Genomic DNA, 141,289 nt, shown 5'->3' on the forward strand with positions numbered 1-141,289 from the left:
TGTGTGGATTAAAATATGTGAAGAGTGGTAACAGTACACAGTCTTTTTTTTTTTTTTTTTTTTTAACACTGAGAGAGAACTGTGGGCTATTTGCCAAGAAGGCTTACTGAGGTGAAGCTGGTCGACACAATAGCAAACAGCCATTCTTGAAATCAAACATTTTAAAATAAAGGGATTATTTTCGGGATGTCAATTATGCTTGTACCTGACTATTTGAGATTAAGTCATCAGTGATGATTGAATTGCATTCAAAAAAGAAACACAGTTACCAAAAGGGCTTATGTCGGACTTATAACAGAAACACTACTTTGTTTTTGGCCTAATTCTATGTGCAACAGTGAGTGTTGCTGGACGACAGATCATGTCTCTAAAATAGGGCCAAATTTGGGGCTAGATATAGTCGGACTCACTTCGACGCACAGCAAGGGCTCTGGAACCACTTGTCTTGAGAGGGGCTGGACTCTCTTCCACTCTGGCGTTGCCGGCAGTGAGAGGCGACGGGCTGGGGTGGCAATTCTTGTTGCCCCTCGGCTCAAAGCCTGTACGTTGGAGTTCAACCCGGTGGACGAGAGGGTAGCTTCCCTCCGCCTTCGGGTGGGGGGACAGGTCCTGACTGTTGTTTGCGTTTACGCGCCAAACGGCAGCTCAGAGTACCCACCCTTTTTGGATTCACTCGAGGGAGTACTGGAGAGTGCTCCTCCGGGTGATTCCCTCGTTCTACTGGGGGACTTCAACGCTCATGTTGGCAGCGACAGTGAAACCTGGAGAGGTGTGATTGGGAAGAATGGCCGCCCGGATCTGAACCCGAGTGGTGTTCTGTTATTGGACTTTTGTGCTCGTCACAGATTGTCAATAACAAACACCATGTTCAAACATAAGGGTGTCCATATGTGCACTTGGCACCAGGACACCCTAGGCCGCAGTTCCATGATCGACTTTGTAGTTGTGTCATCGGATTTGCGGTCTCATGTTTTGGACACTCGGGTGAAGAGAGGGGCGGAGCTTTCTACCGATCACCACCTGGTGGTGAGTTGGCTGCGATGGTGGGGGAGGATGCCGGACAGACCTGGCAGGCCCAAACGCATTGTGAGGGTTTGCTGGGAACGCCTGGCAGAGTCTCCTGTCAGAGAGAGTTTCAATTCCCACCTCCGGAAGAACTTTGAACATGTCACGAGGGAGGTGCTGGACATTGAGTCCGAGTGGACGATGTTCCGTACCTCTGTTGTCGAGGCGGCCGATTGGAGCTGTGGCCGCAAGGTAGTTGGTGCCTGTCGTGGCGGTAATCCTAGAACCCGTTGGTGGACGCCGGCGGTGAGGGATGCCGTCAGGCTGAAGAAGGAGTCCTATCGGGTTCTTTTGGCTCATGGGACTCCTGAGGCAGCAGACAGGTACCGACAGGCCAAGCGGTGTGCGGCTTCAGCGGTCGCGGAGGCAAAAACTCGGACATGGGAGGAGTTCGGGGAGGCCATGGAAAAAGACTTCCGGACGGCTTCGAAGCAATTCTGGACCACCATCCGCCGCCTCAGGAAGGGGAAGCAGTGCAGTGTCAACACCGTGTATGGTGGGGATGGTGCTCTGCTGACCTCGACTGCGGATGTTGTGGATCGGTGGAGGGAATACTTCGAAGACCTCCTCAATCCTACCAGCACGTCTTCCTATGAGGAAGCAGGGCCTGGGGCATCTGTGGTGGGCTCTCCTATTTCTGGGGCTGAGGTTGCCGAGGTTGTTAAAAAGCTCCTCGGTGGCAAGGCCCCGGGGGTGGATGAGTTCCGCCCGGAGTTCCTTAAGGCTCTGGATGTTGTGGGGCTGTCTTGGTTGACAAGACTCTGCAACATCGCGTGGACATCGGCGGCGGTACCTCTGGATTGGCAGACCGGGGTGGTGGTTCCTCTCTTTAAGAAGGGGAACCGGAGGGTGTGTTCCAACTATCATGGGATCACACTCCTCAGCCTTCCCGGTAAGGTCTATTCGGGTGTACTGGAGAGGAGGCTACGCCGGATAGTCGAACCTCGGATTCAGGAGGAACAGTGTGGTTTTCGTCCTGGTCGTGGAACTGTGGACCAGCTCTATACTCTCGGCAGGGTCCTTGAGGGTGCATGGGAGTTTGCCCAACCAGTCTACATGGAGAAGGCATTCGACCGTGTACCCCGGGAAGTCCTGTGGGGAGTGCTCAGAGAGTATGGGGTAACGGACCGTCTTATTGTGGCAGTTCGCTCCCTGTATAATCAGTGCCAGAGCTTGGTCCGCATTGCCGGCAGTAAGTCGGACACGTTTCCAGTGAGGGTTGGACTCCGCCAAGGCTGCCCTTTGTCACCGATTCTGTTCATAACATTTATGGACAGAATTTCTAGACGCAGTCAGGGCGTTGAGGGGATCTGGTTTGGTGGCTGCAGGATTAGGTCTCTGCTATTTGCAGATGATGTGGTCCTGATGGCTTCCTCTGGCCAAGATCTTCAGCTCTCGCTGGATCGGTTCGCAGCCGAGTGTGAAGCGACTGGGATGGGAATCAGCACCTCCAAGTCCGAGTCCATGGTTCTCTCCCGGAAAAGGGTGGAGTGCCATCTCCGGGTTGGGGAGGAGATCTTGCCCCAAGTGGAGGAGTTCAAGTACCTCGGAGTCTTGTTCACGAGTGAGGGAAGAGTGGATCGTGAGATCGACAGGCGGATCGGTGCGGCATCTTCAGTAATGCGGACGCTGTATCGATCCGTTGTGGTGAAGAAGGAGCTGAGCCGGAAGGCAAAGCTCTCGATTTACCGGTCGATCTACGTTCCCATCCTCACCTATGGTCATGAGCTTTGGGTCATGACCGAAAGGACAAGATCACGGGTACAAGCGGCCAAAATGAGTTTCCTCCGCCGAGTGGCGGGGCTCTCCCTTAGAGATAGGGTGAGAAGCTCTGTCATTCGGGGGGAGCTCAAAGTAAAGCCGCTGCTCCTCCACATCGAGAGGAGCCAGATGAGGTGGTTCGGGCATCTGGTCAGGATGCTACCCGAACGCCTCCCTAGGAAGGTGTTTCGGGCACGTCCGACCGGTAGGAGGCCACGGGGAAGACCCAGGACACGCTGGGAAGACTATCTCTCCCGGCTGGCCTGGGAACGCCTCGGGATCCCCCGGGAGGAGCTGGACGAAGTGGCTGGGGAGAGGGAAGTCTGGGCTTCCCTGTTTAAGCTGCTGCCCCCGCGACCCGACCTCGGATAAGCGGAAGAAGATGGATGGATGGATGGATACACGATGTAAATGTGTATGCAATGTAGTAACAGGTACATTTATATTGACAAATTCATATTTATATATTTTGCTCATTTTAAGCATACGCAGCGCATTCATTTCAGAAACGCATTACGACGTTCACTTTTTTTTTCACAACATCACTGATTACTACTCACTGCAGATTTCATGAGAGCCAACAAACATAATAAAATATCACTTACTGTACAATGTCTGCTGTCATTAGGATGCCGACTCCTAGGATGTTCATATATTCCCATTTAGCTGAAGAATGTTTCATAATCCTCGCGGACAAAAGGGGGTGGAACCAAGCGTGTCGTTGTCGCCATTTCCAGGTCAAAGTTGGCTGTTAAATTGTACCAACTTGCAACTTGTCGGATTACATCTTTGTTCTTCTACTATCCAGGTTGATCTAAAGTCTCTAGACTTTAGACGTTATCCTTTATATTTCGATCACAACAACCAACAATATTTTTACAATTTTAACAAGGTAAATACAAAATAATAACATCATGGTGAGTGTATGAAAATAAGCTTGTAATGTCCTGCCCCATCACTCAGCTATAATCATTTAATTATATTTTTTCAGCAACAGAACACATAATGACCTCATTTAACAAAATTAATTTAATACACATTACAGTAAATTTAGTACATAAAACAACTATGAATACTCAAAATAAAATGAAATAAAAATAATAAATAAAATAAACACCAATTTCATTAAATGTAAATTATATGAATAGATTATATCTTTAAGTCACTTTATGTTACCTCCTAAAGTAAATCCAGGAGGTTTCTTCTATTTCCAATTTTGGGCTTTTGGAGTTTTTCCCTGCCTGGATGTGGATTTCAGATCAGAGGATGTCATTGTGGTTTTTCCCAGCCTTACAGGGCATTTATGGTTAATGGCTACATAAATAAACATTAATTCATCGTTGATTGATTAAATTGCTATGTGAATATTTGTGTTACATGCATTCCCGCAATTAGTTGATGTACCAAATGACACAGTAAACAACGTAAGATCCGCACAAAACATATGATCTTACTCACAATCATGAGCTTATAGTTAGAGATGGACATACGTTTGTTTTTCCAAACATAGGGAGGAAAAAAGTGAGTGTGAAGGAGAGTTATGAGAAGAAAAAGTGAATGATATTCATTGAATTAAATAAATAAATAATCAAAAACATAACTCAGCGTGTCGTGCTGGCGAAGCAATTCGAGCGTAGCACTGCTTGTCTGTACCAAATAACAGCCAAGAATGTTCAAATAATTAATGTGTATTTTTTTTTACGGCAGAAAATATGGAAAAGCTGCTGATGGTGTGTTTGACGGAGAAGCAGCTGTAAGGAGATACGCTCTCCAAGGTAAATACTGTGCTTTATTATTACATGACTTCATAAAACTATTCGGTAGTTGTTAGTAGTATGCTCTATTATATTGTTTTTATACAATATATTTTAATCTAAATGTTACATGTTAAAATTGTGATGTTTAGGGGAAGTGTGTGGGGTGTGGGGGGGCGGGGGGGGTTTGTTACGCACTAAATAAATTGATTTCTCATTGGGTTGAGTTTTTCCTTGCCCTGATGTGGGATCTGAGCCGAGGATGTCGTTGTGGCTTGTGCAGCCCTTTGAGACACTTATGATTTCGGGCTATATGAGTCAACATTGATTGATTGATTGATTTCAATTAATTTAATTGGGAATAGTTGATTTGAGATACAAATGTTTTTGCGTTAAGAGCTCCGTCACAGAACAATTTATGGGTGGGACAGAGCAACTTATGGGTGCTCGTAAGTTTAGGTATTACTTTATTTGGAAGGTAATCAGAGTCTTCTCTTGGCTCTTTATCAAAAAAGCAACCAGCCACAAAATTAGTGGATCCTCTTTTGGAGACCCTAACATAAAACAATTTAACAGCGGTTGGCCCATTCCCCCCATCAAAAAACACTCACAGGCGACACTTTCTTGTGACATAAAAAAAAGAGAACAACAAAAAGAAATAACAGAAGATGGCTGTTTGTGGTTCCAAACATATTTGTTTTGCTTTTCATGTTATTTTACTCATGGCCAATTATGCAAATTAGATGATTATGTCATTCTGCAATCCTGTGGAACACTGAAATCCAATCACTACAGTAGAGTTTTCCTTCACATGCAGATACGGAGTTATGGGAGTGATTAGTGATATATAAACCTCATAGTAAAACACAATGTTAATTTCAACAAGTGTCAAACTCAAGGCCCGGTGGCCAGATCTGGCCCACTCCATCATTTTAGACTTAGACTTAGAGACTTAGACTTCCTTTTATTGTCATTCAAATTTGAACTTTACAGTACAGATGAGAACGAAATTGTGTTGCATTAGCTCGTTGTAGTGCAGGATAAAAGAGCAATAAGGTGCAGATATAAATAAATAGATTACTGTATAGATAAATATATTGCACTTTTGCATATGCATTCACGTTTATGGATGTAAGAGGATATGGACATATATAGGGATGTCCGATAATGTCGTACTGCCGATATTATCGGCCGATAAATGCTTTAAAATGTCATATCGGAAATTATCGGTTTCAAAAAGTATAATTTATGACTTTTTAAAACACCGCTGTACGGAGTGGTACACGGACGTAGGGAGAAGTATAGAGCGCCGATAAACCTTGAAGGGACTGCCTTTGCGGGCCGGCCCAATCACATGATAACTATGGCTTTTCACGCACACAAGTGAATGCAAAGCATACTTGGTCAACAGCCATACAGGTCACATGAGAGTGGCCGTATAAACAACTTTAACACTGTTACAAATATGTGCCACACTGTGAACCCACACCAAACAAGAATGACAAACACATTTCGGGAGAACATCCGTTACCTTACACAACATAAACACAATAGAACAAATACCCAGAACCCCTTGCAGCACTAACTCTTCCGTGACGCTACAATATACACCCCCCGCTACTCCCTACCCCCACCCCAACACCGCCTCCCCCAACCCCGCTCACCTCAACCTCCTCATGCTCTCTCAGGGAGAGCATGTCCCAAATTTCAAGCTGCTGTTTTGAGGCATGTTAAAAAAAAATAATGCACTTTGTGACTTCAATAATAAATATGGCAGTGCCATGTTGGCATTTTTTTCCATAACTTGAGTTGATTTATTTTGGAAAACCTTGTTATATTGTTTAATGCATGCAGCGGGGCATCACAACAAAATGAGGCATAATAATGTGTTAATTCCACAATTATATATATCGGTATCGGTTGATATCGGAATCGGTAACTAAGAGTTTGACAATATCGGAATATCGGATATCGGCAAAAAAGCTATTATCGGATTATTTACCCACAGCCATAAGACTTTACAACGCACTTATGTGATTACGTGAATTGTTTTTCTTGGTGTGCAATAGGGATATTAGTGTTTTTTGTTTTATTCTATTTTTTATCTCTTCATATGCAGTAATTTTTATTTTTTTATTTTTTTCATTACGTCTTACTTCTGCTGCTGAATGCAAAAACTGCAACAACGTAATTTCCCCATTGTGGGATAAATGTGATGATCCGTAGCCCGGATCATGTTTTCTTTAAATTTAGGATTCCCTTGTTTCTGTTTCAGCACCCCTGTTTGTGTTCCTTGTTGCCATGGGTGCTGATTATGTTCACCTGCTCCCGGTCACTAATCAGAGAGCTATTTATTTCTGCCTCTCGCCACACTCTGTCTGGCTGTTTTGTTTACTTCATGCAACAAGGTACGTTTGGATATCTTTGCTTCTAGTTCCTATGCTAAGTTATCTTTTGCTAAGCTTCAGCGTTGCTTCTAGTGCAATCGGCACGCTTTTTCCTGTTTTGTATTCTTGCCTGATTTATTTATTAAAATAAATCATCTTTCTCACCTGCACGCTGCTTTCGGCGGTCCATCTGCATCTTGAGGAAACGCATTACCATGCAACCCAAGCGTAACAATAAATAAGTCTATCCTATCCTATCCTATCCTAAAGCTTGGAAATAACATACTAGTTAGATAGTACTTTATCTTTTCATACTAAATGTTTGTTCTTTCCAAATTAATGTACTCCATGCAATTGCATCTTTTAAACGTTTATATTATCTAATACCGCAATAAATACTATATTGTCATACATTCATAACATTTTTGGTTTAAAATTGAAATAAATACATACATATCTGCTTGTTGTATGGTTTGGATGCAAGTTGTACATCAAATTGTAAAAAGGATAATAGATTTTACTGTAAAATTCTGGCAACTGAACTGCCAGTGTTTTACTGTTAAAGAACTGTGGATTTTCCACTTACAGTAATTACTGTAAAAACAACAGCGATCTCATAGATTTTATAGTAAAAAAAAAAACTGGTAGCTCAGTTGCCAGAATTTTACTGTAAAAAAAAACAGCAACCAACATGTATTTATTTTACAGTAAAATTCTGGCTAGTGAGCTGCCCGTGTTTTTTAGCATACAACTTTAGATTGTTTTTACAGCATATCACTGTAAATATAAAAATGGAACCACTGTTTATATTAGTAAAATTCTCGCAACCGCACCGTAAAAAATGGTGGTACTGTTTTTCCATTTACAGTAATACACCGTAAAAACAACAAACCGTAGATTTTATAGTAAAAAGAAAATAGCAGCTCAGTTTCCAGGATTTTATTGTAAAAAAAACAACAGTGGTGCTTTTTTTATATTTACAGTAAAATGCTTAAAATGCTTTCAAAAATAACACACACCATATATTTTACAGTAAAATTCTGGCACCTGAACTGACAGGTCTGTAAATGTTATCTATTTTTAGAGTGTATGTAAAAATTACATAATAATCAAATGTATAAGCAATTGTGTAATTTAGGGGTGTAACGATTCGTTTTAACAACCAATACTTGTGGTTGCCGATACAATTTAGAGATGATCTCTTTTCTTTTTTTTAAATAATTCGGTCTGAAATGATTCAGTGAGTTGAAATCCATTCAATAACTTTTTAGCAAATAAATAAACCAGTCTTTCTTTCTTTCTTTCTTTAGTTTATTTCGAACATGAACACACTTACAGCATAATACATCACACAATTTCATATCATTTCATTTTACATCATGCCCGAAAAGGAGTAGGAAGAAGCAAAGCTTATTTAATCCTACCCCTTTCCCACTTCAGAGCGTTTACAAATATATAGAATCTTACTGTGAAATATTAAAATACTGGATAAAATAGTGAACACTGGACACTGCAGGTGAAGTTTCATATATTTCTTTTACTTCTTGTCAGGGAATGATGTATACAAGAATTACGGATTCCAACAAGCAAGTAAACAACAATTCATGTCCAAGACATTCACATCGTATTTGAATAAAGTGCAACCAACACTTTAGGTTGAATTAACAAGAAACCTTTTCTGCTCACATTTTAAACATTCAAGCAAATTTCAATAAAACTAGAGTAACCAATTTTTAAACAGTAGGATTACCTGCTAAATAAAGTTCCCAGTATCTGTTGGCTAAGGACAGCATCCCAGGTGTGCAAAAGCATGTTTGCTCTCATCCCTTTTGATGGTGTTGGCCCTCGTTTCCTAATTTCCATAGCCTCTTGAGACATTTTTTGTATTTCTTTCTTTCTGATGAAATTGACTTCTTCTTGTGTTCTGGGAGTTGTTGCACTGCGGTAACCTGCCCCGCTGTCACTTTCGTCATTTTGTGGTTCAAAGTTGTGTTGCGGCTTTGTTATTGTGTTGTGTCATTTGAATTTGTTGTGGCTTTTGCAATCGTGCTGTAGCTAAAAGTTATGATGTTGTAATGCCCCGCAGTGGAGAAGGAGAAACAAAGTCAAAGATACTGTTGAAGACTTGCTCTTCCGGGTTCTTCTGACCACCAATTATTGCCATGACCGCCTCGTTCATCTTTCTGAACAATGATTTATTTTGCAATAAATGTTGTATGTGTTCGTTTTCAGTCATATCCGTCTGTCTCCCCCTCACTCTCGTGCTCGGGTTTTCTCTCCACCATCAACAACCTTTCTCCTTCCCGACCGCTGCCTTTAACAGAGCGGCAGGTGATCAGACAAACACCCACAGCTGTGTCATCTACGCACCTGCCGCTAATCTCGAAGCCGGTCCTGACACGCCCCGCTTCTCCGCAGGCCCGCAGGCCACCCCCCCCCCCCCCCCCCCCACAGATACATTCTAAGACGGTTTCTTAACTAGCGGTAAAAAACTCAGGGAATCAAAACACACGCACACACAAAAGCTGCTGTTCGCCACAACTCACGTTTAGACACTTTGCACACAGACACACAAACTCTCACGGGACGTGTTCAGTAGACTGTCGCTCTTACACACGTCACACGCAACGTTAGCACCTCTTAAAGGCCTACTGAAATGCGATTTTCTTATTTAAACGGGGATATCAGGTCCATTCAATGTGTCATACTTGATCATTTTGCGATATTGCCATATTTTTGCTGAAAGGATTTAGTAGAGAACATCGACGATAAAGTTCGCAACTTTTGGTCGCTGATAAAAAAAGCCTTGCCTGTACCGGAAGTAGCAGACGAGTAGCGTGACGTCACAGGTTGTGGAGCTCCTCACATCCGTACATTGTTAACAACCATGGCCACCAGCAGCGAGAGCGATTCGGACCGAGAAAGCGACGATTTCCCCATTAATTTGAACGAGGATGAAAGATTTGTGGATGAGGAAAGTGAGAGTGAAGGACTAGAGGGCAGTGGGAGCGATTCAGATAGGGAAGATGCTGTGAGAGGCGGGTGGGACCTGATATTCAGCTGGGAATGACTAAAACAGGAAATAAACACAAGACATATATATACTCTATTAGCCACAACACAACCAGGCTTATATTTAATATGCCACAAATGAATCCTGCATAACAAACACCTCCCCCCTCCCGTCCATATAACCCGCCAATACAACTTAAACACCTGCACAACACACTCAATCCCACAGCCCAAAGTACCGTTCACCTCCCCAAAGTTCATACAGCACATATATTTCCCCAAAGTCCCCAACGTTACGTATGTGACATGCACATAGCGGCACGCACGTACGGGCAAGCGATCAAATGTTTGGAAGCCGCAGCTGCATGCGTACTCACGGCACCGCGTCTGCGCATCCAACTCAAAGTCCTCCTGGTAAGAGTCTCTGTTGTCCCAGTTCTCCACAGGCCAATGGTAAAGCTTGACTGTCATCTTTCGGGAATGTAAACAATGAAACACCGGCTGTGTTATCCGGCACAACAGTCAAGGGGTGCATTCTACGGCAGGGGTGCGTTATCCGGCACAACACCTGCCGCAATACACCGCTTCAAACCTACAGCTTTCTTCTTTGCTGTCTCCATTGTTCATTGAACAAATTGCAAAATATTCACCAACAGAGATGTCCAGAATACTGTGGAATTTTGTGATGAAAACAGACCACTTAATAGCTGGCCACCATGCTGTCCAAAAATGTCCTCTACAATCCGTGACGTCACGCGCAGGCGTCATCAAACCGAGACATTTTCAGCAGGATATTTCGCGCAAAATTTAAAATTGCACTTTAGTAAGCTAACCCGGCCGTATTGGCATGTGTTGCAATGTTAAGATTTCATCATTGATATATAAACTATCAGACTGCGTGGTCGGTAGTAGTGGGTTTCAGTAGGCCTTTAACAAGGCGGCAGGTGATCAGACAAACACCCACAGCTGTGTCATCTACGTACCTGCCGCTAATCTCGAAGCCGGTCATGACACGCCCCGCTTCTCCGCAGGCCCGCAGGCCATGCCCCCCCCCCACAGATACATTCTAAGACGGTTTCTTAACTAGCGGTAAAAAACTCAGGGAATCAAAACACACACACACACAAAAGCTGCTGTTCGCCACAACTCACGTTTAGACACTTAGCACACAGACACAAATTCTCGCGGGACGTGTTCAGTAGACTGTCGCTCTTCCACACGTCACACACAACGTTAGCACCTCTTAAAGGCACACATACACACATGTCACTAATATTACGCTATTGTTTGTGGCGTTTGTTATGACCTTTCTCGACCACCGTGGATATCCGGCATTTTTGTTTTGATGACGCCACAGACGGCAAAATAGACTTAACGTTTTAACCGTGATGATCCGTTGCCCGGATCATGGTTTATTTACGTTTTTGATTCACTTAAGTTAGGTTTCAGCACCCCTGTTTTGTATTTCTTGGTTGTCATGGGTGCTGATTATTTTCACCTGCCTCTGATTAGTGTCCGGCACGCTCACCTGTTCCCGGGCACTAATCAGAGAGCTATTTAGTCCTGCCTGTCGCCTCACTCAGTCTGGTGCTTTTGTTTGCTTCCATGCAACAAGTTACGACAAACTTTTCTATTTTCTATTCTTGAGCTAAGCTTCACCCGGTTCATGTGCTTCTTACCTGCAAGCATGCTTCCTTACGTTCCTCCGCATTTTGGAAAGACGTCATCAACATGCCACGGTACCGTAACATTAACGTCTTTATTATTAAAAGGATTAAACTCCATATTAAGTCTGTCTTTCTTAAATCTTATGTTTTATCTAGTATCGATAAAATCGATCGATCCACTTTTGAAACGATCTTGGATCTCTTGGAAGTAGAGTTGTCCGATAATGGCTTTTTTGCCGATATCCGATATTCCGATATTGTCCAACTCTTAATTACCGATACCGATATCAACCGATACCGATATATACAGTTGTGGAATTAACACATTATTATGCCTAATTTTGTTGTGATGCCCCGCTGGATGCATTAAACAATGTAACAAGGTTTTCCGAAATAAATTAACTCAAGTTATGGGAAAAAAAATGCCAACATGGCACTGCCATATTTTTTTTTTAAGTCACAAAGTGCATTATTTTTTTTAACATGCCTCAAAACAGCAGCTTGAAATTTGGGACATGCTCTCCCTGAGAGAGCATGAGGAGGTTGAGGTAGGCGGGGTTGAGGTGGGGGGAGGAGTAGGGGGTAGCGGTGGGTGTATATTGTAGCGTCCCGGAAGAGTTTGTGCCGCAAGGGGTTCTGGGTATTTGTTCTGTTGTGTTTATGTTGGGTTTACGGTGCGGATGTTCTCCCGAAATGTGTTTGTCATTCTTGTTTGGTGTGGGTTCACAGTGTGGTGCATATTTGTAACAGTGTTAAAGTTGTTTATACGGCCACCCTCAGTGTGACCTGTATGGCTGTTGATCAAGTATGCCTTGCATTAACTTGTGAGTGTGTCAAAAGCCGTAGATATTATGTGACTGGGCCGGCACACAAAGACAGTGCCTTCAAGGTTTATTGGCGCTCTGTACTTCTTCCTACGTACGTGTACACAGCGGCACTTTGAAAAGTCAATCAATCAATCAATCAATCAATGTTTATTTATACAGCCCTAAATCACAAGTGTCTCAAAGGGCTGCACAAGCCACAACGACATCCTCGGTACAGAGCCCACATAAGGGCAAGGAAAAACTCACCCCAGTGGGACGTCGATGTGAATGACTATGAGAAACCTTGGAGAGGACCGCATATGTGGGTAATCCCCCCAAGTAATACATTTTACTTTTTGAAACCGATACCGATAATTATGAAACCGATACCGATAATTTCGGATATTACATTTTAAAGCACTTTTCAGCCGATAATATCAGCAGTCCGATATTATCGGACAGCCCTACTTGGAAGCCAAATTTGCCGAGCACAGGTTGATATACTGTACTTGAAATTTAGGAATACAAATCGATCTATCGATTAATTATTACACCCCAAGTGTAACAATATCGCTACAATATAAACTAAAATGTACTCTACTGTAACTCAGCATTGCTAATTTGAATGTGACTTTTAGTGTGGTATTACATCACGATGTCCAATCAGGTTCTCACTTTATCCAAATAGTGACTAGTAATAGTACGTAATAGTGAACCAGAGCCAAATATAAAGTGTGCACATCATTGCGTGATTTAAGTGTGAACACAATTAGAAGGTTTCACCTTCCTCATGATGACATCATACATTTGACTCGGGGAAAAGAGGTGTGTTCTCATAATGCACTCAAATTGGAAATTGTTTGAGATGATTTTTGGTCTGTTATCGTTTTTAAAACGTTTTGCACTCCCCCAAAAAGAATGTAAGAGATGGGAATGGAGCCAAGACATAATAACATAATGCCGCTTCCTAATAAATGCACGGTCACGCCACATCCACTACTGCTACTCCACTACATCATTAGCTAAAATACCTTTCATGTTCAACACAAACTTTCACTGTACGGGAAAAAAAATATTTCTACCAAAACACCTCATGTAATGTTAGACCTTAAATGCTTTAGTAAAATGAATATATGCATAGTATGTTCAGTGTATATAGTACAGCAGTATTTTATTTTTTTAATCATTGTATATATCAGTTTCCGATCAGAACTTCAGAGCTGCAGAACAATGTTTATCTAATTATACACAATTATTCAGATTTTGCTTTAGCAGTTCAACAATGTTGCTGAAAGTCATGACAGAGTGATTGTCTGACAGAAAATAGCACATTTTAGTGCAGATTGGCTTTTTAAGACAATGGTCTTAAACCTTTCATCTGCCAATGAACAGCCTGTTTCAGTTAAAAAACTGTTTTTGATCATTATTCGACATTGTTTTCTTTTTGCTCTTATTTATTCTTTTTGTGTTTGATTGCTGTGCTTACAATCTTGTTAAAAACACTTGGAAACAAAATTCAAATTTACAAAAGTGTCAGGATTTTGTTCAGGAGCACAGTGCATCAGCAAACTATATGCAGCCAGGTGCATAATGTAAATAATACAATTAAATGCCTGCCCTTGGGCTGTAGCTATTGATTAATTTTGTAATCGAGTAATCTATTTTTTTTCCGATTAATAGAATAAACGGGTAAAACACACCTAATAGCCTCAATGCACATTTTAGGGAAAAAAGTGGAAATAACGATTTTTTTTCTTATAAATGCACATCATGAACAATGAAACTTACCATGTGCGCATTAATTAAAAAAATTTAAAAATTTAAAAACTCTGTTGTTAGCCGCCACACAGATCACAGCACACACACACACCTCATGCGCATACTTGCCAACCCTCCCGAATTTCAGTGCCTCTCCCGAAAATCTCCAGGGGCAACCATTCTCCCGAATTTCTCCCGATTTGCACCCGGACAACCATATTGGGGGCGTGCCTTAAAGGCACTGCCTTTAGAGTCCTCTCTCACCTGAAAAAGAGACTATTATATACTGTATGTGTCCGTTATCCATAGGTTTATCTATAACCCATAAAGTAGGCAGGCACGGAGCTATTTCTCAGCGTGTGTTTATTCCAGCCGGCACGTTAATACACTGACACACAACATCCGGATTCCCATCATGCGTTGCTTCAAAACTACGGCAAGTAGTAATGTCCAAAAACATAACAGAGACAAAGCAGAAGAACGAAGAAGAGAAATGGCGACGACGAGTAAGAAGAAGAAGTACGCTTGCAAGTTCCAAAATGATTGGAAAATATAATTTCAGTTCATCCAGGATAGCTCGAAGGGGAAGGGGTATGCTGCCTGCACATTTTGTAGATCAGACTTTTATGTGTGTATATGTGTAAATAAATGAACACTGAAATTAAAGTATTTATTTTATTTGTATATATATATATATATATATATATATATATATATATATATATATATATATATATATATATGTATATAAGAAATACTTGAATTTCAGTGAATTCTAGTTATAAATATACTCCTCCCCCCTTAACCCCGCCACCGGTCCCCATCTCCCGAATTCGGAGGTGTCAAGGTTGGCAAGTATGCTCATGTGCGCTCTATTGCAGCAACTGTGCAGAAACAACATTAGCATATTTAAAGTACCGGGCACTCCATGCAGTCCGGATTTTATAAATTTTTATTAGTTGCACTTGATAAACAATAATTTAAAGCTACAGAACATAAATCAAAGCTTTTTTCTAATCAAATTAATCGATTTAATTGATCAATTGTTGCAGTCCTAATCTGGCAACAAAAATTAACACACTAAAGGGGAAGTATACATTTGACTGTAAAAAAAAAAGCCTTATTACACATACTAACATGTAGTTTTATCTAAATTGTCTTATTATAGCCGATCCCACTCACAGTGTGTGAGTTATATTTATACAATTTCATTGAATTGGTCGGAAATTGACGATTACAAGCGACCACAAATAATGTATCTTTGTTCATCTGTCTGTTGTATGCCAGTTATATACAGTGAGCAGTGGTGGCTGCTGGTTTTTTAAGTCAGGAAGCTCATTTTCAGCTACTCTCTAAACATGAATCTAGTCTACAATAACAGATAGAGCAGTGTTTTTCAACCACTGTGCCGCGGCACAGTCTGGTGTGCCGTGGGAGATGATCGAATTTTACCTATTTGGGTTAAAAATATGTTTTGCAAACCAGTAATTATAGTCTGCAAATGATGTGTTGTTGTTGAGTGTCGGTGCTGTCTAGAGCTCGGGAGAGTGACCGTGTAATACTCTTCCATATCAGTAGGTGGCAGCCAGTAGCTAATTGCTTTGTAGACGTCGGAAACAGCGGGAGACAGTGTGCAGGTAAAAAGGTGTCTAATGTTTAAACCAAAAATACACAAAAGGTGAGTGCCCCTAAGAAAAGGCATTGAAGCTTAGGGAAGGCTATGCAGAACGAAACTAAAACTGAACTGGCTACAAAGTAAACAAAAACAGAATGCTGGACGACAGCAAAGACTTACTGTGGAGCAAAGACGGCGTCCACAATGTACATCCGAACATGACATGACAATCAACAATGTCTCCACAAAGAAGGATAAAAACAACTGAAATATTCTTGATTGCTAAAACAAAGTAGATGCGGGAAATATCGCTCAAAGGAAGACATGACTTATGTAACGAAATTTCGTTCTTATCTGTGCTGTAAAGTTCAAATTTGAATGACAATAAAAAGGAAGTCCAAGTCTAAGTCTAAGTCTAATGAAACTGCTACAGGAAAATACCGAAAAAAGAGAAAAAGCCACCAAAATAGGCGCTCAAGACAAGAACTAAAACACTACACACAGGAAAACAGCAAAAAAGTCCAAATAAGTCAGGGCGTGATGTGACAGGTGGTGACAGTACACCTACTTTGAGACAAGAGCTATAGTGATGCATGCTTGGTTATGGTTTAAAGTCATATCCAACAATTGTGACAACGACTTTTTACTGTCAACTGTGTTTGGTTTTTTAATGATTTCTGCTGGTGGTGTGCATCCAGATTTTTTCAACGCAGAAAATGTGCCTTGGCTCAAAAAAGGTTGAAAAACACTGAGATAGAGGATACAAAAATGTTAGATTTTACAATTTAAAATGTCACCTTAAAGACTGTAAAATTCTCCATATCAACTCTGACAGTGGTTCATATTTCAAGATCACTAATTCGCTCATTTTCTGTCATTCGAAAAAGTTAACTAGTCTTAGACAGATCATCCGACCATCATGCGAACACGCAGCATCCGAGCCAGCTGAGGCCTTGCCCACTTTCCATTCCCTTCCAGTGACGCTCAGCGGCTGATATGCGAGACAAAGCTAAGCCTTTATTCAACGACTGTCTAGTTTGGCTGCAGTGGAACGACCCACCCTATGGTCCTCCACTGAAGTCAATCGACGCTCGGCTTCAACACGGTTTAATGCACTGTGACGCTAACACAATGAATGAGAAGAAAGTTGAATCAGCGGTTTGACCGCATTCTAGTGCTTATTTAATCAATGAAATGTAAACACAAAAGTACATATTTGACCTCTTGTTTTTGACATATTAGAGGAAGTTGAAGTTCCCTTGTAGTATTAGCTCAATCACCACTGATAGTGACAGGTAGACTAATCAAATGTTACATATTTAGATAAATAATCATCAACTAATTTTGTTTGTTTGCTAATATACACTACATTGCCAAAAGTATTTGGCCACCTGCCTTGACTCACATATGAACTTGAAGTGCCATCCCATTCCCATTCTTGCTTGATGTACAGTTTAAGTTGTTCAACAGTCCGGTGTCTCCGTTGTGGTATTTTAGGCCTCATAATGCGCCACACATTTTCAATGGGAGACAGGTCTGGACGACAGGCAGGCCAGTCTAGTACCCGCACTTTTTTACTATGAAGCCACGCTGTTGTAACACGTGGCTTGGCATTGTCTTGCTGAAATAAGCAGGGGCGTCCATGATAACGTTGCTTGGATGGCAACATACACTATATTGCCAAAAGTATTTGGCCACTTGCTTTGACTCATACATAAACTTGAAGTGCCATCCCATTCCTAACCCATAGGGTTCAATATGATGTCGGTCCACCTTTTGCAGCTATTACAGCTTCAACTCTTCTGGGAAGGCTGTCCACAAGGTTGCGGAGTGGGTTTATCAAAATTTTCGACCATTCTTCCAAAAGCGCATTGGTGAGGTCACACACTGATGTGGGTCGAGAAGGCCTGGCTCTCAGTCCCCGTTCTAATTCATCCCAAAGGTGTTCTATCGGATTCAGGTCAGGACTCTGTGCTTTTACGACCAACCGGAAACATACAACCAGGCTAGCAACGCACCTCCTTTACGGCAGCTGTCGCAACGTTCTTAAAGCAACCGCAGCACATACATATATATACAACATATCTTTCATTTTTAACTTTTGTTTTTCTTTCCTTGTAAACAAAACAAAATCACACTGTATATGTGTTGTCTGTCTAATTATAAATAATGCAGACGGGGCGTGTTGGCTGAGTTCTTGACGTTTACTTTCACAGCGTGCTCATAACCTCATTCTTAGCTGCCGGGTAGCGACATGCAACAACACTTTTCGGGGCTACCGCAAGCTCGTCACTCCCATTGCATGCTGAGTAGTGTAGTTGTTATATTCCCTAGCTCATAACATCACATCTTTCCCCCTATAAAGAAATAATGTTAACTAAATAAAGTGTATTTCTTTTTTTTAGCTTTAACTTTTCATTTTTTAGCATTGTAACCACATTTGCAAACAACTTTTCTCTTCATGGAATTTTCTTTCAATAAAGAAATAAAGTGCAAAAATGTCCAAGCATCATAACAAACAGTTATGTCAAATAGCAGCAGAAGTGCACTTTTTGGAGAGCTGTATTATTTTCAGTTTTGTGCCTAAGGGACTGATTTTATTTAACACTATATTATTATTTATACACCTATAGTGATCACAGAGACAGGTTGTTTTTGTGTTACTGTATATATTTGTTTTTCTGAAAAATCCCACTTAATATACTTTGGGTAACAACAGTCAATATTTATTTTATTTTTTTAATTTTTTTAGGGGGGTAACAGTCAATATTTATTCATTTATTAGATTTTATTTTTTCTTATATAATAAAAGTGAGCTTTTGTTAAAGGGGAACATTATCACCAGACCTATGTAAGCGTCAATATATACCTTGATGTTGCAGAAAAAAGACCATATATTTTTTTAACCGAATTCCGAACTCTAAATGGGTGAATTTTGGCGAATTAAACGCCTTTCTATTATTCGCTCACCAGTGTTGGGACTAACGCGTTACAAAGTAACGCGTTACTGTAACGCCGTTAGTTTCGGCGGTAACTAGTAATCTAACGCGTTATTTTTTTATATTCAGTAACTCCGTTACCGTTACTACATGATGCGTTACTGCGTTATTTTACGTTACTTTTTATGTAGTATAAAGTGTGTTTTATCGGAGGGCTGCTGTGTCGTTCTGATTCTTCTTGTGTCACAAGCCGGAGAAGAGAGAGAGACATGCGCTCTGTGTGGGTGTGTCTGAGTGTGAGTGTGGGGAGCCAGAAGTCAAGTTTGCTAAAATGGAGATATTTTCACTACTTTTCTTTTGTCGAGCACAAAGAAAATAACATTTTAGTTAAATGTAAATTGTGCTTTGGATCAAAGATGCCATCTACTGCCCAAAACAGCAATTCAAATCTGCTGAAAAAAGCTACATAGCAACATGCTTCGACGAAGCTAGTAAAGAGAGACAGAGACACTGATGCCACTTCACCACCACCACCACCACCATTCACCGCTGAAGGTACACACTCTGTCAATCAATGTTCCCTCTAATTGTTCATGTGTGAGCAAATGCAAAAAGTCCCTGAGCATTGAGTGGAGTCCATGTGAGCAACTTTAGACGTGCACACTGTAGCTACACCAGCAGCACACCTGTCCCAAACCTCACTAAATAACAACTTACATCTCCATCCATCCATCCATTTTCTACCGCTTGTCCCTTTCGGGGTCGCTGGAGCCTATCTCAGCTGCATTCGGGCGGAAGGCAGGGTACACCCTGGACAAGTCCCCACCTCATCATAGGGCCAACACAGATAGACAGACAACATTCTCTTATTATTATAATCAAATGACAGCAGTCATTTCAATTTCTAATATATAAGTGTTTAGGCCCACTTATAATGACAATAACAAAAAATATTGTTTTTCATGAACTGTGTACTTGTATTGTTTGTCTGGGTGGAGGTCCTGCTTTGGAAATGATTTGTACCCCTTTCAGACATTGCATTTAGTTCCCATTAAAACATTCACATGTTGCACAATGAGATGTAAGCAGGGGATCATGTGTACATTCCTGCAACTTCCTGTTTGTAAAAAATATATTTTTATTAGTATTTATTTAATATACTAACAGCATTTAATGATTAATATTTATAAATTAAGATTCCTAATAAATGACACTAGAATAAGCACACATTTGATTGGTAAATCATAGTGTAACGACCTGGAATGACACTTTATGTGTGATGTTGGAGTTGTCCGACTTTTTGTGTGGCTGTAAACGCATCACTGGCTAAGTGCCATATGTACAAGTGTTGGCGCACGTGAGAGAGCGAGCGGCTGCTGTTGATATAACAAAGTTGCTTTTGGTCTGGTTTGTACTGCAGAAAATGACCAGTTTTGCTAGATATCATTTTTTTTACTAATGTTTTGGTGATGTGTTTATGGCCGACAGTAAAGAGTTTTGCTCAGTAAAGTGATGGATGGAATTCATGTCCTCAAAGCGTCTCGACAGACGTTACAATATTTGAACAATGATGACGAAAACGGTTTTCTCTGTCGTGTCCGTGTCGTGTCGAAAATTGTTATGCGCTTATTTTTTTATTTGATTTTGTGCATGGCATAGATTTGCCGTGCGCAGAGGACGCTTGAGCAGTGCGCAATTGCACATGCGCGCTCCTGAGAGGGAACGTTGCTGTCAATTCTCTTATATACTCTTTCATTCTAGACTTCTAGAGTGTTTGATTATCACATCACTCTAAATGTATAGACTATAAAGTTCACAAACATAAAGAGGGATCCTAGTGGGCCAGGCCAATCTTTCCTTATCTCTAAACTAAAACTGGGGAAATGTGTAGTGTTCTGGGTTTCAGACATGATTTTGTATAAGAATTACTTGAGGAAGAAAATGCCTGGTTAGACTTTGTGTATGTAGTGTGTGCCTTTCTTGGTTTACATCTATGCTGTTATTATGCTGTTTGTTACTTATATATGTTATGTTGCAGCTATTTAAAATAGTTTTGGCAATTTGTTCTGGCCAGAAACAAATTGGCCTTTGTAACATATCTTTGTCTTTGTGTGTTGTATGTAGACCACATGGCTTAGCAGAGTTGAGTGATGCAAATGTATGTCAAGTTGATCAACAGATTGTATTATTCTCCACTACAATAACAGTACTGAAATGAAGGCTAAAAGGGCATTAATTGGAGCTTTAAAAAAAAAAGAAAAAAGAAGTAACTAAATAGTTACTTTTCACAGTAACGCATTACTTTTTGGTGTAAGTAACTGAGTTAGTAACTGAGTTACTTTTGAAATGAAGTAACTAGTAACTGTAACTAGTTACTGCTTTTCAGTAACTAACCCAACACTGTCGCTCACATCGGGAAGCAATCCGCCATTTTCTCAAACACAGAGTCAAATCAGCTCTGTTATTTTCCGTTTTTTCGACTGTTTTCCGTACCTTGGAGACATCATGCCTCGTCGGTGTGTTGTCGGAGGGTGTAACAACACGAACAGGGACGGATTCAAGTTGCACCAGTGGCCCAAAGATGCGAAAGTGTCAAGAAATTGGACGTTTGTTCCGCACACTTTACCGACGAAAGCTATGCTACGACAGAGATGGCAAGAATGTGTGGATATCCTGTGACACTCAAAGCAGATGCATTTCCAACGATTAAGTCAAAGAAATCTGCCGCCAGACCCCCAGGAAAAGAGAGCGGATGAGGGTATGTCTACAGAATATATTAATTGATGAAAACTGGCTGTCTGCACTCTCAAAGTGCATATTGTTGCCAAATGTATTTCATATGCTGTAAACCTAGTTCATAGTTGTTAGTTTCCTTTAATGCCAAACAAACACATACCAATCGTTGGTTAGAAGGCGATCGCCGAATTCATCATCGCTTTCTCCCGTGTCGCTGGCTGTCGTGTCGTTTTCGTCGGTTTCGCTTGCATACGGTTCAAACCGATATGGCTCAATAGCTTCAGTTTCTTCTTCAATTTCATTTTCGCTACCTGCCTCCACACTACAATCATCCGTTTCAATACATGCGTAATCTGTTGAATCGCTTAAGCCGCTGAAATCCGAGTCTGAATCCGAGCTAATGTCGCTATACATTGCTGTTCTAGCCGCCATGTTTGTTTGTATCGGCATCACTATGTGACGTCACAGGAAAATGGACGGGTAAATATATAACGATGGTTAAAATCAGGCACTTTGAAGATTTTTTTAGGGATATTGCGTGATGGGTAAAATTTTGAAAAAAACTTTGAAAAATAAAATAAGCCACTGGGAACTGATTTTTAATGGTTTTAACCCTTCTGAAATTGTGATAATGTTCCCCTTTAAACCAAATATTGTGTTTTTTTTCCATATACAACAACCTATCTGGACTCGATAAGAGAATCGATAAGGAATCGGTTCGATAAGAGGATTCGATAATAGGCTCGAACTCGATAATTTCTTATCAAACATCATCCCTACATGTATGTACCTTTTGCCATTAAAAGCCAGAAATTTTCAGGAATTATATCCCCTTCTGAGTAGCCTCTGATTTACTAATGGTTTCTAATGTTGTAAAAATGTTTAGAATAAATATAACATTTCAACATTTCTGTCAACGAAGATTTGCTTCAGCCTGCTTTTAAGGACAGGGGGGCTTAGCCCCCAGGAAATGCACAGGATGCGAGCGAACGTAGCGCACAAGCACAAAACTTCACAAACGGCTAACAAAGACTTAGAAATTATTCATTGTTATTATCTTCTTTTTTTTTTTTAAATGCACGGGACAAAATGAAATGCTCCCCGGGACGATGGCTTGTAACCATTTTTTTTCTTTTTCTTTTCATGTATTTTATATTAAATGTATTGGTGTCTTGGTTTTTCCTCCCTCTGAAAATCCTATGAAATGTTTAACAAGCCATCCTATAATAATACAACAGCTATTAATGTAACAATACAATAAAACAAATATATTTGATCAGAATCAGAATCGTTTTATTGCCATTGTTTGAGAACGGGTTCACAAACTAGGAATTTTTCTTGGTGCAATCGAGCAACATAAAACACATATAACACAGATTTGGTAATAACAAGAGCTGTAACTGAGCTATCAGATCTTGTTATAGACTTAGAAGGAATCCTAGGGAGCTACTGTTAGGAGTTATTGTTCATGTGCCTGATGGCCGAGGGGAAAAAACTGTTCAGGTGGCGGGAGGTGTGGGTCTGGATGGACCGTAGTGATGATGTTTTTTTCATTACATTACTTTATATAGATTCTACAAGAAACACAAAACTTAAAAACTAAATTATTTACAATTGCAGACACGAGGTTTCGTGCAGCTTCACTCATTGTAAAGGAAGACGGAAGTCCACGCAGGAGAAAAATGACTACAAAGATGAGTTTTTCTTATATATATATATATATATATATATATATATATATATATTAAGAAAAAAATATATATAACACCAAATTATTTAGGGGGGCTTAAGAATGTTTTAGGGGGGCTAGAGCCCCCCTAAAATAGGCCTAACAACGCCAATGGCCTGCGACACACAGTCATTTTGATAATAGGCTAATATAGCTAATATAGACACTTACATCATGTCTTGTCTTCATTGTAAGACTTATATACAGCTTTTCATTTTTTGCGGCCCCAGATATATTTGTTTTTTGAATTTTTGGTCCAATATGGCTCTTTCAACATTTTTGGTTGCCGACCCCTGTCTTAGAGACACAAATAAAGAACTATTGTGGACCTCTGGTCATATAGTGGTGTACACACCCTTTGACTCTGGTACTCCTCTTGACTGCATGTCACTCTGTGTGTGTGTCTAGATGTAAGTGCTGGCTGCTCTCTTTAAATGCTCATTCCGTCACAGAGGTCTGGTGCATGATGTCAGGAACCTGTCCGTGCTACAAAGCTCTTCAGGCTCAATATAAAAGCCTGACCCCAGATGATATCCAGACATGATGAACCAAGAGCAGAACAGAACTGTACGTAAGAATTCAACAGCGGTAGGACAGAAAGAGACGGACGGGCGGGGATGACGAACACGCAGCTCCATGTTATTCCCGTCAGTTGAAATAGCAATCAAAGCTGATTTAATTAAGGGAGTCTGTATAATTGAGGTTTTTGGCAAAATGCTGACAGGGTCCAGGCACCCGCTGTTTTTGTGAAAACATCTCACCAGAAGTTGAGGGAATTCTGGGATAGAAGCTGGTCATGACAGAGACTTTCGCCAAGGATGTTAACCAGATGTCAACTTGCTTGTGTGTCCTGATTTGCCATGAAGGCTTATGGGAAACAATCATGCATGTATCAGTGTACGCTCGTTTTTAAAAAGGGTCTTGAGTTTGTCATTGTCCAGGTCTGCGCATGTTAATTTCAGCTCCGACCTGACATGTGGTGAATGTAAAAGTCACTGTAATGTTTTTAGCTGCTTGTCATATTGTATGTCATTTCCAAGGTGGGCCATGTTTGAGCGCTCTTTCCCTTCCAAAGGCAGGGCTCGATCTACTTCGGTCCAAATAGCACGTTAAACAGCATGTGCAAACTATACATTTGTGTGTACTCTTAGTAGGCGTTTTGCATGGGGTCTGCTAAGACTTGTGTAAATGAGGTTTTTGTGTATACTACTGTCATGATGTTTCCCTAGCCTTCACATTCATGTTATTATGCTCTCCAACCTGTGTGCTATGTTGTTTTAACAGCACACATCTATCACATCTGCGGAGTTCCTCAGGGTTCGGTTCTTGGCCTTGCACTCTTTAGTATTTACATGCTGCCGCTAGGTGACATCATATGCAAATACGGTGTTAGCTTTCATTGTTATGCTGATGACACCCAACTCTACATGCCCCTAAAGCTGACCAACACACCGGATTGTAGTCAACTGGAGGCGTGTCTTAATGAAATTAAACAATGGATGTCCGCTAACTTCTTGCAACTCAACCCCAAGAAAACGGAAATGCTGATTATCGGTCCTGCTAAACACCAACATTTATTTAATAATACCACCTTAACATTTGACAACCAAACAATTACACAAGGCGACTCGGTAAAGAATCTGGGTATTATCTTCGACCCAACTCTCTCGTTTGAGTCACAAATTAAGAGTGTTACTAAAACGGCCTTCTTTCATCTCCGTAATATCGCTAAAATTCATTCTATTTTATCCACTAGCGACGCTAAGATCATTATTCATGCCTTCGTTACGTCTCGTCTCGATTACTGTAACGTATTATTTTCGGGTCTCCCTATGTCTAGCATTAAAAGATTACAATTGGTACAAAATGCGGCTGCTAGACTTTTGACAAGAACAAGAAAGTTTGATAATATTACGCCTATACTGTATTTACCTTTATATACCTATATACACCTATATACATACCTATACTGGCTCACCTGCACTGGCTTCCTGTGCACTTAAGATGTGACTTTAAGGTTTTACTACTTACGTTTAAAATACTACACGGTCTAGCTCCATCCTATCTTGCCGATTGTATTAAATAATGATAAATGGGTTATACTTGTATAGCGCTTTTCTACCTTCAAGGTACTCAAAGCGCTTTGACAGTATTTCCACATTCACCCATTCACACACACATTCACACACTGATGGCGGGAGCTGCCATGCAAGGCGCTAACCAGCAGCCATCAGGAGCAAGGGTGAAGTGTCTTGCCCAAGGACACAACGGACATGACTAGGATGGTAGAAGGTGGGGATTGAACCCCAGTAACCAGCAACCCTCCCACTCTACCAACTTCTCCACGCCGTCCCCTATTGTACCATATGACCCGGCAAGAAATCTGCGTTCAAAGAACTCCGGCTTATTAGTGATTCCCAGAGCCCAAAAAAAGTCTGCGGGCTATAGAGCGTTTTCTATTCGGGCTCCAGCACTATGGAATGCCCTCCCGGTAACAACTAGAGATGCTACCTCAGTAGAAGCATTTAAGTCCCATCTTAAAACTCATTTGTATACTCTAGCCTTTAAATAGACCCCCCTTTTAGACCAGTTGATCTGCCGTTTCTTTTCTTTTCTCCTCTGCTCCCCTCTCTCTTGTGGAGGGGGGGGGGGACACAGGTCCGGTGGCCATGGATGAAGTGCTGGCTGTCCAGAGTCGGGACCCGGGGTGGACCGCTCGCCTGTGCATCAGTTGGGAACATCTCTGCGCTGCTGACTCGTCTCCGCTCGGGATGGTTTCCTGCTGGCCCCACTATGGACTGGACTCTTACTATTATGTTGGATCCACTATGGTCTGGACTCTCACAATATTATGTCAGACCCACTCGACATCCATTGCATTCGGTCTCCCCTCGAGGGGGGGGGGGGTTACCCACATATGCGGTCCTCTCCAAGGTTTCTCATAGTCATTCACATTGACGTCCCACTCGGGTGAGTTTTTCCTTGCCCTTATGTGGGCTCTCTACCGAGGATGTCGCTGTGGCTTGTGCAGCCCTTTGAGACACTTGTGATTTAGGGCTATATAAATAAACATTGATTGATTGATTGATTGATTGACATCTATAATGTGTAACACTTTTTCTGCTAAATGCATTACAGGGCGGCGTGGCTCGGTTGGTAGAGTGGCCGTGCCAGCAACTTGAGGGTTCCAGGTTCGATCCCCGCTTCCGCCGTCCTAGTCACTGCCGTTGTGACCTTGGGCAAGATACTTGACCCACCAGCTCCCAGTGCCACCCACACTGGTTTAAATGTAGCTTAGATCAGGGGTGCCCACACATTTTCAGCAGGAGAGCTACTTTTCAAATGACAAAATTGAGGTGATCTACCTCATCTTCATATATATATTTATATAATTTGTATATATTAGGATAGGATAGGATAGGATAGGACTTTATTGTCATTGCACAAGTACAACGAGACCATGTTTTCAGCACAAACAAGGTCAAGATTAGACAAACAAACAGTGTACAGGGTTACAGAACAGGAACGCTGATGGGTCGCCAAAGGCGCCTCGTAAAGGATAAGAAAAAGGTAAAACGCTGGGGAAGAAGATGAGTAAAAAAATACAATCTAGACTGGGCTCCTAAGGGGGCCTAGTCTGGAGTGGGAAAAATCCTCCATGCAATGCACACATAAACACGTTACATTTAATCACGACAACTCCTGCCCCACCAGCAACACGAGAGCAGGGCAGGGCCCGCCCCAGGCCACTCCACCCAAATCAGCCGCCGCAAGACCGCCTAGAATGGGGCAACGGGAACCACTCAACTCACCTGCAGGGACCCCAGCGATGGCGATGGAACATCCAGCATCTGCCCTGGCGGACGAGGAAAGAGGGGAAAAAAAGGTCACAAGGTCACGACCCCTGCGTGAGCTGAATTGTTGTATTGTATCTTCTCCTCCCAGTGTTGTGGGCATTCTGATACTAAGCATATATTTTGCACATTCATGAAGACCGACACGCTAAATGGATTGCGTTCCTCATTCTGCTTACATAAGAGACGCAATCCTCTGTGCACAAGTTGAGTAGATCAGCTTTGCGTTTGCTATAAAGTTTGCACATGTTTTGATACATGCAAACCTATAGTAGATCAGGCCCGCAATGTTGTAATCGCCTTTGGTATGGTTTATGGTATTGCATGGTCAGGGGTGGCATAAGGGGGGGACATTTAGGACCAATTCCAAGCCTAAAAATAGGGTTATGGATAGAGATGTCCGATGCCGATATTATCAGGCCGATAAATGCGTTAAAATGTAATATCGGAAATTATCGGTATCGTTTTTTTTATTATCGGTATCGTTTTTATTTTTATTTTTTTTGTTTTTTTATTATTAAATCAACATAAAAAACACAAGATACACTTACAATTAGTGCACCAATCCAAAAAACCTCCCTCCCCCATTTACACTCATTCACACAAAAGGGTTGTTTCTTTCTGTTATTAATATTCTGGTTCCTACATTATATATCAATATATATCAATACAGTCTGCAAGGGATACAGTCCGTAAGCACACATGATTGTGTGTGCTGCTGGTCCACTAATAGTACTAACCTTTAACAGTTAATTTTACTCATTTTCATTAATTACTAGTTTCTATGTAATTGTTTTTATATTGTTTTACTTTCTTTTTTATTCAAGAAAATGTTTTTAATTTATTTATCTTATTTTATTAATTTTTAAAAAAAAGTACCTTATCTTCACCATACCTGGTTGTCCAAATTAGGCATAATAATGTGTTAATTCCACGACTGAATATATCGGTTAATATCGGTATCGGTTGATATAGGTATCGGTAATTAAAGAGTTGGACAATATCGGAATATCGGATATCGGCAAAAAGCCATTATCGGACATCACTAGTTATGGAGATATCCACTGCCAAATGTAATTTTTTATGGGCCCCAGAACTACTGGCAATGCATATTTTAGTTTGCTTAGATTTTTCCATTTAAAGTTTATTCACTTGCTGTTTTTAAAGGACAACTGCACTTTTCCTGCCATTCATCGAGACAAGAACACGTCTTTCCCTTTTCTGTGTGCTCTAAATAGTAAAAAATATACATATATATATTCAATATTATACATTTTTAAGTCCTTTTAATAACATATTTATTTGTTTTTTTTCTTCAATATTGCTCAAGCTACACTATATAGTATATTGTTTGTCTTTTTAAACTCCTAATTTAATTGTACTTAATTTCTTTCCTTCATTAGTGCATACAACATCCATCCATTAGGGTTGCAGGTTCGATCCCCGCTTCTGCCATCCTAGTCACTGCCGTTGTGTCCTTGGGCAAGACACTTTACCCACCTGCTCCCAGTGTCACCCACACTGGTTTAAATGTAACTTAGATATTGGGTTTCACTATGTAAAGCGCTTTGAGTCACTAGAGAAAAAGCGCTATATAAATATAATTCACTTCACATTGTTTTCTCTTTAGTAGAAATTGGTGACACCTAAATAAAAATTGCACTTTTTTGGGGGGGGGGCGCAATTTTTCCCATCATCCACAATTCTTATGTGAGCCAAGAACACACATCTTTCTTTCCCTTTTATTTGCATTCTAAATAGTAAAAAAAACTGCTAGTACGAGGCATCTAACAATGCAGGTAATGGGCAATGCCAAAACCATACTGGTAATGCTCTATTTACATGTTGTGGCCTGCATATTAACTAAATTATGGCAACATTGCTATTGTACAATTAGAGCTAACACATAAGAACTACTTTTTTGGTGCCGTGTCACATTTGCCTTGCTGCTCGTCAGACCATTAGCGAGTAGCCAGCTACTGGCTACTACACTCCCTCATTGTTAAATATCAAATGAAGAAAATGTATTTTTATTACTAAACAAATTAACATTTATTACTGGTATCGATTCCCGGGTGCCCAGAATTGGTACCGTACTGGTTGGGTAAGTAAGCCATATCTAGACAATATATCGTATGGCATCCAAATAGACCAAAGACAATTGTCCACTGTAGAGGATGCTGATTCTCAGCAGAATACGTGCAGTGTAAAGGAAAAGGAAGAATGTACATGTTAAAAGTAAGAATATAAATACATTAACATTTACTGTAAAACAGGAATAATTTGTTAATTGTTAAACAAATACATTTGTATACGTGAAATCATTCAAATAAAGACAATTGAGTATAAATGCTGTACTGTATATCAATACTGGAGTTTTGAGTGATTCGGATGGTTTTTACACAATTCCATAGTAATTTCTGGATATAGAGTATGTATACCTAAAAGGGTAAAAAAAAAAGAGACCCAAATCTAATTAACATGCAAAGCTGTAGTTATTCTCTGATATGAGACGATATTTGAGAGGATGAGACATTTTTGTGGTAATACCGTCTTAATAGGACGGGTACATTTAAACATGTTTTCATCTCCATAACCCTTTTGATTTTGGGACAAGGAGGCTATTTGGCACCGGGGTTAAGTTTTCCCTTCAAAAATAATTTGGGTCAGAGCAAAGAGTAAATACGACTGAAACCACCGAATAGTGTTTCATTCTCAATCCCTTGTCATCAATCAGATAAAGGCATCATTTTGGATACTGCTCTTGTATCAGATATCATCAGGCTGTGGAGATATACCCAATGAAATGGCTAGTGAGGGTTGGGTTTTTTTAAACATAAACCACTATTTCCTTATTTTGAGATCAATGTATTTCATTCAACACATATCCAACAGAAAGAACAACATTACTTTTCTTTTGCTCAGCTCCCACAATCCATTGTATGAAATCCAAAATGAATGAAGATTCTTACAAAACAGGAATGAATAGCGTCTTTAGAGAGAAGCCATGTTGGTTAATTTTTGCACGTGTGCTGCGAATAATATTGTATTTGGAAAGGACAGTACATACTAATGGGTACACAATAAATTGTGGTAAATATGCCCAATTCAGTACAGTGTGAGTTTCCATCTTTGTTGAAGCATTTTCAGTTAAAGCAGGGGCTAAAAAAATGTTTGCATGTAAAGTAACAATATATATATATATATATATATATATATATATATATATATATATATATATATATATATATATATATATATATATAATTATATATATATATATATATATAATTATATATATATATATATATATATATATATATATATATATATATATATATATATATATATATATATATATATATATATATACAATATTTGTATATTACGAATATGTGACCCCCTTAAAGTTTTGTAAGCAATCACAAATATCAAACTGCTAAAATGTGCCAAACATGGATAAGTGTGGAAAAAGTGCCTAGCATTTTTCCCCACCATGCATTGTAATAGATTTAAATTGGAATTGTTTATAATTTTTTATGATATCCACAAAGTTGAGTGAGCAGGTTGTGTTATGTGTGACCATGGGTATTGACATTTTTAATGTTGGTTGCATTTTTATTTTTTTTTGCGCCTTGACTAGGGAAGGTTGCTTGGACTGGGTAATATAAGTAAATTCTATGCTACCATTACTTTTGTTGTCACTGACCTGAATTACTCAAGATGGCCACGAAATCTTGTCAAATTAGACTTTTTGGTGTTTTAAATTACTTAGAAAAAAAACCCTCAGGTAAGATACCTTATTAATAATTAATCAGGACTAGGGACGCCGGCAACCCACACTTTGCCCGCGGACCGTAGTTTCGACCACACAGGGTTAAAGCATCCATTCAGGTTGTCCTAAGTTTTTATATTTTTGTTTAAGTTCTTCTTGCTCTTATATCAAGTGATACAGTACATATCTATTTAAAAAATTAAATGTTTACAATAGTACGTAGTTGTTGTATTGTACATCCATTGTATGTTGTTCATATGATCATTGATGTCAGTTTTTAGGTTGTTTTCCTGTGTTTAGTGCTCTAACGCTCTTATTTTTGTTTAACTTCATATTTTGGTTTTGTCTATTGTGGCTTAGTGCTGTGTGTACGAGCTATCTGTTTGCTCCTTTCACTTTCATTCCTGCATTGTCCCTAATCAAAAGGACTTTTTACTTGCATGTCACCAGCTGTTTCTGCATCTTGCGGTCACACCGCCACCATCCATTCTCGCACGAGACAATTAATTAACATTAATTTGTAACCACAATGTAAAACGTTTTTGGAATCAGGACCTGTTCAAACTTCAGTTAGGAAGGTTTATAAATGTATATTTTGATCATGCAAATTTTTTTATTTTGCACCAAAAAGGTTATTATTGAACAATGTATTTCACATTAATTTGTTTTAGTACAAAAAATACATAAAATTAAATTCAAATTTGATTTTAAATGAGTATAAAATAGTTTTGGATAAATTGAAAAAAAGTGTGAAAAAATTATTTTGAGATGGGGTGTGAATATTGGGCTCCAAATAAAATCCTGTTTCGGGCCCCAAGTTAGCCTGGGGCAACCATGCTTTGACCTATCGGCCTCATTCAGGGACACTGCATGCACCACCTGGTGGTGATGTAACAAACTTACACCCATTTTCAGTGAAAACAAGATGTGAGCAAGGTCAACAAAAGACTCCTGCAGAAAGCTCCCGAAAAGAACAAGATTCAAGGTAAATGTTCTATGCAAGTTTTCAGAATGAAAGGTTTTGGGGGGTTTTATGTATATAGCGTTTCTAATTTAATGTTAGATTAAAATCTGACACATTTTCGTAATTGTAGCAAAGTAAAACATCAGTAACTATTATATACTTACAGTATATACTGGATGTTTGGATGATGTTACGTCATTGATTTTGCTAAACGTGGTGATTTTATGGTTGTAAAAAGTTATTTTAGGGAATACCTTTGCTTTTTCCCGTGGTTAAATTAATTTGTTGATACTTTAAAAACTTTACAAATGTAAATACTTTTTGCAAGTGGTACGGAGAATAACAGTCAGCCACAATATCCACAAGCGCGCAAACGTAGGCGAAAAACAACACGAGAACCTGGGTCTCGCTTTTTTACTGTGGAGCCTTTTAATTGCTTTCAAAGGCTGAATTCATTACAAATGATATGCATTACAGTCATCCCTTGCCACATTGTGCTTCAATGTCTGCGGCTTCATTCGTTCGCAGATTTTCTTGTGAGCATATTCAATATATTTTGGGCCTATATTAAGCATTTTCAAGCATGTATACAATACAGGCCAAAAGTTTGGACACACCTTATCATTAAATGTGTTTTCTTTATTTTCATGACTATTTACATTGTAGATTGTCACTGAAGGCATCAAAACTATGAATGAACACATGTGGAGTTATGTACTTAACAAAAAAAAAGGTGAAACAACTGAAAACATATTTTATATTCTAGTTTCTTCAAAATAGCCACCATTTGCTCTGATTACTTTTTTGCAAACTCTTGGCATTCTCTCAATGAGCTTCAAGAGGTAGTCACCTGAAATGGTTTTCACTTCACAAGTGTGCTTGAAACTCATCGAGAGAATGCCAAGAGTGTGCAAAGGGTAATCAGAGCAAAGGGTGCCTATTTTGAAGAAACTAGAATATAAAACATGTTTTCAGTTATTTCACCTTTTTTTGTTAAGTACATAACTTCACATTCATAGTTTTGATTCCTTCGGTGATAATAGTCATGCAATTAAAGAAAACGCATTAAATGAGGAGAAGGTGTGTCCAAACTTTTGGCCTGTACTCTACGTCTGAATGAATAAAAAATATCACAACTAAAGTACTATTGGACAATAACGGAGACCAAACCTCTGAGTGCTGTGTTTAGTATCGTGGCTACTGATTGGCTCAGCCTCAGGCAGCATCCAGTCCTGCAATTACGAGTGTAAAAGTGACGAGATAGGTGTTATTTTATATTTAGAGGGCTCTCATCCTGTTAAAAAAAAATGTATTTAGATGTTTTTATGCTATAGCTAAAAGAAAATATTTGATTTGTAATTAATAATTCCTACTTTGTGGGAATGTATTCATCATGACCAGGCCCGAAACCGTTTAACACCAATAAATACGATTTTATTTTATGTTTTATTAAGAGATGTCCGATAATATCGGCCTGCCGATATTATCGGCCGATAAATGCTTTAAAATGTAATATCGGAAATTATCGGTATCGGTTTCAACCTCCCGATTTTCCCGGGAGACTCACGAATTTCAGTGCCCCTCCCAAAAATCTCCCGGGGCAACCATTCTCCCGAATTTCTCCCGATTTCCACCCGGATAACATTAATGGGGGCGTGCCTTAAAGGCACTGCCTTTAGCGTCCTCTACAACCTGTCGTCACGTCCGCTTTTCCTCCATACAAACAGCGTGCCGGCCCAGTCACATAATATGTTTGTATATGCATCTTTTATAGACACTTGAGTGAATGCAAGCATACTTGATCAACAGCCATACAGGTCACACTGAGGGTGGCCGTATAAACAACTTTAACACTGTTACAAATATGCGCCACACTGTGACCCCACACCAAACAAGAATGACAAACACATTTCGGGAGAATATTTGCACCGTAACACAACATAAACACAACAGAACAAATACCCAGAACCCCTTGCAGCACTAACTCTTCCGGGACACTACAATATACACCCCCCCCGCTACCCCCCCCCCCCCCCACCCCCCCCCCCCCCCCCCCCACCCCCACCCCCCCCTATCGGACATTTCTGGTTTTATTATCTGGACGAAGATGAGCATTTAAGGACGTGAGGAGCACATGGATTGCACTCCAAGACATTTGACTTTGTAACCATCGTTTTTACTTCTAATTTTTGTTATCTTGCGGTGCTTCTCACTAGTGACTAGCAAGTCTCTAGCGGTCCCCACCTCCACCCACAGAGACAAAGAAAGTGGATTACTGACAAGAGGTTTGACTTTGTTCATTTAATACATTGACCAAACACGCTAATATGCTGAGAACGATGCATAAAGTAAACAGCCTGTTTGGAAGCGGGAAACGAAAAAAACAAACACACATATACGTGGCGACTAATCAACGCCGGGAAATTATTGAGTTCATGTTCATTAATCGTCTGAATATTTATTTATTGATTATCGACCAAGGCTTGATTGCGTTGATTCCATAGCGTCTCCTCCTGGAAGGCTCTCCAAAATATGTTAAACTACAGAGAATGATGGGCCAACTCATCTCCCATGCATCATATTTGTTTTTACAATAACTAAAAAACAGGGAAATATAGCTTAACAGGAGCAGACTCATTGTGTAGCGCTTGTACACTTCCTCATTACGTACTGATTACTTCTTCTGCAAGGACTTCAGCTACTGATGCGGGAACTACCGAGTGCTTTGTGCTGGCGAAAACCTCATTTAGTGCATTACATTACAGACAAATAGACATTAACTGTACTTCTACTGATGGAAGTGACCTAAAAATAAAATGAGTGTGCAACTATTTTCATGCATTAATCTAGATTATTGTGCCACGTCATAGTACAGTAGCGATCATATGGTTTGCAGCAGGAAAATATCCAATTTCACTTATATGGTCAAAAAACGTTTATACAACTAGGGATGATGTTCAAAACCGGGTCTCCCGGTTGTTCGATAAGAAAAGAATCGTTCGATAAGAAAAGAACCGATTCCATGGACTCGAATCCCTTTTTGAGAACTGGTTCCCGTTATCGAGGCCACTATAGTAAACAAAAATAGTTGGTTCTTTATTCGAATCCCTGGGAACGAATCCCGTCCCACAAGAAATGCCCTGTGGGACACGTCATTTCTTGTGATGTCACACAAGCAGCAAAAATAATGGACCGGAAAAAACGCCTCAAGGCATGGCTATTCACCTATAGTGATCACAGAGACAGGTTGTTTTTGTGTTACTGTATATATTTGTTTTTCTGAAAAATCCCACTTAATATACTTTGGGTAACAACAGTCAATATTTTTTTTTTTTTTTTTTTTTTAGGGGGATAACGTCAATATTTTTTTTTTTTTTTTTTTTTCTTATAAAATAAAAGGGAGCTTTTGTTAAACCAAATATTGTGTTTTTTTCCATATACAACAACCTATCTGGATTCGATAAGAGAATCGATAAGGAATCGGTTCGATAAGAGGATTCGATAATGGGCTCGAACTCGATAATTTCTTATCAAACATCATCCCTATATACAACTAATGTATCTTCACTCCTATATTAATGTGATAGACAGAACAATAACAAGTTCTTCCACCAGATAACAGAAGGTACATAAAAATAGTCCACAAGTAACGGTACTGAACAGGCGATCCTTGTGTTACAACATTTGGTGGTCATGTGGATGGTGGTTATTATATATGCATATTTTATTATTCCGGTACAAAAAGAAAAAGAGAACTAGTTATATGTGATAAATATGTAGGCCAGGGGTGTCAAACTTATTTTAGCTCAGGGGCCAAATGGAGGAAAACCTATTCCCACACGGGTCGGACAGGTAAAATCATGGCATTAAAACTTCAAAATAAAGACAACTCCAGATTATTTTCTTTGTCTTACTTTGGTCTAAAATAAAACAAGCACATTCTGAAAATGTAAATATTGCAAATGATCCTGATTTTTATAACTATGGTGTTGCTGTAGTTAAGGGGTGTCAAACTAATTTTAGCTCAGGGGCCGCATGGAGGAATTTGTTTTTTCACACGTGGGTCGGACGGGTAAAAACATGGCATAATAATTTAAAAATACAACTGCGACAACTTCAGATTGTTTTCTTTTGTTTTATTTCGGCCCCAAATAGTACAAGCACATTCTGAAAATGTATATATTACAAATAATCCTGTTGACAAAACACTTCAAGCTGGTTGAAAACGCTGAGGAGAAAATTGGTGCCGTTTCAAAAACACCATGAAGAACACAATGAGTTTAGACTTAATCTCAGTGTTTCTACAAAGCAATTAAACTTTAAGTCACAGCCCATCTTGGGTTGAACAAAAAACTAAATAAAGTATAAATGAAAACTCTTGTATGTATCAACTACCTCATTTGTCACTTCCACCGTTCACTTTCTTTAAATTTACACAGAAGACAATAATTTTCACAGAACTATATCAATGTGCAGTGCATCATGCAACATTTTTATTGGGGTGACCAATTGTTTATTTTACTCCTGTTTGTTTTACGTCGGGTTGAGGGGGAGGGGTCGCAGCCCCGCTTTACCGTTTACCTCTTGCTTAGTATACTTGCTCGCCCTGGTATGAACTATTAGCTTGCCTAGTAGAATTACTATTGCGACATCCACTGGACACATTTAGAACAGCAGTTTCTTTAATTTAAAAATTCAGCTCAATTTTACACTGAGCAAACTCATCTTACGGGCCGGATTGAACCTGTTCCCGGGCCTCATTCGGCCCGCAGGCCACATGTTTGACATCCCTGCTGTAGTTTATTTTCTTCAGATACAGGCAGTAGTGGGCTCCGGTACAATGGAATGCCCTCCCGGTAACAGTTAGAGATGCTACCTCAGTAGAAGCATTTAAGTCCCATCTTAAAACTCATTTGTATACTCTAGCCTTTAAATAGACCCCCCTTTTAGACCAGTTGATCTGCCGTTTCTTTTCTTTTCTGCTCTGCCCCCCTCTCCCTTGGGGGGGGCACAGGTCCGGTGGCCATGGATGAAGTGCTGGCTGTCCAGAGTCGGGACCCAGGGTGGACCGCTCGCCTGTGCATCGGTTGGGGACATCTCTGCGCTGCTGACCCGTCTCCGCTCGGGATGGTCTCCTGCTGGCCCCACTATGGACTGGACTCTCACTATTATGTTAGATCCACTATGGACTGGACTTTCACAATATTATACTTGATCCACTTGACGTCCATTGCATCCGGTCTCCCCTAGAGCGGGGGGGTCACCCACATCTGCGGTCCTCTCCAAGGTTTCTCATAGTCATTCACATTGACATCCCACTGGGTTGTGAGTTTTTCCTTGCCCTTGTGTGGGATCTGAACCGAGGATGTCGTTGTGGCTTGTGCAGCCCTTTGAGACACTTGTGATTTAGGGCTATATAAATAAACATTGATTGATTGATTGATAGTCCTTTGTTCAACTTCTTTAGTTATGCAAGTAGTGTTCCTCAAGGTTCCGTTTTAGGTCCTCTCCTTTTCATCCTTTGGGCTATTCAACTGATTCAAAAAACTTATAAGAGACATACATTTCTGCAGCCGATGGTCTTTGACTAGCTTTTTCGAAGGTCTGTAAAAACAACGGAGCGCAACCGTAACTCGCCGGAATATACAAAATAAGAATAATAGGGAAGGGAGAAATTTGCCCTCCCGATCCTTAGCTTTTTGGAAATGTGGCCCCCAAAACAATCTAGTTGAATATCCCCGGTATATGTCCCTCATGTGTTCTGTCTAGAGTGGTAGGGACTTAGGTGTCAGTTTAACGATAAATTCGGATTTACTGTATTTTCCGCACTATAAGGCGCACCTAAAAACCACAAATTTTCTCAAAAGCTGACAGTGCGCCTTATAATCCGGTGCGCCTTATATATGGGTTAATATTAATATTAATTTTCATAAAGTTTCGGTATCGCAACTACGGTAAACAGCCGCCATCTTTTTTCCCTGTAGAAGAAGCGCGCGGTGCATGCTGGGATATGTGACGTTTCATTTCCATTTGTGTGTTTATGTAAAGACCCCAAAATGGCTCCTATTAAGTGTGTTGTCTGTCTAATTATAAATAATGCAGACGAGGCGTGTTAACTGAGTTCTCAACGTTTACTCACAGCGTGCTCATAACCACATTCTAACTGCCAGCATACAACAACGCTTCTCAGGGCTACCGCGCATGCTCGTCACTATCGTTGCATGCTGGGTAGTGTAGTTGTTATATTTGCTAGCTCATAACATCACATTAAGAGACACGCTTACGCGCTTAATTCAATACTCGCCGTCATTCCGGGTGGATTGACAAAAGACCTCCAGCTGCTAGATATTGGTGTCAACAGGGCATTCGAAGCTAGACTGCTAACTGCGTGGGAACAGTGGATGACAGAAGGCGAACACACCTTCACTAAGACAGGGAGACAGCGCCGGACGACATACGCCAACATCTGCCAGTGGATCGTAAATGCCTGGGCAGATATTTCGGTCACAACTGTGGTCCGAGCTTTCCGGAAGGCAGGATTCACAGAACTGCTGGACAACAGCGACACTGACTCCGATTACTTCGACGAGACGGAGCCGGCCATTTTGGATCCCACATTCGCCCAACTTTTCAATTCGGACACCGAAGGAGAAGAATTCGAGGGATTTATGAATGAAGAATAACTTCAGAAAGTGAGCGTTATGTTTATTTTGTGTGTTGTGACATTAACGTTCGAGCAACATTATGTTGCTATTGCTCTGCACTATTTTGGATTTTACTATGTTTGTGATTGCACATTTGCGTACATTTTGGGAGTGAACAGAGTTGTTAGAACGCTGGTTTTTAATATATTATTAAAGTTTGACTGACCTATCTGACTGTTTTTTTGACATTCCTTTAGCGCAGTTAGATGCGGCTTACAACACCGGGCGGCTTATAGGTGGACAAAGTTTTGAAATATGCCGTTCATTGAAGGCGCGGCTTATAACCCAGGGCGCCTTATGGTGCGGAAAATACGGTACACGAAAAGTCAATTTACGTAGACCAAGGACCTACTGTTTAAATGCGCTTTGCAACACAAGAGTTTTCCAATGTAAAATATGTTCCTTGGCTTAATAAAGGTTGGCAGTCACTGATGTAAAGAAGTAGTCTCGACAAATGATTGGAACATGTAGTTTTAACAATGAAACATGGAAATAAAGCTTTTTAGGAGGTGATTAAGGGGCCAAATAACAGCAAGCTGATCGTCAGATTGCACATGTTTTGATTTGTCAGTTCCATCAGAACCATTAAGAACCATCTTAATCATCGTTTGACCACATATGTGGAATCCAGTTCTTACAAACCAGCAGGCATCATCGCGCAACAACTTTCACTTTGCCCGTACTCAACGAATGCGGTAAAGGGAGTGCTGCAATTTTCCAGTCACTTTGTGGTACAGCACGTTATAAATCACTTTTTCTTAAAACCGCCATCAAGAATTTGTAAAAAAAAAAAAAAAAAAAAATCATGCAAAAATGCTGCAGTGTCTTGTTTTATTATTATGAAAATTGGGAAATTATTATAGTTTGGGCAAAAAGAACTTGGATCCAAATCAAACATGTATAATTTTGAATAAAACACACATATTTGCTTGCCATCAGCTGCTCACACATGTGGTCCATGAATTATGTATGGTAAGAATGCCCCAAACAGCTTGGTTGTGACTTACAAACAAAGACTGTGACAAATGCTATTTTTGAATGACAGAATTTAAAGATGTTAAAAGGAGTGCGTTGGGTGGGAGTCAAAGGAATTGTGGATGGATTCTTCTGCTCAACTCAAAGCGGTCTGAGGCCCGAGTGTTTGTAGGACTCTTGTGGTTTTTCAGCCAATAAATCATGATCACATATTTAATCAGTTCAGATGTGCCGTAGCAGAGAAAGAAGAGAAGGCTGTCTGGCCTTTATTCAAAGACCTACATCACAGTGAGAGAATAAAGGTCCTGTACTCAAGCCATGTATGTTTTATAATGGTGATGCGTTCAAGTGCTGTTACAATATCAATGTTTATTTGTACACTCAGTATATGAAAACAACTCGAAATAAATATGGTATCATCCTTGTTGGGACAGAAATAGATGTCACCTTCTATGATGATAACTATTTTAGTATTGGATTTTTTTTTATTTTTTTTTTATAAATATACTGTATACATTAAGATGGACCAAATTTTGCTGTTTCATTTGTTATGCGTCACAATTCAAAATATTCTGTATGGATTTTGTTTTTTCAACATCAAATACATATTCACACCATGATATTATACAGTTATAGGATGGATGTATTTGGATGGATGTATCACCAACATTTGATGAGATAAGATCAGATCAACAACAGTCCAATAGACAGACATATTATATAATAACTTAACAAAACAAAACAAAAAACTTAACTTAACTTAAACTTAAAGTTATATATATATATATATATATATTATATAATATATTATATATATTATATTATTTCTTATTATTCATTATTATTATTGTCTATTGTGAGCGAAATGTGGTGCTGAATTTCCCCCAGGGATCAATAAAGTACTTTCTATTCTATTGTATTCTATATATATATATATATATATATATATATATATATATATATATATATATACTGTATATATATATATATATATATATATATATATATATATATATATATATATATATATATATATATATATATATATATATACTGTGTATATATATATACTGTGTATATATATATATATATATCCATCCATCCATTTTCTACCGCTTATTCCCTTTGGAGTCGCGGGGGGAGCTGGAGCCTATCTCAGCTACAATCGGGCGGAAGGCGGCGTACACCCTGGACAAGTCGCCACCTCATCGCAGGGCCAACACAGATAGACAGACAACATTCACACTCACATCCACACACTAGGGCCAATTTTAGTGTTGCCAATCAACTTATCCCCAGGTGCATGTCTTTGGAAGTGGGAGGAAGCCGGAGTACCCGGGGAGAACATGCAAACTCCACACAGAAAGATCCCGAGCCCGGGATTGAACCCAAGACTACTCAGGACCTTCGTATTGTGAGGCAGATGCACTAACCCCTCTGCCACCGTGAAGCCCATATATATATATATATATATATATATATATATATATATATATATATATATATATATATATATATATATATATATATATATATATATATATATATATATATATATATATATCAGTGACGTGCGGTGAGGTTCATGGCTGGTGAGGCACTGACTTCATCACAGTCAGATTTACAAACATATGAACCCTAAGAGTATCTTATTCACCATTTAATTGGCAGCAGTTAACGGGTTATGTTTAAAAGCTCATACCAGCATTTTTCCCTGCTTGGCACTCAGCATCAAGGGTTGGAATTGGGGGTTAAATCACCAAAAATGATTCCCGGGCGCGGCGCCGCTGCTGCCCACTGCTCCCCTCACCTCCCAGGGGGTGAACAAGGGGATGGGTCAAATGCAGAGGAAAAATTTCACCACACCTAGTGTGTGTGTGACAATCATTGGTACTTTAACTTAACTTTAACTTTACACATACAAACTGTAGCACACAAAAAAGCATGTTTAATAAAAAAACGTTATTATGGTCTTACCTTTACATATAAATGAAGTCCATGCGCCGCTGTTGTGCTGGATTAATGAACCCCCTGACGGGAGTGTTATATCAACTAAAGCTCTCAATTCAACTTTCCACGTGCAAGATTGAATCTATTTAAAAAAGTGTAACCGAGGGTTTATAAATGTCGCCTATACTGTATGAAACTACAAAATAACAAACACGGAGGCTCCAGTTTACACGAGGACCACTTTATTTACCTTCTTTCAAAAACTTACGCTCCACTCCAACGTGTCATCACTTCTGCTCTTAGCGCCTTCAAAATAAGAGCTCAAGGCATATACTGTATAACAGCGCATAACAGGAACTTAACATCACAAAGAGGAAAGCCCATAAAAATAGGTTACAAAAGTTATTTAATAAGAAGCCAAAAAGTGCAAAAACAATAATGTTCGTGTTGGAGGAGTTGTGAATTAGGTACACCTGCAGTCTGCAGGTGTACCTAATGTTGTGGCCCTGCAGTCATTCACAACTCCTCCAACACGAACATTATTGTTTTTGCACTTTTAGGCTTCTTATGAAATAACTTTTTTAAATAGATTCAATCTTGCATGTGGAAAGTTTAAGTGTGGGTTTTAGTTGATATAACACTCCCGTCAGGGGGTGCAAATTCTACGGCGGGGGTGCAGGAGGCGGATTACTGCGAGCCTCAGCCAGTGCGTCTTTTGCAGCCGTTTTATGATCGCTCAGCACAAGAAATACGTTACACACATACAGTTGTTGACAAAATACACTGTACATTATATACCTCAGCTAACTAAACTATGGAAATGTATAATATAGTTCATATAGCAATACGGTCTCACTGCACAGCAGGCCAGCAGTTAGTCGAGTCCGCAATCCATGGTGAGGCACAAATGAGTGACGTGCCTCAACTGGCTGCTGATCACCGCACCGTCTCTTCTCAGTATTTGAACGGCAAATGTGAAAATTCAGCGATTTTGAATAAAAAGAATCTAAAACTGGTGAAGTTAAATGGAAAATAACTTTATAGTATACATTTAACTATTTAATTTTTTTTTCTTTTCTTTTTACATTTTTTTTCTTTCCATGATGGCAAGTGAGGCCCTGCCTCACCTGCCTCTAGTGACTGCACGTCACTGATATACAGTGTTGGGACTAACGCGTTACAAAGTAACGCGTTACTGTAACGCCGTTAGTTTCGGCGGTAACTAGTAATCTAACGCGTTATTTTTTTTTATTCAGTAATTTAGTTACCGTTACTACATGATGCGTTACTGCGTTATTTTACGTTACTTTTGATGTAGTATCGGCTAGAAACAGAAGCGCTACGGTGTCGTTCTTCTGAATCTTCCTCTGTCACAAGCCGGAGAGAAGAAAAGAGGCGCGGTCTATGTGTGTGTGGGTGTGGGTGTGGGGAAAAAAAGTTGTTGTCACGTTCAGTCCACACACAGCGTGGTCATGGCGAGCGCAGTAACGGAGGAGCTTGAACGCCCCCGCCATTGAATCGGTGTGTTTATAAGTGCAGACTCGGTTGTGCAAAACGAGGGTTTTAAACACATGCTGAACGTGCTTGAACCACGTTACGACATCCCGTCGCGCACCCACTTCAGCTATAAGATTGTGCCAGATCTTTATGAGCAGCAGAAGAAAAAAGTTGTGGATGAACTATCCCGAGCATCATCGGTTGCGCTCATGACAGACGGGTGGACGTCCAGGGGAACTATAAGCGCTCACTTCATCACAGCAGACTGGGAGATGAGAAGACACGCCCCCGCTACGAGAGTCACCTTGGTACTGACACAAGCAGTGGAGGAATGGAAGATAAAGATATCCCAGTCACACGTGATAATGCCAAAAATCAAATAATTACAGAGAATGAGGCAGGACTGGGACCACAGATAGGTGCTTTGCACATGTAGTGAATTTGGCATCACAGAAGGGAATCTCAGTCAATAGGATGGAGCGCCTCTTTGGGAGGATCAGGAAGGTTTCTTACTTCCACCCAAGCACAGCTGCTCATGTGCTTAAGACAAAGCAAGAAATGCTAAAGCTGCCTGCTCATACATGATGTCCCAACGAGGTGGAACTCCACTTATGATATGTTGGAGCAGCAGGCAGCTATATACTCTGCATTGACCCACAACACCCTGAAGACAAATGTCACCCTGTCTGATGATGATGTGAGAGTGGCAGGTGAGGTCCTCCAGGTGCTTAAACCCCTCAAAAGTGTTCCATCTCTACTGAGCACTGAAACTTCACCATCTGTGTCAATGATCCTGCCACTGAAAACAAGTATTCTACAATCCATGGCTCCAAGTGTGGAAGACAGCAGCATCACTCCAGATGTCAGGCTTTATGTTTCAAGGAAGATGATGTGCCTTCTTATGTTGCACTTTAACTTGTTTTTTATTCATGGTCATTGGTCCAAGTTTAAAGAAAGGAGGAATGCCTTTTTATGTTGCACTGTTTTTCATTAATTATGTTAAAAGGAAAATAAAAATGTATGTCAAGTTGATCAACAGATTGTATTATTCTCCAGTGCAATAACAGTACTGAAATGAAGGCAAAAAGGGCATTAATGGGAGCTTTAAAAAAAAAAAAGAAGAAAAAAAGAAGTAACTAAATAGTTACTTTTCACAGTAACGCATTACTTTTTGGTGTAAATAACTGAGTTAGTAACTGAGTTACTTTTGAAATAAAGTAACTAGTAACTGTAACTAGTTACTGGTTTTCAGTAACTAACCCAACACTGCTGATATATATATATATATATATATATATATATATATATATATATATATATATATATATATATACACATATATATATATATATATATATATATATATATATATATATATATATATATATATATATATATATATATATATATATATATATATATATATATATATATATATATATATATATATGTATCTGTGTTGGCCATGCGATGAGGTGGCGACTTGTCCAGGGTGTACCCTGCCTTCCGCCCAAATGCAGCTGAGATAAGCTCCAGCACCTCCCGCTAGAGAGACAAGCGGTAAAAATGGATGGATGGATGGATGTATGCATGCATGTAAAGTAATTTCAGTATATTTGACATATACGCCACCTGCTGCTTGTTTTTTGCTATTACGTCCCAAATTTTACCAGCTAGAAATGGATAATAGAATAAAGCCATTTATTTTATATTTAACGTTTTCTGGATACCTATGGATACCATGTTAGGAGTGTGACATTATAACAGTGTACGTCAAATTAAAATCAATTTAAATAAATTTGTGAATAATATTTGATTAATAAATATTAATAACCAAACAAATTTAGGCGTGATGGGGTTTTTTCCTGTAAATAATTAGCTTAATTTTTGGAGGGTTGGGAAATATTATGTTAAAAATTGTCTGCCATACTAAACACATACAACATTTCTACAATTGTTTTACAAAATAATTAATTTTGTTGTATTAAGAATTTTGTATTTTTATAAATATATTACAGTCACAAATATTAAATATTGTATATAATATAGTACATTCAATCATAATAAAAAGATTTGGGGGGGCATTGTTTTTTTTGTTTTTATCATTCTCTGTTTGTGTTGTGATGTGCTTGCTCGTTTCTCTTGTGTTATCTTTTAACCTGCCCATTGTACAGCACTTTGGCTACCCCTGTGGTAAATTTTAAATGTGCTTTATAAATAAAGTTGATTTGATTTGATTTGATTTGATTTTATTACTACAACCAACCCAATGTAGAGATATTATTAGTGTATTATTATCAGCATTCCAACTTTTTACATTTTATTTACGCTTGTGTTCCCATTTAAGCTGTTGTTTTTTGGTATTCTCACTTGATTTACTGACAAAAATAAACCAAAAATAAGTATATGCTGCTAATCGCCGGTCAATGTTTATTAATGCGGCAAAATGGCTAATAAAATTAGGCCGGTGCGGTTTGGAGACCCCTGATGTAGTCAATGTAAATGTTGATAACATCTTGACACACTTTTGATGTGAGTAAAACCAAATATTTTAAATCTGATTTTTTTTTATGTACCCTGTATATATTCGTAATATTTCAATGACTCGATTTAATATGCCTTCATTTTCGTACGGTAAACATTTGCAGGATGTTGCCATCAGGCAATCTTGAGGCCGCCAAAGGAGGGTCCTTGTAGCTTCTCCTAGCTCCTCAGCCGGGTTGTGTGTCCGCCTGAGCATCTTTTTTTTTTTGGTGGAAAAATACAACTGAAAGTAAAAAGACTCCGTATTTTACCCACACAGCTGCCGTTAATCCCCGTCGACGGAAATCTCTTTGAAGACAAAGAGTATAAAGGTGTGTCATTTGTGTTCCGACCATGGAATGGCAGTAGGTGCAAAATACCCTTTTGTCACGATCGTGTCGAGACGCTAGCACGAAACGAGCTGTCGCAGCATCCACTCGTCGCTCTTGTTTTTCCGCACTTGAAGTCATTAAGATGCCGTCCGTAAAACGGAAAAAATATAGTTTTATATTTACCTATATATGTTGTTAAATAACATGGTCGCTAACGGGAAATAGGCGCAGGGCATTAATAAAGCGGCTAGCTTGGAAGCTAACAATGGGCATGGAGTGGTATGCAACGCTTAATTGAATGTGACAATATGCTATTTAACGTTAGCTTGGTGCTTTGGTTTTACTCTAATACTCTCCAGTAGCTAAGTAAGTCCAAGAGAAAGGTCGTTTTGTTCAATTTGTTCAATTAGCTTTCGTTACGTAACATTAGTTCACCCTCTTAAAACCTATCCTCGCTGCTTTCACTTTTACCGAAATGCTACTGTTGGCTTCCCGTGCTATTCTTGAACAAGTCATCCATTTAAAGCTATTTACATTATACTCTATGATATTTTTGTCGAAAGTCAGCTCAGCTATTGGTATAAAACGTCAAAAACATGTACTTAAATAGCATTAATAAGGTTGAGGTATTCCGACACAGTGGATAGAAGGTTAATGGTGTGTTGTTTTCCAACTTTAGATCATTGTTACATCGACTATGGTGGCCAAACAGTCCAATGTCCAAAATCGCTAAAAACACATACAACGGGAAAGTGCTGCAATAAAGGGAACTGCACTATTTTTGAAATGTTGCCTATCATGCACACTGTGTTTTTGTGCATTCTAAATCGCAGAAAAACGCCAGCAAGAGGTGGCTAACAATGTATCCATCCATCCATTTCCTACCGCTTATTCCCTTCGGGGTCGCGGGGGGCGCTGGAGCCTATCTTAGCTACAATGGGGCGGAAGGCGGGGTACACCCTGGACAAGTCGCCACCTCATCGCAGGGCCAACACAGATAGACAACATTCACACTCACATTCACACAATAGGGCCCATTTAGTGTTGCCAATGAACCTATCCCCAGGTGCATGTCTTTGGAGGTGGGAGGAAGCCGGAGTACCCGGAGGGAACCCACACAGTCACGGGGAGAACATGCAAACTCCACACAGAAAGATCCCGAGGCCGGGATTAAACTCACGACTACTCAGGACCTTCGTATTGTGAGGCAGACGCTATGAGGATTAATCTATTCCTCCTAAAAAGCAATCTGAAAACCTCAAATGTTTTATATTTACAGTACATTTGTCGTTTTAAGCATTTCCAAAACTTTTTTTTGGTTAGGGGTGCATTGATTTCATAGAGTGCATCGCAATATTTGCTATTTCCGTTCACAATAACAACTAGGGATAGAAATTCTAATTTTTACGATTCCAATTTCATCCATCTGGTTATTTAACAACACTTTAATTTATTCTGATTTGGATAAAAAGATAAGTTGATTAGCATTAACTTTGTTTAGTTTAGAAGATGCATGAATGTTCATACATAGCAGTGAGGTCTTAAGAGGCTGGCAACCTCCATGGGAAGCCAGGGTCAAGACTCTGGTTCCACAGGGAATAAAGTGAATTTAAAAAAAACAACCTATAAAATAATGATCAGCTTAATAGTTTACTGTAGAAATAAACAAAATATTACATAACGTTATTATTTTTCAAAGAATATGCGCTGACCACTCCAAAGTAAAACTATGTCCACTGTTGTTCAAGTTGTTCAATTAGTTTTTGTTACGTAACATTAGTTCACCCTCTTAAAACCTATCCTCGCTGCTTTCACTTTTACCGAAATGCTACTGTTGGCTTCCCGTGCTATTCTTGAACAAGTCATCCATTTAAAGCTATTTACGTTATATTCTAGGATATTTTTGTCTAAAGTCGGCCAGCTATTGGTATAAAACGGCAAAACATGTACCTAAATAGCATTAATAAGGTTGAGGTATTCCGACACAGTGGGTAGAAGGTTAATGTTATTTTGTTTTCCAACTTTAGATCATTGTTACATCGACTATGGTGGCCAAACAGTCCAATGTCCAAACTCGCCAAAACACATACAACGGGAAAATGCTGCAATAAAGGGAACTGCACCCATTTATTTTGAAATGTTGACTATCATGCACACTCCGTTTTTTGTGCATTCTAAATCACAGAAAATGCCAGCAAGAGGTGGCTAACAATGTATGCAATGGGGATGAATCTATTCCTCCTAAAAAAAAAAACAATCTGAAAACTTCCAATGTTTTATATTTACAGTATATTTGTCGTTTTAAGCATTTACGAAACTGTTTTGGTGTGGGTGCATTGCAACATTCGCTATTTCCATTCACAATAAAAACGAGAGGGAAATTAAGATTTTTACAATTCCAATTTCATCTTCGATTACGCTTAACGATTTGGTTCTTCATCAATACTTTCATCGATTCTCATCTGGATAAAAAGATAACAAGTTGATTAGCGTTAACTTTGTTTAGTTTAGAAGATGCATGAATGTTCATACATAGCAGTGAGGTCTTAAGAGGCTGGCAACCTCCATGGGAAGCCAGGGTCAAGACTCTGGTTCCACAGGGAATAAAGTGAATTTAAAAAAAAATACCTATAAAATAATGATCAGCTTAATAGTTTACTGTAGAAATAAACAAAATATTACATAACGTTATTATTTTTCAAAGAATATGCGCTGACCACTCCAAAGTAAAACTATGTCCACTGTTGTTCAAGTTGTTCAATTAGTTTTCGTTACGTAACATTAGTTCACCCTCTTAAAACCTATCCTCGCTGCTTTCACTTTTACCGAAATGCTACTGTTGGCTTCCCGTGCTATTCTTGAACAAGTCATCCATTTAAAGCTATTTACGTTATATTCTAGGATATTTTTGTCTAAAGTCGGCCAGCTATTGGTATAAAACGGCAAAACATGTACCTAAATAGCATTAATAAGGTTGAGGTATTCCGACACAGTGGGTAGAAGGTTAATGTTATTTTGTTTTCCAACTTTAGATCATTGTTACATCGACTATGGTGGCCAAACAGTCCAATGTCCAAACTCGCCAAAACACATACAACGGGAAAATGCTGCAATAAAGGGAACTGCACCCATTTATTTTGAAATGTTGACTATCATGCACACTCCGTTTTTTGTGCATTCTAAATCACAGAAAATGCCAGCAAGAGGTGGCTAACAATGTATGCAATGGGGATGAATCTATTCCTCCTACAAAAAAAAACAATCTGAAAACTTCCAATGTTTTATATTTACAGTATATTTGTCGTTTTAAGCATTTACGAAACTGTTTTGGTGTGGGTGCATTGCAACATTCACTATTTCCATTCACAATAAAAACGAGAGGGAAATTAAGATTTTTACAATTCCAATTTCATCTTCGATTACGCTTAACGATTTGGTTCTTCATCAATACTTTCATCGATTCTCATCTGGATAAAAAGATAACAAGTTGATTAGCGTTAACTTTGTTTAGTTTAGAAGATGCATGAATGTTCAAACTCAGCAGTGAGGTCTTAAGAGGCTGGCAACCTTCATGGGAAGCCAGGGTCAAGACTCAGCGATTCCGCAGAGAAAAAAAGTAACATTTAAAAAAAATACCTATGATATAATGATCAACTAGTTTACTGTAGAAATAAACAAAATATTACATAATATTGATTATTTTTAAAAGAATATGCGCTGACCATGCCAAAGAAAAACTATGTCCCCTGATGTTCAATTCGTTCAATTAGTTTTCGTTACGTAACATTAGTTCACCCTCCTAATGATGTTGCTTATGGTGGGGATTCCATTCCAGCTCTGACGGCATAGAAAACCCATCTTTCGTTCAAAGTTAATGTTAATGGTAGTATTTCCTCTCATTGATGAAATATCCGCTTTGCAAATATTGCAAGTTGCCCTGTTGTCGTCCTTTCTCGTGAATAACTCTCCAGCTTTTGTGCTGCTTCCGCACAATGCATGGTGACGTCATGCGCACACTCAAGCATCAATAAGGGAATCGTTATCAAAACTGGAAAATGATTCCTAGGAATCGAAAGACTGGAGCCAGTTCTAAACAAGAATTGGTTTTCGATTCCCATCTCTAATAACAACTACCACTACTAATGGCAGACTAGTCCATGGGCGCCAACAACGGCTTCCTTGAGGCAACTGATGATCCAGAATCCTTTTGAGCCTAAATATAAAGAAGATGAGCTACAAGTTTTAGAAGCTGAGTGATAAACAGATCCAGCTTTAGGGAAACACTAAGCATAATGTAGCAGTAGCGCCAAACAAGAAATGCAAACTACGAACATAAAAAAAACAATCATTTACTGTACAATGTTCGCTCTTACTGGGATGCCGATTGATGAGATGTTTATTATTTCTTTCAGCACAAGACTTGTTTTCCTCGTTTAGATGATTAAGTCATCATAATCCTCACTCTTAAGGTATAAAAATGCTGGGAAAAAACAAGCATCTTGCCGTGTCTTCCTAGCGATGTCTTAGTTTTAAGTTGAATTTTAAAGTTGACCAACTTCGTCTTATGGCCACAACTTTCTACTATACAGGTGTGAAGCATGATTTATAATCTAGCATCAACTTTTACAGCTCACCAGCTCAGTATCTCAATAGCTGCAGTCGTTACATTACCACATGATCAAGGCTACTGAGGTTACTAAAAATAGTTCTTCTGCGTTAGCTTTTACAACAACACAGTCATCAATACTGAGATAGTATGAACGTCTCAGCATTTTTGGGATGTTTTGAGGGCTAAATAGGCAGAATAGATGAATACCATTCATGTTGTTGTTATGACAGTCTATACATTCTATGATTGCTAATATTAGTAGCTAAAATCTACTAGGTGTGGCAATGCATTAAGGTTTCTGTAAGCAACTTGTACCCAAAAGGAATTCCGTTAGATGTTTGGACACTAGGGTTTCCCTTACATGTACCATATTTTTCGGACTATAAGTCGCAGTTTTTTTCATAGTTTGACTGGGCTCCAGTGCGACTTATATATGTTTTTTTCCTTCTTTATTATGCATTTTCGGCAGGTGCGGCTTATATTCCGGTGCGACTTATACTCCGAAAAATACGGTAATTGATTGTGGCGCAGCACCACGGCAAAATAAAACCCACCACACTTGAAAAATGACTGTCCTTTATGTGAAAACTAATTAATGTATGAATGGATATATATATAGCCTATTATTTACACACTATTGACTAGTGAGGCAGTGAAAATTCAACCACCGAAAGACCAATTACCAAACCAGCATTGCCAAAACAGGATGTTGTGATGACGCAAGCAAAAGCGAAGGGCAGCATGTCTGCGATGTGGACGTACTTTAATATATCCGAGATATACCCATGGACAGTGATCTACAAAATGTGCAAATATTAAGAGGGCAGTAGAGCTCCATCATAGAGAGAAATTGTGTGAGGTGTCCGTGTTTAGACGAGAGACGGCTGGCCCTCCGCGGTACTTGCCCAGCTTTTGCACCCCAGCTTGACCGACTAAGCCCTTAAAGCTAATCCTGGTCCCGAAGTTATGGATCCGATTTGGTTTGTTTGCCGCCATGTTCTAACATGCCAGAGGCTGTTTACCTGTATATGCATCTTTGACTATTATGCAAATTGTCATATTGACCACCGTCCTAACCACGCCCACACCGCCACAAGCTCAATGGCAGTCTGGGGGGAACCCTGGACACACTTAGGCTACCAAATAATTGTGCATTAACCGAAATCGAGGTAAAAGATTCAATTAATCGAGATTAACGATTTTTGCCGTAAAACGCCCAGCCTAACGTACTCTGCCAGGGGTGCTAGACATGAGTGATATTTCTTTTTGAAGTCATGCCAAGAAGAAAGTTGGCAGATTTAAAAGTGTTAATTTTTAATTTATGTAATTGTTAAACACTTGGTCGTGAAAAATGGTTGCTACACAATATTGTAAAATGAGTGTTTACCAAGTACATAAAGAAAAATGTAAATTTTCTGTCCGCCAACTTTCTTCTGGGCATCAAATAGAGACATCCCTCAGGTCTGGCTGGTGCCCCTGGTAGCCTGGTGACTTTGGTTTTGTTCTGTGAACTTGCAGCATTTTCTCTAAAGCAGTTGTTTGGTGTTTGTTTGGTTTTTTTGGACATTAGAATACATCCCCTGTCTACAGTTCATGATTCAACATATCAGAAAGGGAGTAGGAAAAAGAATAGCTAATCTAATCCTACTTCTTCTCCATGTCAATCACTAGTAAATGTGTTCACCTCCTTTGTTCTTTATACGCTACTTACAAAAGGGAAACAACTTGGTCCTCAACAGCCAAAATCAATGAAGCAGTTTGAACATATGCTTGAATAACCCACCACTAACTATCTCAATTTAGATGCCTTCAGCAATGGTTGGCAACAATGCTGTGCAGTCTGCCATTCCAGAGCTTGGAAAGGCAAGCCAGTCGGAAACCATGAAGCAGGTGCTTGGCGTGATTGACAAGAAAGTTCGCAACATGGAGAAAAAAAAGGTAAGGTCGTTGATTTGTATCACCCGCAGCATTATGACCATACACACAGCGATCTAAAACTAGGTGTGTATAATTCTGCCTTTGTGGTGTGGAATTGCACTACATCATACTGAGAGCTGTTAATAATTAACATCTGTCCTATGGCTAAATAACGTAACGTGATGGTATTAAGAGAAGGTGCCCAGGGTTTTGTGGTTTGAGTATTTTTACTATAGAAAAGCATATTCAAAATTCAAAATTTTCACATTACTCTTGAAATTCAGAATGAAGTGTTTTTCTCCATATCTCATAATTACCTCTGTTAGGAGGTTACCGGTATATAATTTTTGCTGTTGGTTTGTTAGTTTAAAGCTGCAGCTATTGATCATTTTAGTAAGTGAGTAATCTATCGGTTAATTTGTATGAATAAAACACCCAGCCTCAATGTGTCGGTTTGGGACATAAACAAGGATATTTCTAATGCCGTTTATTCTTATAAATGCACATTACCGGTACATTAAAATTGCACTTTTACCATAGGAGCATCACTACATATTACTTATATTACTTACTAATATTTCTAGCCTAAAACTAGTCAATAGATAATAAATAACCAAAGTAAACAAATATGCATAAATTCAATAAAGTATGATACATTTAGTGACAATGTATTTACCAATTTTAACACATCCACATTCGAAAAGCTAATAATTGGACGAGTGGTGTTTGATATTGATATTTAGACATACAACTTGTACAAACTGTAAGTACTAACATGTCCTCACATGCCTCCATGTGTTTGAAATGAATAAAATATTTGTTATGCAAGTCAAACAGATAAGATGACATTAGCTACACAAAATAGACTTTTACTTTGTTTCTGCTTGTTTGCTGCTCTTTAATATGCAGTATACTTTCTGGTAATGTGCTGCTGATGTAATTCTATTAGAAAATGCCAGCTTTGTTTGACATTGCAAATATTTTACAATTTCTGTAATTTTCCCATTTTAAACACATCTCTCTTCCATCTTTTTTGGATCCTTTACTCTGTTTCCACCTTGTCATTTTTCTTTGAGTTATCTCTCAGCCCACATCACCTGCAGCGCTAGCTTCATCACCAATAGATGCACAACTCTCATGTGCGCTAGAGCAATTCTGCAGAAACGATTTCCGCGTATTTATCATCGAAGCAACCAAATACAAATTGATGCTTTTTTCTAATTATTCTATTTAATCGGTGAATCATTGCAGCCCTAAATGGGAGCATTCCAAGTTTTTGTTTGATATCGTCACATGCCAAGGCATTATTGCTGTCATTTTGAAACATAAATATTCACAATACTATTACATCCATATTTTCCACTATTCATTATATGTTTACCCCACAAGTCATCTCATGGGTACAGAACTTGTATGACAATAGTACATTTTAATTATATTATTGCCTATTTTTCTCTTAGTCCAAGTTGGATGACTATCAAGCAAAGAAGGATAAAGGTGAAAGACTGAACCAGGATCAACTGGTATGTACATGAGGTCTGGTTTCCCTGCTTTAACCATGTTTAATTTCCTCTGATGAAACATCTGATAATTTAATCAAAATGCAGTTTTTTTCTAATCTAAATCGAAGAAAATTTATAATTCCCTTTTTCCCTGAAGGAGGCTTTGTCAAAGTACCAGGAGATTCTCAACAACATTGATTTTGCTCGAGAGTTGCAGAAGGGCTTCCTGACTCTGGGCCAGGACGTGAGTTCTAAACACATTTTTAATTTCTATGAGCTATTATCTGTTTCCATCGGGGTGTACTCTTAAGTTTAGCACACCAATGCTCAGCAGTAGCACAGGATCTGCTTTGAGTTTCTTTTCATGGTGTATAGGCTGGATGGTAAGCTCTATCACAATCTGCATAAGTCGTGTTATCTCTTATCGGCACAATACAATCAATTTGACAAAGAGCAGGATTGAACCAATGTATTCAAACAGCAATAATGGAGGCTATCCAGTTTTTTGTTGCTTCTATCCCTTCAGCACAGGAGGAAGACATGCATTGTTTGAGGAACAAGCTAATTTTCTGTTCTTCACATCATATTTGCTGTCAACCTATCCACTTCTGTGTCAAGTTCCACAATAGTTATTTTGCTACCATTCACATCTTTTTACAATGGAAATAGAAAATCATACAGGACCAAATACAAATCCTGCTTTTTGGAAACAGCGATTGTAAGTCAAAAGCTTTTGATCATAAATGTTCTCCACTGTGAAATTGTATGATTCTCCATTCACACCTTGTGGGCTATATCACCCAGAAACATGTCAGACTCTGTATTCAGATTCAGAAGACGGTGAAGAAGACTGCAAGGAGGGAACAGCTACATCGAGAGGAGCTGGAACAACTGCGGCTGAAAACTGTTTTGGAGCTGCAGTTCTTACTGGACCAGTTGGGAGATGAAACTGTCAGGCAGGAACTGAAACAGCCTGATGCCTCGGGTTCCTCCTTGCTCACGGACGCTGATCTTGCATCCTTTGATGAGTTCTACAAACTTGTAGGTCCAGATCGCAACTATGACGTGAGGTACAGTATGTGGCGCCTCCATGCCGTTGGCAACAGTGTTTACTGAATTTGTGTATAATCTGCAGTGGCACATGTCGACTGTGTACTAAATGAAAGGCTTGCTGTATTCCAGGTTGACTGAACAATACAAAGAGGCCTCACTACACTTGTGGGAACTGCTCGAGGGCAAAAACAAGGCTGTAGCAGGAACGTCATGTAAGCATTTTCACTGCTTCCTAATCATTGTGGCAGTTGGCTTAAGGTGCGAGAATATGTTTATTGTACTGTTAAAGACGGGTGGGCAATACAGTACTGCAAATTTTGGTATTGATTCAATACCAAGTAAATACAGGACTAGTATTGATCCTACCTATAGTAATACCAATCATTTTTACAAGCTCATTAAAGGGGTCCTTTTATAGAAAACCACATTTTCTTACCTATTGATATCTGCTGTTGTGTATTTGGGATCTGCATATGACCCGAAAATGTAAAATCAAACCGTGGAGGCATAGCGGAGATATTTATCAAACAATATCGCCTTCCTTCATACTTCCTCCAAACGAGCCGTTTGTAATTTGCCTGTTTGGTAAAGTTTTTCCCAAGTGTGACGTCAGCGGATTATCCATACATGGTAGAAATTTACCCAAAGGGCTTTACGCAGTTCCATGGTTTTAGTCCGACGTCATAGTCAATGAGCTCCTTTTTCACTATCCTATTGTTGTGGGGTAGAATGGCTCGTAAAAGGACATGCATCCTCTGCTGTTGGCATTTCTGAGACAATGTAGTGTATAGTTTAAACGTAAGTAGACTCGCTATGGAAGCTCTAAAAACTACAACAAAGATAGCGGGGAGAAGACGCTGTCGAAGTATAGCCACGTAAATAATACTGCTCACAAAATGGTGCATCCTGAAGAGATGGTCAGAAAGCGGCTTTAAAACAATCTGTAAAACATAATCTATGAAACTTTTGACCAAAGAACCACCATTACATGTTATGTACCACAAGGAAGTATTTTAAATGTAGAAGAAAAAAAAATACGACCCCCTTCAAATGATTTTATGATTTTTCCAGTTATATGTTGATCGTGATTATACTCCGAATAAAACCCTTGACAAAGATTTTAGGCAAACAAGAAATACTTTTATCAACAAATGTACTGTCATGTCCGGGCTATAGAGCACACCTAACTGTAAGCCGCAGCCACCTAATTTTTGGCGGAATTTTATTTTGTATGTAAGTTGGCCGCACAAGTCTGGAAGCAGTAAGTGTACACTTTGAAACATAAAATATTTACAAAGGCGCTTGTGTTAATTCCCAAATTTAACGAAAGATAGTGCCTGTAACACAATATATAGTAGCCTACTGCATCGTGGTCTTGGTCGTCGTCGTCCTCCTGCACGCCGAAGAAGACAATTTTAACGGTTTTAGCACACACATTCCGGCCTTTTGGTTAGTGGTGTTTCATTTCCGTTCCATTGTTTGTCCTTTTTTGATGGCTGGGTCAATCATCTTTGGCTCTGGGGCTGCGTTGTTCGCATTTTGTTGTTGTTTCTCTATGCCGAGGATGAGTGCACAACTCGCTAAAATGGCTGACTGAATTATCGGTTTGATTTAATGTTAACAATTTTATTGGTCTGATGTGACAAGGCTAAATTTATTGGCAGCATGTGAAGCCGAAAATATCCATAAATTATCTGCAGCATTGTATTAAGCGCAGAAAAAATGTAGAGCTCTATAGCCCGGAAATTACAGTATTTGAACAATTTAACAAGATTTAATACAACAACTTAAGACATGGCCAACTGAATAATAATGTAATCCCCTTAGTCTCCTGTATTGCATAAGTTACATAAATAGTTTGAGAAAAATAAAAACAAATACACAAAAGCAAAAATGATTGGCTTTGATTCAAATCCTTTCTCTTGTCACCCACAATGTCCTGTGTTCAAGATTTTTCCCCCTGAATTTGTAAACAATATCAATAACAATACGAACAAAAACACATTGATATTTTTGTTTCACAAATATTTCATCATTCTAGTAATAATTCTAATACTATCCTTGTTATCAATTTTTGGATCGATTTGCTCACCTGCTACAGTAATGTAGCAGTAATAAAGAAAATCATGCATATAATTGTGAATTTACATATGTTTGCATTTTATTTTTCCACCCATTTGCTGAATTTTTGCTTCATGTTAAGAGACCCGTATCCAAGAGTGTTAGTCAAAACCTAATACAACCTGATCCTAATACAACCAAAAGTCCTCATGAAACTCTCATTATGGATGCCTTTGTGTAATAACGTTTTTTGAATTCTCCTTTGTAACATTTTTTATGACAGTTTATTCAATTCTGCCCTTGATTTGTCACGTCATTGATCCAGACAAGTCGCTGAAGGGGACACTGGACAAGTTGCTGCAAAGTGGCTTCTTTGACCGAGCACAAAGTGGTCACAATGGAACATGTGAGGTGGAGGTGGAGGTGGAGGCGCAGGACCAGGAAAAGCAAACGACAGTGACTGATTCTAATATGGAGGAGCAAACATCTGAACCTGGTACATTTGAACACATGACAATATCTTGGTGCAAACGAGGAAGCAGAGAAGCTAATGACATTATTTCTTCTAAGAAGCAACAGTGACTGAAAATCACCCAGAGACAGTGAAAGTGGAAACCACAGAGGTCAGATTTGATAGCCATTGTATAGCATCAGAAAAAACACCAACTGAACTAATTTTTGAAATAATTTGTCCCTTTTTTTATGTTATAGTTTGTTAACAGGCAGTTTATCCCGGAAAGCACTTACAGCAGTACAGACACAGAAGTGGAGGAGTGGTCGGTAGACGTTCAGGTACTGTACTATCTGTAATATTTGCTTATTTTAACTCTCAAAATAAACTCTAAATCGACACATATTGTACTACTACAAATGTGGCAACTAATTTTTTCGAAGGTTCCTAAGCTGAACATGATTAATTTAAGTAACAGGAGTGACTTTTTAGCGAATCATTATGTTAATAACATGTTGACACCAATAACTTAAATAGTCGTCCCTTGTTTATCACTATTAGTCTGTTCCGAACATGACCACGATAAATGAATTTCCACAAATTGTACCCCGCCTTCCGCCCGATTGTAGCTGAGATAGGATCCAGCGCCCCCCGCGACCCCGAAGGGAATTAGCGGTAGAAAATGGATGGATGGATAATCAAATAGTTTCCTCATTTAAAATACATAAATAGTTTGTTAACTAGAGCATTCACAACCTTCTAAATCATTTTTGTTTTTAACATTATGCATTTAGACATGCATCAACGCCCTTTTGTCACCTTTACATTTATAAGCCAATGTAGCTACCTGCGCCAATCCTTGGCCACGATACTGAACAGCGTGTCCTGTCTGTTTTGGTCTCCTCTATTGGCCCATACTACTGTAGAATTTATATCTTTAGTTTATTTTGCCAGTTTCATACTTGAAAATGCTTAATTTAGGATCCCAAAAATGTTGGATATGCTTGAAAAATATAAAACATCCCAAACAAATCAGTGCTGTGGTGATGATTGAACATTAAAAAAAAAAAAAAAAAAAAGTTAACAGTACTGTGCTGAGGTTTTAACCCGTTATAATTGAAATATCAAATATACAGAGGTCCTAAATGATGCAACTTCCTGTGGACCATGTGATTTATGGATTATTCCACATTTTTGAGAGGGTTTAATGTGTTAGAGTAAAAGGACTGAGTGTAAAACTATGGAACACCATTTTTTTAAATAAATAATAAATAAATGGGTTATACTTGTATAGCGCTTTTCTACCTTCAAGGTACTCAAAGCGCTTTGACAGTATTTCCACATTCACCCATTCACACACACATTCACACACTGATGGCGGGAGCTGCCATGCAAGGCGCTAACCAGCAGCCATCAGGAGCAAGGGGTGAAGTGTCTTGCCCAAGGACACAACGGACGTGACTAGGATGGTAGAAGGTGGGGATTGAACCCCAGTAACCAGCAACCCTCCGATTGCTGGCACGGCCACTACCAACTTTGCCACGCCGTCCAGAAAGAAAATAAACCTTAAAGTACAGCTGGGGTAAGGAGTAACACAAATTAATTACATTTCTAATTACAATCTAATCTTAAGAAGCAGGGACGGACAACAAATGCTATTTTTCTGGTATCCAAGGTAGTTTGAATAATAATTTAGTTGTATTTATTAAATATGCAGGACACTATGCTTGATAAAAAAAAATCTTTTTACAGTTACTTTCATCGTGCATTTATACATTTTTAATTTCCAGGGGACACAAATAGCACATATTTGGTGGAATGCCCCTTAAATGCAGCATCCTATCGTCCTTAGGGGTATGACTAATAATTAGTGTACTTGTGCTCAAAGATGGTGAACTCCCTCCAGCTTCAGCCCCCAACCCAGCTGACTCCAGAACCAACTGTCGATGTGAACCCTGTCACTCCTTCTCCGCCTACTGACCCAGTAGTCAGGAAGCAGGTAGTGCAAGATCTCATGGCCCAGATGCAAGGGATGTATAACTTCATGCAGGTGAGAGGAATCACTGTGGTCACGGTACTGCATGTAGACCCAAGAAAGCTAAAGCAAATCAAACCACAATCAATATGAGCAAATAATGTATAAGTAAAAAATAATGAAATTATTTATTTCACTTTGAAATGTCCTTTTCTATTATTGTACTCAGCCAGAGGAAACATGGAGGATACTCACTGTCTACAGTAATGAACACATTAACACTTTTTTGACAATGTCAATGAACCAAGCAAAATATATTTTCATTCGGTGAAGCTTTAAGTGTATATGTCAAAAGGAATCCAGTTAGGCAATACAATTGTACATGTGAAGTGTTATAATTAGAGATGTCCGATAATATCGGCCTGCCGATACTATCGGCCGATAAATGCGTTAAAATGTAATATCGGAAATTATCGGTATCGTTTCTTTGTTTTTTTTGTTGTCTTTTTTGTTTTATTAAATCAACATAAAAAACACAAGATAGACTTACAATTAGTGCACCAACCCAAAAAACCTCCCTCCCACCAAAGGGTTATTTCTTTCTGTTATTAATATTCTGGTTCCTACATTATATATCAATATATATCAATACAGTCTGCAAGGGATACAGTCCGTAAGCACACATGATTGTGTGTGCTGCTGGTCCACTAATAGTACTAACCTTTAACAGTTAATTTTACTCATTTTCATCAATTACTACTTTCTATGTAATTGTTTTTTATATATTGTTTTACTTTCTTTTTTATTCAAGAAAATGTTTTTAATTTATTTATCTTATTTTATTAATTTTTTTAAAAAGTACCTTATCTTCCCCATACCTGGTTGTCCAAATTAGGCATAATAATGTGTTAATTCCACGACTGCATATATCGGTTGATATCGGTATCGGTTGATATCGGTATCGGTAATTAAAGAGTTGGACAATATCGGATATCGGCAAAAAGCCATTATCGGACATCCCTAGTTATAATAAATTAGATATTGTGGTTTAGAATGTGGTTCTCTACAGTCATGAATGCATTACAGCTCCTAAACTTTTCCTGCTGTTCTTGATACCCCAGGACTCAATGTTGGAATTTGATGGCCAAGCCCTCGACCCAGCAATTGTTTCCGCCCAGCCCATGAAGCCAGTCCAAACTGTAGACCTACAACAGATGGCCTGTGAGTATACTTTTTCACTAGCGTCTTTCTTTTAAAACAATTAATTTTAATTACACGATTATGACTTCAATATCCCAAATGGAATACAGTGACTACATATTTATTACATTTATAAGAAATAGCCTATACGTTAATTCATGTACTATTAACAAATATGTCCCACACAGGAAACGTTGAATGTATAGTAGAATTGTCAATCGATTAAAATATTTTATTGCCGGGTTGTGATTAATCGCACCATTTTAAGTGATTTTCCCCTGTGATAATATTAAAGAAGCTGACAATCATGCTTGCTTTTATCAAATACCCAGTAGTTGTTTTGCTTTGTTAAATGATTAGAAATAGCAAATTTGTACCAGAATGTTATCCATAATACTTAAAAGCCTACATTAGGCTCAACAAGCAACAGATCATGTTAACTTAAGTTATTCTAACAAATAATAAAGTCGTAGACATGCTCTGTTTGAAGAAGCTCATCACAATAATACTGTAGCAAAATATTACATAATATTAGTCTAATTTTGCCCAACATCACATCAGAGAAAGACATTGGCTGCTGACACATATGTAGTTTGGTACTGGACCAAAAAGATACTAAGTACGCACTTTTACACTAACATGTTTTATCCAGACCAGACCAGAGGCAAAACATGCATAAAGAAGAACATGATTGGGCAGCTTTTGTGACTTATTTCGCGGCGGAAACTTGTATTTTAAACAAAACTATAGTTTGCCTCGTTGAGTTAAAAAAAATTGCGCTACAGTTACCAGGTCAAGATGTCACAAAAAGCTTCTAAAATATACTTTTATAGAGAGATAACGTATGTACAATGGCGGGAACTTAGATCACAGTGACAATAAAAACAAATACTGTTTTTCCTGCTTCATCACTTCCTATTTGTCCAACCTACAGGAAGTAACCTTGCATTAAAAACAGTGCAGTTAGATACAATTTTAGTTTGTTGTTTTTGATCAAGGAAATTGTGTGATCTCAATACATAATCTAGTAACCACACATCTTTCTGCTTCCATCATGTGCTCTGGAATGCATGAGAAAGTCCAGAAGATGTGATGGAACATATTGTGGTTGTCCATCTATATCACTTACTTCTCTTCTATGCTCCTGACAGCCCTTTCAGAGTCCAGACTTTCACAAATAAGTGCGGCGACGGGACCAAAGGAACTCTCACAAGTAAGAAGCCCAAACAAAAGAGCAGGAAATATCACAGTGGCTCATGTGATGTCACCGGATATACAGTCTTAATACATTTTGTTTTCATTAATACGATGATCAAAGTGGCCTGATTTGTGCACGTGCTAAACAGGAAATGTCCGCACCGATAATAGTGATAAAACAACATGATAGGTGGCAGATGGATCCATGAGAAATTCACAGTTCTAGCAGCTTGACATAGATGAACATACAGTATTATAGAACACTAGAGATACAATAAAAGGCATACATGCAAAGACGATGACGAAGAATTAAATAAATAAGCGACACCAGAATTTCAGTAGTCGATACCAATACTTGTTAATTGCCATGATTTTCTATACTTATGATACCAAAATAAAAAAACTGGACCCATGTACTTTTAAATTCACTACTAAAAAATGTTTCAAAGCGTCAGGTATTTAAGACCACTGCTACATTTTTGCACCAAATTTAAAATGTATCGCAGCTATACATAAAAAAACAGCAGTAGTCTATTCCCAACCAGTACAGTAGAGAACACTGTATTTTTGCCTTATCCTTCACTTTAAGCGTGAGAGAAGAATGTACTACCGACCTAATAAGTCTTAAAGAGAAAGAGATGATACAGTATTATCTGCTCACACAGATGGTACCTGGTAGTTGTTTGAGCACACTGTAGCTAGTCCTGGATAGTTCCACTCCTTAATGCTTTAGTCACATGCAAGATTCTCACAGATATGAGGCAAAAATACAGTGTTACCTACTGTATATTAAAACGAATATTCCCATGCTTATATACTCATAAATAACAATAGTCACTTCTTTTACATTCTAAAAAGAATAGCAGTGGTGTGGAGCCTTCAAGTACATAAAACAAACAATATTGTTCAAACAATATTTACAATCAAATCTTTGTTTTTGATGATTATTAGTATTCACAGTTTTTTTGTAATGTTATACCTATTTATTTATTAAATTGATGTGCTTTAACTAATTTAAGACCAAAACATTGTAGAATATGTTTTAAAATAAATATCCCCCAAAAATATTTGAAGCGCGACGTGGCGAGGGACTTTATATAGTAACACTGGCTAATTTTTTATGACAGCAGGTGTTCATCTTCGGCACTGACTCAGTGCCCACACGGCAAAAACTGACTCGCTGAGGATAAAATGGGTGTATAGTCTTCAGTACTAACAATATTGGAAAAGCTGGTATTGATGTCATTTTTGCATGTTGGTATCGAAGTATCGATCATTTTTGCAACCCTATGAGCAACAGTGTGTGGCATTACCGTAAGAGTAGGATGAAATAAATATGGTTGCTCAAATTTCTGTTTATCCTTTTAATGTGACACTTTGATGCAATTTAAAGTAGTCTGTGTACATCTTGTAACTCAACACACTGCAATTGATGTCTAAATGGCTGGCAACCAAAGTGCCCAACTTGTACATATTATTGCTTGAAGTGTGCCTCAGGTCTAATGGGAAATTGTTCTCTCCGCCATTGCCGTTTTCTTCCCTCCTGACCTTCCTCCCAAACCCTCCAGGCTGCAATATCTCTGTCCTCTGAGCCGTCCTCTGCTTCCTCTTGCTCCCTGTCCTCTGCCTTCCCACCCGCCTCCAAATCCGTTCGCCCGGGTGGCATCAATGTCAACGCTGCACCCTTCCAGTCAGTGCAAGCGGTATGCTTTGTACCCGAGTCCAGTCCAAAAGTTATCATGAAGCGTATGAAATAAAAACGCATGCATGTTCCCTTTCTTTACTAACACCTTGATTTTTGTTTTTCTTCTTGTGTCCCAGGTATTCAACATGAACACATCTACGCCTCCATCCACTGGCCATGCAGACCCCCTGAAGCAGCCAGGCCAGTTCTCTGCCGGCTACGCGCAGGGTTTCAGCGGTCAGTCTGATAACACGGTGGACCAGCCAGAGGCACCACAGGAGACATTACAGTCAGGTGTGAGAAAAGCAATGAAGATGGTCATTATTGTTCAAAAGTTAAGCCCTGAAATGTTGTATCTCATGCAGGGCTGCACAATTAATGCAATTTTAATCCTGATTTAAAGGGGAACTGCATTTTTGGGGGAATTTTGCCTATCATTCACAATAATTATGAGAGACATGACGATGGATGTTATTTTATTTTATTTGCATTCTAAATATTAAATAAATGCCATCAAAAGTTCGCTTACAATGGAGCCTAAGGGAGCTGTGCAATCCTGCCTACAAAGCCCTTAAAACACCTCCGTTGAGGTTTTATATATATGATGTAAGTATATATGTAATGTAGTAACGGGCACATTTATAATAACATTTAATATTTACGCATTTTGTCCATTTTAAGCATACGCTGAGCATTAATTAAAAAAAAACGTTTCACAACGTTTGCTTTTTTTTGTTCTCATCACTGATTATTATTCACTGCAGACTTCATGAGAGCCAACAAACATGATAAAACATCACTTACTGTACAAGGTCTGCTGTCATTAGGATGCCGACTGCTGGGATGTTCATATAGTCTCATTTAGATGAAAAATGTCTCATATTCCTCACAAAGAAAAGGGGTGTGGTGCAAGGGGTGGGCCAAGCGTCTTTTCGTGTCCTAAATGACTGCCAAAGTGTACCAACTTGTCACAATACCTACTCAGATGTCTTCTGTTCAGGTGAGATGCATGATTTATGATCTAGAATAAACTTCCAGGGAGCAAGGAAGCAGCAGACCACTCGATGTTGTAAACATAGGCACACACAGCGCCGCTTTACATAGTTTGTCTGCCCTAGCGCTTGAAATAACAATGTCATTAATACTTGGTTAATATTCAAGTCACGAAATCTAAATTGAGCATTGTTGGCGCTTTTCGTATGTTTTTTTATTGGGTTTTATGGACGAAATAGTAAGCAGACTTATTTACAAGTTAGAATGCATTAAAAAAAGAATCCATCTGTCGTCATAATGATTGTGAACGATAAGCAAAATGTATTTTAAAAAAAAGGGCTGTTCCCCTTAAACAAAGAGGGGTACGTCGCCAGCATAGAAAAATTAATCAGCGTGCACATGCAGAGTGTGGTTTTCTTTTCGCAAGGATTTTGACACTCTTCTAATGCCGTACACCAGCCGGCATTGACAAACTCTTGACGGGTTGCTCCAGCCAGTACCCTCGTTTTACTTCCGTTTCACAGGTTACAGGTTACAAAAGCTCCTCCAGGCTGCTGATGTACGACTTACTTGGCAATGTTGGCCTAAAAAACGTCTTTTTAAAAATATATTTGTAAACTTGTATTTACAAAAATCATAAAATGTTATGATAATATGATAATAGTAAAAACAATTAGAGAAACCCAAATTCCAACCCCAGCTTTACAACATTTGGGATATAAATTTGCAAAGCAATTAAGAAGACATATAACCACAAGAAAATATTTTTTTTTAAAAAGGAAAATTATAAAAGCAGCAGTATAAATAATTATTATATTAATGATAGTTGTTTGTTTTAAAGCAATAAATTATCCTTAAAAATAAACAAATTAAAAAACAAATTTTGTAAAAAAAACGATTCTTGAAAATTTTAAATCGATTTAGAATTGGAATAAATGAAAATCTCGATTTCGATGTGAATGGAATTTTTTTGAGCACCCCTGGTGGATGCCTGCACAACACGGTGCTCTGCTTGTCTCTCTGGAGTCCCACTAGCAGGACTTACGTCAAGCCATCATGCTTAATAGAGTCTGGTGTTGTCCGTCGAGTGCCAACACCAGCGAGACGTGCTTCCCTACTGGAATGTATGCACCTCCTGCATCCGTGCATGTGTGTGGAAAATAGACAATGGAGAAATGTAATTGCGCATTGAAGAACTCTAACGTGAGTACAATTGTTACATTAATGGTGTGTTACCCTAATACAGGAATGTCCAAATTTCCCAGTTAATAGTCAGTTTCAAAAGGAACAACTGCTGAGGTCGAATTTTGATTGTTTTCAAAGATGAACTCTCTGAGTGTAAACAATAATATAAGCTTCTGTAATAGCCGGTATTAGCGCTTCTGACTAGTTTTTGTAGCACTAATTCAGTGGTGTATATATTTAAGTTCAAAGTAATATATTAAGATATTCTCCCTTTCAATTCTGATAACTTCTACCATAAATAACACTATTTTTGTATTTTTTATTTAATATACAAGTTTCACACTACAAACAATCAAATGTATTACAATTTTAAATTAGTGATACACGGGCCACCCTTGAAATATCGCCTTTTAAAATGTTTTTTAAAAATGGATAAATACAGCTAAAGGCGTCATGTAATTGGAAAAATAAAAAAGTTAATACTAATAACGAACAAAATATATATTATTCTTCAAACATGGATAACGTTTATTTAGCCCTTTTTATTAGAATTTTTCATTGCAAAACACATGATGACGTCACGTTAACGCAACCCACCTCCACTACCACTACTGTGGGAAACACTGTTTTACCTAACATGATTAGTAATTGTGAATTTTTTGGCCGTAATCGTGCAGCCCTAACCTCATGTGTGGCTGTCCAGTTGTTGCTGGCTTCCAGCCCCAAGCCCAGGTCCTGCCTTCCCCAGTCGGACATGAAGACTCATCACCCGGTGCAAGTTTTGGACAGTCGGGTCAGTCCTTCTACAACAGCAGGCCCGTGACGAGGGGCGGGGCCAGGAACAGCAGAGGCGCCATGAACGGTTACCGAGGTTCTTCTAATGGATTTCGAGGTACACGGTTGTAACAGGGTGGTACATGTCAACACTACCAAGCACGGATACAAGTCATTGTTTTTTGTCTCTTTGTGGTCAGGCCGATATGAAGGCTACCGCCCTTCTTTTTCTAACCCTCCCAGCGGTGGTTACACTCAAAGCCAATTCAACACGGGGACCCGGGACTACTCGAATAACTACCAGAGGGTAAGAGCATCGTTTTCACATGGAAAAATTCTCCTTGGAAAAATAACGTTCCTTGTTAAAACACTTCATAAAAACTACTTCAGTTTCTATGTTACTTTGGTTTAAGTCCTGTTTATGTTGACCACCCAATCAGGCCATTCATTGTATTGGCGGTGATTGCTAACAATATCAACACAATATTTTTAACATGTTTACTTGTATTTAATACAATTGTTTTTGTTAAACAAAGTCAATATTACCGTATTTTCCGCACTATAAGGCGCACCTAAAAACCACAAATTTTCTCAAAAGCTGACAGTGCGCCTTATAACCCGGTGCGCTTTATATATGGATAAATATTAAGATTCATTTTCATAAAGTTTCGGTCTCGCAACTTCGGTAAACAGCCGCCATCTTTTTTCCCCGTAGAAGAAGCGCGCGGTGCATGCTGGGATATGTGACGTTTCATTTCCATTTGTGTGTTTATGTAAAGACCCCAAAATGGCTCCTATTAAGTGTGTTGTCTGTCTAATTATAAGTAATGCAGACGAGGCGTGTTAACTGAGTTCTCAACGTTTACTCACAGCGTGCTCATAACCACATTCTAACTCCCAGCATACAACAACGCTTCTCAGGGCTACCGCGCATGCTCGTCACTATCGTTGCATGCTGGGTAGTGTAGTTGTTATATTTGCTAGCTCATAACATCACATTAAGAGACACGCTTACGCGCTTAATTCAATACTCGCCGTCATTCCGGGTGGATTGACAAAAGACCTCCAGCCGCTAGATATTGGTGTCAACAGGGCATTCGAAGCTAGACTGCTAACTGCGTGGGAACAATGGATGACAGAAGGCGAACACACGTGACGTTCACCAAGACAGGGAGGCAGGGAGACAGCGCCAGACGACATTTTGGATCCCACATTCGCCCAACTTTTGAATTCGGACAACGAAGGAGAATAATTCGAGGGATTTATGAATGAAGAATAACTTCAGAAAGTGAGCGTTATGTTTATTTTGTGTGTTGTGACATTAACGTTCGAGCAACATTATGTTGCTATTGCTCTGCACTATTTTGAATTTTACTATGTTTGTGATTGCACATTTGCGTACATTTTGGGAGTGAACAGAGTTGTTAGAACGCTGGTTTTTAATATATTATTCAAGTTTGACTGACCTATCTGACTGTTTTTTTTGACATTCCTTTAGCGCAGTTAGATGCGGCTTACAACACCGGGCGGCTTATAGGTGGACAAAGTTTTGAAATATGCCGTTCATTGAAGGCGCGGCTTTTGACCCAGGGCGCCTTATGGTGCGGAAAATACGGTACACAATAACTGAAAAAAGCAAAAAGCTGCTATCTGTTACTCGTTGATATCCTTTGGGTTTTGACCTCAAAGTCCTCCTGTATCCAGGGACTTAATAACCCAGAGTTTGTAAACATTAACAAAAAATTATGATGAGAAATTAAAAGTATCCACCGAAATGCTCGAGTATCGATCATAAAACTGATGCTACACTTGGTATCGACGCACCAACAATTGTTGTTATATTATCCTCTCTCTAATTCTTATTCATCTACTTGTTCATTTACTCTTCATATCTGCTTGCTTTCTGCTGTAACCATCTTCCATCTACACCAGCGGTTCACAAAATCCACCTCAGAAGCACTTTGCTCTCCATGCACCAACATAAGGACCAAAATAAAAATACAGTTGCGTAGTAGGCCTAAGTATTAATCAAAAACAAGAGGGGTTTTATTTAACAAGTGTATTTAATATTTTTGGCCCCTGTAACATGGCACACAGTTTGAACAGTAACACTGTTTTTGAAAACAGGAAAATAAAACACTACTCATGACATTACTAGATGGAGCCCAATATCACTGTTTGAGAATCACTGATCTATACTTCTTAAACTTTACTCAGCACTTAGTGTGTGTGTGTGTGTGTGTGTGTGTGTGTGTGTGTGTGTGTGTGTGTGTGTGTGTGTGTGTGTGTGTGTGTGTGTGTGTGTGTGTGTGTGTGCCGCCGATATTTGTCAAAAAATGCGTATCGGCAAGGCATGGGAAAATGCCGATCCAGATCCAGTTTTTAAAAAAAACTCTGGTCCGTGTTTTCCAACGCACCGATTTAAATAATACATTCCACTTTTCTGCTGCGCCCCAATTTCCGTTCCGCATTTTCCAGTACACCTTCAACACACCCACAGGTCTGTGGATTCTCACACAGTTGCTTTTAGCTGCTGGCATTACACGACAGGCTCTTCTCACTCTTTCCTGTGTCTCCCTCTCACAGACAGCGAGCGCACCTTCTTACACACGTCACATACTGTCACGTCATACGTCACATACGTATACGCCCTCTCCCAGCAGAGAGGTAGCAGCATGGCTAACGTTAGCTGTGATGCTAGCACAGCCGTGTGACCAACGTTTCCTCTAAGGTGCTCGCCTGCGCAATTGCGCACTGCTCAATCGTCCTCTGCGCACGGCAAATCTATGCCACGCACAAAATCAAATAAAAAAATAAGCGCATAACAATTTTCGACATGACACGGACACGACAGAGAAAACAGTTTTCGTCATCATTGTTCAAATATTGTAACGTCTGTCGAGACGCTTATCTCCGTTCGGTGCCACACGTCCACACCATCAAAATGCAGAGGCAAAAATGTCCACATCAACACCGTATGAAAAAATTAGTGATTTTTTTAGTTGTGATTTTCTTCTCTGCATGAAAGTTTAAAAGTAGCATATATTAATGCAGTATGAAGAAGAATGTTTTAATGTAGACATGCAAGCCTTGAAAGAAAATTTTGAAAATCAAGACTACATTTCCTGCAAATGGGTGCATTTCTACCCTATATTTTAACTTTAGATTTATTCTCATATCAAACTCTTTTGGCTGTCTTTTTGACACTTACATCCGGCGCCCCATCCACACCCCGGATTATAAATAATGTAAATAATTCAATGTGATTACCTTGTGTGATGACTGTATTATGATGATAGTATATATCTGTATCATGAATCAATTGGACCCAGACTTAAACAAGTTGAAAAACTTATTGGGGTGTTACCATTTAGTGGTCAATTGTACGGAATATGTACTTCACTGTGCAACCTACTAATAAAAGTCTCAATCAATCAATCAAAACACATAGAATCATCATACTGCTGTGATTATATGCATCAAGTGTTCATTCAAGGCTAAGGCAAAATATCGAGATACATATCGTGTATCGCAATATGGCCTTAAAATATCTCAATATTAAAAAAAGGCCATATCGCCCAGCCCTAGTTTCAATGATACCATTTCTGTTTGTCATGTATAATTTTGTCTATTTTGTGTTTATCCTTGAATAAACAGGTCAGTTTCTTGTTACCAACCATTGTGTATTATTCAAACTCCCCTAATTCAGCTGGCTAGTTGTTATCAAGAGTACTAAAACCCTTTTCAACATGATTCTGACAACTAAGTAGGCTAAATAACTTTAAACTTTAATACATGCTCGGATAGGCCAGTATCGGTCAGTATCGGTATCGGATCGGAAGTGCAAAAACAATATCGGTATCGGATCGGAAGTGCAAAAACCTGGATCGGGACATCCCTAGTATGTGTGTGTATGTGTATATATATATATATATATATATATATATATATATATATATATATATATATATACCGTATTTTCCGCACCATAAGGCGCCCTGGGTTAAAAGCCGCGCCTTCAATGAACGGCATATTTCAAAACTTTGTCCACCTATAAGCCGCCCGGTGTTGTAAGCCGCATCTAACTGCGCTAAAGGAATGTCAAAAAAAACAGTCAGATAGGTCAGTCAAACTTTAATAATATATTAAAAACCAGCGTTCTAACAACTCTGTTCACTCCCAAAATGTACGCAAATGTGCAATCACAAACATAGTAAAATTCAAAATAGTGCAGAGCAATAGCAACATAATGTTGCTCGAACGTTAATGTCACAACACACAAAATAAACATAACGCTCACTTTCTGAAGTTATTCTTCATTCATAAATCCCTCGAATTATTCTCCTTCGTTGTCCGAATTGAAAAGTTGGGCGAATGTGGGATCCAAAATGTCGTCTGGCGCTGTCTCCCTGTCTCCCTGTCTTGGTGAACGTCACTTGTGTTCGCCTTCTGTCATCCATTGTTCCCACGCAGTTAGCAGTCTAGCTTCGAATGCCCTGTTGACACCAATATCTAGCGGCTGGAGGTCTTTTGTCAATCCACCCGGAATGACGGCGAGTATTGAATTAAGCGCGTAAGCGTGTCTCTTAATGTGATGTTATGAGCTAGCAAATATAACAACTACACTACCCAGCATGCAACGATAGTGACGAGCATGCGCGGTAGCCCTGAGAAGCGTTGTTGTATGCTGGGAGTTAGAATGTGGTTATGAGCACGCTGTGAGTAAACGTTGAGAACTCAGTTAACACGCCTCGTCTGCATTATTTATAATTAGACAGACAACACACTTAATAGGAGCCATTTTGGGGTCTTTACATAAACACACAAATGGAAATGAAACGTCACATATCCCAGCATGCACCGCGCGCTTCTTCTACGGGGAAAAAAGATGGCGGCTGTTTACCGAAGTTGCGAGACCGAAACTTTATGAAAATGAATCTTAATATTTATCCATATATAAAGCGCACCGGGTTATAAGGCGCACTGTCAGCTTTTGAGAAAATTTGTGGTTTTTAGGTGCGCCTTATAGTGCGGAAAATACGGTATGTGTGTATATGTGTATGTATGTATGTATATATATATGTGTATGTATGTGTGTATGTATATATACAGGTAAAAGCCAGTAAATTAGAATATTTTGAAAAACTTGATTTATTTCAGTAATTGCATTCAAAAGGTGTAACTTGTACATTATATTTATTCATTGCACACAGACTGATGCATTCAAATGTTTATTTCATTTAATTTTGATGATTTGAAGTGGCAACAAATGAAAATCCAAAATTCCGTGTGTCACAAAATTAGAATATTACTTAAGGCTAATACAAAAAAGGGATTTTTAGAAATGTTGGCCAACTGAAAAGTATGAAAATGAAAAATATGAGCATGTACAATACTCAATACTTGGTTGGAGCTCCTTTTGCCTCAATTACTGCGTTAATGCGGCGTGGCATGGAGTCGATGAGTTTCTGGCACTGCTCAGGTGTTATGAGAGCCCAGGTTGCTCTGATAGTGGCCTTCAACTCTTCTGCGTTTTTGGGTCTGGCATTCTGCATCTTCCTTTTCACAATACCCCACAGATTTTCTATGGGGCTAAGGTCAGGGGAGTTGGCGGGCCAATTTAGAAGAGAAATACCATGGTCCGTAAACCAGGCACGGGTAGATTTTGCGCTGTGTGCAGGCGCCAAGTCCTGTTGGAACTTGAAATCTCCATCTCCATAGAGCAGGTCAGCAGCAGGAAGCATGAAGTGCTCTAAAACTTGCTGGTTGACGGCTGCGTTGACCCTGGATCTCAGGAAACAGAGTGGACCGACACCAGCAGATGACATGGCACACCAAACCATCACTGATGGTGGAAACTTTACACTAGACTTCAGGCAACGTGGATCCTGTGCCTCTCCTGTCTTCCTCCAGACTCTGGGACCTCGATTTCCAAAGGAAATGCAAACCAAACCAACCCAAACCATCAGTGATGGTTTGGGGTGCCATGTCATCTGCTGGTGTCGGTCCACTCTGTTTCCTGAGATCCAGGGTCAACGCAGCCGTCTACCAGCAAGTTTTAGAGCACTTCATGCTTCCTGCTGCTGACCTGCTCTATGGAGATGGAGATTTCAAGTTCCAACAGGACTTGGCGCCTGCACACAGCGCAAAATCTACCCGTGCCTGGTTTACGGACCATGGTATTTCTCTTCTAAATTGGTCCGCCAACTCCCCTGACCTTAGCCCCATAGAAAATCTGTGGGGTATTGTGAAAAGGAAGATGCAGAATGCCAGACCCAAAAACGCAGAAGAGTTGAAGGCCACTATCAGAGCAACCTGGGCTCTCATAACACCTGAGCAGTGCCAGAAACTCATCGACTCCATGCCACGCCGCATTAACGCAGTAATTGAGGCAAAAGGAGCTCCAACCAAGTATTGAGTATTGTACATGCTCATATTTTTCATTTTCATACTTTTCAGTTGGCCAACATTTCTAAAAATCCCTTTTTTGTATTAGCCTTAAGTAATATTCTAATTTTGTGACACACGGAATTTTGGATTTTCATTTGTTGCCACTTCAAATCATCAAAATTAAATGAAATAAACATTTGAATGCATCAGTCTGTGTGCAATGAATAAATATAATGTACAAGTTACACCTTTTGAATGCAATTACTGAAATAAATCAAGTTTTTCAAAATATTCTAATTTACTGGCTTTTACCTATGTATGTATATATATATATATATATATATATATATTTATATATATATATATATATATATATATAGATATATATATGTGTATATGTATGTATATATGTATGATGTATATAAAATGTTGATGGAGGGTTTTGAAGTTGTTTTAAAGGACTTTGAATGCAAAATAGGGGACTACATTTTGCAAACGTTTTTTTATTTTATTTTTAGAATCCTTAAAATAAAACATTGTTCTTGTCCCTCATAATGATTGTGAATGATAGGCAAAATTTAAAATAAAAGTGCAGTTACCACTTCAAGTTGCTTAGCGACAATAATAAGGTTAAACAACAACATAACTTCTGTGTAATTCCACATCATTATAGCATGCACACAGTGACTTCCTGTTTAGGGAAAAGTAAGCTTTAAAATAAAAGCATGGCCGCAATGAGCTGGATTCTACCGCAGCTGCTAACAAAATGCACACATTAAATATTTTTTCAGCTCGTTAGCCACTTAAAAAAAACATTTAGAAATGTACGAAAGCTTTATTGTTGTTGTAGTCAAGATACACAACATTAGTATCAAGTATCGAATGAAAACTGAAGAATCAAAAAAATTGTACAAATGGAGGAAAAAATCATTTATTATCATCCCTTTTTCTTGTCACAAGTAAAATTATACGCAATAGTTCGGCCAGTCTGAGGGGCGTGGCCATAAACGTGTTTATAACCTGTCCGGTCCTGATAGGTTGGTTGAGCATGAGTGTTGTATGTTGCAGGAGGGCTACCAACAAGGTTACAAACGTGGATCTGCCCAAGGAGCACGAGGATTGTCCCGAGGTAACGCTCAGGCCATGCGATCCTAACAAGCGTCTCATCGCTCCACGTCCAACATTCAGGATTTTTTCGAATGTGTTTCACCCCGGCTAACTTTTGTAATGTTTCATTTCACATTAACGATCTTATTTCCCCCTTTTTTTTAAAAAATCCCCTGCCTACTTTTGCCTGCTTTCGTCTGCCCACATCCTCAAAATGTTTTAACACGAAATGCTGACCTTGGTAACACGTAGGATTATCAGCAAGTGTGTGTGATATTAAACAAATAGATATTCCTGTAAACTTGAAAGATTTCATTAATTTATTTTTTGTACAAAATAAATGCAAAAAATACCCTGAAACTGTCAAAATGATTCCCAGGAGATTTCCCTCTGGCACATTCTCCCCCCCTCATGTAGACCATTTCTTTTGTAAGCTCATGACCACCATCACACTCTTTGTATGCTGATGTCATCAGTCAAGACTGTTTCAATAAATAAAGCTGTGTTCTATTACGCCGTGCTCCTTTTTTCATTACAATATACATTTATTGTACAAAAAAAAAAGCTTTGAAACTGTGGCTAGTGTGGTAACAACACTTTAAACATCACTAGAGTTTATGGGGCATGTCAAGGTCCCACATCGCAATTAATATTATTACCTAGCAGTACTTTTTTTTTTTTTTTTCTTTCTTTCTTTTATAATTGTCACACAAACACTAGGTGTGGTGAGATTGTCCTCTGCATTTGACTCATCACCCTCACCCCCTGGGAGGTGAGGGGAGCAGCAGCGGTGGCCGTGCCCGGGAATAATTTTTGGTGATTTAACCCCCAAATCCAACCCTTGATGCTGAGTGCCAAGCAGTCCCATTTTTATACGTATGAATATAAACGTATACACAATTTAATTTGATTTTAAATGGTTTAATAATAGACTGATAGGTAACTTGCTCTGAAGTTGTAAGCAGATATTTAGGGATACATTTAAGATAACCAAAAAAAAGATGCTTGGAATTTGATATTAAAGTGTAGTACTTTCTATTTTGACAGAAAAAAATACATGTACTGTATGCAATTTCATATTTTAAACTTAAATCTAATATTACAACAAATATATTATCGCACATTCCAAACTTTACAAAAAAGTACTTTAAATATCTGCTTGACTCATGATTTTGAAGCAACTTATCCATCAAATTGTACAATGTAAAAATAATTTTTCGGCAAAAAATGTTTACTGTAAAAACAAAAACAAAAAAAGTGTAATGTTTTCCCATTTACAGTAATACACCGTATAAACGACCGTAGATTCCCATTTACATTTACAGTATACATTGTAAAAAAATTGTACATTTTATGTAAAATTTCAGCAGCTAAACTTGACTATAAAATCTACATGTTTTTCTTAGTGTACGTAAAAATATATAACAATAAATAATTGTGTAATGAAGCAATTTAAAATGTATATATTGTTCACTGTTACAAGTGCGATAACTGCGATGTGGCCCCCAATGAAAACAAGTTTAACACCCCCTGTGGTAAATGATGTGGCAGACGGACCACACAAAATGATGCAGTCAACCAAAAAATCATGTGGTGAATCACTTTATAAATGTTATGGCGGGCCACTTTACATGGCGTACCTCCTTGAATAACACGGTGGGCACATAAAAGAAGGCTTGCCTAGTTAAATGATGTAGCAAACCTTATAAATGTGACCATCAATGGGCCTTGAGTTTGACAGCGGTGGCATACTGTGATTAATACACTTATCTTATGTGTGTATGATCAGTGGCCCAAACTGAAAGGTTGTAGTCTTTTTATTATGTGGAACTGAGACATCCAGCAGCAAGCAAAATCAGAACCACTTGTACACCTTGTGCAAACTATTGTGCATCATTTTGCAAAGAAAACCCTGACGCAGACAAATAATGTGAAACCTTTGCTGTTTGTGTGAACGGAAACAATAATAAAAAGGTAAGGCCAATTAAAGTTGCGTTGCTAGAAAACCACAACAGGGCAGAAACTAAAGAAATGGTAAGTTAGCTCACTTCACATAAAAATCCCAGTTTTGCCCTTTTTTTCCCCACCTTTTAAAATTCAGGACTCCTGAACGTATTTCGATGCCATTGTAATCTGAAAGGTATTTGCAAATCATTAAAAAAAATGACACTAGTTGCGTGTTTAAGTTAAAAATGTGATCAAATGCCACACACAAACGTGCACATGAGCAAAAAATGTCCTTCAAATGTAAACATCAATAAACATTTATATTTGACTGGGTGGGGATACAAATTGGTAAAAAATTGTGATCGGTTTGTGATTTATTAAGAGTGACAAACTTAAACTTCATTGGTACTTTTTGTGTACTGGTTGGCCTTTTTGTACCGGTAATTGAAATGATGAGGATTTGTTCCACAGGAAATGTACGATTACATATTTAGTAACATTCCAGCCCCGTTCTTGACGTTTATAAAAATGGTTGGCGTTTCCATCCTGTAAATCCGTGAGTCCTGGAAGCAAAGAGTTCATGGTCTGTGCTTCGAGTGTCCTGAGCGTCTTCCAAAGCACCTTCGCTCATCGCGGAGGAAGAAGAGGTCAGCCTTGCTTGCAAATGTCTGCTGGCTGAGAAAAGGATTCACTGGAGGCGGTTCTCGTCTTGTGGGCTTTCCTGGTGGCCTGGCGGCAAATCCTGGTGCGTCTGCTCGGCCCCTTGTTGGTTCTGAATCTGGTTCTGGTCCTGGGAAGCGTCGTGGTGGACTGGATCTGCGGGGTGCTGCTCCTGGACGAGGACGGCGTCTTGATCGTGGATCTCTGGGACGGCGTTTCCTTCGACTGTCACGACGACGACAACTTTTAGACGTGAGCCCAAAACAAAGGAAAGTACTGCTGAACTTACTGTGGTCCTCAGGAGGTTGTTGCTGTTTTTCAGCTTTCAGCTGTTCCATGTGATCCACAGCCTGGACACAACAATGGCAGCCATGGTTAATAATACCGTATTTTTCGGACTATAAGTTTTTTTCATAGTTTGGTGCGACTTATATATATTTTTTTCCTTTTTTATTATGCATTTTCGGCAGGTGCGACTTATACTCCGGTGCGACTTATACTACGAAAAATGCGGTACTAAGAATAGTTCATATCAAAATAAATCACTAAATAATATGTTGTGTTGCTACTGTAGACAAAAAAAAAATCTCAGTTTAATTTTGGTTAAAAAAAAAAAGTGGACTCTTTTTAAAGCCCTCCTTTAACTGTTAATGTGTTTTAGTTTTAAATTGCTAAGCTCTGATTTTCTTATTGTAGAACGTTTGAGACGTTTGAAAATGAAAACTGTGTAACAAATAAACTCCTATTATTATTGTTATTGTTATTAAGTAGATCCCCGCTTATGTACCTGATTTGAATTGTAAAAAATATATTTTTTTATTAGTAATTTGTATAAAATGTGGTTTGGCAGCACTAACTGCAGGCGGGGGGGACAAGGGCATTATCATTATAACTTCATCGTATAGTCGCATTTGCTATTACACATGTAATAAAAAGGTTTAACAAATTTAAACAGATGAGGACACATTTGTGTTATTACTATCAACATATCTGTTTCTTGTTACTTTACATAGTTGTGTTTTTATATTGCTGCTTATTTTATTACTACAATGTAGAGCTGGGCGATATGGCCTTTTTTTTATTAATATCTCTATATTTTTAGGCCAGAATATAAAACAATTATTTCACATTTTTAAGTACATAACTCCACATGTGTTCATTCATAGTTTTGATGCCTTCAGTGACAATCTACAATGTAAATAGTCATGAAAATAAAGAAAACACATTGAATGAGAAGGTGTGTCCAAACTTTTGGCCTGTAACGCTTAAATCTCCAGAGCAACTTCAGATCTGTCAACATAAAGTTTAGTTTTGTGTTTTTTTCTATGTTTAATGCCCTAAATATGCAACATTTTCTCCAAAAATCTGATGTTAAGAAATTGAAGCCTTAAATAGGTCAGTATATTGGGGCCTTTGCTGTTCCTAGTATACAAACGACTTGTGATCGGCATGCGACTGTGAATTGTTCTTGTTTGCGGATGACTCGGCCCTGCTGGTATCAGACAGGGACAAGTCACAGGTGAAGAAAATCACAGGTGAAGAAATCACAGGTGAAGAAAATCACAGGTGAAGAAAATCCTCAGTGCTGAACTCTGTAGAACTTGCACCTGGCTCGCTGACAACAAGCTATCCATACACTTGGGTAAAACAGAATCCATCCTGTTTGGGTCCCACATCAACCTTAAGAAAGTCAATGACTTCACTATAAAAGTGGGTGACATTGTTATCACCAGGAAGGATGAGGTCACCTACATAGGTTCCATTCTAGAGGCTAATCTTTCCTGTGATGAAATGGCAACCAAGGTCATCAAAAAGGTCAACCAACGAGCGAGATTTCTCTATAGAATCTCCTCTCTGGTCAACAAAAGCACCATAAGGATTCTAGCGGAAACTCTCGTTCAACCCTTTTTCGATTACGCATGCACCTCCTGGTACCCTAGCACCTCCAAAACCCTCAAATCTAGACTCCAAACATCCCAGAACAAGCTAGTCAGATTACTTCTGGACCTCCACCCCAGATCCCACCTCACTCCTACCCACTTCTCCAAAGTGGGCTGGCTCAGGGTGGAGGACAGAGTAAAACAACTTGCACTGAGCCTAGTCTATAAAATCCGCTACACCTCCTTGATACCGAAGTACATGTCAAACTAGTTCCTTAATGTAAATGACCGCCATAACCACAACACCAGGGGGAGCTCCACTAACCATGTTAAACCCAGATTCTGATCTAACAAAGGTCTTAACTCATTCTCTTTCTATGCCACATCAATGTGGAATGCACTCCCAACAGGTATAAAAGAAAGGGCATCTCTATCCTCCTTCAAAACCGCAATAAAAGTACACCTCCAGGCAACTTCAACCCTAAACTAACACCCTTCCCGGATTGTTAATAATCAAATGTAAATAATCAAATGTAGATACTTTTCTTATGCCTTCTGATCTCTCTCTCTCTATGTCCACTACTTGCTGTACATATCCTACCAAGTCAGACCTACACTGTTTCAATATCCATTTCTCTGTTCTCAATTGTTGATGACTGATGATAACAACCAAACCTAACCCCCCCCCCCCCCCCCATCCACACCCCGCAATGTAAATAATGTAAATAATTAAATAATTCAATGTATACAGTCTGATGATTATCTTGTGTGATGACTGTATTATGATGATAGTATATATCTGTATGATGAATCAATTTAAGTGGACCCTGACTTTAACAAGTTGAAAAACTTATTCGGGTGTTACCATTTAGTGGTCAATTGTACGGAATATGTACTTCACTGTGCAACCTACTAATAAAAGTCTCAATCAATCAATAAAAAAAAAATCATAATAACATTGATTTTTATTCATTATTATTTTTTGAGAAATAATTTGTTATTTCTTTTATTTCAAACACCATTAAAATTAACAGAGATTCAAAAGGGCCCCACACATAAAAGTATTAAAAGTAAGTCATACATGTTTTTTTTGTTTTACTTTTAACGCTTAAATCTCTGGATCAACTCCAGATCTTTCTATCGATACGTTTTTGTCATTTTTCATTACAAAAAATGCAGTATTTTCCATTCAAAAAATATTTCAAAGTGTAAAACTTGACGTAAAGTAATTGGACCCTTAAAAATGTCAAAACATTGATTTTGATTCATTATTTAGTTTGAGCAATGACAGTTTTAAAGAAAAACAACAACATGTATGGCAGCTTTGTGTTATTAGGAGTCTCCTTACATTTCACCTGTATGCTCTTTAGCTCTTTTATCACACTTTGTTGTAATAGTACCTTTTAAAATTATTACATTTAAAATTAGCTGCTGGCACTTTGACCACATCTGTAGTAGACTATTGTGTACTCTTGTGCCATTCAGAAGATAGACTGTAGGGGGCAGTAACGTTTGCATGCTGGTTGGAGCCAGCTTGAGACTGGAGAATAGTTCAAGGCAGAGTTGTTGTTGTTCTAGAAACTACTGCTGACTTTGTATCGTTCTGCCTCAGTGTTATTCTGCCACCTTTACAGTATTTTAAGTATTCATGTAGCTAACTTTAGCACCAAAATGAGGCACTAATAGCTACTCAGTTTTTGGGTCTGGTTACAACCATTACAGCATCATGGAAATATAACTCATGTAAACAAAGACTCGACTTGAAGTGTGTGTGTGTGTGTGTGTGTGTGTGTGTGTGTGTGTGTGTGTGTGTGTGTGTGTGTGTGTGTGTGTGTGTGTGTGTGTTAGAATAATTATGTATATATTATCACACTAACTTTAGCATGCTTAAAGTCCATTGCTTTAGTTATTAGCTATTGTGCTCGAGTTAAGACTTTTCTAATCTATGCAAGGACAAAACTTCTTGTCTGAGGGGTGGCCTCAGCCACAGATGTTATCTTTGTTTTAGCCCGCGAACAGCCAAGGACTTCAACGAAGATAAGATGACAGCATGCAGACGAAGCAGAGACTTCAAGGACCTCAAAGAAGATAAGATGACAACACGCGGACGAAGCGGGGACAAGGCAAAATCACAAGGCCCCCAGCACATACCGTCACATATTGTGCGTCCTGGACCTGCTTTGCATAATATAAGTGACCACTCCTTTTAGAGGCGGCCTTAGTGTTGTTGACTGTGGAACTCCTGAATAAATAGAGGGACGCAGGAACTGAACCTTAGAGTATAGGGCGAGACTGTGACTAAGTGTGCAGCTCCATGCGTTCTCCCCATGAGCTAAATTGAACTCTGTCTCTGCATGATTCCTTGCTTCTTGTCTGATTAATAGATGTCATCCATGTTTGAACCTGACAGTGTGTGTGAGTGTGTGTGTGTGTGTGTGTGTGTGTGTGTGTGTGTGTGTGTGTGTGTGTGTGTGTGTGTGTGTGTGTGTGTGTGTGTGTGTGTGTGTGTGTGTGTGCGCGCGCACCTGCTGTAACTCCATTTTCTGCGCATTGAGCTGCTCCTGTTGTCTCTCCAGCTCATCTCTCTGTTTCTGGAGGTCAACAGACTTCTGGTGGAGGTCGTGCTCCTGCTGAGCGAGGTGCTCCTCAAATTCCCTCATCTCCTCGTCCGTGTAGGCCTGGTTCTGCTCCAAAGTCTGAAGGTGGACACATGAATGCAGCTACATCACAGTGCTTTGACACATGATTGTGCACTTTGTAGTGACGGGTCAAACCATATTTAAACATCGATAACTTAAGGAGCACAAGGAGTGATACCGTGTCCTTCTAGACTTCCTTGTGTGTCTCACTTTAAGACAAAAAAACAGGTGACCGATACAGCAGTCATTTGACGGTGAAACGCCACTCTGGGTTTATCAGATCCCCGGATTGTAAATAATCAAATGTAGATACTTATTCTTATGCTTTCTGATCTCTCTCTCTATGCCCACTACTTGCTGTACATATCCTACCAAGTCAGTCCTACACTGTTTCAATGTCCATTTCTCTGATGATGCAATTGTTGATGACTGTATTATGATGATAGTATATATCTGTATCATGAATCAATTTAAGTGGACCCCGACTTAAACAAGTTGAAAAACTTATTCGGGTGTTACCATTTAGTGGTCAATTGTACGGAATATGTACTGTACTGTGCAATTTACTAATAAAAGTTTCAATCAATCAATCTATCAATCAGGCGTGCTGCATTTGACATCATTCAAGTCTCCATCATCGATCTAAATGGAACTCAGGAAACGGAACAACTCCTAAGTGTTATTTCGGTATTACACCACCAAATAGATACATTAATTTCATTGTGCTGTTTAAAAAAAAAATATTTCAATAACTTTTTAACAAAGATTAAGACATTATATATTTACACAAGAATATAGTTTTGGTATATTTTGTTATGTAACTTGATTGAATGCAATCAATATGTACCTTTTTTGTTAGGACTCAGAATTCCCTGTTAACAATTGTACTTTTATGGCTACTGTGTAATCCTACATGAGCATAACTATTGTATACAATCAATATGGAGCTTTTTTTTATTTTTTTTTTAATGTGTTTTTTTCCTTGAGTGAAGTGTGAATTATATTTATATAGCACTTTTCTCTAGTGACTCAAAGCGCTTTACATAGTGAAATCCATTATCTATTTAAACCAGTGTGGGTGGCACTGGGAGCAGGTGGGTAAAGTGTCTTGCCCAAGGACACAACGGCAGTGACTAGGATGGCAGAAGCGGAGATCGAACCTGGAACCCTCAAGTTGCTCTACTCTACCAACCAAGCCACACCACCCCTTAAAGTTGTACATGTACCAACGTGTTTTTTAAATTTTAGACCCCAGGAAGAAAAGGGGCTACTGTTGCAGAAGCTAATGGGGATTCTAATAAACTATTTTATTTGCAGGTCAAATGTAGTGACTTTCTTTATCCAACAGGTGGCGAATGACCATGATGAAAAACGTAACAGTATCAGGCAGTGTTCATACAGGTAGTGAGTGTGCCATACACTCAGTGAGGCATCATTTACCCATCTCTAGTACTTAGGCTCACCTCCCAACTGTCCGGCTCCAAGAATTCCTTTTTGTTGGTAGCAGTCAGGAACTCCTCTAATGAGACCAGCCTGTCTTGGTTAGCATCCACCTACAGGGAGAGGTGTATTAGTATTTGGTGTGGTAGTTTCTCATTTATTTAGCTAGAAGATGAGGGTAAAATAAACTAAAATATAACACAGTAGCTCTCTTCCAGTGAAAAGTGATCAATATTACATTCGCAAGACGGAATTTCTGATGCGATGTGGGAGGTCAGTGTAGATTTTCTGTGTTTTCAAGCCTGTACTTCACCTCATTCATGACATGTTCCCTCATGCGTAACCTTTCCTCCTCCATTTCCACCATATCGTCCTCCTCGTTGGTAGGATCATAGATTTTCTCCAGCTGAAACGGCGGGAACGGAAAAGTTAGAGACTATTTAGTCCAAACGGTTCACGTTGTCTGTGACTTTTTTACCTCTTTGGTGAAGAGTGACTCCAGTTCTTGCTCGTCAAAGAAACCATCTCCATTAGTGTCTGCAACAGACAGGCTCCAAATAAGACCAAAGAACAATGAAGGCGTGACCTTTATTTACAGGAAAAGGGCTTACCGTGTAAATTGAAAAAGGTTTTCGGGTCAAAATCCTCAGGGTCCAAACCATCTGTTTCCTCCCACACTTCTTTTAGCTGATTCTCGCTACCCTGCAAGAAGTCATCATGAACTTTGATCACACATTGGAATAATCTGATGAGTTCTACGTGAAGACCCAACAACTCTATCAGACTTACTGGGTGGTTGACTTTGGGATGGTCAGCGTGTTTCTTCCTCAGCTCCTCATAGTGCTCCTCCTCTTGCTTTCTTTTATCTTCATCCAGCGTCTTTAGGTGTTCCTGCCTGTCGTGCTCCTTCATCATTTCATACCTCTTGAACTCCTCGTGTCGCTCTTTGTCAAAATTCTCCAGATCGCTGGTGGCCTGGATGCAGGAAAACAAGGTTTTAAACTTTGAGAGAATTGTCCAGTAAAAGCAGATTTAACATGACCTAAAAGTGACACATTTAACATTCTCCTGGAAGTGAAAATTTGAAAACATGATGAATGAGACAAAGAACACAAGAGACAAAGAATAAGATGAAGGAGATGAAGAGTAAGACGAAAAAGACAAGAGGATGACGAAGGACAAAAAGACCACAACGAAGGAGATGAAAAAGAAGAGAAAAAGGAGATGAAGGAAATTAAGTTGCAGAAGAAAAACATGAAGAAGATGATGATGGAGCCATAAGAAAACCGAGTCGAAAAAATTAAAAGGTGGCAAAGAAAAAATTGACAAAAGAAAAAAGAACAGAAATGAAATGAAGAAAACGAAGGAAAGAAAGAAGAAAAAGAAAATAAAGCAGACCAATGTCACAAAAATAAAAAATAAGAAGGCGAATTAAAAGAAAGACAAAGGAGACGAGGGACACAAAAATGAGAAGAGAAAGAAACGAAGACGACAAACAAGGAGACAAAGAAGATAATGTAAGAGATGACACAAAAAAGAAGAGAATAGAGAATAGGGAGGTGAAGAAAAAGAAGGTACCAAAAAAGAAGAGGAAGAAAGAGTCAAATGTCATGAAAAAGACACTAAGTAGATGAAGAAACGTCAAGAGGGAAAAAAAGGAGACAGAGAAGATGATGAAGAAAATGACAAACAGAGATGAAGGAGAATACAAAAAAGATGAAGGACACGAAAAGGATAGAGACGAAAGCGAAACAGAAAAGACGGAGAAAAAGTTGTAGACGAAGGAGATAAGAAAGCAAATAAGAAGAAAAAAAGGAAGACGATGAAAAAATAGACAAAGGACACAAAGAAGAAGAGAAAAGGGAGATGAAGTAAATGACAAAAGAGAAACAAAGAAAATGGGGAATAAGAAGAATTCAAGTATGTCATTGCCATGTCACCATGTTGTTAATCACCTAAGCTCACAGGTGATGACCTCATTCAGTAGATCAGCCAGGAGACCTTAAAGTTACTATATTGTTTAGAACAGTGTCGAACATTAGCGCCCAACAATGGGTCCAAAAAAATCTGTTTCTCAGCTGTGGTCACTTTTCCACCACTTGTGGTAGTAATGACAATCTCAAACAAACAGACTTATTCTGTTTGTTTGGAGCTATAAGGTCTGGGGCTCAAGTCTTAAAAAAGTTTCTTAAGCACAAAAATAACAACTACCGTATTTTTCGGACTATAAGTCGCAGTTTTTTTCATAGTTTGGCCAGGCTCCAGTGCGATTTATATATGTTTTTTTCCTTCTTTATTATGCATTTTCGGCAGGTGCGACTTATACTCCGGTGCGACTTATACTCCGAAAAATACAGTAAATGGGTAAAGCTCTACTTTAATTTGCACTTTAATTGTATTTACAGTTTAGTTAAAAAACATATTATTAATTTTGTTCATTTTAACACAACGTAACTAAGTAAATGTATTTTCCAGCAGTTATTTATGAGTCCCTTCTTATGCAATATAATTGGTTAGTACTTATTTTTCTACTTCGCCTGACCTAAGTCTAAGGTTTATGTGTTAAATAAATATTAATCTTTGTGAATAACACATGATTTTATGTCATTTGACCAGGTTGTAACCTGTAAGTAGGTTAAATATAATTATTGGATACAATTCAAATCAAGAGTATATTTGAGTGGGCTTCGGGCCTCCCTGTAGTGGAAATGTTGGGCCCTTAGGTCAAAAAGGTAAAGAAACTATTGGTTTAGACCATGCTGTTGTTTGTTTACAAATGCTGCAGTCTATTTATAAAGTCATTCACATAGTCGTAACTAACTTCTACAAAAACCAGTGCTTCTCAAATATTTCCTGTTACGCCCCACCCTAGGAAAAACTAAATATTTCGCCCCCGCACCCCACCCCCCACTCTCCACCATGACTAAAAATAGTATATTTTGTCGATAAATTTGTTATGACAATACCTCTGCATAACATTGTAAGCTTATCAAAAGCCCGCCCCACTGTTTGAGAAAGACTGTACTAAACACAGTGTAAAACACTGTTTAAGGTGGTGGTGATATAAAAAACAACAACTAATATTTCACTCTTAGAATACATTTGCTAACAAACAATATACAGACACTTATCCATACATGTGGTTAACTTGGTTTATTCCTCAAAGTTCAGGATGAATGGCTGCAAATCCTTCACTAAACAATGCCTTTCATAGTCGTGAGTGAGCTACAAACAACATGCATGTATGATGCAATTCACAAACAGTTTAAAAATGTAAAACATAGTAATTAAACTTACCGATTTGATGAGGCGATCCAGGTCATCCACTTCAAATGTGTGTGGATTCATATGGTTCAAGTATTCAAACTGTTTCAACAGAGCCTGGTGGTCCACTGCGATATCTATTGAGGTAGCATAACAATTTATTTCTAGGCTCTTAAGTTACATACATTTTTTCCAGTCAACCCACCATTTCCACCTTCGAGGTCATGCCTTGCTTTAATCAATGTTCGCAGTCTGTTTACCTCCTGCCTCTTCAACTCGTCCAGTTTTGTTCTTACGTGGTGGCTTACAAAGTCCAGCTCTTTGGCTAGTTTACCTTGCTGTGTTGTACACAGAAACACAACATTGTTCAACGTAAGAGCTGTAACAGTCTAAGACTTGAAATAAAAATATAATTATTTTCAATTTTTGCCAGAACACAGGGTTGTTTCTCGAAATATCTGTAAAGGTGTCTGTCTACCCGCATTGTCTAGTGGTAACTACTATACTTATTTAGTTGGATCATCTAGAATCTAGATGAAGAAAAAGATTTCAAAAAATCTAGATGAAGCAGTGTGATGAAATAAGGAATCTTCAGACATTGACAAAACAGCTGTACAGATGACAAGGATACCAGTTGAACCGAAAACAACTAGCCAGCTCTAATGCCAGCTAGAGCTGTCTTCAAATAGTCAAGGATTCGATTCGGAGGGGTCAGATTCGACTATTGCCCTTGCAGGGGAATTGTTTGCTATTAGACCCACATAGGGGAGGAGGTGAGTTAATTAATACGTGCTGGGTCCCCGCTTTCGACTTATACTTCCTCTGTTTAGTCAAGTTTGATGTCTTCTTGGCACAGCACTCCAGCTGAGCAGAGGTCCTCACAAACTCTGCTTTAGACTTTTTTTTGAGGTAGAAAAGTTGCAAATGATAACTTTGTTTTGTTCACTTTTATGAAAGACGTACCTTTCAAAAGACCATTAATTAACTTTGGAGTAGTCACATATATGTACTGGAGCACATCTAAAAGTTAAAGTTAAAGTACCAATGATTGTCACACACACTAGGTGTGGCGAGATTATTCTCTGCATTTGACCCATCACCCTTGATCACCCCCTGGGAGGTGAGGGGAGCAGTGGGCAGCAGCGGTGGCCGCGCCCGGGAATCATTTTGGTGATTTAACCCCCAATTCCAACCCTTGATGCTGAGTGCCAAGCAGGGAGGTAATGGGTCCCATTTTTTTATAGTCTTTGGTATGACTCGGCCGGGGTTTGAACTCACAACCTACCGATCTCAGGGCGGACACTCTAACCACTAGGCCACTGAGTAGGTGTAAGTAATGTTACTGACAACCTAGTGAGCAGTCAATATACACTACATACTGGTTATTTCTCTTAAACGCCATAGATTCCACTGAATGTCGACAATGGGCAAAATCCCTAACAACATAAATTTAACTATGAAAATCTTTAGTTAAAGACAGCCCTAATAATTTGACAGATTTTAATATTCCAGAGGTTCATATTTTTCACTTTACTTTGTTCTTATATGGATGGTTGTGTCACAAAGAAATGTGCAGCTTTCCAAACTATATAGTACCTTATTTAACTAGATTCTTATTTGTGAATTTATTTAAAAAAAACTAACATATCTTATTTGTTGATAGTAGGAGAACATGTTATTCTCGTTGTAAATTGGTGACATTTTTGTTTTATAGTTTCAAAATGTGAAAAACAAATGTGGCTTTTTTTCTATAACTTAAGACTTTTGTTTTACTTTCACAAACGGTATTTACTTATGAACCACATCCAGTGGCATCGCAATAAAACGTGCAGAATGTGTTCATTCACCACATGTAACCTGACATTAGTTTAAAAGAAGAGCTGCTGCATATATCACTAACTATTGATTGATATCTGTATTGGAAATGAACTGCTGGACAGTATCAGTAAATCGGTAAGAAAGTCAATTTTAACACAGAAAGATGTTTTTCTAAATTCTAATAGGTTGTAGAAACATTGTCTTATTTGTTTTTAAAAATCAAAAACAATATAGGTGGCGGATGTACCTTAATGTCTTCCATGTCTGTATTATGGAGTTTTTCTCTAAAATGTTCATCTTTTTCAAGAAAATCAATGACTTCCCTGAGGTAGCGGTCATAGTGGAGGCCAGTGTCCTATGGCGGGAGACAGAAATGATCAGCGTTAATGCATAAATTAAGTCGTCATAACACTCACTTTGTGTGTTTGACGAAAAAAAAGACAGATGTTGTGACTGTGGCACAAAAACTCAAAACATATGTCAAGTTAATGTACATGTTATTTTCTTGAGCAGTTCAGTTGAATTTAATTCTAAAATAGCCTGTTTGCTAGGTTTTGGATTAGCAAATAAAGACAATTCAGGTTTCAACTCACAACTTCTAGAAAGTTACTTCTGATACCTGACTGTAATATTGTAAACAGGGGTGGGGGTGGGGGTGCAGGGGGTCCAAACCTTTTATCAGCGAGGTCTGCATACAGAAAAATCGAAGGATTTTATACATTATTTTTACAATATGCCAAGGGTCAATAAAAATGAGCTAAAAAATAAGGATAAAATAGGGATACAAAATAACTTTATTGTGGCCCCTGTGGCAAACTTAGGACAAATATAAACAAATACAAGAGTAGAGTCTGATTTACAATGGATTTGTACCAGATCCTTTGAGATGTTGCGATTGCACCAATTAACGCAACTTCAGAAATGCACATCATCAACATCAACAAACTGCACTTTCAACATGCGTGGATTAAAAATAAAAATAAAAAAGACTCTCCGCTGTTCGCCACCACACAGATCACAGTACCGGTACCCACACTCTACCGGCTTTTATGTGCGCTCTATTGCAGCGACCATGGGGAAACTATGTGCACATATTTTAAGTTCTGGACACTACATGCACTCTGGATATTATCTGTTTTTATTAGTTACACATAGGGATGTAACGATTTTAACATTTAATATCACAGTTATAGGGACCAAAATTATCCCGGTCAACATTATCATCACGGTATTGTTGAAAGTGCTCATAAAGTACTTATACACACTGAAATATTTTAAGTGTTATTTTTTAATTAACTAAAACAAATAAACACACTGTTAGAAACCCCGCTAATTTGCATGTTTTGTGTTTCTCATGCATCACTGATAGTGTTTTATTCTTATTTTAATGGCTATGCTGACAATTGAATAGCTTAGTTGCTCAGACATCAATGTGTTTATATAAGTTTTGATTGGGGTATGTCGTTTCTTTAAGGGGGAATACTTTAATGTCTCTTGTTTTCATGTTAGCATTTAAACTAGCAAGCTGTCAGTCCGTGTGTTTATCAAAGTGCAGATATCAATCATGATTTCTCGCTAATTAAAATTTTTAAAAGGTAATATTAACTGTCAGGATTTTCATAATCATTCATACAGTTTATCGTTACATCCCCAATACAGAGAAACCCGTTGAAGTTGACGTCCCTCGGATTGGCTCGACATAAGCGGTTGTCGACCTAACCGAAACTGGCCATTGATTGTTTGGCCATTGACATTTATTTGTGACTTTCGCCTGAGACATCAAGATTTTTGTTTGTTGACATTACTTTTCTTCATGTACCAAAATGTGCATTTTGGGGGAAAAAAAGGCAGATCAAAGAACCGTCAGGAGTTTTACAGGGGTTATCATTAATACCGTTTATGGTTACATCCCTACTGTGTGGTAATAAAACTAGGGAAAACATCCAACATTTGTTTGCCAAATTTGGCACATGTTCATGTGCAACTAAAACATATTTTGGTAATCTGTTGAAATTCTGTGCTTTTTGGGGGTTTAATGTTATTATGTATTGCGTTTCAGACATGTTCAACAAGTTACATTAAGAAACATTATGTGGTCAAATTTTCACATTTCAACATGTCTGAAAAGGAGTGGGAAGAAGTAAAGCTTAAAGTCATTCCTAATCCTTCTCTATGTCTTTTACTGATAGTTCATTCACACCACAACCTTTACATGTTTACATTACATTCTAGGGGAAGATGTTGGGGAAAAAATTCAAAGGTAATAACTTTTTGATGATAGTCAATAATGTTGTCTATTAATATTGCAGAATCTGTCATAATCTATGTAATTTCTGTCGTCGTCGTTGGCTTTGGCTGCAACAAGTCTTTATGAGTTGTCTTTTACATCCCTCTAGTCGAGATGATGTCATCTTCAGTATTTGTTCCGTTCCTTAATGTTTTTGAAGGGAAAATGCAATGTTTTCGTAATTTTGTCTATCATTCACAATCCTTATGTAAGACAAGAACAAGTTATTCTTTTTTATGCATTCTAAATTGTAAATAAACGCTAACAAAAGTTGGCTAACAAGAGTTGGCTAACAAAAGAGCCAATGAAAGTCGCTCTATTTCCCCTATAAAGCGCTCTAAAAAACATCCAAAAGCCTAAATCATCGTTTTATATACATGCTTTAAGTATATATGTAATGTAGAAACAGGCACATTCATATTAGAATGTAATATTTACATATTTTGCTCATTTTATGCATTAGGCGGCGTATTAATTTGAGACGCATCTAAAAGTTTGCATTTCCCTTCAACAACATCAACACCCCAAGGTCGTATGCAACCGCTGAGCCTTGGTGCGCTTGGTGTTGGGGGTTGACCTGCGCGAGGAAGAATTCAAGCAGACAATTTTGCAAGTCCTGAGCAGAGGTTCAAATCGCTTAACAAAGACAACTCATGGCAGACTTCATGAGAGAAAACAAAGACTACTTTGGGACAAATGATGATCCAGACCCTTTTATTTTTGAGCCTGAATATACAGAGGATGATCTACAAGTTTTAGAAGCTGTGTGCTATAAACACATCCAGCTTTCAGTGAAACACGAAGCATCATGAAGCAGTAGTGCTAAGTGCTGAGCAAGATACTACTAACATAAGTACGAACTACGAACATAATAAAACAATTGCTGTACAAAGTCTGCTCTCACTGGGATGCCGACTGATGGGAAGTTCATATATACCCATTTAGAGGAAAATGTAATCATAATCCTTACGAAGGGTTAAAAAACAGATTTCGCAAACGAGCGTTTTATCGTGTCTTTCTCATCATCTCTGAGTATAAATTGAATGTTAAAGTTGACCAACCTCACCAGTTTATGACCACATCCTTCTACTATACAGGTGAGAGGCATGATTTATAATGTAGAATTAACTTTTACTAGCGGAGAGGCGATGCAGGAGCTCACCGGCTCAATACGTCACTAAAGCGGCATAAACTCGTTACCGCTCTGTGATCACGGCACCAATAAAAATAGTTTGTCTGCAGTAGCGCTTATAAAAACAACATGAGATGTAAATTAGGGCTGCAACTAACGATTAATTTGATAATCGATTATTACTTTGATTAATCGATAAATAATCGGATAAAAGAGACAAACTACATTTCTATCCTTTCCAGTATTTTACTGGAAAAAAAACAGCATACTGGCACCATACTTATTTTGATTATTGTTTCTCAGCTGTTTGTACATGTTGCAGTTTATAAATAAAGGTTTATATAAAAAAAAATAATAAAAAGAAAAAAAAAAAGAAAAAGGAATTGCCTCTGCGCATGCGCATAGCATAGATCCAACGAATCGATGACTAAATTAATCGCAAACTATTTTTATAATCGATTTTAATCGATTTAATCGATTAGTTGTTGCAGCCCTAATGTAAATACAATATTGTTGGGGGCTATGGGATGTTTTTTTAGAGGGCGGAATAAAGTACTCCAACTAACTGCATTGTTAGCCACCTCGTGCTTGCCATATTTTAGGACTTAGAATGCAGAAAAAAAGAAAAGCATGTGTTCTTGTCTTACATACAATGTTAACGATAGGCAACATTGCAGAAAAAAGTGCAGTTCCCCTTTAAAAGGTACTTTAGTTTCTTTCTGTCCTTCATTTTAGGTTACAAACAACACTGAAGCTATTGATGACACATTCAAAATCCCAATCTGATGCAATGTCATTGAAATAAACCAGCCTCTAACCATTGCGACTCTCTGGAAAAAGCTGACGGCACACAAAATCAGACATTTTAAGCTTCAGCAATTACAAGAAAAAGCCTGTGAAATCCTGGACTAACTGGTTGACCTGTATGATGTCATTACAAACAAAAAGATCGGTTGTGGCTTGTGCAGCCCTTTGAGACACTTGGGATTAAGAGCTATATAAATAAACTTTGATTGATTGATTGACTTTGAAACATGATGTGTTTTTCTTACCACACTGGCTGGAGCTGTTTCAGTTTTCATCTCAGGCGCTTTGATTTTGGTCCTGTCAATACTGATAGGAACTGCCTCCACATTGTGGATGTGGACAAGCACCAGAACCCAGCTGACCAGCAGGACATGATTCCACCACATCTTTCCAATTAAAGAGAACAAACAGTGAAATCAATAGAGTTATAAGAACATCCACACAATCATGTAAATACTTTAATGACGAATGGCGCCCGTTAAGACAGTATATTTAAGGGTATTTGAAAAGGTTTAGCGTCAATAAATAAATAAATGAATACATCATTACTGTCTAGCTAATTATACTCAAATGTGGATGTTGACGTTAGCCTTTAGCACTGCTACTGTCAGCTTTGGCCAGTAACTCTTCCTTTGGTCCCCCGGAACTAAAACGGACTTAAATCTGTCAGTGACTACATTTAAACATTTCCTTAAAATGAGTCAGACAAATGCGTGTTTGTAGTATACTCACGTTACTACGGCTGTAAAAGACCATTTGCTGGATTAATTCTCTTCTACCTCTTCCTCGTAACAGCTCAGTCGGCAAGTAGCTAGTTAGACGACAGGGGGCGGGGCCAGTAGAAAGGCTTATTTTCATTGGTCCGCTCAGACGTCAGTCAAATGCTCAGCGGTTAGGTTGAGTTGGATCTTACGTGGCGAGGTGACGAAAGTGTCTGCGCATGTGCAAACAAGAATGATCCCGAAGCAATTTTGGGAGTTGAGTGCACGTTTTGACAATATTATACAACTTTGTATTACGCTATTCATTTGAAAGCTTACTATTGTGATGTTTGCCCAATGTAGGCATTGGCCATACAACTTTAATGAATTGCCACATGAGCTGTCGCATTGTCTCCTGCAGAGTTCTGCAATAGCAGACTAAAGTCATTTTCCTTCAATTTCAAGTCCCTCTAATTATCTTTTAACTCGGGTGTTTTTACCATTAGGCCATAAGGTGGACCAGGAAAAAGTGGCTAGAAAGTGATTTTCGTTCCCACGTGTGGGCACTACTCTTTTTTCTTTCTTTCTTTTTTGCATTTTTGCATAGACAATGTCATTGTGGATATTAGGTTAAAAGTTTTCCGCAAAATATTCTGCCGGTTTTTTTTTAGAGTCATAAATGTATAAAAATAGGAATTACAAGAAAACGAAAATCTTATGCAGCTGTTTTTTCTTCTAAATGTATTTACATTCATCCTGGAAACAGAATCTCTCTCACAAATGGACGTTAATACATATACCTAACATTTGAGACAAGTATTTTAGCATTGGTATACTTTAATTTGAATTTAAACCATGAAACATACAAAAAAAATTAAAGAAACGCTCAAAATAAGTGAATAGCAACCTATACAATTGAACATACACATGGTACATTTTGCTAAACAATGATGTTTTATACATTAAAAATTTCAGTAGATACTATGTTATAAGAGGAAGTAAACAATAAAATAAAATAAAGAACACTTTGGCCCAAAATGGCTGACATCAATCAAAATATCGAATAATGTCGAAAAATGGAAATACAACAAAAACTGCATTACAGTTTAGAATCTGTACACAATATGGTATAAAACAATATTTACATGAACAAAACAATGTGTTGATGTCACAGCAGGTCTTGAGTATTTTTTTATATACACTTTTTAATTATTTTGTCTTATATGGCTTTAACAATGTGCAAAGTTAACTTTGCACATTGTTAAAGCCATATCTCAAGAATTCTTTGATAGATTTTCCTCAAATTTGGCACAAACTCAAACTATGATTATTATAATTGTTTTAAGGTCAAGTGCCCTGTAACCTCACATTCTATTTTTTAAGTATTTAACTTAAGTAACTAAAAAAAAAAGAAATAGTAAAATACTCTGAGGTTTTTTTTTCAAGTGTGGCAAAAACTCAAATTTTTATTAGAGAACTACCTGAATAAGTGTGACTTTGCATATTCTGAACGAGGGAGACATTGTTCATCTCTTAGCTATCACTATCATCAGAGCCATCTTCCCATGTGCTTTTATCCTCTGTTTCCATGGAAATATTGGCACAATTTTGGACTACCTTTAACACACTATCAGGGGCAGGATTTGTAGTCATCCATGTAACTTTTAACTCATCATCCTCAATGTGCCATCCATTGTCATTGGGTGAAAGGACAGACACTATGGGTGTCTGTCTCTGACCTTTAGATGCAAGATACATCATGTCTTGACAAACAGTTATCACTTTTAGGTTCACATCTTCTGGAATATCAACATAACAGGCTAGTGTTGGTTCCTCTGTTGCACCTACAATCCAAGCAATAACATTGTACAGTTCAAGTGGCACAACAGATTTTGCATTAAATCATCTGATGTGGGTGGCCAGGGGCACGTCATACCCGGAGAGTCACATAGTAGCTGCTTCAATATCAGCGCTGCACTATAAAGTGTCCTCGTGTTCTCAGTAGTTTGCGGACCAGCTGTTGTTCTTGCCATGTGTTCAGTGTCACTTTCACCTAGGCTTACTTCAGTTGACTCAGTTGTGTCTGTACCTGATGGATGAGGTAGCCTGTCTATCAGTTTATCTGCAGACAATGTTTCAACAAAAACCAGTTCGCAGATGTTGCGCTTGCTGGGGCAGTGAAACACCAGTTGGGAAAAGTCCATAGTAAGCCTTCTCTTTAAAATATGCCTGCAACATAAGAACACAGGGAAAGAGGAGCACAAGGGTGTAAATAAAGATATATTCATACTGAAAAGTATTAGTAGTTTAAATATACTATCAAAGCCTTTTTTTACTGTTATGCTGATGACACCCAACTCTACATGCCCCTAAAGCTGACCAACACGCCGGATTGTAGTCAGCTGGAGGCGTGTCTTAATGAAATTAAACAATGGATGTCAGCTAACTTCTTGCAACTCAACGCCAAGAAAACGGAAATGCTGATTATCGGTCCTGCTAAACACCGACATTTATTTAATAATACCACCTTAACATTTGACAACCAAACAATTACACAAGGCGACTCAGTAAAGAATCTGGGTATTATCTTTGACCCAACTCTCTCGTTTGAGTCACCCATTAAGAGTGTTACTAAAACGGCCTTCTTTCATCTCCGTAATATTGCTAAAATTCGTTCTATTTTATCCACTAGCGACGCTGAGATCATTATTCATGCGTTCGTTACGTCTCGTCTCGACTACTGTAACGTATTATTTTCGGGTCTCCCTATGTCTAGCATTAAAAGATTACAGTTGGTACAAAATGCGGCTGCTAGACTTTTGACAAGAACAAGAAAGTTTGATCATATTACGCCTATACTGGCTCACCTGCACTGGCTTCCTGTGCACTTAAGATGTGACTTAAAGGTTTTACTACTTATGTATAAAAATACTACACGTTCTAGCTCCAGCCTATCTTGCCGATTGTATTGTACCATATGACCCGGCAAGAAATCTGCGTTCAAAAAACTCCGGCTTATTAGTGATTCCCAAAGCCCCAAAAAAGTCTGCGGGCTATAGAGCGTTTTCTATTCGGGCTCCAGTACTATGGAATGCCCTCCAGGTAACAGTTAGAGATGCTACCTCAGTAGAAGCATTTAAGTTCCATCTTAAAACTCATTTGTATACTCTAGCCTTTAAATAGACCACCCTTTTTTAGACCAGTTGATCTGCCGTTTCTTTTCTTTTCTCCTCTGCTCCCCCCTCTCCCTTGTGGAGGGGGAGACACACAGGTCCGGTGGCCATGGATGAAGTGCTGGCTGTCCAGAGTCGGGACCCGGGGTGGACCACTCGCCTGTGCATCAGTTGGGAACATCTCTGCGCTGCTGACCCGTCTCCGCTCGGGATGGTTTCCTGCTGGCCCTACTATGGACTGGACTCTTACTATTATGTTGGATCCACTATGGACTGGACTCTCACAATATTATGTCAGACCCACTCGACATCCATTGCATTCGGTCTCCCCTAGTGGGGAGGGGGTTACCCACATATGCGGTCCTCTCCAAGGTTTCTCATAGTCATTCACATCGACGTCCCACTGGGGTGAGTTTTTCCTTGCCCTTATGTGGGCTCTGTACCGAGGATGTCGTTGTGGCTTGTGCAGCCCTTTGAGACACTTGTGATTTAGGGCTATATAAATAAACATTGATTGATTGATTGATTAAATTATTTATTATTCTTTTGATATTTTCCAGCATAAAAGTGTTTTACATTGCTGCCAAAATAAGCTTCTGTTGTTACCTGTAGTTTAAAGCATCACAATCTTCAAGTTTTTGCACCGTATTTAAAAACATTTCTGGTTCGTTCTCAGCACCTCCTGATTAACAATTATCCTTTGGCGGATGATCGTCTCGCAGAATATGTTGTCGCTGGCATCAAAGATTGGTTCACTTCTGAAAAGGAACACACACACATTTAATAGTCGAGATTGTAGCTACATACAAACAGCCTTTACAAGTGCATCTAAAACAAATGTAATATCATGGAAAAGTCCATTCAAAAAGTGAAACTTTTATTTATTCTATATTCATTTCATAATTATTGACACTGTATCTGTCATTCATCTATATTTTGAATTGTAATTTATAATGTGTATATAATTGATAATGCAGTTTAATAACTCACACTTCTTCATCTGCGGTTCCAGTAACTGTTACATCAAACTTTGTCATGAACCTGGTGTACTGTCTGGAACAGGACTTGTGGTACCGCACCTCCATGGCCACACAGTCTCTGTCTTCAATATGCAAGAGAATGCTACCGTCTTTCTTTATCCTGGCAGCGTTCATCAACTGGCCTAAAAATAAAAGATGATTAAATGGTTTGTATGTGTGTAAGTGCTACGTGTAGTGTGTGTGTGTGTGTGTGTGTGTGTGTGTGTGTGTGTGTGTGTGTGTGTGTGTGTGTGTGTGTGTGTGTGTGCGTGTGTGTTTGTGTGTGTGTTTACCTGCTGAAAGCGTTTCTGCCTGTGAAAGATTGATTGATTGATTGAGACTTTTATTAGTAGGTTGCACAGTGAAGTACATATTCCGTACAATTGACCACTAAATGGTAACACCCGAATACGTTTTTCAACTTGTTTAAGTCGGGGTCCACTTAAATTGATTCATGATACAGATATATACTATCATATATACTATCATCATACTACAGTCATCACACAAGATAATCATCAGGGTATATACATTGAATTATTTACATTATTTACAATCCGGGGTGTGGAGGGTTAGGTTTGGTTGTTATCATCAGTCATCAACAATTGAGAACAGAGAAATGGATATTGAAACAGTGTAGGGACGGCGTGGCGCAGTGGAAGAATGGCCGTGCGCGACCCGAGGGTCCCTGGTTCAATCCCCACCTAGTACCAACCTCGTCATGTCCGTTGTGTCCTGAGCAAGACACTTCACCCTTGCTCCTGATGGGTGCTGGTTAGTGCCTTGCATGGAAGCTCCCTCCATCAGTGTGTGAATGTGTGTGTGAATGGGTAAATGTGGAAGTAGTGTCAAAGCGCTTTGAGTACCTTGAAGGTAGAAAAGCGCTATACAAGTACAACCCATTTATCATTTATTATTAGGTCTGACTTGGTAGGATATGTATAGCAAGTAGTGGACATAGAGAGAGAGAGAGAGAGAGAGAGAGAGATCAGAAGGCATAAGTAAAAGTATCTACATTTGATTCTTAACAATCCGGGGAGGGTGTTAGTTTAGGGTTGAAGTTGCCTGGAGGTGTACTTTTATTGCGTTTTGAAGGAGGATAGGGATGCCCTTTCTTTTATACCTGTTGGGAGCGCATAGAAAGAGAATGAGTTAAGACCTTTGTGAGATCGGAATCTGGGTTTAACGTGGTTAGTGGAGCTCCCCCTGGTGTTGTGGTTATGGCGGTCATTTACATTAAGGAAGTAGTTTGACATGTACTTCGGTATCAGGGAGGTGTAGCGGATTTTATAGACTAGGCTCAGTGCAAGTTGTTTTACTCTGTCCTCCACCCTGAGCCAGCCCACTTTGGAGAAGTGGGTAGGAGTGAGGTGGGATCTGGAGTGGAGGTCTAGAAGTAATCTGACTAGCTTGTTCTGGGATGTTTGGAGTTTAGATTTGAGGGTTTTGGAGGTGCTAGGGTACCAGGAGGTGCATGCGTAATCGAAAAAGGGTTGAACAAGAGTTCCCGCCAGAATCCTCATGGTGCTTTTGTTGACCAGAGAGGAGATTCTATAACCTTGATCCTGACCTCATGGTAAACTACCGACCGGTGTCCCACCTTCCCTTTATTTCGAAAATCCTCGAAAAAATTGTCGCACAGCAGCTAAATGAACACTTAGTGTCTAACAATCTCTGTGAACCTTTTCAATCCGGTTTCAGGGCAAATCACTCTACGGAGACAGCCCTCGCAAAAATGACTAATGATCTACTGCTAACGATGGATTCTGATGCGTCATCTATGTTGCTGCTTCTTGATCTTAGCGCTGCTTTCGATACCGTCGATCATAATATTTTATTAGAGCGTATCAAAACACGTATTGGTATGTCAGACTTAGCTTTGTCGTGGTTTAACTCTTATCTTACTGACAGGATGCAATGCGTCTCCCATAATAATGTGACCTCGGACTATGTTAAGGTAACGTGCGGAGTTCCTCAGGGTTCGGTTCTTGGCCCTGCACTCTTTAGTATTTACATGCTGCCGCTAGGCGACAACATACGCAAATACGGTGTTAGCTTTCATTGTTATGCTGATGACACCCAACTCTACATGCCCCTAAAGCTGACCAACACGCCGGGTTGTAGTCAGCTGGAGGCGTGTCTTAATGAAATTAAACAATGGATGTCCGCTAACTTCTTGCAACTCAACGCCAAGAAAACGGAAATGCTGATTATCGGTCCTGCTAAACACCGACATTTATTTAATAATACCACCTTAACATTTGACAACCAAACAATTACACAAGGCGAATCAGTAAAGAATCTGGGTATTATTTTCGACCCAACTCTCTCCTTTGAGTCACACATTAAGAGTGTTACTAAAACGGCCTTCTTTCATCTCCGTAATATCGCTAAAATTCGTTCTATTTTATCCACTAGCGACGCTGAGATCATTATTCATGCGTTCGTTACGTCTCGTCTCGACTACTGTAACGTATTATTTTCGGGTCTCCCTATGTCTAGCATTAAAAGACTACAATTGGTACAAAATGCGGCTGCTAGACTTTTGACAAGAACAAGAAAGTTTGATCATATTACGCCTATACTGGCTCACCTGCACTGGCTTCCTGTGCACTTAAGATGTGACTTTAAGGTTTTACTACTTACGTATAAAATACTACACGGTCTAGCTCCGTCCTATCTTGTCGATTGCATTGTACCATATGTCCCGGCAAGAAATCTGCGTTCAAAGAACTCCGGCTTATTAGTGATTCCCAGAGCCCAAAAAAAAGTCTGCGGACTATAGAGCGTTTTCTATTCGGGCTCCAGTACTATGGAATGCCCTCCCGGTAACAATTAGAGATGCTACCTCAGTAGAAGCATTTAAGTCCCATCTTAAAACTAATTTGTATACTCTAGCCTTTAAATAGCCCCCGTGTTAGACCAGTTGATCTGCCGTTTCTTTTCTTTTCTCCTCTGCTCCCCTTTTCCTTGTGGAGGGGGGGGGGCACAGGTCCGGTGGCCATGGATGAAGTGCTGGCTGTCCAGAGTCGGGACCCGGGGTGGACCGCTCGCCTGTGCATCGGCTGGGAACATCTCTGCGCTGCTGACCCGTCTCCGCTCGGGATGGTGTCCTGCTGGCCCCACTATGGACTGGACTCTTACTATTATGTTGGATCCACTATGGACTGGACTCTCACAATATTATGTCAGACCCACTCGACATCCATTGCTTTCGGTCTCCCCTAGAGGGGGGGGGGGGGGGGGGGGTTACCCACATATGCGGTCCTCTCCAAGGTTTCTCATAGTCATTCACATCGACGTCCCACTGGGGTGAGTTTTTCCTTGCCCTTATGTGGGCTTTGTACCGAGAATGTCGTTGTGGCTTGTGCAGCCCTTTGAGACACTTGTGATTTAGGGCTATATAAATAAACATTGATTGATTGATTGATTGATAGAGAAATCTCGTTCGTTGGTTGACCTTTTTGATTACCTTGGTTGCCATTTTATCACAGGAAAGATTAGCCTCTAGAATGGAACCGAGGTAGATGACCTCATCCTTCCTGGTGATAACAATGTCGCCCACTTTTATAGTGAAGTCATTGACTTTCTTAAGGTTTATGTGGGACCCAAACAGGATGGATTCCGCTTTACCCAAGTGTATGGATAGCTTGTTGTCACCGAGCCAGGTGCAAGTTCTACAGAGTTCAGCACTGAGGATTTTCTGAGATGGTCCTTCTGCCGTTTGCCTCCCACAGTAATTCTCTTGTCCGTTTTTTTGCAAATGATCCAAATGGCAGGGAGCACAGGGCCAGCAGAACCGATAAGCAGGCTCGTCTTCGATCTTAGTCTTTTCTTTGGAATGTCACTTGTCGAGCCTGAAGCGTTGTCCGATGCCACAGACTCATCTTGACCTACATTCAGCCGTTTGGCCAGTTTTTAGGCATAATCTAAACGCTTCTTATCAATGAACCGCCGGTGACAAGTCGGGTGAAGCCAAGCATCATCAGGAATATCTTTAAATTCAACATTGATACAGGATTTGAATGTCTCGGCTACTTTATGAGACTCGCCATCACAGCAAAACCACTGTTTTAGACAATTCCTGTAAGTATCCCACCTTCCGATAGTGAAATCATTCACTTCTTCATTCCTAACAGACGTAACATGCATATAGCATATTTTGTTGTTCTTTTTTCGAAGTTTTTTAAGGTGTTTTAGAGTATTTTCCTCTTCATGGCTAGACGTTGTTGGATCTGCGCGGCTACCTGATTGGTCGAATGTGAAGCACGTGACAAAAACATCACCTCTTGAGACGAAAATATTGTTACGCCAAGCAAGAAATAGTCCCGACTTTAAACACAAATTTAAAAAATTTGCCTGGATGTCCGGTGGAGAACTTTACTTTTCTCATTGAAAACCAAAATATATTTTTTAAGAACCAGAAATTATTTAGTGCCCAGATATGGGAACGAGATGAAACGAAAAACGGCTTCACCTTACGGCCTACATAGGATGCAGGACTTTCAGCGGAAACGCAGCAGCTTGAGTAAAATAAAGAACACTTTCAAACCTGCCAAGCCAGTTGTACATCAAAGACAACAATGCATATATTTTTATTTCCATATACATATAGATGACAAATTAAATTGGAAACTGCCCATAAATATACTCAAGACAAAGATGGCAATAAATTGCTATGTTACATAAAATTTAAAACTTTGTAAATCAAAAGGCTCTTAACATGTTATATAATTATTTCGTACTCCCATATCTCAATTATTGTGTTGAAATCTGGGGTAACAATTATAAATCAAACATCAACTCTATGTTCTTACTTCAAAAGAAAGTCATTAGAATTGTAAATTATGCGGATTATAATGCTCATACCAATGCTCTTTTTATTAAATTAAAAACATTAAAACAGCACGATCTTGTTGACCTTAACACTGCTATTGTGACGTACAAAGCTCATAACCGCATGCTGCCTCGGTGTCTACGGGAGAGGTTCAAACCCAGGGAGAGTTCATACGACCTCAGAGGTTCATCTGTCTTCCAGAAAGCAAACATAAGAACTAGCTTAAAACAGTAGATATGTTTCTGTCAGGGGGGTCCAACTGTGGAACAGCTTGGATGATTCCATAAAATGTTCCAGTTCCATTGACACATTTAAAAAAAAAACTTTAAAAGCAATGTCTTGGAAAAATATATTTTACGCTTGAATCAACACAGTAGTTAATCCTATGATCAGTGTTTATTACAAAACTAAATGTGGGATATAAATAATAATGGAAGTATAAGTGGTTGTATATAGCAGTGTTTTTCAACCACTGTGCCGCGGCACACTAGTGTGCCGTGAGATACAGTCTGGTGTGCCGTGGGAGATTATGTAATTTCACCTAATTGGGTTAAAAATATTGTTTGCAAACCTGTATATATATAGTTATAATCCGCAAATGTGCCGTTGTTGAGTGTCTGTGCTGTCTTGAGCTCGGCAGAGTAACCGTGTAATACTCTTCCATATCAGTAGGTAGCTTTGTTGCTTTGTAGATGTCGGGAACGACGACGATGGTTTGCAGGTAAAAAAGTATCTAACGCTTAAACCAAAAACAAACAAAAGGCGAGTGCCGCTAAGAAAAGGCATTGAAGCAAAACAAAGCTAAAACTGAACTGGCTGCAAAGTAAACAAAAACAGAATGCTGGACGACAGCAAAGACTTACAGCGTGTGGAGCAGATGGCGTCCACAAATCACAACCGTACATGCCATGACAATCAACACCAAAATAGGAGCGCAAGACAAAAACTAAAACACTACACACAGGAAAACACGCACAAAATCTAAATAAGTCACGGGTGATGTGACAGGTCGTGACACTACACCTACTTTGAGACAAGAGCTATATCGATCCATGGTTGGTTATGGTTTGAATTCATATCCAACAATTGCAAGAACGACTTTTTACTGTCAATATCGGCTGCTGAGTTTCATTGTTTTATGTTTTCTGCTGGTGGTGTGCGTCTGGATTTTTTTAATGAAAAAAAATGTGCCTTGGCTCAGAAAAGGTTGAAAAACACTGGTATATAGTATATTATTGGTACAAATGTTTAACCAACATGTGTGCAGGATAGAGATGCGCGGATAGGCAAATATTTCATCCGCAACCGCATCAGAAAGTCGTCAACCATCCGCCATCCACCCGATGTAACGTTTGATCAGAACTGCACCCGCCCGCCATCCGCCCGCACCCGCCCGTTGTTATATATCTAATATAGACGATGCAAGGCACTGACGTTATAAAGCTTTTGCCTGTTAAAGAAAGGAGACTGATCCAATGCAGCACAGACTTTCGCGTGCCACGCTGTCACGACCCAGACGCACACCAGTGCGCAATCATATGGGAGCCGCGCTGAGCGCACCTCCAAGCGCGTCTCGCTGCCGGCGATGGCTGGGTATGGGCCCGACGCTCCAGCGCCATCCATTTTCAGGGCTAGTTGATTCGGCAGGTGGGTTGTTACACACTCCTTAGCGGGTTCCGACTTCCATGGCCACCGTCCTGCTCTGTATATAAACCAGGGTGAGCCCCACCCCTTTCGTGAGCGCACTGCGCGCGGAGTGACCCCTGTTACGCGCCCCCGGCAACAGGGGTGGCGGGCAGGTAAGCTGCGCGGGCGGAGCGCGCGGAGTGACCCCTGTTACGATCCCCCGGCCACGGGGGTGGCGGGCAGGTAAGCTGCTTACCTGCTGCGCGTGACGCCGGCCGCGGCGAAGGCGGACGAGGCGGGGTGTCGGTGCGGTGGGCGCGGTAGTGACCCTGGACGTGCGTCGGGCCCTTCTCGCGGATCGCCTCAGCTACGGCTCCAGGTGGGGCCCTCTTGGGGGAAGGGGCCTCGGTCCCGGACCCCGGCGAGGCGTCCCTTCTCCGCTCCGTAAAAGTGTCCATCTCTTTTCTTTTTTTTTCTTCTGTTGTGGCATATGCAGCAGGTGCCTGCTCGTTTTTCGTATGTGGGTAACAACATTTAACTATGTATATATATTTCCGAATTGGTTTAACTGCCACCCGCCTGAATCTATTTAAAATCTAATTTTTTTTTATTTCAATCGCCCGACCCGATCCGACCCGACCCGCGGATAAAATCTAATTTTTTTTTAATTTCATCCGCCCGATCCGCGGATAATCCGCGGACTCCGCGGTTGTGCCCGCAAACCGCGCATCTCTAGTGCAGGAATATTTCACATGTCTTTACTGTGTATATATTTGAACAGTGTTTATGTTGTGTAAAGGAAATTTCATATTTCTAGGAAGCTCCTCTTGTATTTGAGATTGTTTATAGTCTTAGACCAGTGGTTCTTAACCTTGTTGGAGGTACCGAACCCCACCAGTTTCATATGCACGTTCTCTTCAGTGAAAAATAAAATGTTTTTTTTATTTTCAAATTCAAGGCAAAGTTCTGTTTTTTTTACTGGTGCACAAAATGAACCGTGCATGAACATCACCTTGTTCAAAGAACAAAACCAACACAGTGCATGATCTCACAACAAATTACACACCTGCAAATCAGTGTGACTTCTGCTGTTGCCTTTGAGAGACCAGTTCAGATATGCGTGGCTTCACCTTGGCAAGTGCCACTCTCATGTCATTTTAAATGATAAATGATCAAATACAATTATTTATTTATTTTCACAGCAAAGTCTGTTCCTTTTCTTAGTTTTCCACCCAGACATACAATACTAGTACACAGCTCATGAAAAACAATATTTTTTGTTATTGTCGTTGTAAGTGGGCCAAAACACTTATATTAGAAAATAATCTCATGGAAATGACGGCTGTCATTTGATTATAATAATAAAACATTTAATTTGTTATTTAGTCAGGTTTGGGACAGGTGTGCTCACATGTGCTCCACTGAATACTCAAGGAGTTTTTGCGTTGGCTCACGCATATGGAAAATTAGAGGGAACATTGTTTGAGGGTATCCATAATACGCCAATAGGGAGAAGTTTTTATTTACACAATGAGTCGGGTGTGTCTTGACCTCCGCGGCGGAGGCTCCGCCGAACCCCTGAAGCCGACTCACCGAACCCCCAGGGTTCGATCGAATCCAGGTTAAGAACTACTGTTAGACGAAATAAGTGCTCAACTTCAGCCAAAACCCTTTCAGTCTGTAACATTGTCAATTTATGAATGTACAACTGTTTGTTTATGTAAAACTGTTTGTTTATTTTGTTGACCACTGACCAAAGAAATAATAAACTAAACTAAACTAAACTAAACATGGTTAAACACATTCTGTGAACGAGTAAATGCACTCAAAAAATGTTAAGCCCCATAGTTTATATATATGCATTTTGATTATATTAAATTTGTCCATTTATTTGGATACATAACTTTAATTTGTAAAAAGGAATACACTTTATGTGATGCATAATTCTCAGTCTAACATAAATGAAACAAAATAGATTTATGAAATACAATTATATCAATAAACCTAACATACAATTGACTTTTGTGAAATATGGACATTTTTATCAGAACCACCAACTGGCCTATTCTATTTTGTATAGTTATTAGTGTCTATGCGTTATTTTGATTATATTCAAATATTGCCTGTTGGATTGTGTTTTATTGTCTTATTTTTTCTATTGCCGCTACCAATGGGTTAATTTCCCACAATGCATGATATTAACTTTTAACTGATTAAATCAAATTATTTCCAAATCAACAGATTTCTGCTAATTCTATGGACATTTTATGCTGATTTGAATACATTGAAATACATGTAAAAACTTGATAATAAACTATGCCATGAACAAAGTTTAGAATGTGGAGTGTAGGGTGAACAGAAGTCAAATAAATGTATGTAATAATATGCTTTTTCTGTGGCATTTTCATTTTTCAGAATCCACAGTTCAGTTAGGTTGCAGAAAACAGCAATTCCTCAATTTTGTACTTGTTTTGCTGTTACTGATCATCACCTGTAGCCTATAGAAGAATGCTGGTAAAGGATGTAAAGTCCCATACATTTGACATAATTACAGTACAGAAAGACAGACAGTTGCAAAAAGTAGTTCCGTTTTAACGTGCTTCTCGAGGTACGGAAAAAATTAACATTTTCCCTTTCAAAATGCTCGACTCGATATTTTTTTGATAATAGACCTGTGTAAGAACAACTTCTAAAAGTCTGTTTCCACATATACTGAATGTAATTTACTGCAAATGCCATATCTTCAATTTTGTATGACTTACTGAAGACTTACAATGATTGTTTTGATGCCAACTATATTGATAGCACAATTAGAGAGTACATGGAGAAATAATCTTCATGCTTTACATCCATTACTCCTGTGCCTTGTAGCAATAGACTCCATGCTTGTCCTGGAAAGGGGGGAAGCCAAAGCTGCGTACTCCCGGCTCCGAAGAACTGCAGTTTCTTCGTGGCCTTGCGATGGGATATCGAACACTTCCATCGGCCAACCAGCCGGCATTGCAGTGATCCAAGCCCGTCAGTTTCCATGCAGCGTACAGCTGGCCGACTTTGGCGATCTGTGCTTCATCGTCCTCACAGGCCTGCCGAGCCTCTGTCAGGTTCATCTTGCCAGAAGGCTGAAAATAGTACACTTTCCCTTAGGATGGAAACAGGAAATAAGACATTTTTTGGAATTGTTGCTTTTCCAATATTCAGTAGTTTGAGTCCCAAATACATGGATTGTGAAATCTGTTTTTTAATAAATACATTACAATGTCGACTTCACCAACATCACTAACGTGATCAGTAATAAACTTTATTATAGAGCAGGGGTTCTTAACCTTGTTGAAGGTACCGAACCCCACCAGTTTCATATGTGCATTCACCGAACCCTTCTTTAGTCAAAAATAAAATGTTTTTTCAATTCAAGAAAAAGTTATATGTTTTTTTACTGGTGCACAAAATGAACTGTGCATGAACATCACCTTGTTGAAAGAACAAAACCAACACCGTGCATGAACTCACAACAAATTACACACCTTACACACATTACCATGAATTGTTTAACGTGGACCCCGACTTAAACAAGTTGAAAAACTTATTCGGGTGTTACCATTTAGCGGTCAATTGTACGGAATATATACTGTACTGTGTAAACTGTACTGTTTCATATAATGTATTCTCTTCCTTTGCAATCTACTAGTAAAAAGTTTCAATCGATCAATCAAAAAACCTGCAAATCAGATGGAAAATTAGACGGAACATTGTTTGGGGGTATCCATAATACGCTGATAGGGAGAACCCCTGAGGCCGACTCACCGAACCCCTAGGGTTCGATCGAACCCAGGTTAAGAACCACTGCCGTAAAGGGACATGGATGTCGCCATACTTTTTGCGAGATCTCGCAAACGTTTTTTTTTCCTATGTCAGTGAACCGGAAGCGAAACAGCCACAGCGATGGAGGAGCCGGAGCATGCGGGAGCCTACCCGACCTCTGTGCTTGGCCAATACTAAAATAGAAATCAATAAACTTCTCCCACGGATGCTGGGTGGGCTCCTCCATCGCTTTTGTCTTGTTTCACTTCCAGTTCACCATCGCGGTGTCTGTTTTACTTCCGGTTCACTGACATAGGAAAAAAAAACCTTTTGCGAGATCTCGCAAACACATTTTTTTCCCTCCATGTCCCTCTAGGGCAGTAGTTGTTAACCTTGTTGGAGGTACCGAACCCCACCAGTTTCATATGCGCCTTCACCGAACCCTTCTTTAGTGAAAAATAAAATGTATATGTTTTTTTAAATTCAAGACAAAGTTATGTTTTTTTACTGGTGCACAAAATGAACCATGCATGAACATCACTTTGTTCACAGAACAACACAAACACAGTGCGTGAACTCACAACAAATTACACACCTGCAAATCAGATGGAAATTTAGAGGGAAAATTGTTTGGGGGTATCCATAATACGCAGATAGAGAGAAGTTTTTATTTACACGATGAGTTGGGTGTGTCTTGACCTCAGCGGCGCAGGCTCCGCCGAACCCCTTAGGCCGACTCACCGAACCCCTAGGGTTCGATCGAACCCAGGTTAAGAACCACTGTTATAGAGCCTAAAAAACTAAATAACAGCTTGCCATTTACCCTAGTACTTCTAGGTTCCTTCAGGTCATCCCATACACAGTGGTAGTTGCGGATATTAATGCGTTCCAAAGGATTCGTCAAAATGCAACTTATCTCATGCATGTGCAACATAGCACATGTCACACTGTTGTGACTACGCATTCTACAGCAGTATTCTATAATGACCATTTTTTATGGCCTCTGTGTGCGTTGTATGACCACACAGACTTGTTTGTTACCCCTAATGTATGATCGCACAATAACTGAGACAGTGTACGGAAATGTTTTTGACAATGATTTATGTAGGAAATGTAATCCTACAAAAACCTGCCAAACTTGCCAACATTTTGAAGGGTTATTGTTCTTCTGTATAAATTATTTTTAATAATGTCCATTCACTTATTGTTACATTCTAGAGATGGGATTTATGGCTCTTGGAAGGGATCTTGAAGAGCCGTTCAAAGACTGGCTTTTTATTATAGTTATTTTCTTCTTTTAATCAGGTTTTTTTTTTATCATTAAAGGCCTACTGAAAACCACTACTACCGAACAAACAGTCTGATAGTTTATATATCAATGATGAAATCTTAACATTGCAACACATGCCAATACGGCTGGGTTAGCTTACTAAAGTGCAATTTTAAATTTTGCGCAAAATATCCTGCTGAAAACGTCTCGGTATGATGACATCAGCGCGTGACGTCACGGATTGTAGAGGATATTTTGGGACAGCATGGTGGCCAGCTATTAAGTAGTCTGTTTTCATCGCAAAATTCCACAGTATTCTGGACATCTGTGTTGGTGAATCTTTTGCAATTTGTTCAATGAACAATGGAGACAGCAAAGAAGAAAGCTGTAGGTGGGAAGCGGTGTATTGCGACCGGCTGCGGCAACAACACAAACACAGCCAGTGTTTCATTGTTTACATTCCCGGAAGATGACAGTCAAGCTTTACCATTGGCCTGTGGAGAACTGGGACAACAAAGACTCTTACCAGGAGGACCCTGATTATTTATATAATTTATTATATAACTGTATCCTGTGATTGTTTCCTTAAAGGCCTACTGAAATGTGATTTTCTTATTTAAATGGGGATAGCAGGTCTATTCTATGTGTCATACTTGATCATTTCGCGATATTGCCATATTTTTGCTGAAAGGATTTAGTAGAGAACATTGACGATAAAGTTTGCAACTTTTGGTCGCTGATAAAAAAGCCTTGCCTGTACCAGAAGTAGCAGACGAGTAGCGTGACGTCACAGGTTGTGGAGCTCCTTACATCTGCACATTGTTTACAATCATGGCCACCAGCAGCGAGAGCGATTCGGACCGAGAAAGCGACGATCTCCCCATTAATTTGAGCGAGGATGAAAGATTTGTGGATGAGGAAAGTGAGAGTGAAGGACTAGAGGGCAGTGGGAGCGATTCAGATAGGGAAGATGCTGTGAGAGGCGGGTGGGACCTGATATTCAGCTGGGAATGACTAAAACAGTAAATAAACACAACTCTATTAGCTTCCAAACATTTGATCGCTTGCCCGTACGTGCGTGCCGTTATGTGCATGTCACGTACGTAACTTTGGGGACTTTGGGGAAATATATGTGCTGTGTGAACTTTGGGGAGGTGAACGGTACTTTGGGCTGTGGGATTGAGTGTGTTGTGCAGGTGTTTGAGTTGTATTGGCGGGTTATATGGACGGGAGGGGGGAGGTGTTTGTTATGCGGGATTAATTTGTGGCATATTAAATATAAGCCTGGTTGTGTTGTGGCTAATAGAGTTGTGTTTATTTACTGTTTTAGTCATTCCCAGCTGAATATCAGGTCCCACCCGCCTCTCACAGCATCTTCCCTATCTGAATCGCTCCCACTGCCCTCTAGTCCTTCACTCTCACTTTCCTCATCCACAAATCTTTCATCCTCGCTCAAATTAATGGGGAGATCGTCGCTTTCTCGGTCCGAATCGCTCTCGCTGCTGGTGGCCATGATTGTAAACAATGTGCAGATGTAAGGAGCTCCACAACCTGTGACGTCACGCTACTCGTCTGCTACTTCTGGTACAGGCAAGGCTTTTTTATCAGCGACCAAAAGTTGCAAACTTTATCGTCAATGTTCTCTACTAAATCCTTTCAGCAAAAATATGGCAATATCGCGAAATGATCAAGTATGACACATAGAATAGACCTGCTATCCCCATTTAAATAAGAAAATCACATTTCAGTAGGCCTTTAAGGAAACAATCACAGGATACAGTTATATAATAAATTATATAAATAATCAGGGTTGTCAAATGATTAAAAGATGCAATCACGATTGGTCACATTGATCACAGTTAACTCAAATTAATTGCGATTAATCACAGATAAATATATATTTTCATCGTTAATGTGTACGCTAGACAGATAATTTTCAAGCTTTCAATACAACGACTGGACAATTAGTTTGATTTAATGAAATGTTTTTTAAACTTTACGCTTTTTTAAACAGCTCAACACAAAATGTTGAGCATTTAATGACTATTAAAAAAATACCTGCAGTGTGTTGTTGTCTTCCCAGAGTTTGTATTTTGTAGGAAAACAGAATGTGTATTCCTGCTGTAGGAGCACTTGTATTCAGTGGAGGAGCTACACCACGCTTAGACACCAGTGTCATGCATTAATAACAAAAAATGTGGATTGTTATGATCATGGTTTGATTGTCAAAGATGTTTGGTAATGTAAAATGTGATATTTTTTATATGAAATCAATGCTTTGGATATTGTGTACTTTAAGTACACAAGTTAATGGTATTCATTTTGCTGCATGACAATGTCTTAACCTTCCTTATTTATTAATCATTTGTAATATTCAGCCTGCTAAACATTCTGTAATTGAGGTGCATCAACCAGAGCATGTTATAAAATAATATACACTGTATTTCAATGTGCCACAAAATGTCCCCCTCTACACTATATTCCTCAACTGATGTACTAACATTTATGTAGGTAGATATATCACAGATTAAATTACAAAATATATCTGACATTCAAAGCACCATTGTAATGAAACATTTTTTATTTTGTTACTGTAGCAAATGTGACGCATAGCGCTATTATTGGGAAGCCGGAAGTGTGTGATTGGTATGAGAAGCGTTGTCTTGACATGTTTTGACGAAGGTTTCCAATAAAAAATGACTCTAGACTAGTCATCCGTCTTTTTACCTGCTGAGCTTTTATTTAATCTAACCAAAGAAGTTAGTCTAATAATCTACATTTTATGTTATAAATGCAGTAAACTGCATACAAACACGGAAGTGAAGCTCTTCCCCTCTGAATGCAAGCGCGCCAGCAGGCGTTCGCTCCAATTATGTCATGGCTTTGGACCTGGTATTTCCATAAAGTACCCTTTTCTTTGTTCATTTCTGCTCGCTATTTTCCCGCTTGTGGTTCAACAGTAACTGAACATCATTACATTTTACCACGCTGCGGAATGGCCCAAGGGTCAAAATGTAGTCAGAACGCATGTGCGTTAATCGCCGTTTAAGAAACTTACGGTTAACGCGTTACATTAATTTTGACATCCCTAAACCAGTGGTTCTTAACCTGGGTTCGATCGAACCTGAGGGGTTCAGTGAGTCGGGCTAAGGGGTTCAGTGGAGGTCAAGATACACCCGACTCATCGTGTAAATATAAACTTCTTCCTATCGGCGTAGTATGGATACGGCAACAGCAGAAGTCACACTGATTTGCAGGTGTGTAATTTGTTGTGTGTAGGTTTTGTTGTTTGAACAAGGTGATGTTCATGCACGGTTCATTTTGTGCACCAGTAAAAAAAACATGGTAACACTTTAGTATGGGGAACATATTCACCATTAATTAGTTGCTTATTAACATGCAAATTAGTAACATGTTGGCTCTTAACTAGTCATTATTAAGTACTTATTAATGCCTTAATGCATGGCCTTATTATAACCCTAACTCGTCTAACCCTGGCCCTAACCCTCTAACCCTAACCAAATAACTCTAAATGAAGTCTTTGTTACTTAGAATATGTTCCCCAAGTGTCCAAAAAACTCTAAATTAAGTCTTTGTTACTTAGAATATGTTCCCCATACTAAAGTGTTACCAAAAACATATAACTTTGTCTTGAATTTGAAAAAAACCAACATTTTATTTTTCACTAAAGAAGGGTTCGGTGAATGCGCATATGAAACTGGTGGGGTTCGGTACCTCCAACAAGGTTAAGAACCACTGCTATAAACAATACATTTGCACCAATAACACTCTATTAGTGGAAATTATTATCCTGTGTAGATCGCCGATAGGACATATAATAATTGCGCACTCACAACGTGATTTATCAAGCCTAAAACTGTTCTGCGGCCGCTATTTTCAGTCTATATTTTGAACTTTAGCGTACAAGCTGGCGCAGTAATGCACAAATGGAGTTTCTGCCTTCTGGAGGACGTGTGATTGTGTCGACAAGCTACATATTTCTACAAGAAATATAAAACATTAGACATATCGTCTTTTCCGGCAATTCCGTATCAGAGCTTATCAGTGACTCAAGGGCTGACTTGAAGACAAACATACGGCAAAACAATGGCAGCTGGTAGGGTTTTTTTTATGAAGTTTGTTTTTTCATATATAAGGAGCCAAAACGCACCGACGGCGTGCTAAAAATAAGTTATGTTGTCTAAATTGCGATTCCAAATTCAAGACAGAGTGGTATGGTATTTTAGATATGTGCTGCATGTCCAACAACATTGCAAAACAGCACAGGTTGTAGACCCCATGAGTATGGAGGAAAATGAGTGTCTTCATGATGACTGTCAGTAAAGTAAACCCAAAATCCTCATTTAAATAAGGCGGTCTGCACCAGCTTAGCATTTGTTATCAATTGTTGTGGTATCAATGTTATCACATTTGTTATCAATGTCATCAATTGACACTCAATCTCAGTCGATCACCTGCAACATGCCCACTAATAGTACACACAATTTAATAGTTTGCACTCACTGTATAGACCAAGGGTGTCAAACTCAAATACAGAGTGGGCCAAAATGTAAAACTGAACAAAGCCGCGGGCCAAGGTTGAACAAATTAACCTTTTAATAGGGACCCAAACAAGTTTTGCATTGAATATTGAACAAGCAAGGCTTATATAACTTTATAGTGACATGCAAAATCGAGTTTCAAATAATAATAATTAAAAAATATCATTGGCATATCAAATAAAATTTAAATAAAAATTGAATGCCTCTTTTCTATTTGCAGCCTTCTGAGGTAAATATCAAAATAAACTTTTTCCACAGGCTAATAATATATTTGAAAATAAAATAACAATAATGAATGAATCAAACATTCAAGCCTTGAAGTAGCAAGAGAAAGTGCATGAATAAGACTTGAATCATTGCTCAGTTTGCTACACTGATTTGCTTTAACACTGAATGTGGAACAAGCAACGCTTATATAACTTAATAGTGCAAAATCAACTTTCAAAAAACAAACGAAAAAACATCAATGGTATATTTAATACAATTTAAATAAAAAATGTAATGCCTCTTTTCTATTTGCAGCCTTCTGAGGTAAATATCAACATTAACTTGGTGGGTGGGGGCGGGGTTTGGTGGTAGCGGGGGGTGTATATTGTAGCGTCCCGTCAGAGTTAGTGCTGCAAGGGGTTCTGGGTATTTGTTCTGTTGTGTTTATGTTGTGTTACGGTGCGGATGTTCTCCCGAAATGTGTTTGTCATTCTTGTTTGGTGTGGGTTCACAGTGTGGCGCATATTTGTAACAGTGTTAAAGTTGTTGATACGGCCACCCTCAGTGTGACCTGTATGGCTGTTGACCAAGTATGCATTGCATTCACTTGTGTGTGTTTAAAAGCCGCATATAATATGTGACTGTGCCGGCACGCTGTTTGCATGGAGGAAAAGCGGACATGACGACAGAGAACGTTGAAGGCAGTGCCTTTAAGGCACGCCCCCAATAATGTTGGCCGGGTGAAAATCGGGAGAAATTCGGGAGAATGGTTGCCCCGGGAGATTTTCTGGAGCCTCCCGGGAAAATTGTTGGCAAGTATGAGTATAAGCGGTGAATGTGGTGTTACAGTTATAATACCGGCGGGCCAGCTCTATTGTTAATTTGATATTGCCTCAAGGGCCAGAGTTTGACACCCATGGTATAGACTGTCCAATGTTTAATAGCCTAGTAATATTGCAATGCAAGTCAGCACTAGAATACAAACACCTCACCTCGCAACAAGGAGGAAAAGCAGAAGGCATCATAGCGATGAGGTTGCGACAGGCGCTTGCCGTAACTCCGGATGCCTGGGGCAAGTCCAGGACCGCCGCAAGTTGCTCTGGGCTGAGTTATGGGGTACTGGACTGTCCCGTCGGCCAGCCAGCCTGCGTTGCACCAGTTCAGACCTTCCTCCCAGGCCTGGTAGAGCTGAGGGAATGTGGCCACCGTGGCGTCCTGCTGCTCACACGCCTGCTTAGCTTCCAGGAAGGTCAGGTAATAACGGCCTAGAGGATGCTGGTATGGAAACACCACACCTGAGTAGACAAGTTTGGGTTTGTTTTTTTACCATGGTAATCTACAGCATTCTGTACTGCAGAAGTCAAATGTATGTCCATTGAAAAATAAAAAATAAAATAAAAATTGAAACAATTAAAAAAATATTAAATGCATCCATCTATTTCTACCGCTTGTCCCTTATTAGGTCATGGGGGGTGCTGGAGCCAATTAAATAAAAATAGAAAAAAACGATTAGAAAAGTACAATTTTAAATTAAAGTAAAAAACTTCTAAATTAAAAAAAAAGAAAGAAATTAAAATATTTAAATAAAAATAAAAAATCAATTAAAAAAAAACATTAAATAAAAATACTAAAGTAATATTTTAGCAATTATTTTATTACAGTTTTTTTCTCAGGAGACAATAGTGAGCGTCAAGGGTGTCATAGAGGGGCAAATAGAGAAGAAATGGGGTGAACACTTCTAAATGGTAAATGGGTTATCATTGTATTGCGCTTTTCTACCTTCAGGTTACTCAAAGCGCTTTCACACACATTCACACATTCATTCACACACTGATGGCGGGAGCTGCCATGCTAACCACGACCCATCAGGAGCAAGAGTGAAGTGTCTCGCTGGCACCGCCGCTCTACCAACCGTGCCACGCCGTCACAAGGAGTTCTGTAAGATACTGTATTATGGATACTTTCAAGGATAACATTTGGATTTCAGTCGTTGTGGGGACAGGACTAGCTTGCGTACGGGGAGGAGGTGCGGCGTGAAGATGCATGCATAATTTGGAGTAATGTAAAATTGTTCAAAAATGTATTTTATGTTTAGAGTAAAAAAAACTATTGTTTTTTGATGATTCTATGACGATTTAGTTTAATGTTTGTTTCATATATCTTGACTGAAATTTGGACCAACTCCCCTTCAACAGCGTGGGAGCATTTACTCTCAGACTAGGGTGTGTAATTTTTGTTGTTATTCTCTAAAAGTTTTATGTCAACAACCGATAGCCAACTTTAAGTGAAGCTCAATGCTCTTCCTGTATTGATTTTTCTTTATTTTTACTTGTTTTGGTGGCTTAATGTTCTCTCCACTTGCATCCAACTGCCCGTCGGCACATCTGATCACTGATTATTCTCTGCGTGCTGTCAATCATTGCGGTGTAGCGCAGCATCACAGAAAAAAAAGCAGCGGCTGTGAGCAGTGAGCCTGTGGGCGGTCGAGAGTGAAACAGGCGTTTTCCGCTTGGTGCAAGTGTTTGACTTGTCTCTATTGAATGTATGGAAATATTATTTTGGAAAGTACAAACCCCGTTTCCATATGAGTTGGGAAATTGTGTTAGATGTAAATATAAACGGAATGCAATGATTTGCAAATCATTTTCAACACATATTCAGTTGAATATGCTACAAAGACAACATATTTGATGTTCAAACTGAAAAACTTTTTTTTTTTGCAAATAATCATTAACTTTATAATTTGATGCCAGCAACACGTGACAAAGAAGTTGGGAAAGGTGGCAATACATACTGATAAAGTTGAGGAATGCTCATCAAACACTTATTTGGAACATCCCACAGGTGTGCAGGCTAATTGGGAACAGGTGGGTGCCATGATTGGGTATAAAAACAGCTTCCCAAAAAATGCTCAGTCTTTCACAAGAAAGGATGGGGCGAGGTACACCCCTTTGTCCACAACTGCGTGAGCAAATAGTCAAACAGTTTAAGAACAACGTTTCTCAAAGTGCAATTGCAAGAAATGTAGGGATTTCAACATCATAATATCATCAAAAGGTTCAGAGAATCTGGAGAAATCACTCCACGTAAGCAGTATGGCCGGAAACCAACATTGAATGACCGTGACCTTCGATCCCTCAGACGGCATTGTATCAAAAACCGACATCAATCTCTAAAGGATATCACCACATGGGCACAGGAACACTTCAGAAAACCACTGTCACTAAATACAGTTGGTCGCTACATCTGTAAGTGCAAGTTAAAGCTCTACTATGCAAAGCAAAAGCCATTTATCAACAACATCCAGAAACGTTGCCGGCTTCTCTGGGCCCGAGATCATCTAAGATGGACCCATGCAAAGTGGAAAAGTGTTCTGTGGTCTGACGAGTCCACATTTCAAATTGTTTTTGGACCAAAAAGGAAGCGAACCATCCAGACTGTTATCGACGCAAAGTTCAAAAGCCAGCATCTGTGATGGTATGGGGGTGCATTAGTGCCCAAGGCATGGGTAACTTACACATCTGTGAAGGCACTATTAATGCTGAAAGGTACATACAGGTTTTGGAACAACATATGCTGCTATCTAAGCGCCATCTTTTTCATGGACGCCCCTGCTTATTTCAGCAAGACAATGCCAAGCCACATTCAGCACGTGTTACAACAGCGTGGCTTCGTAAAAAAAGACTTTCCTGGCACGCCTGCAGTCCAGACCTGTCTCCCATCGAAAATGTGTGGCGCATTATGAAGCGTAAAATACGACAGCGGAGACCCCGGACTGTTGAACGACTGAAGCTCTACATAAAACAAGAATGGGAAATAATTCCACTTTCAAAGCTTCAACAATTAGTTTCCTCAGTTCCCAATCGTTTGAGTGTTTTTAAAGAAAAGGTGATGTAACACAGTGGTGAACATGCCCTTTCCCAACTACTTTGGCACGTGTTGCAGCCATGAAATTCTAAGTTAATTATTATTTGCAAAAAAAAAATAAAGTTCATGAGTTTGAACATCAAATATCTTGACTTTGTAGTGTATTCAATGAATATGGGTTGAAAAGGATTTGCAAATCATTGTATTCTGTTTATATTTACATCTAACACAATTTCCCAACTCATATGGAAACGGGATTTGTAAAAAGTGCAGAGGGCAAAAACTGCCTTTTGAAATAGTGCAAAGGACCAAATGCATGAACCTAAAGATTTGACATAAGTGTCTATGTCAGAGAACTGGTAAGGTATAAGTTACCTCTCAACTCAAGGTCCACTGTCGTTCTCTTGTCCTCCAGTCCGTCCACCACTTCACAGACATAGCGGCCTGTATTGTTCAGTTGGAGTTGAGTCATCACAAGTGCAGCATCTTCTGGAAAGTTCTGCCTGAGCTGCACACGTCCTCTGATCAACAAAAACATGTGATTTCGGGAATACACTATCAGTTCGCACGTAAATCTACAAAGAAAAACCTGAATTCTCCAAATGTTCGTCGACGGGACCCTGCAGCTACCAGCACATCCGTCTGAGGCCCCCCAGCGACAGAAACCCAGGACCACTTAATTCGGACCTTCCTGGGAGAGTTCAACTCTGGCTCGTACCAAAACCTACATGGCAGGGTGGCATTTTCTCCTCGGAGTGCAAACACAGAGGAAGGAGATTCCACGTGGAGGTTCACACGATTGTATTGACCTGGAAGTAACAACAACATAGGAATATTAAGAAACGCACTAATACATTATACTGATACTATCTTGATCACTTTGTATTACAAATTCAGTTCCTTATAAAAATGAAATTAACATTAACAGTCATTGAAATATCTGAAAAGTCACAGTTTTAACCGCAGAATACTTAAGTTCATTACAAAACCTTCCAGAAATGATCGTCATCATTTTTATCGGAACAAAACAATCTTTTTTATCCTTGATATTTAAAGGGATCTTATGATGATTTTCCTGTTTTTTGACCTATAAATGATGTTACACTGTTGAATACTCCATCCATCCATCCATTTGCTACCGCTTATTCCCTTCGGGGTCACGGGGGGCGCTGGAGCCTATCTCAGCTACAATCGGGCGGAAGGCGGGGTACACCCTGGACAAGTCGCCACCTCATCGCAGGGCCAACACACTCATGTTCAACAATACCAAAGAAACAAATCATAAGGTTCATGCAAGCAGTTTTGGATGTCTCTGAACGCTGTGTTTTGGACTCTTTTTTTTAACAGTATGACACCTCGTCACTTTCATTTATTGTATTTATTAGAGCAAATGGGACCACAAAGTATCTAATAACAACATTATGGAATACTTTGTGGTCCCATTTATCGTATCATAATATCATTATCATAACGTTTTTATGAAAGTGAATCACTCCCTTCTTTTTCTTATTCTAATGTGCAACCCATAATAACAATGATAAGAGCAGGGATTCTCAAACAGTGGCGCCATCTAGATGTACGCCAAAGAATCCCTTAATTAAATATTCAAACACAGTGTTACTGTTCAAACTGTGTCTAATGTTGCAGTCAAAACAAATGTTAAATATACTTGTTAAAAATGCCTCTGCCTTGTTTTTAATGAATATTTAGGCCTACATCGCCACTGTATTTTTGATGTCGGTCATTATGGTGGTACTTGGAAAACCAGGTGTTTTCTGAGGTGGTACTTTTTGAGAACCGTGGATTAGAGCATACAGTATGAATTTAAGTAAAAAAAAGAAGAAGAAAAAAACCACCTCCAAATGCATCTATGCCTTACCTGGTGTAAAGGTCACCGCACAATAATGCATTTCTGTAATACAGTCGTGGCTGCCGGCCATCAGGGCCTGCAAAACTTCATCTGCTGGCCTAAACTATATCAGAACTGTAATTCTCATATTTTTTCCATGAAATTCCAACTGTCTACTTTCTTCGTCTAATACCACGTCTCTTGGTTGCATTGCTTTCAGTATGTGTATTGTGGAGAATGCATATATTTTTAAGAGTTATTTCGTTATTCATAGTCATCTTTAAAGCAGCTAATATTTTCCCATGTGTACACTTTGTGCTTTTTCCTTTTGTTCGCTAGTAAACTCTGTGTTTCACTTTGAAGGCGCTGGAATGTGTATTTGGGAGTATAATGTACTCCCTTTTTTACCTTATCAGTTTAGAACAATAAGCCTATATTTCTTTCTGGGCGGGAGGGGGCTGTTTTCATACTAAATAAGATGACTCTTTCCGTTTGATTTTCAGACCGCTTCTTGATGCTGTTATTACCGAATTTGTAAGGACTGGTCTCCTAAAGCTTTAGTAAAAGTTGGTAATATCGCAATTCTGTCTTGGTGGTCCTTCTTACTCAACATATATGTCATTCGAAAGAGCTTGGGATTGACCAGTGTCTTTTATTCCCTGAGAGGAAGACTGGTCCGACGCAACAGTATGTATGTGGTAGATATTTTTGTAGAATCAGATTTCAGCTTCTTCTGTGTTGCCATGCCAATGTGATCTCACCAGGGCCTTCAGAATAAGGAGTACAGACTCAATGTCACTTAAGCTATATTGGATTTTAGATTCGCCTCACGGGGCCAGCTTGTCTTATATTGATATAAGCTCAGCATTTTCCGTCCTCTGATTGTCTGATTAGAGCAAAACTGTTCGACACGCCAAATTCGACAAACTGAATAGTCTGTAGCGATATGCAGTTTGAAATTTTAAATACACAGCATCTCAGGTAATCTTGTTGAGTGTGATCCTCAAAGAATATGTAAAAAAAAACTATTGGTAAATCGGTAGATACATGTACATACTTATTCATACAAACAGATACATAATATATGTTCACATTGAGTATTGTCACAGTGTTGTCCTATTTTAAAAAGAAGAGCAAGAAGAAGACAGTCTATTGGAAAGAAAATCATTATTCTCAAGAATTTCTTTTGAATTGATAAGATTCTGTAAAGGTATGATTGACAAGTAGCACCTCAGATATTATTACAATACATTTTGTGTGGATATATTCAACTATAATATACAAACCCCAAAACCAGTGAAGTTAGCACGTTGTGAAATGGTAAATAAAAACAAAATACAATGATTTGTAAATGCTTTTCAACCTATATTCAATTGAATAGACTGCAAAGACAAGATACTTAACGTCAAACTGGAAAACTTTGTTATTTTTTGCAAATACTAGCTCATTTGGAATTTGATGCCTGCAACATGTTTAAAAAAAGCGGCACAAGTGGCAAAAAAGACTGAGAAAGTTGAGAAATGCTCACCAAACACTTATTTGGAACATCCCACAGGGGAACAGGCTAATTGGGAACAGGTGGGTGCCATGATTGGGTATAAAAGTAGCTTCCATGAAATGCTCAGTCATGCACAAACAAGGATGGGGCGATGGTCACCACTTTGTGAACAAATGCGTGAGCAAATTGTCGAACAGTTTAAGAACAACATTTCTCAACAAGCTATTGCAAGGAATTTAGGGATATCACCATCTACGGTCCATAATATCATCAAAAGGTTCAGAGAATCTGGAGAAATCACTGCACGTAAGCGATGATATTACGGACCTTTGATCCCTCAGGCGGTACTGCATCAAAAAACGACATCAGTGTGTAAAGGATATCACCACATGTAAGTGCAAGTTAAAACTTTACTATGCAAAGCGAAAGCCATTTATCAACAACACCCATAAACGCAGCCGGCTTCGCTGGGCCGGAGCTCATCTAAGATGGACTGATGCAAAGTGGAAACGTGTTCTGTGGTCTGACGAGTCCACATTTCAATTTGTTTTTGGAAACTGTGGACGTCGTGTCCTCCGGACCAAAGAGGAAAATCACCATCCGGATTTTTATAGGCGTAAAGTTCAAAAGCCGGCATCTGTGATGGTATGGGGTGTGTTAGTGCCCAAGGCATGGGTAACTTACACATCTGTGAAGGCACCATTAATGCTGAAAGATACATACAGGTTTTGGAGCACAATATGTTGTCATGGACGCCCCTGCTCATTTCAGCAAGACAATGCCAAACCACGTGTTACAACAGCGTGGCTTTATACTAGACTGGCCTGCCTGTAGTTCAGACCTGTCACCCATTGAAAATGTGTGGCGCATTATGAAGCCTAAAATACTACAACTGAGACCCCGGACTGTTAAACAACTTAAGCTGTACATCAAGCAAGAATGGGAAAGAATTACACCTGGAAAGCTTAAAAAATTGGTATCCTCAGTTCCCAAACGTTTACAGAGTGTTAAAAGAAAAGGCCATGTAACACAGTGGTAAAAATGCCCCTGTGCCAACTTTTTTGCAATGTGTTGCTGCCAATAGATTCTAAGTTAATGATTATTTGCAAAACGAAATTAAGTTTCTCAGTTCGGACATTAAATATATGTTCTTTGCAGTCTATTCAATTGAATATAAGTTGAAAATAATTTGCAAATCACTGTATTCTGTTTTTATTTACGAATTACACAACGTGCCAACTTCACTGGTTTTGGGTTTTGTACAAGAATGATTCATCTTACCAAATCGAACCAAATGCTACAGGTTCATGTATACGTACTGTCTTGGTTGCTGTTGGTATGGAGGTATTTTTGGTAGAAGAAGGAGTTTGAGATAGTCGCAGCCATAGTCCAATTTGAGAGCATCAGCTGAAGACACCACAGCACCTGGAAGCCACCCATCGTCACCTGAAGGTTGTTTCCTTCAAACTGAAAGACAGATCATTTGTAATTTGTGACTAAGGTGATAGTGTCTGGGTATTTATTGACTTGATGGACATGGCTTTTAATTGAGTGACTCGGTCAGTGGTTCTTAACCTGGGTTCGATCGAACCCTAGGGGTTCGGTGAGTCGGGCTCAGGGGTTCGGCAGAGGTCAAGACACACCGGACTCATCGTGTAAATAAAAACTTCTCCCTATCGGCGTATTACGGATACGGCAACAGCAGAAGTCACACTGATTTGCATGTGTGTAATTTGTTGTGAGTTTATGCTCTGTGTTGGTTTTGTTCTTTGAACAAGGTGATGTTCATGCACGGTTCATTTTGTGCACCAGTAAAAAAATACGGTAACACTTTAGTATGGGGAACATATTCACCATTAATTAGTTGCTTATTAACATACAAATTAGTAACATATTGTTACTTCTTAACTAGTCATTATTAAGTACTTATTAATGCCTTATTCGGCATGGCCTTATTATAACCCTAACCCTCTAACCCTGGCCCTAACCCTCTAACCCTAACCCTAACCCTAACCAAATAGCTCTAAATTAAGTCTTTGTTACTTAGAATATGTTCCCAATACTAAAGTGTTACCAAAAACATATAACTTTGTCTTGAATTTGAAAAAAAATCAACATTTTATTTTTCACTAAAGAAGGATTCGGTGAATGTGCATTTGAAACTGGTGGGGTTCGGTACCTCCAACAAGGTTAAGAACCACTGGACTAGGTAAAGTAACATGTTTTAACAGAAGCACTTTTCACACTTTTACACATAATGAAATTGTCTGATGAATATTTGTATCTGTACGAAGTATTCACCACTAGAGATGTTCCAATCAGGAAATAATGCTGTCGATTCCGATACCGATCATCCAATAGCAAGGTAGTCCGATACCAATACAGATACCGGTCACATGTATTAACTTCGGAATGTTCCATTCTGTCAAGACTTGGACTTTGGAGTTTTTGTTTTCCCGAGATGCAAGTGAACTTGGATCAGACATGGCTTGAAGGTGGGTACATGATTTATTTTAAACACTAACAAACTACAAACAGAAGCAAACAAAAGGCGCGCACAATGGCGGAGGCAAAAAACTTGGCGAATGAAAACAAAACTTGCACAAAGGCAGAAACTGTGAACACGAAACAAAAACACTTACTGTGGCATGGGACTGTGAACATGGCTTGATACGAGAGGATAGCAGGGTTAGAAAGGATATGACACCAGGACAAACAACAGAAAATGAAAAGCTTAAATAACACAGACATGATTAACAACAGGTGCGTGACTCAAAATAGGTGCGTGACATGACAGGTGAAAACTAATGGGTTGCTATGGAAACAAAAACAGAAACTAAAGAGTCCAATAACTAAACAAAACAAAACATGACTGAAACAAAACATGATTACACAGACATGACACATTCAGGGGTTTTTTATTCTGCCGATTCTTTAGAATATTTTATTACATAAAATTGTTTGATCAAAACAAAGTCAATAGTACACAATAAACTCACAACTACTATCTATAACTCTTTTAAATCTTGTTTTGCCCCCAAAGTGCTCTTGTGTCCAGGGATTTATTATATGAAGTTGTACAAATGAACAAATCGTAACTGATCCTACTTTTGGTATCGACACCACCAATTAATTACTTTCTGTTGCAACTTGGTTGCATCTACTCTTCTTAAACTTTACTATACACTTATTTATTGGTGTTGTTCCAAGCTAGCTTAATGGTTAGCTTAGCTATTAGCATACTTGCTCTTGGCTCGCTCACGGTGTGTAACATGTTTAACATCGTCCTCCAGTGATAATAATACTTAATAATGACACTTAATGTGTTAAAAAATGCAGTTTATTATCCGCAATGGGGGTGATTTGACTTAGGGGAGCTGCTCCACACTGTGTATGGAGATACACAATTAGCTGCTAGTTTGTCAAAAATAAATAATATATCAGCCAGAATCTGCATTGAATGGCTGCATTGAAAGTACTTTTTCATTAAAACGGGTCCTTTTCACCACAACAGCAAAGAATGAAATATATGTAATAAAATGCAACCAAGGACAAGTATTACAAAATTGCATATAAATCCAGCCCATATTGGTCATTCATCACTTACCTCACTGTAGTGTAGTTCTTCTTTGGTGCATAAAAAAGATGGCAAAAATATGTTTTTTCTTCCAGAGAATATACCCTACAAGTAAGAACAGACAGCGACTGTCACCGCTCTGCTACATTTATGAGCCCGCTCTCAGGTCTTCCTGGATGTGAAGAACCACCTGTGTGGACTACTGCAACCAGTAAGCAACAGACAGGAGCACACAGGTATGCTCATTAATATTCTCCAGTTTTTTTTTTGTGCCTCATATGGCTTATGTTTTTCTCTAACTGCTTTGTTTCCCCATGAGACACAATAAATGGTACAATTTACAAGTCACTAATTCAGTATTGATGTCGTTGAAATGGACCAAAACAAAGACTGTATGAAAGAACTCACATTTAAGGATGTTGTTTGTTTACATCTGGAAGCACTGATATTTTGTACATAAAGCAAATATATTGTGTTTCAGTCTGCACACAGAGCGGTGACGGATGCATGTCCAGCACCTGCAGTTAAAATAGATGAAAGGTCTTGCTAGGGGCCAAACATACCAGGACTGGGACCTTTGGGTGTAATTAGTCTTGTAAACAGCAGGCCATCAAATACCAGCATGCTAAGAGATAACATCATTCACTGTAATCTTGCATCTTCTGCAAAATATTTCCCATAATGTTGAGATTTTTGGGCCAGGCCAGCTTGCGTTTGATGCACGGCCGTCCTGTGGTGGCCATTGACGGTACGTTTGGACAATGGGACTGTGAGTTGCTCTGCATGTGACCTCACCGACGGCGACGGGCCTGGACACGCATGAAAACAACCCCCATCTGACCAAAGGAGGCTAAACTCAAACGGACTCAACAAGCATGTTGTTTGCACGACAAGAAACAGGAATATTCAATTATCTTTAATTCATAGAAAAACATCAAAACATTTTTACACAATTGAAGCTGTTGTATTGAAATGTACTTGGGCCATCCATTTGTGTCCCTATAGACAATCCTTTCTTCATCAGGCAAAGTTCCCTGCCCATTGATTTGATTGTTTATTCAATAAATACAATTTAAAATATGAATTTAAACTACCTTGAAAACTGGGAAAATTGCATTTGCTGATTGTCTTCTTGTAAAAAAAAATTGAATTTACCATGAGGCATTCAGAAATGTTATACAGTTTACATATTTATGTTACTCTTTCACACAACTGTACTGTAAGTTTATTTTTATTTACTTTTTAAATGGTAAAAAGCACAACTAATTAGTGTCCTCATAATGGATTTTAATAATAATAGATTTTATTTGTGAAAAGCACTTTATATTGAGTAAACAACCTCAAAGTGCTACAGTGTATTAAAGAAATAAAAATAAAAATATAATAAAAAATAAATAAAAACAAAAACTAGATCAGCCAAATAGCTAGAACTAGAATGCATATATCTAAAGAAAGGGTTAAAAAAAAAAAAAAAAAAGAAAAAAAAAAAAAAAGGGTTTTAAGCCTTTTTTAAAAGCATCCACAGTCTGTGGTGCTCTCAGGTGGTCAGGGAGAGCGTTCCACAGACAGGGAGCGGCGGAGCAGAAAGCCCGGTCTCCCATTGTTCGTAGCTTTGTCCTCAGGTTTTCACTCAGTCCTGTTACTTCTGAAAAAGTAAAATGGTCCACAGCATCATCAAGTTCACTCATTTATTTTTCTGTATATTCACTTTTTCAACTATAACTGAAATATCAGCACAGTTCTTTAACCCAAATTAGTTTTTTGATGTTATTTTTTTTTGTAATGTGCATAGTGTCAACATACTATAAGCATAAACACAATGTGGATATCTTTCATGTGTTATTTTATGCTAAAAACCCACTCCAATTACTTTCAGTCCTGTTACTCAAATGAGACATCTTCGATTTATTACCTTGTACAAAAATGAAATACATTTTGACTAGTTCAATATTCCACAAGTCACACGGTCTACAGGAAGTTGTATCATTCAGAGCCTCTACAGACCAAACGTAAGTTCACATCCTTTACTTTCCTATAAATGTAATATGAATTCTTAACGCAGTCCTGTTACCTACCGTGAATTAGCTTATTTTGTCATGATTTATTTGTTGAATCCCTGTCATATGCTTGGTGTCAACATGCTATTAGCATAAACATATTATAAATATATATAATAATATGTATTCATATATATATATATATATATATATATATATATATATACACACATATATATGTATATATATATATATATATATATATATATATATATATACACACACATATATATGTATATATATATATATATATACACATATATATATATGCATATATATATATATATATATATATGAATACATATTATTATAATATAATAGATGTATAATTAATAATTATTATACTTTGTTATTAAGAGTATGTTAAAGTTCAACTCTTACATTGTTTACTTCCGTTACAACTTTTTAAAGGTTTTTTAATCGATCAGAAATATCAAGCAGCTAAAATGGGCTAACATGGATAAGTGTGGAGAGAGTGTTTTGCATTTTTCCCGTCATCCCTTGTAAAAGATTTAGATGGGTGTCGTTTTGATTTTTTCATGTTGATTGGACGTATTTTATAATAAAATTCACAAAGTTCAGATTGTGTCATGTGTGACCATGTTTGTTGAATTTTTGTACTTGCTGATTTTTTTTTTTTCCTGCACAGTGACTAGGGGAGGTTGTTTGGATTGGGTCATATAACAAACATACTGCACTGTGGCACCTTGAAAGGGCAATTAAAGGCAGGGTTGCTTTTTTTGGCCACCAGATGGCGACCAAATGGCAGCAATCAGAGCACTGGATATTTATATATGATTTGGACGTGACCCCAAAAGGGACAAGCGGTAGAAAATGGATGGATGCATGGAATTGGACACAGTGCTCCGGGTCCAATTGTTTAATGAACTCGTGCTGTCTTGCGGACCAAATTAGTCAAATTGAAAACACCGGCGATCTCATAAGGAGGATGTAAACCGTTTTTTTATGCTGTAGCTATGAAAATATTCAATCCTACTTTGTGGGACCCAAAGTCATTTACCAAGGCCAGACCAATTAACAGCAATAAACAAGAGATTGCTGTATTGTCAAATTTTGAGTTGAAAGATGACAGAAATGGTTGTTCTGTGTTTATTTTGAGAGAGTTTTGACAAGTTTTGGAAAAAAACGTAAAAAACATCTGAAATGTGTAAAACGGGACAATATCTTTTCACATTTTTGGACATGCCAGATTTGATATTGAAGTGCATCATCATGCTACTGTATGCTCCACAGTTGCAACAAAAGTTGTCCAAAAGGCGTTTGCTTGCTAAAGTGTGTGAGCATGAATAGGAAATGTCTTAACATGGAGCACAAACAGTAGAAGATCTGCAAGATGAAGAACATATTACAATATAAAACATGGATACATAGAAATCCTATTGAAAAAGTGCAGGACATTTGTTCTCCTCCATGATCTCCATCCATTACAATGTAATCTCTGGCATCGAAGGTGATGAAGCGCTGAGAGAGGAAGAGGAGTTTCTAATCATCGCAGCCCAGCAGCTCCATGCGTAGAGTGATGCGCTCGTGCCACTCCCAGGGGACCACTCGCACATATCGGGCGTAGAACGGGGGCTCGAACACATTCTTCATATGACTGTTGTTGTCGATATTGCCTTGAAAAAGCTGCAAATAAACAGAATACACACGACTCATTAGTGGTAGGAACTGACTTCTCTGAGATTTGTGTTTCACTTTAGTTAGTATCCATCAGTGTTGGGTTAGTTACTGAAAACCAGTAACTAGTTACAGTTACTAGTTACTTTATTTCAAAAGTAACTCAGTTACTAACTCAGTTACTTACACCAAAAAGTAATGCGTTACTGTGAAAAGTAACTATTGTTGCGTTTCGGACCAGTTGTTCCTCCCAGGGAATTCAAGTCACAAGTCGCTCCCAAGCTCTTTACGACACTAAAGCTGAGTAGAAAAACCACCAGAGACAGAATAGGTATTTTGTTGTATATTTTCAAAGCTTTGCAGATATACATTTGAGACCAGTCCAGCATAGAACATTCTATCGCGCCGCCAAAATGGTCTGCCCCCCGAAACACCCTCTCCCCCCTTAAGTCCCTGGCAGTTCTCTGTCTCTCGCCAAAACAAATGCTTATTATCGCTCCTTCTTACATTCCAAAGCCTCAAGGTTAACACACACAGTTTACTTGGAGACAGAGCAGCAAGAGAAGAAATGGAAAACACGAGCTGTTTTCAAATATGACTATGAAATAAAAGAAGTACAACTTAAATTTGGATATATGTAAATATCTGCCTCTGACACTATTTAGTTACTTGTTTTTTTTTCTCCCTTTTTCTTAAGGCTCCCATTAATGCCCTTTTAGCCTTCATTTCAGTACTCTTATTGCACTGGAGAATAATACAATGTGTTGATCAACTTGACATGCATTTGCATCACTGAACTCTGCTAAGCAATGTGGTCTACATACAACACACAAAGACAAAGATATGTTTCAAAGGGCCAATTTATTTCAGGCCAGAACAAATTGACAAAACTATTTTAAATAGCTGCAACATAATGGCACTTTAACTTTAACTTTAAGTAGATAGGATCTTTGATCCAAGACACAACTTACATTGAACTAAAATGTTCTTTTCTTTGTGCTCGACAAAAGAAAAGTAGTGAGAATGTTAAGACAGTCGACTTCTGGCTTCACCATGTTGTCATGTTAGTTGTTATGAGAGTAGCGTATGTGTGTGTGTGTGTGTGTGGCCCTTTAAGATATGACAGCATGTGAGGTGAGTGACGTCAGTGAGTGAGTGGGCGAGAGAAGTGAGGGAACGGCAACAGTGAGTGCATGCAGGTGCTCTAGCTTTGTGGATGGCTGCGTCCAATAAAGTCACAAAGTTGCAACAAACCGCCGGCCTCGTCATTCACCCTCAGCTGTAAAGACCCACTGCCGGGTAAAGTGAAGGTTGTTAGCCCCGAAGTACATAGGCCCTGGAGGAACGTCTCCCCTGCGCTCCTCGACTATGGTCTGGAGCCCCGCCCCTACCCACACAAAGCACGCTTCTTCTTTTCCACTGCAACGCTCCAATAAAACACACTCAGATCTTCTGTTTCTAGCCGATACTACATAAAAAATAACAAAAAATAACGCAGTAACGCATCATGAAGTAACGGTAACTGAGTTACTGAATATAAAAAATAACGCGTTAGATTACTAGTTACCGCCGAAACTAACGGCGTTACAGTAACGCATTACTTTGTAACGCGTTAGTCCCAACACTGGTATCCATAATATAATCAGGATATTTGGCTATTAAGTGTTTTGTAGTAGGTGATTTAAAACATCAAAGCATTTTGGGTATATAAAGGATCTTTGATTGACGTGTTTTTGTCGCACATCCTTAAAAAGACCAGACAATTTTTAGCATATAGAACAGGGGTCGGGAACCTTTTTGGCTGAGAGAGCCATGAAAGCCAAATATTTTTAAATGTATTTCCGTGAGAGCCATATAATATTTTTTAACACTGAATACAACTAGATGCGTGCATTTTTAAGTAAGACCAACATTTTTAGAGTATAATAAGTCTCTTATTCTTTTTAATAACATTGTTATTCTGAAGCTAACCAATAATAAATAAAATACTTCTTACCATTAATGCGACTTCTTGAACAGGTGCGGTAGAAAACGGATGGATGGATTCAAATGCATGAGAATGTTTTATATTTTGAACGTTATTTTTAACACTGTGATTACCAGCGGACATATTCATTACTTATCGTGTTAAGCAATCTCAGCTAAGATTTATCTGAGAGCCAGATGCAGTCATCAAAAGAGCCACATCTGGCTCGAGAGCCATAGGTTCCCTACCCCTGATATAGAGGATAGTTGATTTTCTCGACATATAAAGGATCTTTGATTGGCATTTTTTTGTAGTACATCCTTGAAAATACCAGACACTCTTGAAAATAGAGGATCTTTGATTAGCGTTTTTCTTTTGTAGACGGGTTGTACTGTAAACTTATTGTGTTCGTTCTAGAGGATTTTTGACCAGCGTTTTTTGTAGCCAACTCTAAAAAGACCAGCACACTCTTGGTATTTAGAGGATCTATGATTATCTTGGCATATAAAGGATCTTTGACTAGTGTTTTTGTAGCACATCTTAGGATCTTTGAACAGCATTTTTTGTAGCCAACCCTAAAAATACCAGCGCAATCTTGGTATTTAAGAGGATATTTTATTCTCTTGGCATATAAAGTATCTTTGACTGGTGTTTTTGCACGTCCTTAAAACACCAGAGCACTCATGGATACAGAGGATCTTTGACCAGTGTTTTTGTTAAAAACAACAGAGCACTCTTGGCATATAGAGAATCACTGACCAGTGTTTTTTTTTTTAAAACAACAGAGCACTCTTGGCGTATATAAGATCTTTGACCATCCATCCGTCCATCCATTTTCTACCACTTATTCCCTTTGGGGTCGCGGGGGGCGCTGGAGCCTATCTCAGCTACAATCGGGCGGAAGGCGGGGTACACCCTGGACAAGTCGCCACCTCATCGCAGACAGACAACATTCACACTCACATTCACACACTAGGGCCAATTTAGTGTTGCCAATCAACCTATCCCCAGTGCTTTCTAAAAACAACAGAGCACTCTTGGCATACAGAGGATCTTTGACCAGTGTTTATTGTTTTGTTTTTTTTAAACACCAGAGCGCTCTTGGCATATAGAGGATCTTTGACCAGTGTGTTTTAAAAACAACAGAACACTTTTAGCACATAGAGCAGTGGTTCTTAACCTTGTTGGAGGTACCGAACCCCACCAGTTTCATATGTGCATTCACCAAACCCTTCTTTAGTGAAAAATAAAATGTTTTTTTTTCAAATTCAAGAAAAAGTTATATGTTTTTTTACTGGTGCACAAAATGAACCGTGCATGAACATCACCTTGTTCAAAGAACAAAACCAACACAGTGCATGAACTCACAACAAATTACACACCTTACACACATTACCATGAATTGATTAACGTGGACCCCGACTTAAAGAAGTTGAAAAACGTATTGGGGTGTTACCATTTAGTGGTCAATTGTACGGAATATGTACTGTACTGTGTAAACTGTACTGTTTCATATAATGTATTCTCTTCTTTGCAATCTGCTAGTAAAAGTTTCAATCGATCAATCAAACAACCTGCAAATCAGATGGAAAATTAGAGGGAACATTGTTTGGGGGAATCCATAATACGCCGATAGGGAGAAGTTTTTATTTACATCATAAGTCGGATGTGTCTTTACCTCCGTGGCGGAGGCTCCGCCGAACCCCTGAGGCCAACTCACCACGAACCCAGGTTAAGAACCACTGACATAGAGTATCTTTGACCAGTGTTTCTAAAAACAACAGTGCACTCTAGGCATATGGAGGATCTTTGACCAGTGTTTTTTAAAAACACCAGAGCACTCTTGGCATATAGAGGATCTTTGACCAGTTTTTTTTAAAAACCCCAGAGCACGCTTGGCATATAGAGGATCAATCATGTTGACCAAGTTTTGGCAGAACAACGTTTTGATGCACTTGATCTTGTACTCCAGCCTAATCAATTAATAATATCAAAAGTAGAATGCGACACAGACCATGGCTCGATGTGACTTGAAAAGACACCATTGCTAACAAAACTGCTATCAGCTGCTGGCCGGGCAATGCCAAGTGGAAATGAACTCGGTTGATTCACTTTATGTACGACATCATCAGCTTCACATGACATTGGATTGAGTGACGTAGAATGACAACTCTGGGCGCGAAAATGTTGTAGCTGCGACTGTCATGTTGACCAACTTATGTCCATGGTTTTAGCACATGGAAGCCCAGTTCTAACTTAGAAGAATCATCCAGGATGTCACAAAGGTTGTGGCTGTGTTGTAGTGGCTGGATGATGGCCATAGCAATGATGCTTGGAGCATCCTCCAGGCTATCAGTGAGTACTTAGTAAAACACACTCATGGCTACTATATTGGGCAAAATAAGTATATAAGGGTCTTATTTCACATTTAGATGGCTCTTACTATGTTTAAAAAATGTATTTAGAAGGTCATAAACAGTTTTTTTATGCTACAACTATGAAAATAATTCTACTTCACCGGAAATGTGTTTACCTGGAACCAATTGGCCACAATAAATGAGGGCCTGCTGTAATGTTGTGCAGTACTACGTTCATTTACAAGCGTAATTCTGCGACAAAGCTCTTAACTCAAAATACTTGTATTGCAAATTAACGTCTTCTTTTGAAATCGAAATCAATCAAAACAGCACCATTTTAACATGTAACATGCCTTTTAAAAAGAAAAACACATTTTTAGATGATTCTGTATAAAAAACAATACAACAGAATGTAGTACAAACAACTACAGTAGTTTTATGAAGTAATGTTATACCTTGGAGAGTGGACTTTTACTGTATCTCTGCTGCTGCTCCTACGTCTATATTTTTATGAATTAATGTCCGCCGTTTGGATATAATTTTAACATTGTCGGCTGGCGTGAGACTCATCCTGCTTCAGTATGGTGCAGACTAGCAGTGTTGCGCTCAAATTGTTACACCAAGTTGTCATTTTTTTCATTATTTATTTCTTTAAATCAATGACTTTCATCCGCTTCTTATTCTCAGCACTGTCTTTCCCACTCACTTTCTTCCTTCCCATGCGTGGAAAATTAAGTTAAGTCGATCCCTAACTATGAGCTAATGCTAGCGTGTAAGACCTGATGGATTTTACGGGGTTCACAGTGGCATTTGCTACGCCAACTCATGGCGGGGATGCTTGTAACTCAAATTTTTGCTTGCAACTTAAAGCATAACAATTAGCTCTTATCTCAAAACACTCTTAAATTGACATACCACTGTATAATGTTTCACTCATTTCTAATTGCTGTGGTGGAATAACCAAAAATCAATCAATATACAGTAGTGTATTCCTAATCCACTGTATACTCTTATCAGAAAGGGTCAACATTGGAAAAAATAAACACGACAAAACACACGACTAACCTTATCACTGTCCGTGTTTATGTCCTTGACCATACTCCAAGACTCTCCATCGTTACTGTAAGACACTTTGAACACAGACACAAACTGCACCACCCCGAAGTCCTTGGCCCCCTGAGTGATGATGCCCGTGAGGCGCTTTGTCTTCTCCAGATCCACCTGAGCAACAAACAATCACCATCAGATTTGTTTTTTATATATACATTCGTGGTCAAAAGTTTACATACACTTGTAAAGAACATAATGTCATAATTTTTGTTTCATCTGACATCACATGGACAAAGGTAAGACCTTCTGGAGGAAAGTTCTGTGGTCATGAATTTTTGTTTAATCCGACCACAGAACTTTCCTCTCTTCTGAAAACTTCTGAGACCTGCAGCTAAAGATGCCATGACTTGAGTGTGCATATACAGGGTTTCTACAGGTTTCAAACATCTATGCCACTTAAAAAAAAAAAAAAAAGTATGTAGGTTGTATGTGTGTATTTACCACAGAACTTTCCTCCAGAAGGTCTTATCTTTGTCCATGTGATGTCAGATGAAACAAAAATGGAGCTGTTTGGCCACAATACCCAGCAGTATGTTTGGAGGAGAAAAGGTGAGGCCTTTAATCCCAGGAACACCAAACCTACCGTCAAACATGGTGGTGGTAGTATTATGCTCTGGGCCTGTTTTGCTGCCAATGGAACTGGTGCTTTACAAAGAGTAAATGATGATGATGTGGGATCTGAACCGAGGATGTCATTGTGGCTTGTGCTGTCGTTTGAGACACTTGTGACTTAGGGCTATATAAATAAACATTGATTGATGAATGGGGCAATGAAAAAGGAGGATTACCTTCAAATTCTTCAGGACAACCTAAAATCATCAGCCCGGAGGTTGGGTCTTGGGTGTTCCAACAGGACAATGACCCCAAACACACGTCAAAAGTGGGAAAGGAATGACTAAATCAGGCTAGAATCAAGGTTTTTAGAATGGCCTTCCCAAAGTCCTGATTTAAACGTGTGGACAATGCTGAAGAAACAAGTCCATGTCAGAAAACCAACACATTTAGCTGAACTGCACCAATTTTGTCAAGAGGAGTGGTCAAAAATGCAACCAGAAGCTTGCCAGAAGCGCCTTATTGCAGTTAAACTTGCCAAGGGACATGTAACCAAATATTAAAGGCCTACTGAAACCCACTACTACCGACCACGCAGTCCGATAGTTTATATATCAATGATGAAATCTTAACATTGCAACACATGCCAATACGGCATTACTAAAGTGCAATTTTAAATTTCGCGAAATATCCTGCTGAAAATGTCTTGGTATGATGACGTCAGCGCGTGACGTCACGGATTGTGGTGGACATTTTGGGACAGCATGGTGGCCAGCTATTAAGTCGTCTGTTTTCATCGCAAAATTCAACAGTATTCTGGACATCTGTGTTGGTGAATCTTTTGCTATTTGTTCAATGAACAATGGAGACAGCAAAGAAGAAAGCTGTAGGTGGGAAGCGGTGTATTGCGGCCGACTGCAGCAACACAAACACAGCCGGTGTTTCATTGTTTACATTCCCGGAAGATGACAGCCAAGCTTTACCATTGGCCTGTGGAGAACTGGGACAACAAAGACTCTTACCAGGAGGACTTTGAGTTGGATGCGCAGACACGGTACCGTGAGTACGCATGCAGCTGCGGCTTCCAAACATTTGATTGCTTGCCCGTACGTGCGTGCCGCTATGTGCATGTCACGTACGGAACTTTGGGGACTTTGGGGAAATATATGTGCTGTATGAACTTTGGGGAGGTGAACGGTATTTTGGGTTGTGGGATTGTGTGTTGTGCAGGTGTTTGAGTTGTATTGGCGGGTTATATGGACGGGAGGGGGAGGTGTTTGTTATGCAGGGTTAATTTGTGGCATATTAAATATAAGCCTGGTTGTGTTGTGGCTAATAGAGTATGTCTTGTGTTTATTTACTGTTTTAGTCATTCCCAGCTGAATATCAGGTCCCACCCGCCTCTCACAGCATCTTCCCTATCTGAATCGCTCCCACTGCCCTCTAGTCCTTCACTCTCACTTTCCTCATCCACGAATCTTTCATCCTCGCTCAAATTAATGGGGAAATCGTCGCTTTCTCGGTCCGAATCGCTCTCGCTGCTGGTGGCCATGATTGTAAACAATGTGCAGATGTGAGGAGCTCCACAACCTGTGACGTCACGCTACTCGTCTGCTACTTCCGGTACAGGCAAGGCTTTTTTATCAGCGACCAAAAGTTGCAAACTTTATCGTCGATGTTCTCTACTAAATCCTTTCAGCAAAAATATGGCAATATCGCGAAATGATCAAGTATGACACATAGAATGGACCTGCTATCCCTGTTTAAATAAGAAAATCACATTTCAGTAGGCCTTTAACATTGCTGTATGTATACTTTTGACCCAGCAGATTTGGTAACATTTTCAGTAGACCCATAATAAATTCATAAAAAAACAAACTTCGTGAATGTTTTTTGTGACCAACAAGTATGTGCTCCAACCACTCTATCACAAAAAAATAAGCGTTGTAGAAATGATTGGAAACTCAAGACAGCCATGACATTATGTTCTTTACAAGTGTATGTAAACTTTTGACCACGACTGTATATATCATGACAGTATGTAATATGTGCAGCCGCACCTGGATCCACTCGGATCTGTTGTTGTGAGCGGGAGACCACGCGTTCGTCTTCCCCTGCTTATCCAGGCGGGCGAACTGAGGCTGCCAAGTGAAAGAATCGATGCCCCACGTGCGGAAGGAACTGGAGGCTGAGAGTTGTCCATCTGAGATCAGCCGAGACTTCATTCCCATTGGCTCTGAGCACCCTGTTGTGTTTGAATAAGCTGTGAATCGTGGACAAAAAGAGTAGACAGAAAGGAGGGATGGGAAAACCAAGAGGAGGGAAAAAGAGGAAAAGACAAATGAGTGAAACCAACATCCCCCACCAGAAAATCAGGAATGAAAGTCACTGAAAACCCACCAATTGTCAGAGTAGAGGGAGGAAAAAGACGAGCAAAAGTAGCAGCATGCACACGGAAAAGTGTTGAGTGAAGGAATTACATGGTAAAAAATGGGGGCGTTCTGATATTGGATCCTTGAGTATCGGCCAATACCGATATTAACCCGATATCAGCACGAATCATAGTACATGCTTGTATTATTTTGCAGTGTGGAATGTTAGAAAAGGCCTGATTAAGTGAAATTACTCATAGAACAATGGTAGGTATAAAACATCTTAATAACAGACTTATGCTGCCTTTAAATTGAAGTGGAGTAGTATTTTATTTTTTGGACCATAAGGCGCACTGTTAATGAGCGGGTCTATTCGGGTTTGTTTTCATTCACAAGGCGCATCAAAAGGGTCATTATGATAATATATAATTTTTTGGTATAATTTTTTTTCTACATTTAAAACACTTCCTTGTGGTCTACATAACATGTAATAGTGGTTATTTGGTCAAAATGTTGCATAGATAAATACAGAACAATTTCAAGCCTGTTTTGTGGTCTTATTTACGTCCCTCCACTTCGACATGGTTTTCTCACCGTCATCTTTTGTTGTACCGGGAGTTTTTAGTGCTTCCGCTGCGAGACTACTGACAGATGTTAGTTAGAACTGTAGGCTACTTTGTATTAGAAATGACAACAGCGGAGCATGAATGCCCCACAACAAGAGAATAGAGAAAAAGAAGAAGCTTAAATGATGAGCTCAAATTTTCAGGACTTATGCAGATCCCAAACACACATCAGCATGTACCAAGAGGTAAGAAAAGTTGGTTTTGTATAATTTTGCAAAACAAAATGCCACATAATGTCTCCTAATAGGTGCCATTTTGGGGTCCTTATGCACACACCATAATAACACCCGTAGGTTAAAGCATAGTACGTCTGGCGGTAGCAATCCATCAAGCGGTGCATCTTTGTGGCTTACTAAAGTCGTACTAAAAAATCTTAACAGATTTTTCAGCCTCTCACAGCATCTTCCCTATCTGAATCGCTCCCACTGCCCTCTAGTCCTTCACTCTCACTTTCCTCATCCACGAATCTTTCATCCTCGCTCAAATTAATGGGGAAATCTTCGCTTTCTCGGTCCGAATCGCTTTCGCTGCTGGTGGCCATGATTGTAAACAATGTGCATATGTGAGGCGCTCCACAACCTGTGACGTCACACGCATATCGTCTGCTACTTCCGGTACAGGCAAGGCTTTTTTATCAGCGACCAAAAGTTGCGAACTTTATCGTCGATGTTCTCTACTAAATCCTTTCAGCAAAAATATGGCAATATCGCAAAATGATCAAGTATGACACATAGAACGGACCTGCTATCCCCGTTTAAATAAGAAAATCGCATTTCAGTAGGCCCTTAAAGTTTTGGTGTTGCTTGCTTACGGCTACTTGCGAGCGTCATTTATTGAACAGGCATCAACCTGCAGTCCACGCATATCTCTTATGTGTGATTGCCATCTACTGGCAACACTTATTATTCCACATTGTATCACATTTAATCAGTAAGCAAAACCAGAATTAATACATACACAAGGTACACCATGTAATAAGGCGCACGGTCGATTTTTTGACAAAATGAAAGGATTTTAAGTGCAGTTTATAGTCCGAAAAATATAGTACCTAGTGGTCACTACAATAAGCTCATGACGCACTAAGTTCAATGATGCGGAAACATTTTTTACTGGATACTTATACGCTTATATCTAATACTATATTTATTTGATACTTGTTTATAATGACAAATGTGGTGTTTAGGACTGAACTATTGTTCAATTAGGGACACTTTGCATGTTCGAAATAAACTCAAACTCAAACTCAAACTTATTTCTGTGCTATTGTGTGCTTAGCCATTGTGTAGCCAACAGGATAGTATACCATACTTTGCTGTTTGTAAATAACTTCACTATAATACAAGAAAATCAGAGGTGGGTAGTAACGCGCTACATTTACTCCGTTACATCTACTTGAGTAACTTTTGGGATAAAGTGCACTTCTAAGAGTAGTTTTAATGCAACATACTTTTACTTTTACTTGAGTATATTTATAGAGAAGAAACGCTACTTTTACTCCGCTCCATTTATCTACATTCAGCTTGCTACTCTCTACTCATTTTTATCGATCTGTTAATGCATGCTTTCAGAGCCAGGCGGTCACATGATTAACTGCACATAAAGTTTCAGCGGCAAACAACAACAACAGTGGCAGAGACAGCAACGAACGCTTCGCGTCAACCAGAAGAGGAAGAACACCCCAGGCCTCACATAAAATCGATGTTCACGCTTCAGACAACCAAAAAAACAGTTATGTAATGCGTTGTCATATGTGTCTCCCCAAACAAGTGGACATTTCAGCTTACTGTAACTCAACGTCAAATTTGAGGAAGCACATCGCGGTAAGTAACGTTAGTAGATATTTTGGCTGTCACCGTAGGCTGATGTTAGCTTCCCTGCTATGAATCACTGTCAAATGTACATCGTGTGGGGACATTTATTAACGCACTGCAGACAGACAGACAGAGACACACACGCACAGTCGCACACACACTCACGCATGCATACTAACACCAATCAAAAGTGCACAGTATGTTCCCAGTTTATGGTTTGCGTAAAGGCTAACTTGTTATTTTCCTTTGTAATCTCTGCCTACTGAGCCTATGGTGCTTTTAAGTTATTGTGGCTCAATCTGCCTTAATTTATTAAATTTTTTATGTATTATTATTTTATATATTATTGTTTTAGTTGTTTAAGAGATATTCCTGGCTCTGAATTTGTTCATTGCTATTTTTATGTTTTTGTGCCGTCATCATTAAACGAACAGGTTACTCATCAGTTACTCAGTACTTGAGTAGTTTTTTCACAACATACTTTTTACTTTTACTCAAGTAAATATTTGGTTGACTACTCCTTACTTTTACTTGAGTAATAAAACTCTAAAGTAACAGTTACTTGAGTACAATTTCTGGCTACTCTACCCACCTCTAAAGAAAATACCAACATTGTGTGCTAATAGGAAGACATTTAGCTGTTAATTGTCCTGCTTTGCACCAGCAAACATGCTGCAGGACTGCTGGTATCGGAGCTTATATCGGGGATTTCAGATGCAAGCTGATATTGTTTTTTTTTTGCTGATTTCGGATTTATATATGATATCAAAATCAGATCGGGACACCCCTAGTTCAAAGAACCCAGAATAAGAGTGTGATTCCAGCAAAGTATAAAAATACACAGTGAAATACTTTCATATATCAGTAATGTGACTGGTGATATTCGTTATTGTTATCTATTCTGTTCCTGAATGATCATACACTGTACGTGCTTTGGGAGATATCTGGTTAACAACGTCATAAAAAGCCCTACTTATGACTCGATAAACACACAATATCTCTCTCTGGGTCAGCTAAGTCTCAAGGCATAATGTAATACTCCACAAAAATGGCAATAAAATGCTATGCGTACATTACATTACTCTCCAAATACAGTATTCATAGTTGTGTACTGTGGCACATATTTGAGCTCATATTACATACTGTAGGTTTATACAGTCTTACATGTCTATGGAGTAGAATTTACAGTATTTTATGATACATGATATAACATTCTTTACACAATATTACATCAGTGGTTCTCAACTTTTTTGAATACTCATTACAGTATGGAATATTCTTCTTAGCCAAGTTTCACTTGTTGTGTAAACACAACGTAGCATCAACATCGGTATATTACTGTGCAAAATTCTGCTCACATCCAGTAAATTAAAACACAAATAAACTGAATAATAAACTTAAATTAAAAAAAAGCTTTGTGCACATACAATTTTTAATGATCAACTTAAAGTGCCCTCTTTTTGGATAGTAATTAAGATAAACTCGATCTAATATTGTTTTTTCTGGATTTTCTTTGACATTTTGTCCCTCTCAGTTTTAATAAACATACCATTTGTTAATCTTACAACAACTCTTATCTTAGTTCGACTATGATTCTTGAGGTGACGATTGGATTCAGAATCGATATTTGATTCAACATGATTCGCCATTCAAACATATTCTTGCAATACATTATTTGGTATACAAATGATTATAAAACCTTTTCACAACAAGTTACAAAAGCCTTTCTATGCTTCTGATTTGTGACGCACAGTGCACCGAGTAAGTGCACAGATGGCCTTAAAACATATTTTGTCAAATATATCTAAAAAATCTATTTTTTTTTAATTATGAATTGATATAGAATCAGAATAGATAAATATTGTGATTTGGATGCGAATCGATTTTTTGAGCACCCTTATATAAATGATACGGTATAAATATTTTACAAACCTCATGTACCCCCTAATGCAGTGGTTCTCAAACTTTTTTCACCAAGTACTACTTGGCTTTGATTGATTGATTGATTGATTGATTGAAGCTTTTATTAGTAGATTGCACAGTACAGTACATATTCCGTACAATTGACCACTAAATGTTAACACCCGAATAAGTTTTTCAACTTGTTTAATTCGTGGTCCACGTAAATCAATTCATGGTAAATTCGTGGCTCTCCAAGTAACCTATAATGATCAAATATAGTAAAATATAGTAGCATAGCAGGCCTAAGTATTCATTAAAAACAAGAAGAGGTTTAATTTAACAAATATGTTTACCATTTTTGGCCACTCTAACATTACACACAGTTTGAACAGTAACACTGCATTTGAACATTTAATTTAGTGATTCTTGGGCGTACGACTAGATGGAGCTCGTGTACCGTGCCACAGTTTGAGAATCCCTGCCCTAGAGTGCCTTCAAGTACCCCCATTTTTAATAACCAGTGTATTACAAAGTATTTATGATATTATTCATATGTCTGCGTTGTTATCAGACATGAGCTGCATGCGTGTTTTTGCCGTGTTTACCATTAAGTTCACATCCCACCAGTTCCATGCGAAGGGTGCACGCCCTCCGGCAAACGACGGGAATGATGCGGATGTACTGAGCCACAATAGGAGGGTCAAAAAGATTGGTCTTTGTGCTCTCGTTATCTGTGTTGGCCACAAAAATCTGCAATACACAATGACATAATACAGTATAAATCAATGTGTGTTACACTGGGGTTTTTTTTTTTATAATTAATGCAGAAGGTCGGACCTTTTCTCGCCGTTGTCCGTCCATTCTGAATGGGCTGTATGTCTTTCCGTCAAAGCTGCTCGACACCTTGAAGGCTTTGATGTACTCGGCCGTGCCCATCCGACTGGCACCTTGAGTTATTATTCCCGTCAGACGCATCTTCTTGTGCATATTAATCTGGTGTGAACAATTGGAATGAGATTAAACATCACTTCACAAACAGGTGGAAACACGGGTTGATTATGAACCATCAAAGAGCATTTACAGTTCTACCGCAACTTAAGACTGTTTTGAGATAAGCACTGTCTCTCTGCTAATTGTTA

General features: G+C 39.0%; 4 protein-coding genes across 7 annotated transcripts in view; 1 reads left to right on the forward strand and 3 right to left on the reverse strand.

The window, feature by feature from the left end:
* The first annotated feature begins 45,622 nt into the window (after positions 1–45,622).
* LOC133615985 (caprin-1-like) lies at positions 45,623–74,414 on the forward strand. Of its 3 annotated transcripts, none has more exons than XM_061974936.2 (17): positions 45,623–45,803; positions 52,216–52,350; positions 53,790–53,852; positions 53,989–54,075; positions 54,660–54,901; positions 55,014–55,096; positions 57,271–57,441; positions 57,519–57,568; positions 57,657–57,737; positions 59,285–59,446; positions 60,493–60,592; positions 61,723–61,784; positions 63,337–63,471; positions 63,590–63,746; positions 66,334–66,522; positions 66,605–66,711; positions 73,863–74,414. In XM_061974936.2, exons 2-17 carry the CDS (start codon positions 52,216–52,218, stop codon positions 73,947–73,949), a joined length of 1,911 nt encoding a protein of 636 aa, XP_061830920.1. In that variant the 5' UTR covers positions 45,623–45,803; the 3' UTR covers positions 73,950–74,414. The 3 variants fall into 3 exon arrangements, with proteins under 3 accessions (XP_061830920.1, XP_061830918.1, XP_061830921.1); XM_061974934.2 differs by having other exon boundaries at positions 45,624–45,803; positions 57,516–57,568; XM_061974937.2 differs by lacking the exon at positions 63,337–63,471 and having other exon boundaries at positions 45,626–45,803; positions 57,516–57,568.
* A 1,073-nt stretch (positions 74,415–75,487) lies between these two features.
* Positions 75,488–92,601, reverse strand: LOC133615986 (nucleobindin-2-like). The gene is made up of 13 exons (XM_061974938.1): positions 92,508–92,601; positions 92,021–92,161; positions 87,797–87,904; positions 85,937–86,069; positions 85,765–85,868; positions 83,257–83,442; positions 83,079–83,169; positions 82,946–83,004; positions 82,781–82,873; positions 82,491–82,580; positions 80,914–81,084; positions 76,798–76,858; positions 75,488–76,733 (listed from the first exon to the last, which is right to left on the reverse strand). Exons 1-13 carry the CDS (start codon positions 92,529–92,531, stop codon positions 76,537–76,539), a joined length of 1,458 nt encoding a protein of 485 aa, XP_061830922.1. The 5' UTR covers positions 92,532–92,601; the 3' UTR covers positions 75,488–76,536.
* Positions 92,602–105,983: 13,382 nt separating this feature from the next.
* LOC133615780 (hyaluronan and proteoglycan link protein 3-like) lies at positions 105,984–121,622 on the reverse strand. Its single transcript, XM_061974552.1, has 5 exons — positions 121,502–121,622; positions 117,425–117,644; positions 117,211–117,356; positions 113,961–114,263; positions 105,984–106,270 (listed from the first exon to the last, which is right to left on the reverse strand). The coding sequence occupies exons 1-5, from the start codon at positions 121,620–121,622 to the stop codon at positions 105,984–105,986; spliced, it is 1,077 nt and encodes a 358-aa protein (XP_061830536.1).
* A 5,556-nt stretch (positions 121,623–127,178) lies between these two features.
* The window catches only part of LOC133615984 (lactadherin-like), a 34,514-nt gene continuing 20,403 nt past the window's right edge, over positions 127,179–141,289 (reverse strand). Inside the window, exons 6-10 of one of the 2 annotated variants that reach the window (XM_061974933.2) lie at positions 140,988–141,143; positions 140,756–140,900; positions 135,500–135,684; positions 132,843–132,998; positions 127,179–127,463 (exon numbers count right to left, since the gene is read on the reverse strand). In XM_061974933.2, the coding sequence (XP_061830917.1) occupies positions 127,320–127,463; positions 132,843–132,998; positions 135,500–135,684; positions 140,756–140,900; positions 140,988–141,143 (786 nt within the window). In that variant the 3' untranslated portion in view covers positions 127,179–127,319. Of the gene's footprint in view, positions 127,464–132,842; positions 132,999–135,499; positions 135,703–140,755; positions 140,901–140,987; positions 141,144–141,289 lie in introns of both variants that reach the window. The other variant, XM_061974932.2, reaches the window with a different exon arrangement.

This window comes from Nerophis lumbriciformis, linkage group LG15, assembly GCF_033978685.3.
Source record: "Nerophis lumbriciformis linkage group LG15, RoL_Nlum_v2.1, whole genome shotgun sequence".
Lineage (NCBI taxonomy): Eukaryota > Metazoa > Chordata > Actinopteri > Syngnathiformes > Syngnathidae > Nerophis > Nerophis lumbriciformis.

Excerpts from the sequence above, each read along its gene's own strand:
- LOC133615985 (XM_061974934.2), top strand. The coding sequence starts at position 52,216 with ATGCCTTCAGCAATGGTTGGCAACAATGCTGTGCAGTCTGCCATTCCA. Across the intron at positions 52,351-53,789 it reads GCAACATGGAGAAAAAAAAG|TCCAAGTTGGATGACTATCA; the intron begins GTAAGGTCGTTG and ends TTTTTCTCTTAG. Across the intron at positions 57,738-59,284 it reads AGTGGTCGGTAGACGTTCAG|ATGGTGAACTCCCTCCAGCT; the intron begins GTACTGTACTAT and ends TTGTGCTCAAAG.
- LOC133615986 (XM_061974938.1), bottom strand. The coding sequence starts at position 92,531 with ATGGTCTTTTACAGCCGTAGTAAC. Across the intron at positions 83,443-85,764 it reads TGGATCGCCTCATCAAATCG|GCCACCAGCGATCTGGAGAA; the intron begins GTAAGTTTAATT and ends TCCTGCATCCAG. Across the intron at positions 83,170-83,256 it reads ATCCCAAAGTCAACCACCCA|GGTAGCGAGAATCAGCTAAA; the intron begins GTAAGTCTGATA and ends GACTTCTTGCAG.
- LOC133615780 (XM_061974552.1), bottom strand. The coding sequence starts at position 121,622 with ATGGGTGGCTTCCAGGTGCTGTGGTGTCTTCAGCTGATGCTCTCAAAT. Across the intron at positions 117,357-117,424 it reads CGAACATTTGGAGAATTCAG|AGGACGTGTGCAGCTCAGGC; the intron begins GTTTTTCTTTGT and ends TTTGTTGATCAG. Across the intron at positions 106,271-113,960 it reads CTTTTCCTCCTTGTTGCGAG|GGAAAGTGTACTATTTTCAG; the intron begins GTGAGGTGTTTG and ends TTCCATCCTAAG.